This window comes from Schistocerca cancellata, chromosome 2 (genome assembly GCF_023864275.1).
Source record: "Schistocerca cancellata isolate TAMUIC-IGC-003103 chromosome 2, iqSchCanc2.1, whole genome shotgun sequence".
Classification (NCBI taxonomy): domain Eukaryota; kingdom Metazoa; phylum Arthropoda; class Insecta; order Orthoptera; family Acrididae; genus Schistocerca; species Schistocerca cancellata.
In genome coordinates, this window is record NC_064627.1 from 480,475,509 (window position 1) to 480,619,687 (window position 144,179).

Consider the following 144,179-nt stretch of genomic DNA (forward strand, 5'->3'; position numbering starts at 1 on the left):
GCAAGAGCCGCATAGTGCGAGAATTATGTATCCATGTTGCTGACAATAATAATATAGAAAAGAATGAAAAGTAAAACTGAGGATGTGTTAGAGGATAATCAGTTTGGTTTAAGGAAAGGTAAAGGCACCATGGAGGCATTTATGACGGTGCGTTTGAAACTTGAAGTAAAACCTAGACACATCCATAGAATTAGTTGACCTGGAAAACGCGTGTAATATGGTTCAATGTGTTCGAAATTCTGAGAAAAATAGGGGTAAGCTATAAGGAGAGACGGATAATATACAGTATGTAGAAGAGGGATAATAGGAGTGGATGACTAAGAACGAAATACTCGGATTAAAAAGGCTGTTACAGATATGTAGTGTTTCGCCCCTACTCTTCATTCAATACGTCGAAGATGATAGTAAAACAAAGTTACGAGAATGGAGTTAAAATTCAAGGTGAAAGGATCTCAACGTTAAAATTCGCTGATGATATTCCTATCCTGAGTGAAAGCGAAGAAGAATTACAGGGTTCCTTAATGGAATGAAGTGAATATAAAATATGGATTGAGAGTAAATCGAAGGAACATGAAAGTGATGAGAAGTAGCAGAAATGAGAACGGCAAGAAACTTAACATCAGGATTGGTGATTACGAAAAAGATGAAGTTAAGGAATCCTGCAACCTTAACAGCAAAATAACCCATGAGGGACGGAGAAAGGAGGACAGGAAAAGCAGACTAATACTGGCATGAAGGGCATTCGTGGCCAAGAGAAGTCTACTAGTTTCAAACATAGGCATTAATCTGAGGAAGAAATTTCTGAAAATGTAGTTTTAGAACACGGCATTGTATGGTAGTGAAACATTGGCTGTTGGAAAACAAGAAAAGAAGAAAATCGAAGCATTTGAGATATGCTTACAGAAGAATGTTGAAAATTAGATGGTCTGATAAGCTAAGGAGTTAGTAGGTTCTTCACAGAATCGGCGAGGAAAGGAATACATGAAAAACACTAACAAGAAGAAGAGACAGGGTCGTAGGACATCCGTTAAGACTGGAGGGAGCTGTAGAAGGTAAAATCTGTAGAGGAAAACAGAAATTGGAACGCAGCCAGCGAATAATTGAGGACGTAGGTTGCAAGGGGTATTCTGAGTTGGAGAGGTTGGCACAGGAGAGTAACTCGAAGCATTAAACCCGTGAGAAGGCTGCTGACTCAAAAAAATTTAAAAAGGAGTGCGCTATAGGCAACGGCGCTCAGGTAGATGCCGTGTTACTTGAGTTCAGAAAGGCATTTTGCACCATCCAGCACTACAGTTTAGTGACAAAAATATGAGCTTACCGAGTATCGGACATCGTGCTTAAAGGAACAAAATCGACAGATGTAAAGGTAATTTTCATTGTATCCCAAGAAAATTGAATAGGACCTTTACCCTTTACAATGTATACAAATGAACTAATAGAAAGCGTCTGAAGCTATTATCCAGAGTGACCTTAATTAAAACGAACACATAAAATAAATAGTAGAAAAAGCAGATTCCAGACTGAGATTCACAGGAAGAATCTTAGGGAAATGTAGTTCATCGACGAAAGAAGTCGCTTACATGGCCCTTGGTCGACCAATCCGTAAGTGTTGCTCATCACTCTGGGAACCTTACGAGGGTAGACTGATAGAAGAGACAGAGAAGGTCCAACGAAGAGCAGCGCTTTTCGTCACGGCGTCGTTTGGACGGCGGAAGAAAGATGTTCAACGAACTCAATTGGCAGACGTTGTGCAACACGGAGAGATCTACTATTGAAATTTCAATAGAGAACTTTCCTGCAAGAGGCGTGCAACATATTAATTCCACCCACATACATCTTACGAAATGACTACAACGAGAAAATTTGAGAAAATAGAGCTAACACCGAGGTTTCTCCTCTTGCGATTCTCGAATACATATTCGCTATTCCTAGCTGAAATTCATTACAGAATTTCAATAGTCTTTGTCCTCCCTCATTCCTACTAACAAGTCCTTCTTCTCTCGTAACCCTTTCTTCTACTCATTTCCCTATAACCCTATTCCAATCCCCCACGACTATTAATTTTCATCTTCCTTTATATACTGAATTACCCGTTAAATGTCATGTTTTTACTGTATGGCTTCATCTTCGGCTTGCGACGTCGGCATGTGTACCTGAACTACTGTTGTCGATATTGGTTTGCAGTCGATTCTTATGAAAACAACCTATAACTGAACTGTTCACAGTGACTCCCTCTCTGCCCTATCTTCCTATTCATAACGAATTCTACTCCTGTTAAACTATTTTCTGCTGATTTTGATATTACTCTATACGCATCTGACCGGAAATTATCGTCTTATTTCCATTTCACTTCACTGGCTCCCTTCCCTAACAAGTTCATACTTTGAACATTCCACGCCCCGTCTCGTAGAACGCTATTCTTTCGTTAGTTACTCAATCTTTTCCTCATGGTCACCTACGCCATAGCAGTCCCCTCCTAGAGATCCGAATGCGGGAGTAGTCCGGAATCTTTTACCAATGGAGAGATCATCATTGTACTTTTTCAGCTACGGGTCAAATGTCTTGTTGTTCCACATTATGTGTCTTTAATGCAGTGATTTCCATTGCTTTCTGCATCCTCATATCGTCGATCATTGCTGATCCTTCCGCATTTGGGAGCAGTTTCCCACCCAAGAGCAAGTATGTGTCCTGAACCTCCGACCGCTTCTCCGCCCTCTTGGACAAGGCCATTGGCAGAATGAGGGTGACTTCTGGTACAGAAAGTCTTCGGCCGCAATTGCTGATGATTTTTAATCAAAATTTAAGCAGTGGCGGGGTTCGAATTCGGGACCGAAAATGTTTTTATTACTGGTAAAAGACGAATTTCATAGCTGAATACTTCACTCAGTTTATTTATTAAATTTTAATTACAGTGGGCAGCCAGCCCTCTGCTAGAACACGCTGAGCTGTCGTGGCTACAAACTGTGACAAGGCTTTATTGATGCGTCTGTGCTGCTTAGCACACCGGGTCAGTGACTGGCTGGCCGCTGAATTCTGCTAGTCTGGTGGCTTGCACATCCTGCTATGCTGACACGTGCCTAGACCACAAGTGCCAGACTGTAAAATACCAGCAGATACGGGAAGAGTTTGTTTTAATTACATCATTGTCAGGGAGACATTCTGAAATCAGATATTAGATTGTAAGGATCCGGGAGCAAATATAGACTCTGATCACAATTTAGTATTCATGAAGAGTAAGTTGAAGTTTAAGAGACTAGTCAGGAAAAATCATTGAGCAAAGAGGTGGGATACGGAAATAATAAGAGATGAAGAGATTCACTTAATGTTCTCTGAGGCTTTAGGTACTGTAATAATCGATAACTCTGTAGGCAGTTCAGTTGAAGAGGAATAGACATCTCAAAGGGCAATCACAGAAGTTGAAAAGAGAAACGCAGATATGAGGAAGTCTCTGCAATGAAACTATGGAAAATACAAGAAATACTTCAACTGTTGGACAAAAGAAAAAAAGCACAAAAACGCCCAGGAAAATTCAGGGATACAGAAATAGAAGTCACATAGGAATGAAATAAATAGAGAGTGCAGGGAAGCTAAGGCGAAATGCTTGCATGAAAAACGTGAAGAAATCGAAAAAGAAATGTTTATCAGAAGACTGACTCAACAAATAAAAAAAAGCCTTCGGTGAAACGAAAAGCAAGGGCGGTAACATTAAGAGTGCAATGAAGATTACATTGTCAAATGCATAGGAGAGAGCGGATAGGTGGAAGGAATACGCTGAAGGCGTCTCTGAGGGGGAGGACTTGTCTGATGATGTGATAAGAGCAGGTACAGGGATCGATAGAGAAAAGACAGAGATCCAGCATTAGTCGGAATTTAAAATAGCTTTGGATAAGGCAGAGGGGATGGATAACATTCCATCAGAATTTCTAAAATCATTGGGGAAATCTACAAACCGGCTATTCACTTCTGTGCGTATAATGTATGAGACTGTTGAAATGCCATCAGACTTTGGGAAAAACATCATTACACAATTCTGAAGACAGTGAGACACGACGAGTGTGGGAACTGTGGCACAATCAGCCTAACAGATCATGCATCCAAGTTGCTGACAATAACAATATACAGACGTGTGGAAAAGAAAACCGAGGATGTGTTAGATGACCATCAGTATGCCTTAGAAAAGATAAAGGCACCACAAGGCAGTTTTGATGTTGCGACTGATGATGGAAAGAAGACTGAAGAAAAATCAAGACACGTCCACTGTATTTGTCGACCCGGAGAAAACGTTAGGCAACTTAAAGTGGTACAAGACATTCTCAGAAAAACAGCGAACGACAGGAATTATACACTCTGTGCAAGGATCGAGAGGAAACCAAAACGCTGGAGGACCAAGGACGAAGTGCTCGAATTAAAAAGGGTGTAAGACAGGGATGTAGTCTCTCGCCCCTACTCTTCAATCTATACATCGAAGAACCAGTGACGGAAATAAAAGAAAAGTTTAAGAATAGGATGAAAATACTGGATGACAAGATGACAATGAGAAGATTTGTTGATACCATGACTGTCCTCAGCGAAATGGAAGAGAAGTTACAGGATTTTTTGAATAGAATGAATAGTGTAACGAGTACAGAAACTGGGCAGAGAGTAAACTGAAGAAAGTCGAAAGTAATAACAAGTAGCAGCAATGAGATACTCTAGATCAGGATTGGCCATTACAAAGTATATGAAGTTGAGGAATATTCCTACCTATGCAGTAAAATAATTCTCGATGGAAGGAGGAACGAAAACATAAAAAGCAAACTAGCAATGGCAAAAAGGGTATTCATGGCCTAGAGAAGTCTCCTGACACTAAAATGTTCAAATGTGTGTGAATTCCTAGGGGACCAATCTGCGGAGGTCATCAGTCCCTAGACTTGGATTTGTTGAAGTATGTCGAGATTTTTCGGCATCGAACGCCTCCTGGTGGGACGCTACTCAGTGAGCAGGTGACCACAAGAGCTTCCCATTTTTGGGAGACATTTGAAAATCTGTCGACCAAGAGAGGTGAGCGCCAAAGACGCACGGATTCATTGTTTTTTTTTTCTTTATTGTTATTTCATCTCCTCGACGCATATGGGCGAGAGATGGGCTGTCAGAGGTACAATATTCCGCTCTTCAGCCCTGAGCATTTTCAAACCATAAGAAAGATGATAGAAAATATTATTAAACGAGAAACGTTACAGGTAGTTTTAAAAAGAGTAAACAGGATAAAATCGTTTGGGGCTACATAAAGAAAACATTAAGACTGCTTCTTTTCAGAATTAAAGCCAAAGGAGGCACAGCTAAAAACGAAAATATATACATTTTAAAACCACATCACTTAAAATTTGACGAGCTTGCTCTGGGAGAGAAGACTTGTGAAAAGAGAATATGTTCCATAGAGACTGAAGGCTGTGGGTAGAAAAGACAGAAGTCTCTTTGGTAGAAAACTATGAGAATGAAGTTATATGTTGGTGGGGAGGGGGGTTGTATCGTGAAGAGGCAGTTGTGGGAAATACGAAAGGTGTGGAGGAGTTTGGTGTGTGGTTAGGGTAATGGTATTGAGAGGAAAGGAGTGGGGGTGGATGGAGAGGGATAAGAAGCCCTGTTGAGGAGTAGGATAAATGGGAAAAGAGACATAGTTGGTAGAAGGGACAAATATCACGGCAGATTACACTGTCTGGGAGAGATGGTTGGTTAAAATTGTTTTGGGAGAGTATGTGGAGCGTGTGTAGCTCGGTGGGATATTTCGCTAGAGGCATGGCAGAGGACTGGAAAGGAGAGGATAAACTATAGGACTATTGGAGCAGTGTGACGTTTTGTTAAGTATTTGTTTTTTTTTTTGTCGTGTGCTGTGATTGGTGTATTTAATTCTGGTCATGGTATGGTGTTCCAGTACTGGAAACTGGGAGACAAGGGCGGGACAGCGAAGTTTGTGCGTTCGTGGACGGTCGGGAACAGGGAGTATTCAAAATGAAGGTCATTGGGGATGGAGAAGATATCAGAAGGATAGGATGCAAAGTGGTCAGCTTTGCTCAGGATGTCAGGTAAGCGATGGTGGTTGTGGAGGAGCAGTGAGGAATGGGGTTACTGCCAGTGAGTCGATGGAATGCTTTCCAGGACTCGGGAGATTTAACAGGGAAAGAATCATTGAGTTGGTGTATGTTCCAACGACGGATTCGTGTTTTTCTTTACTATTATTTCACCCCCCACCAATGCCGCCTATGCGCGGGGAGAGGGGGGGGGGGCACTATCAGCGGTACAGTGAAACCAGTCTTCAACCAAATGACAACAAAAACTAAATAATAAATAACGAGAAATAGAAAGGTGAGATTTTTACAATAAATTTAAAACTTTTTAAAGGTGAAAGTAAAGTGGAAGTTTTTATATATACAAGAAACGTGACTTCCTGTACTTTTGGCTAAAACAGTAATATAATAAATCGAGACACAATGTGTGCACTTTTAAAAGCACTTAAGACATGATATCGAACACTGATATTTAAAAGTAGCACTTTTCTGTCACTGAGGGCCAGAAAGACCTGCCCTCTGATAGCGAGTCTATTGTTGAATTTAGAAAGGTTGGCTGATGATGAAGGTAGGATTATGGTGGTATAAGAATATAAGGATGGAGGTCTGGGGTGTAGCAGCGATGAAGTAGGAGTGGCTGTTGGGAAAAAGAGGGGTAGAGTAGAGAGTGGAATTGATGACGCTAATAGTTGGAAAAAGGAGAGTGGGAAAAGAAAGGCTGAAGGGGAAAAATGGTGGGTTAAGGAAGTCGAGGTGGGGGTGGAGAGAAGGCCATGATGAGGTGGAATGGGTGACGTGGACTTATAGTCGGTAGGACTGGTAAATGATGGGGAAAAGTTCATGAATCTGAGCAGGAGATGGTTGAGGTAGCTTTGAGAGAGAGAGAGAGAGAGAGAGAGAGTATGTGGAGGATGTGCAGGTGTAGGTTTGGTGCGATGTGTTGGTAAATACGCAGCAGCATACAAGGATTGGAAAACAGAGGGGAATCTATAGGATTATTTGTGTCGAATTTGTGGATGGTGTAGGTTGTTCGGAGGTGTTCAATGTGAGTGAGGAGAGGAGGAAATTCGATGACTTCGTAAATGAACATTGTGCAGAAAGATAAAATGTTCCTTCGAACAAATGAAGGTTTGGATGTGGCCTTGAGTCATGCATGGACGCCATGGCTGTTAAAATGACTGCTAGTGTAAAGTGGGAAATCCAGGTTTGAGTCCTGGTCTGGCATAAATTTTCACTATCTTCAGTCCCTTATTCACGTAATATGCCTGATGGTTGTTCATATTCACAACTGCGAACACATTTGATATATTTTAGTGTTTAGTTAACTGGATAGGATTGTCATAAATGGTATGACAGAAGTCATGGATGCTGAAGGTGAGGGTGGTGTGTCCTTTAATGATTGCCTGGGTTTTGGAAGGCATGATATGGAGCAGCCATTGGTTAAAACAGGAGTGAGCCGTGGTAAGAAGTTGCTGTTTTAAAGAGCGCGCCGTGGCGCGTAGTGTGAAGCAGTCGCCCTCCGTTTCTGGCGGTGGCGCCGCTGTGGCAATCGTAGCTTTGGTGTCTCCCTCTAGTGGGAAAGGGAGAAAGGTTGCTGTTCACGTGCATTTAAGGGGCGCTATGAGCTCACCAGTTGGTCAGTCTGGGTAGGTCTGGAGTCGGTGTGGGGTCAGTCCCTCGTCCCCAGCTTGCTAGTCTGTCTCTCGTCCGAATTTGTGGCGCAGTGAGAGAACTCAACGAGTGGTCGCCCGGTCGGGGGCTTAGTTCCTGCATCTGAGTCTGCGCGTTAGGCCGCCAGTCTGCTCGAGACGCTCAGGCAACTGTCATTGGCGGTTGGATCGATCGGTTGGTCGGTCGCACACTGATACACAAGATGACTTTGACCACCTTGAGCGTCGGCGCATGTGAGGTCGCCATGTGAGTCCAGTGGGCCGCGCCGTATAGCGAGGGATAGTGGCTTCGCGGCCGACACGAGAGCAACAGGAGTCAACCCACGACATTGGTCTAGCCGGTGCGAGCTGCGACGTCGTAAGACGGGATATCGGCGCGCCTTCCTGCGTCCGTTGAAGCGGCTGGCAGCAGACGGTTCGGGAGAGCGTTTTTTTATGGGGTGGAAGGGGGCGGGGGTACTGCGCCAGGACTTCAGCAGAAATCGCAGTTTATTAGATGTTAAGTGATTGGTGATATGTTGTTTCATTTAGTTGTTAAATTCTACTTGTTTTCTTGGTGAGGTCACCAGCCGCTTTGTTTTGGGGTCGTCCCACCATTCTTCTCCGTTTGCCCACCCGCGGGTTAGGTGGTTATTTATGAATTGGGTGATCCGGTTTTCCTTGTGGAGTAGGGGCGGGTTAGAGCAACCTGCGGTTCGGGTTCTTCGGTAATCTCCCTATCAATCTGCCGTACGTTAATATCTGCCTCTGTCATGTTTGCCGGATTCGGTGTGTTAACGAATGTATTGCTTGAAGTGTAACGGCCTAATTCCTGAAATATGTTTTATCTTGCCTATCATCTTGAGAGGCGGCATATGTGTACTGTAGAGCATGTTTGGCCAACCTTGTATCATTTTATGAAAGAGTGCATCTCATCGGCTTTTTAATTTAAATGGTTATTTTAGTATATAAAGTTGCCACCCTTCCACCATAAGACTTTTCTTAGAAGTTATAATCAAGTTGCACCTTCGGTGGCAAGTTAATCTTTTAAAATTTTAGCGTTTTGTACCATTTCCATCCCTCCTACAGGGTGCATAGTTTATGTGCTTGTGTGATTTGTTAAAACTTTTACTTTAAGGTAATCTGGTGTGTTGCAGATTTGCACGTGTGTTGTCTTTCAGAGGTTGTTGTGAGCGGTCGTGACTACGGCCGTGTCAAAAGGGAGCGGCAAGGTTCTCAGCCCGAAAGCTCATATACTCAAAAATTTGTTTCTTTCTGTCTCTGAATAAATTGGAACTTGATATTTAGAGGGTGCTTTCTGCTTATAATTTTAAATCTATTTCTAAAAAAATAAATTTAAAAAATGGCTTTTATGAATAAAATTCCCATTTGTTAAAATCAATTTCATTTTTATTTCCTGGCAGTTACTTCCACACTCACATATTGTGATTAAATGTGTTAATGTTCTTGATGAATCGCTAGTAAATAAAGTAAATTCAAAGAAAAAGTTTTGAAAGTAAATTCACAGTTCAAGGAGGTAAACTAATGGAAGTGAATTTGGAGGGTTCATGTGGAAGGTCGGATAGAGGGTGAGGAAAATGATATCATCGTACTGAGGGAGGTGGACTGGTGGGGGTGATTTGAGCATATCAGCAGTGTAAAGATGATAAATGAGGAGAACGAAGATGGAGTCTTGGGGCTCACTTTCAGTGAAATGTAAGGTTTGGGAATTAGTGTTGTTAGTGATGACAAAGCATGGACGATTAGAGAGGAAGGATGCAATAAGATGGATAAGAAAAGTAATCTTCGGAGAGGATCATGCCATAAAGATTGCAAGGGTGAGTAGGCAAGAGACAGGGCATTTGTTAAGCTGTTATGTTTTTTGATCAGAGGATATGTAGCATTTTCTATCAATTACTTCTTTTATGTCATATGTCAATAAGATTCGACTATCCGTTCGAAGTATCCATGCACAGCACTCTCGCACCGCATTCGTCTCTTGAGAATGAAAATGGCTGTAGAAGACGTCAGAAGTAAGTATTTGCAAACTCAAGTCACATCGCACAGCTAACCATTCAGGTTTTTTGTTTTTCCTTATTCCACAGCACGCCTTGATGAAAATCCTAGCAATGATTTGAAGGCGAGTTCTATTTGCAGTGCTGATACTGAATGCAAGTAAATTTAAAGGTGCCATTATGTAAGTGTATAAAATTAAGTAATTACGTTTCTCGACCAGTCATATGGTTCAATGTACCTGTTTTGTACAGGTCAGACATCGACTGATAAAACTTGCTGTTATTGCTGTATTCTAAGAAGTGTAATGAAGGCGTTTGCGGAAATTATGCAATAAATGAGAACTACTTCAAAACAAAAAAAAAGGTGTATAATTTTCCTGAGAATAGTCGCCAGACCTAATATCTTGATGAACCTTCTTCATTCACGAATCTAATGCATAGAGGGAATTAGGAAGCTGGAAGCAAACTGTGAAATGGCTGACTCTAGTGCGCGCTGGTATGTGTATGTGTGTGTGTGTGTTCTGAACGGCGTGACACTGCCGATTTCCTGAGAGGATAATACTGATTTAACACGCAGAAACAGGGACGAATAATGTGATTACAGCAGTTTTAGCGGCGGGGAATCGCTATTAATTGTCAAAGAAACGTAATTATATTCCATAACAGAGTAGATGAAAAGAGAGCTACATACCTTGAATAATAACTGCTCACTACTTATTCTGAGCTGCTTTCGGGCAATATGTCCTCCATTCTAGCGCAGTGTTCAGTTATTTAATATAACAAATTAATTTTGCTCTACAATTTAGTGATATGCAAGGCACTCCATCTCCTATCGCAATGTTCCATAATTTAAGCTGATTACGACAATTAAGGAAACACATGATTCGCCCTCATAGAAACATGTGAAGGCGAATACGCTGTGAGTTTGAACTTGTGGTAAAGGGAGAAAAATGAGAGTGAATTCATAAAACACTAACCAAAAAGATGTGGTAATTCGTCTCTCTGACGACATCGATGCTATCTTGCCTCAAACTTGCTCCAACAGTGCTGCAATAAGCTATAATTACAACTCCTTTCCTTCTTTCGTCTTTTCTATACAGATAAAACCTAGTAGACTAGTGTAACAACGACTCCGTAATTTTTTTGTGTGTACAGTCTGAAGCTTTGCTAATCAAAAGTTACTAACGTGTATCCTGCACAGAGTGAAGAAACGCATAAAAAAGTTTGAAGTATTTTTTATCACATTTATTGAACATTTTCATCATCGGGTGATATTATAACAACACCGTCATCTGATGTTAAGGATGGTCATCATCATCAGCAGCAGCAGCAGCAACAGCAGCATCGTTATCGTCGTCTTCACTTACTACGACTGGCTCTGTAGTTATCACCAAAGGTGTTGGGAGGAACCGCTGCAGCTCCGGTCAGTCCCTGACAGAATCCACCGAGATCACCTCGGCATTTGCTGACGTCAGGAACTCTGCATACAAAAGCTGACGGCCTCAGTCAGGACAGACGGGGGTCATAGCGTACAGTCTTTGTGTCGTAGCATCTGTAAAGGCGGGCGGTAGGAACTCCCTTTACAAAGACGCTATACTGTTATCACCAACACGGCAAATACGCGTTACTGGCAACGCCTCTCTGTCAGGCAATCGACAAACATAAGATTTTAGCTCTACGCGCTCTGATTTTGTCTTACATCCCGCCCTTACGAGTTCGGCATTTGGTTGTGGTTACAAGCTTCGTGACTACTGCGTCTTGCCGGAAAAAGCATGTCTGCTCTCGCAGAGATATGAAGCTGGTGATGGTCGGCAACACGTGTGCGACCCTGAGAGATAACTGGGAGGTCTCTGGCGACTCGTTGGTTTCAAGGCCGCGCCAGTAGGTGTGTACACCCTTGACTGATAACGAGAAGAGCACTTCTGACTCTTCTGTTCTGAGGTTGTGTCAGGCAGTGCAGCTGCACCAGCCGGGTTCATCTTGATCGCTGGGGTGGCATCTGATAGCGAGCGACACTGCCGAGTGGTTCCCACGCTCGCTCACGTATGTACAGTGAGTGGGAATACATTTGGCAACCTGTTTCGGTGCAGATAGCATACACTGAGGTGACAAGAGTCGTGGGATACCTTATAATATCATTTAGGACCCCCTCCTGCCCGGCGTAGTGCGGCAATTCGACGAGGAACGGACTCAAGAAGTCGTTGGGAAATCCCCTGCAGAAATATTGAGCCATGCTACCTCTATAGCCGTCCATAATTGCAAGAGTGTTACCGGTGCAGAATTTGGTGCACGAGCTGATCTCTCGATTGTATCCCATAAATGTGTGATGGGATTCATGTCGGGCGGTCTGGGTGGCCAAATCATTTGTACGAATTGTCCAGAATGTTCTTAAACCAATAGCCAACAATTGCGACTCGATGACATGGCGCTCTCTCATTCATGAAAATTCCATCGTTGTGTTAGAACATGAACTCCATGAATGGCTGCTAAAGTAGCCAAACATAACCATCTCCACCCAGTGATGGTTCAGCTGGGCCAGAGGACCCAGTCCATTCCTTGTAGGCACGAATAACAGTATTTGGAACCATCAACAGCTAGCACAGTGACTTTTTGACAACTTGGGTCTATGGCTTCTGCGCTACATTCGAACACTACCATCAGCTCTTACCATCTGAAATCGGGACTCATCTGACTAGGCCATGGTCTTCCAGCCATTTAGGGTCCAACCGATGTGGTCACAAGCGCGGGAGAAGTGAAGCAGGCGATGTCATGCTATTAGAAAGGCACTTGCTTTGGTGGTCTGCTGCCGTAGCTCATTAACGCCAAATTTGGTAGCACTGTCCTAACAGAAACGTTAGTCGTGCGGCCACAATGATTTCTGAAGTTATTTCACGTAGGTTGCTTGTCTGTTAACACTGACAACTCTACGCAAACGCTGCTGCCATCAGTCGATAAGTGAAGGCCGTTGGCCAAAGCACTGTCCTTGGTGAGAGGTAATGACTGAAATTTGGTCTTCTCGGCACACTCTTCACACTATGGCTCTTAGAATACTCAATTCCCCAACGACCTCCGAAATAGAAGGTCCCATGTCTCTAGCTTCAACTACCATTCCGCTCTCAAAGTCTGTTAATTCCTGTCGTGCGGACATAATCAAGTCGGAAAGGTTTTCAGTTGAATCACCTGAGTAGAAATGACTGATCCGCCAATATACTGCCTTTTATACCTTGTGTACGCAATACTACCGCCATTTATTTATGTGCAAATCACCATCTTATGATTTTGTCACCTCAGTGTAATTTACTTCAGTGTATTCTGCGAAATGTCTCCCTGCTTAAAAATATCTGTGTTCGAGAAAGATCCCTGCCTGTCAGTGGCATGTTTTTAGCGGTAATTCACTGTATGAGAGAACTGTATTTTGTAAATTCGAAGTGATACCAAAGGATAAAAATTTTACACCATATTTTAGATCCATGTGACGATGCTGTGCTGAATATATTTATACGTTTTGACGATGCCATTATGGCCTTATCACATTAGCACATGGTGTAGAACCGATCTGAAGATGGTCATTATTGACTGAAACAGGTCATCCTCAAAGAAATTGATATTGTGATCAAAGACTAGAATAAAAAACATTTGAAAATTATCGAAGTTCATCGGTACTTGTGTGATGTCATAACTGCTATTTTGCGTTTGGTTTAGGAACACGCACAACGTCCACATCCATAGCTTGCAAAGCACTTTTTAAGTGCAGGGTAGAGAGTACGTTCCGTTGTTCTACAAGGTCATCAGTCCCCTAGACTTAGAACTACTTGTACCTAACTAACCTAAGGACATTACACACATCCATGCCCGAGGCAGGATTCGAACCTGTGACCATAGCAGCAGTTCCGGACTGAAAACACCTAGAACCGCTCGGCCACAACGGCCGGCCATTGTTCTACATATAACGGTTTCTTCCCGCTCCGTTCGCATTACATACTAATTTGAGTTATTCCAAATTACGTAAGTTATAGATGGTACGTTGATTTCCTCTGGTGTACATTCTTAATAAAACAGCCACTTTTCATCTACCTGTACATGTCTGGGAATACCATTAAACCCCCTTAGTGATATTCTACGCCGTCGTCAGACATCACACCCTGCTGTTTCATTTTCATACTTATCAAGAACATCAACACACACTCGCCAGCCACCCAAACTAGACATCTACTCGTAAGACACAGCACTCACTGCAAAGGAGAGGTCCCGAATGTGAGAGAGTAAAGAAGACTCCGCAAATTAGTCTGCTGAATTCGTAGGGGACATCCGAGAGGAAAACGTCATTCGATGTTTATATTTTGAACTTTCTTCAGTATCAGTCTTTTGACTGGTTTGACGCGGTCTGCCAAGCATTCCACTCCTGTCCCAACTTCATCTCAGAACAGCACTTGCACCCTACGTCCTCGATTATTTTCTGGGTATATCCCAATCTCTGTCCTCTTCAACAGCTTCCTCTAGTACCATGAAATTTATTCCCTGACGTCTTAACGGATGTTCTATCTTCGTGTCCCTACTTCTTGTCATTGTTTTCCATATATTCCTTTTCTCGCCGATTCTGCGGAGAACCTCCTCATTCATTTCCTGATTAGTCCACCTAATTTACAATATTCTTCTGTAGCACTATGTCTCAAGTGCTTCTATTCTCTTCTGTTCCGCTTTTTCCACAGTCGGTGTCTTTCTGCCACACAATGCTGGGCTCCAAACGTACACTTTCAGAAATGTCTTCCTCAAATTAAGAGCTATGTTGGACGCTAGTAGTCTTCTCTCTGCCAAGAATGCCCTTTGTGCTAATTGTAGTTTCTGTTTTATCTCCTCCTTGCTCCGTCTGTCGTGGGTTGTCAAGGTTGACAGAAAAATCGAATGACGCGACTAGAGCTGGTGACCTTTGACGTCGTTCAGCGGTTACTTCCCTCCAGGAATCTACATGTAAATTATGCGATTTGTTCATTTATGCAACTGAATGGATATTTAGGCGTAAGAGTCCAAATTAAGGTATTAAGGACGTCAACATGTCCATTTTCTCTCGACATCTTAGAGTACGGTGTGAGAGGTCTCATGAAAGTACTGTGAATTGTACGTGGCGCAGTCATCAAACACCGCACGAATACGATATTTTAAATTTGCTGTCGCAGTGGAGAGGCTTTTTCTGGTCTAATAGTGGTACACGATAATTACACTTTCGAGGAAGTTGTAATTCTTCGCTATATATTGTGTTTTTCTACTGCTGGCTACGTCTTTAATTACCGTAAAGAGTTACATGCTGATATTTTAATCTGCTCTACTATTGCACGATCGATTACGTATCTCAGACCTGTATTTAGTCAAACGTGTACTAGGTCTGTTCAAAAAATTCTTGAATTTTGTCTACAAAATTTTTTTGCGCTTACCTTGCATGGCCTCCTTCGAAATACTCTCCTCCACAACTGATACGGCACTCCCAACGCCGTTTCCGGTTCCGGAAGCAGTCTTTGTACGCCTCTTGCTGTATCACGCGAAGCGCCGTCTGCGAATTTTCTTTTATCTCGTCTTTCGTTGCAAATCTTCGTCCTTTTTGATGGGTTTTCAACTTTGGAAATAAAAAGAGTCCTCAGGGACCAGGTCTGGAGAGTACGGAGGATGAGGCAGCACATTGATTTCCTTCCTTTTTTGCAACAGTCACGCTCCAACAGGTATGAATGGGCGGGTGCGTTATCGTGATGCACGAGCAGTGGATTGTCTCCCACATTTCAGGCCATTTCCTTCTTACATTTTCTTGCAGGCGTCGCACCACGTCCCGATAGCACCATTAATTCATAGTTTGTCCCTGTGGCACGAATTAATGCTCCTGCAAAGTCAAAGAAAACTATCAGCATGGCTTTGACATTAGACCTGAACTGACGAGCTTGTTTTAGTCTTGGAGAACCTTTCCCGTACCACTCCGAAGATCGAACCTTGGTCTCAACATCATAACCGTAGACCCATGTCTCATCGCTAGTTATGAATCTCTTACGGACCATCTCGTTCTCATTTGCGCGATCCAAAAGCTCCTCACATATTGCGAGGCGAAGGTCTTTTGGTCTTCACTCACGAGCCGTGGGACGAACTTGGTGGCAACACGATACGTTCCAAGCTGCTGTGTCAGGATTTCATGACATGATCCAACTGAAATGCTACATTTTTCTACAATCTCTCGGCCAGTCAGTCATCTATTGGCGTGCACAATTTCGTTGACGTTACTGACATGAGCGTTGACGGTAGACGTCGAAGGGAATGCTGAACGAGGATCATCTTTAGTTTCGGTCCGGCTATTTTTAAACCATATGAACCATTCGTAACACCGAGTATGGCTTAAGCGCTCATCACCGTAGCTTTCCTGCGTCATTTGGTGCACCTGTGTAAAAGTTTTCTTGAGCTTCGCGCAAAATTTAAAGCAGACCCTTTGCTCCTCTAAAGCTGCCGTCGCGAAATACCCAAACCGTGGGACACAACGTTCTACTCAATACAGCACTGAACAGTAACTAACAGACATACAACAATGAAACTTCCCGCAGTTACACATTAAACACAGGCAAGTACAGGGCTGCCAACCGCATTTTGCTCCAACATGTCATTGGCGTGAAATTACGCATGTTCCGGAATTTTTCAAACAGACCTCGTACGACATCATAATTACACGCCAAAAAGAGTAGTACACCCTTTTAGAGGTTTTCAGTTCACTTTAGATTTATTGTTGCAACGGTGCATATGCATTACACGAAATTATACGTTTATAGATCAATATTGCAAGCGGTTCTGAGGTACCAAGTATAAACCCATGATTCAATATCAATGTTAGAACGTGATGTACCATCCACAGGTGCCAATGCAAGCACACACTCTGGCACCCAGGTCGGTCGTACAGATGGCGAACACTGTACTCGGATACGTTATGCCACGCCTGTTCTACCTGTTCATGTAGTGCTGTAAGAGATGCTAGTTGACGAGTCGCAGGAGTTTGAGTCACTTCTCACCCATCTCACCTCACCCGTGCTCGACTGGAGACAAGTCCTGAGATGATACTGGCCAAGGAAGTTGCCGCACGTTTTGCAGACCACGTTGAGTTTCACGGGCAGTTTGTGGGTGAGCATTGTCCTTTTGGAAGGACACGTCACCTTCCTGTAGCTAGAACAGCAATAGAACGGATCTAACAACATTCTGGACATATTGAGCGCTTGTTGACGTCTCCTCCAGAAACACCAAAGGTGAACGGGAGTTGTAGCTCATCGCACCCTAGACCATGAGACCTGGGATGGGGCCAGTGTCTCACGGACGAATGCACTCCACGAGACAATGCTCATCAGGCCTATGTATCATGCGCAAGCGACCACCACTTGGGTGCGGGCAGAATCTGCTTTCGTCGCTGAAGACCACGACGCACCATTTCATCTTCCAAGTGATCCTCTGACGGCACCATTCGAGAGGTGCTCGTCGATACTGTGGCCCGTGTGGAAGACGCCCCTTGAGATGTGCGCACCCGTAGTCCTAAATACAGGTACGCAACAGTTCGTGTTAACACGTCTGGGCTGGACTCACAAGCCCTCTTATCTATGCTGCCACCGCTGCCGTTACAATACGACGACCCTGACGGACGTCTATGGTGGGTAGACGTCCAGAACCTCATCTACGATTATGAGAATATTCGGGCAACCACTGGTACCAGCATCGCTGCACAACTTATACAGCACGTCCAACTTGTGTGCCAATTCACCGAAAGGACCATCCCGGCACTAGAAAGGCAACTGTCTGATACCTTTCAAACGCGCTCATTTGACTATAGGAACCACGAGTGCATCTGCATAGCATGACTGCCTGCTTGTTTCATACGTTTCACCACATTGAGTCTTCTGGCTGTGAGCATTCCCCATTAAAGGGCAGACGTGGCGCACTCGTAGCTATGCGAAACGCTGCCTGCTGGTGGACGATGAAAAATCCATTATCAGTATATGTATTAACCCCAAGTAGCATATACTGACATCGGATAAAAATCGATGTCGTCGTTCCAGGTGCACAAATTTCTTTTTTTTCCCCCACCAGTGTGTTATTATTTGTTTTATTTTTACTGAAGTCAGAGCCTGCAGTAACAATATATCACTGTTAAGAATTAAAGACAACACAACGACGAGCACTGTCGTGGTCAAAGTTAAATGGGGGAGTCGGTGAATTCCGGAGCATTTTAAAAACCATATATAGAAGTTGAGGAAAATGGTGGTGACACGACAGGGGTCTCATCTTAATAGGGGTGCAGTGGACACTATTAGGCCTGGTGCTTTGACATTCCAAATTTTTCGACCCTTTGGAGAACGGACCAGTAGGAAAACGAGACAAAAAATACAGGACTGCAACGTGGCCTGCTACTTTGCTGAGAGGTACTTCGTCGCGTTTCTTATTTTCACGATCATTAAGCAACGGAGGAAATATTGTTTCTGCTGACAAAATAAGAAGGCAGGAAACGGTGTACTTACGGTAGCAATACACCGTTGTCAAAGTAGTAGGTAATAAGAATGAGATTTTCACTCTGTAGCGGAATGTGCTCTGGTATGAAACTTCCTGGAAGATTAAAACTGTGTGCCGGACCGAGACCCGAACTCGGGACCTTTGCCTTTCGCGGGCAAGTGCTCTACCATCTGAGCTACCGAAGCACGGGTCTCACCCCGTCCTCACTGCTTTACTACCGCCAGTACCTCGTCTCCCACATTCCAAACTTCAGAGAAGTTTGGGTAGCTCAGATGGTGGAGCACTTGCTCGCGAAAGGCAAAGGTCCGGAGCTCGGGCCTCGGGCACACAGTTTTAATCTGCCAGGAAGTTTCATACTAGGTAATAATTCTACTTAAGGTCATGTTTCAATGCGTAAGTTTTATAAGTGCGGTATAAAGTGTTTTAACTTCGGTCCATACAGCAAGGCACACAGTACGGCGATGATTTTGGTGAGGCAATGGATAGGCGTTATGACTGACAGAGTTCTAGCTGTGTTTGGCGTGTTACACACTAACAAATGATGACAGTTTCAGAAAAACTGGATGATTTATTTAAGAGAAAGAGCTTCACAAACTGAAAGGCAATAATGCGGCGGTCCAACTCCGGCCCTTACGCAAGCAGTTATTCTGCTTGGAGGTATTTGATAGAGTTGTCGGATGTTCTCCTGAGGGATATCGTGCCAAATTTTTTCCAATTGGCGCGTTAGACCGTCAAACTCCCGAACTGACTGGAGGGCCCTGCCCATAGTTCTCCAAACTTTCTTAACTGGAGAGAGATCCAGCGACCTTGCTGACCAAGGTAATGTTCGGCAAACAGGAAAAAAAAACAGTAGAAACTGTCGCCATGTGCGGGGCGGACGGGCATTATCTTGTTGAAATGTACACCCGAAAGGCTTGTCACGAAGGGCAATAAACTGGGGCGTAGCATGTCGTTGGCGTACCGCTGTACTTTAAAAGTACCACGGATGAAAACGAAATGAGTCCTGCTGTGAAATGAAATGGGTGCGAAGACCATCATTCGTGGTTACTGCGCCGTATGGCAGGCAAGAGTCAAGTATGTATCCCGCCGCTGTCCGTTGCGTCTGCAGACACGTCTTCGCTGTGTACCTGTATTGCCTGTACCTTCTGCCAAATCATGTTGGAAAGCAAAACTGTAAACTAAAGAAACCATCCCGTGTAATTCGGTATTATGTAGTGCAGTGAAAAGTGCGTGACGTCACGCGTGACATGAAATTTCAACACAAAACCAACAGAATAAAGAAAAAGGCACAAACTGAATTTTGGAAGAAGAAATAATCCAAATGTTTGTGTTAAAAGTCCGTGTAAATAACGTTTTCAAATGCAAAACTAATTTTAAATAATGTTGCTGCATTCTAACTGTGACGTAACTGGCCGTAACGGACTTTCGTGTCTTACCTATAACACGGAAACTCGGTAGTGCTCAAAGTGATAAACATAGAAGTATAGCGCAGCAGCAAACTAGTTAAAAGGAGAGAAAGCTTTGCGCAGTGCGATGCAAGGACGAGTAGCTATTCTAGCCAGATTAAGCTTTCACTCCACCACTGTGTTCCACAGTGTGCAATGCGGTGAAGACACACTCAACCAACTTGTGAGGGGACGCTGGTAGAATGATTGAATGATTGAAAGAAGACTAAACTTTTTACACTGAGCGAGGTGGCGCAGTGGTTAGACACTGGACTCGCATTCGGGAGGACGACGGTTCAATCCCGCGTCCGGCCATCCTGATTTAGGTTTTCCGTGATTTCCCTAAATCGCTTCAGGCAAATGCCGGGATAATTCCTTTGGAAGAGCACGGCCGACTTCCTTCCCCGTCCTTCCCTAATCCGATGAGACCGATGACCTCGATGTCTGGTCTCCTTCCCCAAAGAACCCCGAACCCCCCTAAACTTTTTAAGGAACTATATTGTGAACAATGAAACTACAGTAATTCGCTGGCGATTACAACTAACTTCACATAAATTACTTCTTACTGATAAGTATGACTCTACCGTGAAATTAATTACTGAAATGACAAAGGAGTGATAAACCTATAACTTCGGAGTGCAAGCCACATGAACTGATAACGCGCGTACTTCAATCCGAGATGCTTTTAATAATTTCCACAACGAAATTCTGTCTCGAAATCTGGCAGAAAACCCAAAGAGGTTCTGGTCATACATAACGCACACCAGTCGCAAGACGCAATCAATACCTGCACTGCGCGATAACAACGGTGAAGTCACTGATGACAGTGCCACTAAAGCAGAGTTACTAAACACGGTTTTCCGAAACTCCTTAACCAAAGAAGATAAGGTAAATATTCCTGAATTCCAATCAAGAACAACTGCCAAGATGAGAAACATAGAAGTAGATATCCCCGGTGTAACGAAGCAGCTTAAATCGCCTCCGGTCCAGATTGTATACCAGCCAGGTTCCTCTCAGAGTATGCTGATAAAATAGCTCCATATTTAGCAATTATATACAACCACTCGCTCACAGAAATATCCGTACCTAAAGACTGGAAAACTGCTCAAGTCACACCAATGCCCAGAAAGGGAACTAGGAGTAATCCGCTGAATTACAGGCGTACATCACTAACCTCGATTTGCAGTAGGGTTTTGGAACATATACTGTATTCGAACATTATGAAGTACCTCGAAGAAAACGATTTATTGACACATAGCCAGCACGGTTTCAGAAAGTGTCGTTCTTGTGAAACACAACTAGCTCTTTATACACATGAAGTAATAAGTGATATCTTGGGGATGTCAAATTGATTCCACATTTCTAGATTTCCAGAAGGGTTGGGACACCGTTCCTCACAAGCGTCTTCTAACCAAACTGCGTGCCGTCGGAGTATCGCCTCAGTTGTGCGACTGGATTCGTGATTTCCTGTCAGAAAGGTCACATTTCGTAGTAAAAGACGGAAAGTCATAGAGTAAAACAGAAGTAATATACGGCGTTCCCCAAGGAAGTGTTATAGGCCCTCTACTGTTCCTGATCTATATTAACGACATAGGAGACAATCTGAGTAGCCGTCTTAGATTGTTTGCAGATGATGTTGTCATTTACCGTCTTGTAAAGTCATCAGATGATCACAACGACTTGCAAAATGATTTAGATAAGATACATGTGTGGTGCGAAAAGCGACAATTGACCCTCAATAAGGAAAAGTGTGAAGTTATTCACATGAGTACTGAAAGAAATCAGCTAAATTTCGATTACGCGATAAGTCACACAAATCTGAAGGCTGTAAATTCAGTTAAATTCTTAGGGATTTCAATTACAAATAACCTAAATTGGAACGATGACATAGATAATAATGTGGGTAGAGCAAACCAAAGACTGCGATTCATTGGCAGAACACTTAGAAGGTGCAACAGGTCTACTAAAGAGACTGCTTACACCACGCTTGTCCGCCCTATTCTGGAGTATTGCTGTGCGGTGTGGGATCCACATCAGGTGGGACTGACGGATGACATCGAAAAAGTACAAACAAGGGCAGCTCGTTTTGTATTATCGCGAAATATGGGAGACAGTGTCACAGACACTATACATGAATTGGAGTGGCAATCATTAAAACTAAGGCGTTTTTCGTTGCGACGGGATCTTCTCATGAAATTTCAATCACCAGTTTTCTCCTCCGGTTGCGAAAACATTCTGTTGGGACCCACCTAAATAGGGAGGAATGATAGAGAGACAGCTTGAAGGTGGTTCATTGAACCCTCTGCCAGGCACTTTATTGTGAATAGCAAAGTAATCACGTAGATGTAGATGTAGAACTTTACTTAGTCACTTCTGAACCACGAAACCAACCCAAACCAATAAAAGAACTCCCACTACCTTTCCATTTCCAAAAAAATCTTAAATTAGACACAGCCGCAATGCAGCAACAACATTACCTGGCAATCTTTATTTCTGAAATTAATCTTCACGAATTCATATTTCCAAAATTTCACATCCTCTGTAACTTTATTTCTGTGCTCTACAAGCTATTTCTAGACCGCTCAGTAGCATGACCAATACCTGACTCTTAGAATGCTACAGCAAGAATAATGCCACTAGCAACCAAAGATCACATTGATTGTACTTGGAACCTCTGTGACGTAACATATAGGATATTTAAAACGTCTATTTGAAAAATGTCCGGTATAAATATATGAATTATGACACATCGAATGAAAACAGAGCTTACATTAATCTTCTTAAATACCAAAAATAAGCTAGAAACCATACACTATCAATGGTAGTCGGCACAAGGGGCGGCGTGAGCACAGCCTACTTTCTGTGAGCCGCCTATTAATGGCCCTTTTGTGCTCACTGAAGCACCAATTGCACTTCGGATCGATGATAATGATGAATCCGTGGCTCTGAGTGCCTCTCTGCCGATTGATCGGGCCTCACGGTCTGTTGCCTCTCAAGGTTGACCAGCCCCTTCTTGACGCTGTGTTCGGCTATGGTTCACACATTCCTGCCACCATTGCCGAACAGCGGCATCGCTCCTATTGAAATGTTGAGCGATTCTGCGACTACACCAAGCGGCGTCTTTGAGCCCAACTAGCGGTCCTCTCTCAAATGTTGACATCTGCGTCTATAGTTCACGCGCCTGTCTGCGAGGCATCGTAATTGTCAAAACGAGTACACGAAATGAAATTCACAAAGACTTTATGCTCTGATGTCGTCGTGTTACCTGTTCACCATACTTGCCAGCTACGTGGTTAAATATGTGCTGCAGCATCACACATTCATCTATGGATTGCCAAAATTTATAATTTGGCGTTTTCTATTTTTTTGTCTCTTTTTTGTCTTCGAGTTTATAATTCATTTACTCGTATATAACAGAGTGTGAATCTCGTAAGTAATTATGAGTACGATGCTGTAACGCAGAATCGTGAATTAATAGAAATTACCCTCTCACTTAGTTAATGAGTATTAATGAACCTTAAGCCGAATCTGTGTAAGGCAAAATCCTTTCAGAAAACAAGCCTTATGAGTAATTCAAAGAAAAATCGAAGACTGAATGGCAGAATACCGATGCCGGCAGAGTAAAGTAGTTCGGGTAGCAGGAAAAGTTACTGGTCTGAAGTTCACCTGTGGTTTCAGAAAAGTAATAACTTGGGTTGATTTAATAGTGCTAGGTTATTCGACTAATGGGTAATCCATAATGTGGATGAATGTAATTAATTATTCATGCAGTTTTGTACTAGCGTTTCGATTCCAAATCAGCCACAGGGAATATTCAACAGTCGTCAGCAAATCCGGTTTTATGTAATCACGGGTTGGATAGCAAGTTAACATTCAACATACCGAACAGTAAACTGGTTAACAACATTACGCGAAATATCACTCCAACTCCAATAAACCACGTGCTCGGACGGAGGCGATATCTGAAATGGCTGCCGAGCGGACCACATGTCGTACTGGTAATCATCACTGCTGCTCAGATGTTCGTCCGACACAAAATTATTTTCCTATTGAGTATTTTCTCACATCCCGCAGGTTTCCCTTAAACTGTCCTGTTAATCCTATGCTACTGTTTCATCATAGGGCAACAAAAAATTCCTCGGAGTGTTACGCGAAGTGTGTAGCTAGCTTCGTAATCCTGTTACCAAATCAGTTACAGAAAACACTGTACTTTTCACTATAAATCGCGAAGAAAGAGACTTACCTTGGTTGCTTATAAGAGATGCAGTCAAATGAAAAACGAGCACCCACCGCAATGGAACAATGGAATGCTTCCATTCGAAAGTAACCAGCACACCCGTTCAGACATTTTTCCCACTACGAGACGAAACGATTAATTCCTGGTTCGTCGGACGCGGTCGGCCGCTGACGGATCCACAACACATACTGTTGCACTTCCTCATCCGGCTGAAATCGATGCCCACGCGCGTCTTTCTTCAGGTCGCCAAAGATGTGAAAATCACACAGTGAAAGATCCAGGCTGCACAGATGACGTTGCATTGTTTCCCAACCAAATCGCTGGGGTGTAGCCTAAGTCCGACAGGCAGTGAGGTGGCGGGCGATCTCGTGCAACAGAATGATTTAGGTGACAGCACTTCGACAGCCTGAGGGCTGGAAACATCGCACATCTCCCCCACCAAAGAAATCCAAAGCTGTTCGCACAAGTTCTGCTCAGATCATGACGACCTTCTTCTTAAACTGCAAGCGCTCTCTCCTCGTCGACATCCTCGAGCATGGGACCACAACCGATGTGCAGCACTATGAACGCACTTTGCAGACACTGGGACGCGCTATAAAGTCAAAACATCAGGGAATGCTGTTGGACGGCACGATACAGCCAGCACCGACATTGCCAGTCGGAGGAAGACTAAGATTCAGCTATTTGGTTGGGAAACACTGTCATATCGTCTATACAGCCTGGATCTTTCACGGTGCAATTTTCACATCTTTGGTGATCTTAAGAAAGATATGCATGGACATCGGTTTCGGTCGCACGGGTAAGTGCAAGAGTGGATCCATCCTCGGCCGATCGTGTCCTACGAAACGGGAACTGATCGTCTCGTCTCCCAGCGGGATGTGTGGCGATTTCTTTTCAACGGAATCATCCAAGGTCTCCTTGCTTTCAAAAATATCGTAGAACTATAGCAAGTAGGTGAATACCCTTTACTGATGATCTTACTGTGTTGTTCAGTGCATGATTAGATTGTAATGATAACTGTTGTGCACGCAACAAAAGAATTCACAAGTGACTGCAAACTTGGATTTTTGAAGATCACACCAATAATTCTATTTTCCGTCGTGTTTCTTTTTCTTTTTCTTTTTTTATTTTGTTTTTACTCTCATTTTGTTTGTTTTTGTTCGTTGCATCTGCTCGGGGCAGACGTCGTAAGACATCCATTTATGTTCGTTGTTGATCGATTGACTCAGTTTTTTTATTACATAGGGCATGTAACCCCCTGACCGAACACGCTGAGCTACCATGCCGGCAGTTTCTAAAAGAGTGAAGACCCTAACAGTGAAACTTTACTAGAACAATATTAAACGGTTAAAACACTTGACTACATAAAGCTATCTATTAGCAAGAGTTTGTTACGTGAAATATCTTCAAAATGCACACCTAGCTTAGCGCTATTTGTAGAAGCTAACATATGACAGTGCAACACATGTTTACCAGTTTTTCGTTTTTTTTTAAACTGAGTCATCACTGTCCACAGTTAACTTTTACTAGTGAAATCACAAAGAATACTGAAATTCAAACTGAACAGCGTAAAATCTTTCAGTGGTCGCAAAATAAAAACTGTTTGTAGAACTTGTGTCACTAGTGTCTTAGTCAGTTTTTAAACATAATTGAACTTCTAAAACATCGCAAAATCACCGTATAGTATTTTTGTGGTATTAGTATCATACCTACATTTTCTGTAACCCACACATTAACACCTGTCGTCAAGTAACGTACAAATGATTCAGTTATACGGGCCCAGTTATTGCGTGAATATTCACTTTACTCTCGCTGTTTGGACAGTAAAATCAAGGGAGGGTTACTGCTCTGGTCTTATAGATACAACATAATTTAGAATACAGTATAGTACAGTGTAAATCAAACTCATTGAAACTCCTTACCCTTCAAGACTATCTCTTCCTGCAGAGAGAAAAAAAAAGGAAAAACAGGACTTGATTCTAGAACTCTGAATAGAAACCTGCTACTGCAACTACATCTTTATTACTATAGCGCAGTCCAATGCCTGTGTTTTTTCATGCACGCATGTCTGAAGGACATCGCAGAGCACATCATAAAAGCATAGGTACTGCACTATATACCGAGCGAGGTGGCGCAGTGGTTACCACACCGGACTCGCATTTGGGAGGACGACGGTTCAACCCGTCTCCAACCATCCTGATTTAGGTTTTCCGTGATTTCCCTAAATCGTTTCAGGCAAATGCCGGGATGGTTCCTTCGAAAGGGCACGGCCGATTTCCTTCCACCTCCTTCCCTAACCCGAGCTTGTGCTTCGTGCCTAATGACCTCGTTGTCGACGGGACGTTAAAAAACACTAACGTAACCTAACTTACTGCACTATAGTATTTCATGCCAAGACAAGGCGGCGACAATGATCGTAAGCCTTCCCTGTGCGGAAATCACAGCAGTTGAGTGATTACAGGACGTAGACACACGATCACGTATGGAAGTCTGCATCGGTTCTGGCGGAGAACACGTATGGCCAAGGGGTTAAGGCCACCGCTCGCATAAAGCGGTAAATCCAGGTCCGAGCACCGGTCCAGCAAAAGTTCTCATTTTCATCAATACAGTGTGCAGCTGGAGCCTCATCACATTCGTTGTTGTGAATACATTTCTTGTATTCATTTTTGACGCGAATAGTACAACGAAATAATTAACCAAGTAAAAATCATCCGCATTAGAACAAATAAAACAAATTGCATCTCCAAATGAGATCAATACTGACAGAACACTAAAACTGACAATTAATAAAAAAAAAGGGGCAGAGCTTGCCCATATACTGCTTGAGTGTATCGAAATGAACTATTACAGTAGGCACTTGAATTTCCACATTAACAGGAGATACGATGAGTACTGAATATCACGCTGCTTGGCTGTTAAGCGTCTCAGAGCCAGGGACGGCACACCGCACATTGAAAGTTAAAAAACTGCAAGTGTGTGGGACATATTTATCTACAGTATTCCTCCTGAGTGCTGTTGCGGCTGTGGGTATCGGTATTTTTCAACGGGAACAGGAAATTATACACACTTACTTAAGCAATACTTATTCATTACATAGTGCTGCCTGGTTAGCCCCGTACATTTAAAGTTGAAATTACAATTGTGTTGGAAGTATTCACTTACAATGTTCCTCCTGACAGCTGCCGTGAACACATTCATTAGTGCAGAAAAAAAGAAAGAAAAAAACGAAGCATAACGTCATACAAAAATTAATAATAATACTTATTGCAACTGCTTACGCTTCTTGCATGATGGGAGAGTGCATAGAGGTTTAAGAAGAGTATATGTATAATCTCCACACAAGCAGCACTCTGTGTTGACGGATACAATCAGTTAATGCACTGCCATTGTTTGTCTAAGAATATTCCTCCTGTCTACAGTCGTATCCTCATCCGCTATCATGCCCGTCCATTCCTGATGCAGAAAGCTCTAAATAAATTTCTCCTATAAGTGTTTACAACAAATAGATTTGCCAAATGAACACCTGCAACCTAGATATACTTACAGACAGCGATGAAATGACGGTCTTATTAGTTTTACATGAGCACTTATGGGCGCCTATGTCACGCATGTGTGTGACGTCGTCAGATCGTTCAGATACATTTATGTTTACAGCCCATGACACCTGGACAGGTGGCGAATGATGACATTCACGCAATGGGGGTGATGTAAGTGTTCAACAGTACCGGAGCATATTTGGCACAGAAATTGGTACTGAAACATCAAGCTCATTAGTTAACTACTTGTTTGGCTATCCTCAACAGCGGTGCTATGCGCAGGTGAGCGCATGGGTGCGGCGGATTCCGACTACAGAGCAGTACGTGCGTTGCAGCAAGTACGAGCGAACTACAGTCCAGTCTCGCTCCCACAAAAAGGACAATCGAAGTGGTACGTGCAGATTTGTGAACTACAGTCGACTCTCGCCCCTACGAAAAGCGCGAACGCAACGACGATGTGGTATTGAGTGTGCGCTCTGGTAGCAGCGCGTTGAAGGTCCCAGTCCCACGTTGCAAGTTGTTTCATCATGTTTACTATTTATATAATGGTCCGTATCTCGACTCTTAGTTGCACTTTATCCATCAACCGCAGGTGTGACTACAACAATTAAGTGCTCACATCGGTTTTTTTTCCTTTTTTCATTGCAGTTACGTTTGTCTATTACAATGAGAGAATGTAATTAATATTTCAAGACAGGCATTCCTCTATACAGAAACTTAATTATATTGGGAGCTGGTCTAATCACCTAAAGTCCATCACCCGCCTTTCAGAACTTCCTCCAAATGAGAAGTTTTTAATACTCGAGGCATCGAAAGTATCTACACTTTAAGGGGAGGCGGTGCTGCTCTATCTGCAAGCTGCAAAGATATTTCTACCACCATAGTTTTCAGTGAAGAAGATTTCAGCTTCTTAAACAGTAGAAGTGTAAAACTATCTTTCACTAGAAGACTCCTAGATATGGACACAGTTGAATTTTTTCACAACTGAAAAACTACAATAATTAAGTTTCTTTGAGAGGCATAATTAACGTATTTACATATGTATAATGGTGGCAGCTGTCAGCATCGTAATTTTTGATGTTAGGGTAGGTCTTACGAGATCGCTGTGATACAGTTAATAGCACCTCAATAGGTTAAAACGTCAAAGTTCTGCACAAATGTACAACCGACGACCATCCACAAAATGGCCAAAAAAAATGGTCGTCGTTCGATACTGAGAGAAAAAAGCCAAATGAACATGCATATGTGAGAATGAAATGTGCGAGTTATATGGAGATAGATTAGTGACATGTGCCTGGTAGGTTCACACTTTTCAGAATGGCTTCTGTTTCACGTGATGGCATGGATCACACAAAGGAAGCTTGGGGCATTTTGGCCACTGAGGCATCTGGTCCACGTGGTGTCAGTGGATACTCGAAGAAAGCTTGGGGTATTTTGGCCGGGGAAGGATACATACAAGAATACGGTGAACAAAGTAGTCAACTGACAGATGGTATGAGAGGGACGTTCCTCCAGCCGAAATCGAGAAGGGTGTGTTTATCTGTATCGTCAAGCTACCTACTTGCTGCTGTAAGACCATCCATTTCGGGATGGCATTGAGTCAGTACAGAATGAGATCGACCTGGCTCTAGTATTACTTTAAGCCAAGCCGAGCGACTAGATGAAGTAGGTGACGCAGCACCGTCAAAACCATGCACTGCTATAGGACAGGACATGCCACATCGTCTTGGCGTGTTTCCAAGGTTGACCGCTGCAGCTGCCAGTTCTCTGAAGCGTGCTATTGATGAGCTGCTGTATGTAAATAAAACTCATTTCGCATTAATTACAAAATCTCTTTTTTTGAGGTCATTGTCTGGTTCTAGATCTAAATTTGAACATTTAGACCTACTCGTAGTCAGATTGTATGTATTGGTGAACAGTAGTGTTTTGTGAGACTCAGGATCAGGCTAGACTGGAGGGCATCATCTCTCTAAGAACTGGCCTCTGGATTCCAAGGTTGTGTAGGCGCTACAAGAATCGTAGCATCTACATCTATTCAGACAGCCAGGCAGCTCTGAAATCATTGGCAGCTCCTGCAACAAGATCTAAGATTGTTGCAGAATGCCACAGGGCTCTGGTGGAGCTAGGGGGAAGCAATAGGGTAAACCTAGTGTGGGTAACTGACCACTCAGGGATCTGTGGCAATGAACAAGCCTACAGAATGGCTAGGATGGGGCCAACAACTCCATTTATTGGACCGAACCTGTCCTGACAATCACCAAGGCTATGATTAAATCAGAATTACGGAACTGGCTTAGGAAACAGCAAATAGGATATTGGACCAAGGTCCATAAACAAAAACATTCTAAGGTAATGATACACAAGCCATGTTTTAAAAGAAGCTCTGTAATCCTGGGACTGAACAGGAAAGAGATCAAACTCATGGCTGGACAGATGACCAGCCATGGGAATTTCAAAAAACATCTACATACAATGGGTATAACGGAAGAGGACCCTAAATGTAGGATCTGTGATGAGGGTCAAGAAGCTGCATCACACCTAATCTTCGAATGCATGGCATTGAAGAGTAAAAGATGCAGAATCTTCGGGACAACTAGACCTGAAGAAATTGTGTCTAACAATAAACTGGTAGAGGGACTCCTTGCACTATTTAAGGGCACTGGTTGGCTTTACTAGATAGACAGGGAGAGATACCGCACAATAAACTTAGTTTCGGTGCGGGCAGTGGCGGGTTATACATAAGCTGCTTTAGCTTCCATGTTAAAATCAAATCAAATCAAATCAAAAATCAGGTTCAGGCTGCTGCTGTTTAATCCAGTGACACCAGGTAGGGGAAACACTCAGCAGACAGCAACTGCTGTTGTGACAGGTCATCGTTTGCAGCAATAACGGTAAAGAACAAACACTAAGTATAACGACATACACCCTTAATAATAATAATAATTAGAGATGAATTGGCAAAGTACCTACCAATATTCTTCTTCTTCTTTTCCCCGGCTGACTGCTGTTGCTGGCGGCGCTTCATGCTGAACAGCGAATGGTGATGCACGCGAAATGAAAGCAGTATAAAAAAGTGCTCTAAGTGTGGGGAGCTGAGCTTGTGCGCCATCGGATGCTGGGCAGGGGCGCACGAGGTGTGGAAGCGGGGTACGCAGTGCCCTCCGCCTTCCATAGCCTTGGCACGTGGCCGATGTGGTCCCAGGATGACCTTGGAGATAGGGTAGTGCTACTGCTAATGTCAGTAAGACATAACAAGCGCAATTGTGTCAACTGTAATTTGATACCACAGAAAAGAAAGCGCTGAGGCTACAGTCAGTCCTTTTCTGGCCAGAATCCCACTGATCCACTACTGATGTAGATGCAGACACACAGAGAGAGACTGAGTAATGGAATAGTACAAGATATTTGGGCTTCTGCATTTATCTGAATGATTAGTAAAATAGTATCGCTCAATATACTAATGTTGTCATCACGTAACCATTCTCTTAGGGCAGAATAAAAGAGAGAGAATTCATGTTGCATAGTGGGTAAAAAGTAAATCAGATAGGATAAGTGGAGAAACACTTGCATCACAACATCTGTCACTGTTGGCTGGAGTTTTGTAGTTCCTAACGTTCATAGGCTGCTTAACTTCCTGGCTAGAGAGAATGCATAACTTTGACGTGCTATAACACTGCTGGTTGAAATGTTTGGGAAGACGCTCCAACTGAATATCCAGCCGCAGCAAGTAACACAACTACAATTAGAGAACTTAACAATGGCGTCTTTCTGTCCCCCCAAAACAGTCGCAGGCACTTTCCACCTTGCACGAAACTGTCATTTGGCTTTAATTTCAGCTAATCTTTCATTGTAATCATACCGTATTATATCCCGACGACGATTCATATGTGTGCCACCCCCAGAAATTACAGGTTATATAACGTCAGGATATTGTGTCACGAGCCCACTTCTGCAGGTGGTTCTTGCACCGTTGCGTGGACGAGCCCGACTTCCCACAGTCCATCCTTTACATTAATGACGCCAAGCTCACCAGGGCGGCTGCTCTCAATTCCCACAACAATAACGCGTGGGCTGATGAAAACCCACATGTCTTTCAGGGACGATACGGTCTGAGCATTTGGAGAGGTTCCTGGATGGATGTGCGATTGAGGCATACCTTCTCCACCAAATATCACGGGTGCAGTGTACATACGATTCCTTGATGGTATACTGCATGTGCCCATGAAAGATGTGACACTGCATGTGCGTAGAAACGTCTGGTTCCAGCACAATGGAGCACCACCTCATTTTTCATTTATAGTGTGAGATCATTTGGACCATTCATATGGGCAACAGTGGATAGACTGTGGTGGCCCGATTGCTCTGCCCGCACGTTCTCCCGACTTAATCGCTCTACACTACCACCTATGGGATCACATGAAATCCTTGATTTATGAGACCCTTGTGGCATCCAAGGTAGACCTACTGACATTGGTTATGGCTGTGGCAGATGCTGGAGGACCGGAGATTGCTAATGTTGTATACCAGGACATGGTATGATGGTATCGTATCTGTGTTGACATTGGTGGTCGTTACATCGAGCTCTATTTGTGAGCATTCGGGACGACGACGGTTCGATCCACGCCCGGCCATCCTGATTTAGGTTTTCCGTGATTTCCCTAAATCGCTCCAGGCAAATGCCGGGATGGTTCCTCTGAAAGGGCACGGCTGGCTTCCTTCCCGTCCTTCCCTCATCCAATGAGACCGATGACCTCGCTGTCTGGTCTCCTCCCCCAAACAATCCAATCCAATTTATTTGTAAGTGGACCCATAGGACAAGCAGCAGCAGTCAGGGATCAACGTGTGTTGTGTTATTTTGCGTGTATACAAGGGCCTTGGACCATGGACCTTGCCGTTGGTGGGGAGGCTTGCGTGCCTCAGCGATACAGATAGCCGTACCGTAGGTGCAACCACAATGGAGGGGTATCTGTTGAGAGGCCAGACAAACGTGTGGTTTCTGAAGAGGGGCAGCAGCCTTTTCAGTAGTTGCAGGAGCAACAGTCTGGATGACTGACTGATCTCGCCTTGTAACACTAACCAAAACGGCCTTGCTGTGCTGGTATTGCGAACAGCTGAAAGCAAGGGGAAACTACAGCAGTAATGTTACCCGAGGGCATGCAGCTTTACTGTATGGTTAAATGATGGCGTCCTCATGAGTAAAATATTCTGGAGGTAAAATAGTCCCCCATTCGGATCACCCAGCGGGGACTACTCAGGTGTATGTTGTTATCAGGAGAAAGAAAACTGGCTTTCTACGGTCGGAGCGTGGAATGTCAGATCCCTATACCGGACAGGTAGGTTAGAAAATTTATAAAGGGAAATGGATAGGTCAAAGTTAGATATAGTGGGAGTTAGTGAAGTTCAGTGGCTGGAGGGACAAGACTTCTGGTCAGATGGATACAGAGTTATAAATACAAAATCAAATAGGGGTATTGCAGGAGTAGGTTTAATAATGAATAAAAAAAATAGGAGTGTGGGTGAGCTACTACAAACAGCATAGTGAACGCATTATTGTGGCCAAGATAGACACGAAGCCCACGCCTACTACAGTAATACAAGTTTATATGCCAACTAGCTCTGCAGATGACGAAGAAATTGGAGAAATGTATGATGAAATAAAAAAAATTACTCAGATAGTGAAGGGAGACGAAAATTTAATAGTCATGGGTGACTGGAATTCGGTGGTAGGAAAAGGGAGAGAAGGAAACGTAGTAGGTGAATATGGATTGGGGCTAAGAAATGAAATTGGAAGCCGCCTGATGGAATTTTGCACAGAGCACAACTTAATCGTAGTTAACACTTGGTTCAAGAATCATAAAAGAAGGTGGTATACATGGAAGAAGCCTGGAGATACTGACAGGTTTCAGATAGATTATATAACGGTAAGACAGAGAATTAGGAACAACGTTTTAAATTGTAAGAGATTTCCAGGGGCAGATGTGGACTCTGACCACAATGTATTGGTTATGAACTGTAGATTAAAATTAAAGAAACTGCAAAAAGGTGAGAATTTAAGGAGATTGGACCTGGATATACTGACTAAACCAGAGGTTGTACAAAGTTTCAGGGAGAGCATAAGGGAACAATTGACAGGAATGGGGGAAAGAATACAGTAGAAGAATAATGGGTAGCTTTGAGAGATGAAGTAGTGAAGGCAGCAGAGGATCTAGTAGGTAAAAAGAGGAGGGCTAGTAGAAATCCTCGGGTAACAGAAGAAATATTGAATTTAATTCACGAAAGGAGAAAATATAAAAATGCAGTAAATGAAGCAGACAAAAAGAAACACAAACATCTCAAAAATGAGATCGACAGGAAGTGCAAAATGGCTAAGCAGGGATGGCTAGAGGACAAATGTAAGGATGTAGAGGCTTATCTCACTAGGGGTAAGATAGATACTGCCTACAGGAAAATTAAAGAGACCTTTGGAGAAAAGAGAACCACTTGTATGAACATCAAGAGCTCAGATGGAAACCCGGTTCTAACCAAAGAAGGGAAAGCAGAAAGATGGAAGGAGTATATAGAGGGTCTATACAAGGGCGATGTACTTGAGGACAATATTATAGAAATGAAAGAGAATGTAGATGATGATGAAATGGGAGATACGATACTGCGTGAAGAGTTTGACAGAGCACTGAAAGACCTGAGTCGAAACAAGGCCCCGGGAGTAGATAACATTCCATTAGAACTACTGACGGCCTCGGGAGAGCCAATCATGACAAAACTCTACCATCTGGTGAGCACGATGTATGAGACAGGCGAAATACCCTCAGACTTCAAAAAGAATATAATAATTCCAATCCCAAAGAAAGCAGGTGTTGACAGATGTGAAAATTACCGAACTATCAGTTTAATAAGCCACGGATGCAAAATACTAACGCGAAATCTTTACAGACGAATGGAAAAACTGGTAGAAGCTGACCTCGGGGAAGATCAGTTCGGATTCCGTAGAAATGTTGGATCACGTAAGGCAAAACTGACCCTACGACTTATCTTAGAAGCTAGAGTAAGGAAAGGCAAACCCACGTTTCTAGCATTTGTAGACTTAGAGAAAGCTTTTGACAATGTTGACTGGAATATTCTCTTTCAAATTCTAAAGGTGGCAGGGATAAAATACAGGGAGCAAAGGCTATTTACAATTTGTACAGAAACGAGATGGCAGTTATAAGATTCGAGGGGCATGAAAGGGAAGCAGTGGTTGGGAAGGGAGTGAGACAGGGTTGTAGCCTATCCCCGATGTTATTCAATCTGTATATTGAGCAAGCAGTGAAGAAAACAAAAGAAAAATTCGGAATAGGTATTAAAATCCATGGAGAAGAAATAAAAACTTTGAGGTTCGCCGATGACACTGTAATTCTGTCAGAGACAGCAAAGGACTTGGAAGAGCAGTTGAACGGAATGGACAGTGTCTTGAAAGGAGGGTATAAGATGAACATCAACAAAAGCAAAACGAGGATAATGGAATGTAGTCGAATTAAGTCGTGTGATGCTGAGGGAATTAGATTAGGAAATGTAACACTTAAAGTAGTAAAGGAGTTTTGCTATTTGGGGAGCAAAATAACTGATGATAGTCGAAGTAGTGAGGATATCAAATGTAGACTGGCAATGGCAAGGAAAGCGTTTATGAAGAAGAGAAATTTGTTAACATCGAGTATAGATTTAAGTGTCAGGAAGTCGTTTCTGAAAGTATTTGTATGGAGCGTAGCCATGTATGGAAGTGAAAGATGGACGATAAATAGTTTGGACAAGACGAGAATAGAAGCTTTCGAAATGTGATGCTACAGAAGAATGCTGAAGATTAGATGGGTAGATCATGTAACTAATGAGGAGGTACTGAAAAGGGTTGGGGAGAAGAGAAGTTCGTGGCACAACTTGACTAGAAGAAGGGATCGGTTGGTAGGACGTATTCTGAGGCATCAAGGGATCACCAATTTAATTTGGAGGGCAGCGTGGAGGGTAAAAATTGTAGAGATGAATACACTAAACAGATTCAGAAGGATGTACGTTGCAGTAGGTACTGGGAGATGAAGAAGCTTGCACAGGATAGAGTAGCATGCAGAGCTGCATCAAACCAGTCTCAGGACTGAAGAGCACAACAACAACACAAGGATGTAGCAAATGGGGGTGGTGGTGGTGGTAGGGGGGTCTGGCCATCGATAGATTTAAATTGTTGATATTCACTGCACTGTCTGCTATCGTCCATCCAAACTTTAGCCAAGACCGACTATTGCACTTGTTGGCCTTTACTTCACCTCAGTTGTGGTTTTGTAATTAGTTCAGTTCTTGTTTGCAGCTGAATTTAATGTAAGCGCTGCTGCTTATTGCTTTTACTCTGTGTGCTGCTGTGATAGTTCCTAGTGACAGGTAAGTTCGTAATAAGAAGAAAATGAAAACAATTTTTGTTCATCCATTAGTTTTATGACAAGTTAAAAAATGTACGAGCTACTGTAATAGCCTAATTGCCTATGTACAGCAGTTTAATGTTAGTACTGAAGTCGTTATTTGGAGGGCCGGCCATTGAGGCCGTGCGGTTCTAGGCGCTTCAGTCTGAAACCGCGCTTCGGCTACGGTCGCAGGTTCGAATCCTGCGTCGGGCATGGATGTGTGTGATGTCCTTAGTTTAGTTAGGTTTAAGTAGCTTTAAGGGGGACTGATGACCTCAGATGTTAAGTCCCATAGTGCCCAGAGCCATTTGAACCATTTTCGTTATTTGGAGACTGGTAGAACTTTGGCGTTGCAAAATTTCAGTATTTCATGAGGCAGCGGAACGATAAATATCATTAAAAATAACATCAAATTAAAATCAGTGCATAAAAATACGTTTGGGTTGGCCTGTGTCGTCCAAAAATGGCGTTGATCGAAAGAAATATCACACAAACGGAGATGATTGCATTTCTTTAAAAAATTAGTTGCTATAGTTTCATGTTAACTGTTGAAATAATAACTTAAAAGGAAGTTCTTGATTACTTAAGGAAATTGAAGAATTTTAATGCATTGAAAGGTATTTAATTTGAGATTGAATTGAGGAACTTAGGTTGCTTTGATGTGCTGACGGAGATCTGACTTGGATTCAAATATGTTGGAAATTTAAATATAATATTGTAGTAGGAGAAATATAGCTGTTGTGTAAAGAGGTTTCGAACCCTTTAACATTATCAGTTGTTCAATGCAACGTTAAGATTGCTCTGCTGTGTGATAGACAACCTTATATTAGAAGACTGAGATGCGTTTTGTGAGCAAAGATGCATTCGGAAAGCAAATTATGTACATAAAGTTAAAAAATAAACAAACTTGTTTTCAGAATACATAAAAACATGAGCCTTTTTAAAGTTCTCTTTAACAAATGGGATCCTCTCTCCCCTTCTGACAATATCCTGGCTACGTCCTTGGTGTAGTGGAAAAATTGTGCGTTTCTGAACATGAGAGCGTATGCTAAACTTAATCGTCTTCGTCACAACTACTAGTCGGCAAGTGAGAGTCTATAAATTTTATAGCATGTGAACAAACAATTAGAGTCACTCGCCCACAAATAATACGGAAGTAAATTACGTAATTTACTAACTGTTTTTAACAGACTGTGTAACAGACGAAGTGAAGATATAAGCCTTTTTTCGCGTGTATGTGGATACAATTATGTCCATAACTGGATAAGAAAACTCATACTCAACTGATGAGTTGATTTTACAACCGTAAGGTGGGTCGCATCCCGCTTCTGACACCATTTGTTCGTCAGGATAGAAGTCAGGAGCGGAGGGCGTTGTAAAATGACAATTAATTGAGTGGAATGGACCCAATTTATTCTGGTAATGATGGTACAGGGGTGCCTACGTAGGGCTGAGCAGCCCCAAGAGGGGTTGCCGTCTGCTCATCAGTGAGGCAGAGGCTAGAGGAGCGACTACTCGGGGCCGAGGTCAGAAGCTAAGAGAGCGCGGAGCTGTTTCCAAGCCGCCCTCGCCGCTCCTGGCCGCGTCCCCACGTGATCACACGATTAGTCTCTGATTGGAGGGTTGATTCCGCCAACGCGCCTTGCTAGTAGCGTACCCCCGTCAGCGCAACCAACCCGTGGGACTTGAGTCTAACCGAGGAGCACGTGGCAGGAATGTGCCGACCATGGTCTTCCGGCCAGCACCTTCCACCACAGTATGCCTAAGCCGGCTACGCCGAACATTGTGCATTGAAAATTTACTTAATAAAATTTTGTCGGCAATGATCCCTCTTGGGGGGTCTCTTCCCTGCACAATAGCATTTGTTCACGTATTTGTGATACTGCGATGTTAATGTTGTTTGTCAACGCGTGAGCTGTGTGATTGTTGAACAAGAATAAATGTTCCGTGTGTAATGGGACACCCTCTTCCAACTTAACCTTTTTTTATAGAAGTTGCCAATACCAGGATTAATCTCGAATCTGGTATAGGTGAACATTCTCGGCTGCTTCACTGAATGAATTTCGTATGAACCTGTATACGATGTGTTATGTTTCTGGCTAAATTATGTAAAGAGAAATCAATTTGTTAGCACTCTGTACAAACAGTTAAACTCACTCTTCTTTCAGAAAGATTTGAAATTACGAAATTTCTGGCGTGCTTAAAATTCATATTATTATTTGCACAATCTAAGACTAATTATTAAATTTATTTCTGGATTCACTTATAAAATAAAGTTACAACTTGGCGATATTTCTTCTTTTGTCAAGTAAGTATGTAAACTCCTTTGTTTTGTAAAGTCTTTGGAATATTGTGAGTACCGCAGAAAGTAAGTAGAGAGTAGTGGGCATGACTCTGATGGTGGCAAACATATTTAACTGGTCGACACTAACAATATAATTTCGGAATATTAAGCGGAAATTGTAAAAACGGTGTGATATTTAATAATGTGATAAAGAATAAAATTCAAGAAATATACAGGCAAATCTACATTAGTTATTTAGTCGTCAGGAACCCACAACGTTAAATCAAAATTTCAGCCGCAACGATATACCCCTATACACAAGACTTGGAGCCAACAACAAGAGAAAACGAAGATAAGTGAATAGTTTTTCTTTTGTATATCTTACGCCTCTCGAAGCTTTCAAAACTTCTGCAGAGACAGAGAATTTTAATAGCGGTATGTGGGAGGGTAAGATTACACCTGATAACAGTTTACATCTGGGATGTGGTGCCAGTCAGAGGCATAAGGGCAGCTGAACAACTGGAACGAGGTACCACACAACACAGAATGCAGTTACGCCAGGTCTACATCAAATGGTAGAGCCATTCAGGTGATGGTGCACATTTCTAAAAGATTTGTGCTAATTTAAAATTTTGGGCTATGTGAGCATCTGCACTTAAAAATGCATGTTTTGTGTCGTATTTAACAGGAATCCTTAAATCCACTGTGAAGAACTTTTACCGTCAGCTGTTATTCTAGCTATGATACTCACGGTGTTGACAGATGAAAAGACCTACTAACAGGATTACGTGTAATTACAGAAATGAATACTTCTGCATCATCATGAAACGTGGTTTTTCTGTGTAGACATTATATACGAGCTTGTCGCATCAGCTCACAGAAGGAGGACCTAAAACATTACTTTCTTCACATCATCCTCATTCTATTCGTATTTTACATAACTGTAAAACACACAGACAAATTTTGAAGTCTACTGTTATTTGACTCCTACGGCAATTCACAAAACAGTCTACAATAGCAAGGCACACGCATTTGTACGGCCACCAGCTGTTCCTATCACGGGCGTATCCCGAGACCAGTATGTCGAGCCAACCAGTCGAGGTAGGCGGCCACCATGGCGAAGCCGGACGTGGCGCCCTCACAAGTGGTGGTGCCCTGTATGAAGCTGGCCACGCCCACCACCGTGAAGTTCCCGTCGGCCTCTGCTCGCTGCATCGGGCTTCCGAAGTCACCCTGCAAGCAGAAGACAGTCGCATTTACGTGACACCAGGCTAAGTGGACACTCGCTGTAACAAGGAAGGTGACCATAGGAAATATAATTGCACAAGTTTGCGAACGAGTATATGTGTATGTGAGTATGGGTTTGCGTGTGAGTGTTTGTGCGTGTTGGTTAGTATGCTACTCCTACACGCTGAACAGTTGGACGGATTTAATGAAACTTGAAATGGAGATAGCATATACTCTGCGTTAACTTACCAAAGAGATCGGGGAGGGGGTTAAAACCTCCTCTCGGCAAAGTCGCAGGTAAAAAGCCCACCCAAAATCTCTGGAACGATTTCAACCAGATTTGCTGGAGATGCTCTGGAAACTCAGATGGGAATTCCTGGAGGGAAGGCGACGTTCTTTTCGATAAACACTACTGAGAGAATTTAGAGAGCCGCATTTGAAGTTGACTGCCGTACGATTCTACTAACACCAACATACATTGCGCTTAAGGACCACGAAGATAAGATACCAGAAATTAGAGCTCATATGGAGGCATATAGACAGTCGTTTTTCCCTCGATCTATTTGCGAGTGGAACAGGAAAGGAAATGACAAGTAATGGTAAACGGTACCCTCCGCCACGCACTGTGCAGTGACTTGCGGATGTAGATGCAGAAAGGGAAATGTAGCCCACAGTGCGCGAATACCCATACTTTATTCATCCAACATTTGAGAATGAGAGCACTTTCTGACTTGGAACAAAGTTTACACATAATATTACACCTTTACGAAACTTTTTTCGTTGACAGCCCCCATTAAATGGCGAACAGGAAAATTTTTATCGCTTACTACATTTTCGTAGCTCATGCAGTAAAACTCCATCCTCCACCGAGGATGACACTGCGGTCGGATGGTGCCGGCAGGCCACTCGTGGCCTGAAGACGGAGTGAGTGCTACCACTGACGGTATTTGCGACACATTTCGCAGACATTGTCCACCTATGTTACTGGGTGTACTCACGAAAATGTATCAGTGTATGACACATAGTTCAGGAGATATGACGTCAAATACCGGGATACATGAGAAACTGCCGCATCGTGCGTGCTTTTTTAATTTAGTACTTCTTTACTACTAACTACTCACAACACGTGCAACATTATATCCTTGTACGACATAGTTCAGGAGATATGACGTCATAAACATTGAGGTGCGCGAAACTGCAGGGCAAAATTTACTAGAGATCTAGAGATACAGGTGAAATACGTGAAATACATGCAAAGTATGAATTACATATGTGTACGCTGTCAAAGCTGCAGGTAGAAAGCCCATCCAAAATCACTGGAACAATTTCAACCAGATTTGCTACACATATTAGTTATGATCTGGAAGGAAATACTGTTAGGATAAAAACCACCAGCCTCCTGTTAGTGCGGCGGTGATAACATGGGGAGAGAAGAGGGAGGAACAGATGGATAGACAGAGATGGGAAGGAGGAGATGGATAAGATAGGGGCAAGAACAGGTGGTCAGCGAGAGAGGAAGGGAGACATTGACAAAGAAAGGGAAAAGGAGGAGGTAGAAAGAGGTAGGTGGAGGAGGAGATGGACAGAAAAGGGGAGGAAGACGAGGCTGACAAAGCGAGAGGGTGGAAGAGGTAGACACAGGAAGGGGGCGGGGCAGGACGCGAACAGAGAGTGGGGGAGGAGGGGAAGGACAGTGGAACGAAAGAGGAGGAGATGGACGCAGAGAGCAGGAGGAGGACATGAACAGGGAGAGGAGGAGAAGAAGACGGATAGGGAGAGGGGAAGGAGGGGGTGGACAGGGTGAGAGAGAAGGAGCAGATGGACAGAGAGTGAGACGCTGCAGGAGGTAGACAGGGGGAGGTGGGGGCAGGATATGGGCTAACAGATAATTGGAGTACGTACATACACGGGCATTTTTCTACAAATAACGGTTTAACCGCGGGTACCAACACAGGGCGGAGGTAGTAGGTGATAAGTTCCTATGCGACCAAACTGCTAAGGTCATCGGTCCGTAGGCTTACACACTACTTAATCTAACTTAAACTAACGTACGCTAAGGACAACACCCATACCTGAGGGAGGACTCGAACCTCCTACAGGGGAAGCCGAGCGAACCGTGACAATGCGCCCCAGACTGCACGGCTACCTCGCGCAGCGGAGGTTGTAGGAAATAACATAACAGATGGCAGCGAAGTGGTTAACTGCTGAATGGCAGTTTCCGGTTTTTGTATGGTTTTGTTTACAGCGAGATGCATTTCGATTTTTCTCCAATTTTCAATTATCAAAATATATTTATATGTTCAGTAGCTTTTTGCCTGCAGCTTTGCCGGCGTTTGCATAAGTCAGATTTATTTTACACACGCACATATATATATGCGAGGTGGCGCAGTGGTTAGCACACCACACTCGCATTCGGGAGGTCGACGGTTCAAATCCGTCTCCGGCCATCCTGATTCGGGGTTTCTATGCTTTCCATAAATCGTTTCAAGCAAATGGCGGGATTGTTCCTTTGAAAGGGCACGACCGGTTTCCTTCCCAATTCTTCCCTAATCCGAGCTTGCGCTCCGTCCCTAATGACCTCGCTGTCGATGGGACATTAACCCTTTAATGCATAGTGTAGTTGATCAGTTACAGACTTCATTTCTTCAATGTATCCTATACTGTGCAACATTTTGTAACAAATTCGTTATGGAGTTAATGTATACACTCTACTGCAGCTGCTAAGCTGCTAGTAGGTCTTGATAACGATCGTAAATGGCAGGATGAACTGAACCAGTTCGATAATCAGCTGTGTGGATGTACTGCTGCCCGTGTGTTTTGGCGGAAGTAGAGACTCTTTTTTGGTGTTTGTGCACTGATTTGTGGGTTTGAAAGTTACTTTTTTATTTTGAAAACGTAAGTAGATACGGTGTAGACGGTTAATTCGAGTGTCTTTACGATAGATTTGAAATTAGGTCTGGTTTTGTGTTTGTAGCGATTGTCAACAATAATGCTTTGTTAATTTAATTAAAAAAATTTTCCAATATTTTTTTCGTAATGTGGGCACTAAAACTAAACGTGGTAATTTTTACAGCTTGAAATAATTAATCACGCATTTAAGGGTTAAACACGTATCTGCTCCTCCTCCTCCTCCTCTCTCTCTTTCTCTCTCTCTCTCTCTCTCATATATATATATATATATATGATGTCCAAAATTAAAGCAATAGATGGAATTTTGGCAAGGTTGCGTTTATTTTGCCATAAGACAGTGAGACAGTATAAGCGGGTGATAGTAAAGTAGAAACAATGTAAAGAATACAGATGTAAACAAAAACAACATGCGTAATGGTAGACAAAAATGTTCTTCGTTTTTTCCAACTTAACGGATTTGCACACACATTCCGTGAACTCATTAATGTGCTCACTATTGGATGTGACCACTCCGTATAGGATGTGACCACTCCTGGCAGCACCATAGCTCTGATAACGACGAGACACGCTGTGAATGATGTCATCAGTCTCATGTTGAGGCAAAAACGCCCATTCATCCAGGCCGGCCGGGGTGGCCAAGTGCTTCTAGGCGCTTCAGTCTGAACCGCGCGACCGCTACGGTCGCAGGTTCGAATCCTGCCTCGGGCATGGATGTTTGTGATGTCCTTAGGTTAGTTAGGTTACAGTAGTTCTAAGTTCTAGGGGACTGATGACCTCAGCTGTTAAGTCCCATAGTGCTCAGAGCCATTTGAACCATTTTGAATCATTCTTCTAGCAGAGCTGCTCGAAAGTCTTGGCAAGTGAATGCTGATGTGATGCCACCCGATGCTCCGCAGTGCATCCTAGACATGCTCTATGGTATTCAAATCCGAAGAGCGAGCAGACAACGCCATACGTGCAGTATCTTCCGTTTCCGAGAAAACGTCAATCGTATCGAGCAGTATTGTCCATCAGTACAAAGTCTGAACCCACACCACTTTGCAACAACAGCACATGGCGCCCCAAGATCTCGTCATGATACCTGACAGCAGTTAAACCTTTCCGATTCACCTGTACAATTTCATGAAGAGCTGTTCGAGTGGTCAGCATAATCCCTGCGCTCACCTTTCTGGATCCTCCTCGATATCGGTCTCTTTCCTCAATGTTTGGGTCCTTAAATCGTATTCCACTTTCCCTCCAGAGGCGGATCCGTCGAGAATCACTGTCCAGACCAAATCTGTGAGAACATTGGATCACTGTTCGATCGTGCACGTGGCATGTTGACTACTCAACTCTAGACGTTCCCTTCTGTGAAGAAGCGTCAGAGGTACACGTACATCAAATCTCCGACAATAAAGGTCACTCTGGCGAAGCCTTCTGTACAGCGTTTGTCTCGATAAAACATGTCCCGTGAATGCTACGAGGTCAGATGCCAGTCGCCGTGCAGCACTAAAGCGGTACCGCTGTGCCCTTACAAACATATAATGGTTTCCCTTTCTGGTGTCACACGTGGTCGTCCCTACCCTGGTCTTTTGGATACTCTGTAAACTGCCGCCACATGCTAGAAACAACAGAAGTATTCATTTTAAGCCATCGGGCCACATCAATTTGCGACTGTCTCGCTTCCATTCTTCCTGCAGTTCTCCACTGCACAGTCTGGCAGACGTCTTCTCTGTGCCATATTGCACAGCCTGTGACGGCGTACACAGCGATTGTGGATGTGGGACTACCCGACAAATACTACCCCGATTGAAGGGTACACTGATGTCATCGCTAGCGTGGTTGTCCGTTGACCGGAATGCCATCTTCAGTGCAGAACGCGGTCGTATGCACATCTGTTGACAGGTTGTATGACTACATCGTCAATTAGACACAGGAAGGAAGAAATTGCGGATTGTTGCTTTAATTTTGGACGCCAGTGTACATACACAATTATTGAAAATTACCTCGACACGTTCAAGTGTTTGTAAAAAGAAAAAAAATTGTTTCGAGCTAAGGTATTATAATTGATTGTATGTTCTGAAACACCAACACAAGAATTTTTTTAGGACGATCTCCAGCAGTATGGCAGATACACCAACGGAGAAGATATTTTTCGTGATGGAGTTCTGCAAGATAAAGTTCACAACCACAGTGCTCGGAAATTCAGAATCACATTTAACAACGCGGTGACTACCAGATAATCCATTTACGAGCGGGTATAGAAGTTGAAGGCAACAGGATTTCTTGGTAAAGACAAGAAGGTGGGTGGCCATCGACACTTTAGTAATCAGTTGAATGATTTATGGAAATATTCCTCAGAAGTCCCCAAAAATCAACGTCTTGTGCCAGTTACGAGCTAGGAATTCTACAGTAAACTTCTTGGAGAGTGATGAGAAAACACGCGCAAGTGAAACCATACTGGATTCAATAGCTCCAGGTTATTAACCATGGCGGCAGAATTCTGTGTAAACAGTTTTGCATTGAATACGGCGCTTAATGGATGAGGACGATCTCACTTGCAGCTTGATTTTCAACAATGAGACCATTTTTCACCTGAATGGTCCAGCAAACCGGCAGAATATGCGAATATGGGGAACGGAGAAACCGCACGTTGCTGTTGAACACGTCCGTGGGTTTACAGACGCTGTCAGGGTAAAAAGTGTAGTCATGCCACAATTGCGAGGGGACGGTGATAATTTCATTTTACAACATGATGATACTCCATCACAACTTCATTACGCTGTTCATGGATACTGAGTTACGATGACAGTGGAGCGGTCATGCATCTGCTTGCAGTTTGCAGTTGCTGGCATGCATGGCCGCCATGTTCAAATACGGACATTTTGAGTCGCGTGAGGCGGACTGGCCTTTAGACTGAACGTGTGCTGTGTGACACACATTGGGTATTTGTGAACATTCCACAAAAAACTCCTTGAGTTGCTCTTTCCATATATATATATATATATATATATATATATATATATATATATATATATATAATCATATAACTCATTACAAAACAAACATTTTTACAGTCACTTGAAAGTGTCTAAATCATTTTTAAAAACTCCATATACAAGGTTGTCAGAAATACTGCAAAGCTTATAATTGTGCTGCAGAGTAGGACGCGCTGAGAAAGAACTGTTAAAAAAAATTCGATACACCACTCGTTTCTGAGTTAATCAACATTCAAGTTACCCTCAATTAGGCCGTTGCACTGGAAGACTCATGCGGACCACCAGAGACAGTGTCTTCTTTTGGTTCCCTAAAACCGTACAAGAGAGTGAGTCAGAAATTGGACTTGGGGCGGTAGTAAGGATCGAACCCGAGCCAAAGGCTGAACAGTCTCGTGCGCCGTCATATACATCGTATTTTATACTCTGTGCGCCATACTCGAGTTTTTATAGGTGGAATACTACAAAAAGGAAAAACAAGTTTTGCAAATATACTGATAAAATGTAATACAATACGAATACTCAGAGGAGACAGTTGTCGGTGGAAACACAATCTTACTAATGTACTTAATGAAATGGTTTTTTATACAACATTTCAGCAAATTGGGAATCAAATCAATGCTTGCCGTCCTCAAAATTGATTGCAATAAAAATACTCAGTAGAAATGGCTGTCGTTGTTGTTTGGAAAACTTTGCTAATGAGATGAATGAAATTGCTTTTTTTAGATAATATTTCACCAAATTGGGGATGAAGGCTAGTGCTTTCTGTCATCAAAACTGATTGTAGATGTTCATCTGTTAATGCTGACCTGTAATAAGGTTTTAGATATTTCATCTTTGATCATGTTTTTCACACAAATATGTGCACCCAAATACAGATGTGAAACCCCAAACATGTGATATTAGTTCACCATATTCGTCACTTGGAAGACGTAAACAGAGTTCTCTTAGATTCAACTTCGGCTATTAACATTTTTGCACGTTGCATATTAATTAAAGCCAACTAGAAGATAGGTAGGAGTTTCTCAGTGGTACAGTTAATTCGATTTTCAAATATAGAAACATCTCCTGCACTTGCATCAAGACCCGAAAAACGAGAACAGAACGTCGCACTACAGCGCTACACGCGGTACTGGTCTGGTAACGCTGCCAACTTAAAACTGTGTGTTGCCACAGTGGCAGAGCAGAGCCCTGCGTTCCTCAGCTAGGTAGCAGAAGCGCCACACGCAATTTTTCTTGCGACTACCCAACTCTCAGGTCGACCGTAAAGCATGTTACCAGTCAACGATAATACGTATACAAAAAAGTTGGATTATTCCAATAACACTCCGCAGACTCTGATGTACTACTTTCACATAATTTTCTCGTTTCTTTCAGTATTACATCGTTTTAATTTTTTTAAGAATTTGGAAATATAAAATAATGGTTTCTTAGCTCGCCGACGATAGAAAAAGTACCGCATTTGGCGCCCGGGCCGTAGTTTTCCGACGCCTGATCTGCGCTATGAGAACAACTGACACTAATTTTCAGTACAACGAAAAACTGGACAAAGTTGTAAATATCATTTCTTTTATTCTCTCAATGACTGTTATCTGTATGCGCCGTAGCTGTTCGTTGGCACATTTCTGATACGGTTTTTGCATTTTCTGAAATACTATTATTTAATCAAAATATCCACGGGTGTACTGCCGGTCTACAGTGTCCAACGGGCACAATATTTCGGCGATCATACATGTCGCCATCATCAGGTGAACTGACGGACTGAGCTCCTGTGAATGTGCCGGTACGGAGATCCCTACGCTATGGCTGCTCAGGGGGAACTGGGTTCGGTCGCGGTGGCGGCCGATTTAAATACCCTCCGCCCGCGGCACACTCCCTCCGCCGTCCGCGCCCCGCGCCACGGTCACGCGGTGGAACAGATTGCGACGGCGTCTGAGATGACGTCGGTTTGATGGCTCTGTCCGCCGTGGTCGTCACAACTATACGTTTGCTCGATTTACTCTTGATTAACCCAATCGCTGGTTCCCAAGCCTTGCTAAGATTATAGCCACAGTCACGGTTTATGATGTCGTCATTGGTGCGAATTTCGATGGCCTCTCTAACAACGCTGTCCCAGTATCTCGACGTCTGTACCAGAATCCTCGTGCGTTCATACTCCATAGCGTGATTTTCCGACAAACAATGTTCAGCGACCGTCGAGTTGCTCGGATACATCAGTCGAGTGTGCCTCTTGTGTTCACGGCATCGATCCTCGACGGTACGCATCGTCTGACCAATATACGACTTGCCACATTGACACGGAATCTGGTACACGCCGGCCTTCCTCAAACCGAGGTCATCTTTGGCGCTCCCCACCAGTGCACGAGTTTTATTCGGAGGACAAAACACAGTTCCGACCCGGTGTTTTATCAAAATGTGGACGATTTTTCCCGAGAGTGCGCCTGTATATGGAATAAACGCAGTGCCTACCTCCTCCCTCGCGATTTCATCCATCTCCACAGGTTGTGCTGTAGCGGTTGGGCGGAGAGCACGTTGAATCTGCCACTCTGAGTACCCATTTTTTCGAAATACAGTTCTCAGATGTTCCAATTCCTGGGGTAGACTCTCTGCGTCAGAGATAGTGCGCGCCCTATATACTCGAGTTTTAAGCACCCCACTCCGCTGTGTGTGGCAGCTGTCTGCGTGCAAATACAGATCAGTGTGCGTTGTCTTCCGATACACCTCGTGACCTAGGGTGCCGTCAGCCCTTTTCTTCACCAAGACGTCAAGGAAAGGTAATTTACCCTCCGTTTCAGTCTCCATAGTGAATTTGATGTTGGGGTGTATGGAGTTTAGATGTGTAAGGAAGTCAAAGAGTTTATCCATACCATGTGGCCAGATGACGAACGTGTCGTCCACGTAACGGAAAAAGAAAGTAGGTTTCCATTCGGATGACGACAGGGCTTCCTCCTCGAAGTTCTCCATGTACAAATTTGATACCACCGGTGAGAGTGCGCTACCCATGGCGACTCCCTCCGTTTGTTCGTAGTATTCTCCATTATTGATTATGTTACGATGATTTGAAAATGGGCCACGGCCCGAAACTAGTTATCGAGTGACAAAAAGCTTTAAATTTGCAACTTTGGCTGTTTTTTCGTTGCACTGATTAACAAAAGTTGCTGAGCTACAATTATTGCAGCATGCTGGAAGTTCTGAAACTAATTTTGCCTGACGAGCAGCTTGAAATACTGCGCGCGCAATGGGCTGATTGGCTAACTTCAACACTGATTAACTTGGAAACGGCGCGATGTATCGAATTGTTTTCTTCACAGTTATTTCTCAGCGCAACCACCTTGCAACATCCAAACAAGCTTGCCGCTGCCTTTTATGCTGTTGCTTGTAACTCCTTTTCTGACGTGTGTTCATTGTTTTCAGAAATACCTGTTACGAACTTCTGACTTGTAGAGGGGAGTGAATGGGAACCTGTGTCCTGAATCTTCTGCGGTTTCAGTTCAAATGAGTAACACGTCCACGCCTGCTGAGGGAAAGAGAAAAGTCTCAAAGCTGCTTGTCTTGGTATGCAGTAGGTAGACAGGACGACGTATATACTCCTTGTGGGGTCGTACGCAAAGTTTAAATTACGAGTCTCCTGTAGAGTCAGAGGAAGATCTGCTGGCACCAGGTAGGATGGAGAGTGTGGTGTACCAGAACATGCTTCATAGGCACAGTGTCTGTAGCAAAGTTGGTGGTCGCTTCATCGAGCCCTTGTTGTAATGCATCAGTACTGTTCTGTACATACAGTACGCTGGCTTCTCCTTTTTGTTTTGCAATAATGTAAACACGTAATTTGTAAGTGTTAAATCGAACAAACGTACTTAAGTGATAAATGGACGTTTCGTTATGTTTCCTTTCGAATTCTTACACAATAACATTACTGCGTTAAGCCTAATTCGGTTCCGCAAGCAGAAGTGGACGATTTAAATATCAGAACTAAAATCGTCGTAGAAGGGAAAAGGTACGTTTCCGTACAATTGTTTCTGTTAAGAATATTATATACACACTCCCCTTGACAAGTCCAAGAAGTTCGTTGCGGGAATTTCGGAACACTCTGTATGTATAACACACGCACGCGTAGCATCAGTGATGCGCTGATGCAGTGCAGCAGCATTCAGCAGGTGTCCGATTTTTCATACAAAAGTCAGAAAAAGGAGCTACAAGTTACAGAACATAAGGTAGCTCCAGGGTTCACAATGCTATTGACAATAAGTATGTATTTATGACGATATAATATATTATACCAATTGAAGATGGATGACAACAACGCTTCTTGGCGTGTATAAAGGTATATAAAAAGCTCAACTGCCATTAGCTTTAATAACAATATTATTTATTATATCAGTGTTCTAGCTGTAGCAACACAAGCCTCTATTTCATCAGCCGCAGGTTGGGTCAGGTTTTTCGACCACAGATATAACGTCCGAACATCTCTGTCACGCGTACTTAACACGTATTGTGACAGGTGCATGTTATGAGAAGAAAGAAAAGTTCGCACAGAAATGTTTTCTCACAGACTGATGTAGGCTTCAGGCAACATCTCATACACCCTTCACGATAAACTTGCCTCATGATGGCCCCTAGGATAGGCTGACGAAACCGAGGCAGCTAGCACGGTATCTGGTCGAGGGGTAATTACTAGCGATGGCAACATTAGCCACCACGGTTTTGTGGGGAGTATTATGCCCCTGTTTAATATATGAAAAATGTAAGAAAACACAGAACTGAATGTAAAACTATATTCAACTGACATCTTTCACCACAAACTTACAGTGATTGGACAAAAATATAGAAACATCAAAAACACAATCCATTATAACGCCTAAAACTGTGTACGAAATCCACTGGCATTCAAAACAGCTTCTAGTCGGCTGGGAATGGGTAAATACAGGTTCTTTGTAGTTTTCAAGAGCATCTTCTGACATTCTTCCTGCAAAATAGTGGCATCTTCGGGATGGTCATCCAGCGCTCTTCTTTCCACAGGAGATCATAAAGGCTCAGTAATTTTGGCATTTGGTGAGTGGTGTCCAGGGGAAATGCGAAAATTCATCCTCATGTTCACAGCAACTAGTCGTGGGCGATGCGAGCTTTGAGAACAAGGACCCTGTCATCTTGGAACACAGCCTCGGCATTGGGAAACATCAGCGAACCTCAGCCACGTTTCACTCTTGGAACGTACACTCTGCTGCGTGAAATAAGATTAATCCAACCGAATTACTTTTGCCATTGCTCTATAGCCCAGGTTTTATGGCTTAGGCAGCACGTTTTTTCTATGACGGACATTTGCATCGCCGGCCGGAGTGGCCGAGCGGTTCTAGGCGCTACAGTCTGGAACCGCGCGACCGCTACGGTCGCAGGTTCGAATCCTGCCTCGGGCATGGATGTGTGTGCTGTCCTTAGATTAGTTAGGTTTAAGTAGTTCTAAGTTCTAGGGGACTGATGACCTCAGAAGTTAAGTCCCATAGTGCTCAGAGCCATTTGAACCATTTTTTGAACATTTGCATCACTGATGAGAGGGTTTGGAATTCTAGCTGGCCCTACAGTTAGTTTCCTGCTTATGGAGCTCCGTTCTTGCTGTTTTGGTGCTGAGAGATTTCATTAGTACGACGTTCAGTTCTGCAGTGACTTTTCAAGCTGTCGTCTTCTTATTTTTTGTCAAAATCCTCTTGAATGACCGTCTGTCACCATCACTCAATACACACTTTCGTTCGCATTGTGACTTAGCAGATGATATTTTTCCGTCTTCACTATATACGTTATAAATCTTCGATGCGATGTTCTTGAAACACCAAACACTTCGCCTCCCTTGGTTACAGAAGCAGAAGCATACCAGCATCGACAATTTGTTCACGCTCTGTTTCACTAACATCTACATCTACATCTACATGGATACTCCGCAAGTCACATTTAAGTGCCTGGCAGAGTGTTCATCGAACATCCGACATAAGGCACTCACACTTACACAAAACACTGCCTGACCACGACTGACGCTTGCAACGTATTGATAAAATTGCACCGGTTTCCGCTCGTGGTCATACACAACAGCACAACCTTGAGGCGTAGGTAGGATCTGCATTTATGTTCAAGCGTTCAGTTCTCGCGGTGTTTCTATATCTTCACCCAACCACAGTACGTGACAGATTTGACGTGGAAGCGTGCACACGACGTCGCAGTGGGAGTCGTTCGAATTTTCTTGAGTGATAGAATACCATCAGATTTCAATTGCTGATAATTTCGAAACTAATAATGTCTCAACACTGGCTGAGCCCACAACGGATAGATCATGTATGTGGCTTTGGTTTGTCGCGCAGCACTGTTTTACCTGTGACATCGTGCCAGTGTAGGAGCATGCGCGCAATTCTTAGGAATTAACTTTGAGTGAAGTTATAAATTGGTGAAGCAGGGAAATGCATTTATCTGAGAAATTGATTCCTGTGTCATTGTTAAGACCTTTCGGAGCGCTACTAGGACCCAAAGCGAGATTATAACAATATGTGCCGGAATGTAAGTGAAAATTGTTATTAAATTTATGATTAAAAAAATGAAAGATGTCGTCTCATTATAGGAAATGTGATTCCGAGGAAATTTCGCATCGGAAGGAATACAAAAAACAAAAAAGTCCAATGGCGAGCGAATCCGAGAGCTGTTTCAGGGTCGAAAAGAAAAACGAGGAAACGGCGAGAAGCGATTACGTAAGTGGTTCATAGGCATACGCGGCCAGCAACAGTCTAAACGTCTACGGATCGTGTGCAGGCGTCGTTGCAAGGCAATACACAAAACAGTGATAATATAGAGGCTAAATGCGGTAACCTTGCGATTTATCTAGTCTGTAAGAGTCACGCTGCTCAGTGAAACACTGTATTAAAGAGACTGATGATTAAAGTACCTATTAATACGAAACACCTTTTTATTATTTTATTTCGAAGTTTAACGAAAACTCTACGGCGCTGACGCGAACTACTCACACAGGAATTTTTCATGCTGTTCCCTTTATATACACTATATAAAGTAGTGTTGACCTTGACGATATAAGTTTAAATAACCTGTCTAACGGCTAAGGTCATTCTGTATGGGGTAATATTTTCGCTTTACAACTGAATAATAGAGAGATATCTTGTTACGTCAGATTGCTTACAAGAGTACGCTGCACCAAAGCAGAGGAAATTTTGAAAATAGGCAACACGATATTAAATTATCGAACTAGATAAAATTCCAAGGCAAGCTAAGCATGTTTTTCGTTCCATTATATTGACTGACGGTTTATTCGCATAAGTTTCGAAATCATGAACCTGTTGTCCCTGACCTAATTTGGTCTTAAACTAGTGTTCAAACGATAAGTGGAAACACGATTTTGACCATGACGAATTAGTTTCCTTTCTATTTTGCATTTAATTTTTATTGGGCGGTCCAGTTGTCAAGCAGATGGTCTGCTAAGACTGCTTGGCTACTGAATTTCCCGATAATCATTACTGGCACTCACAAGTTAGATGCAGCATGCAGCACCACGAGAATAGTTATTCTCTACATCTGCCTGCACGTCTATACTGTGCAAGGCACTTTATGGTGTGTGGTGGAGGGTATCGCGTGTACGATTGTCACTTCCCCTTCTTTCCTGTTCCAGTTACGATTGGTGTATTGGAAGAACGACTGTTGGTAAGTCTCCATGTGAATTCGAATATAATTTTATCTTCATGGTCTGTTCGCGAGATAAGGTAGGGTTGGTTAGCTTTTTTAGAAAGGCATGAATTCGCAATTTTAACAGTACCTCCCGTGATGCACAATGTGTCCACTATAGCAGTGCCATTGCAATTGGATGAACATCTCGTTGAAGCTTCCACTTCACTAAACTAACCTGTGACGAAACGCCTGCTTTTCTTTGGATCTATTCCTACCTGTTAAAGGTCACAGACTGATAAGCAATGCTAACAAGGGAACATCCCCATCGCACCCCCCTCAGATTTAGTTATAAGTTGGCACAATGGATAGGCCTTGAAAAACTAAACACAGATCAATCGAGAAAACAGGAAGAAGTTGTGTGGAACTATGAAAAAATAAGCAAAATATACAAACTGGGTCGTCCATGCGTAAGATAGGCAATATTAAGGGCGCCGTGGTCCCGTGGTTAGCGTGAACAGCTGCGGAACGCGAGGTCCTTGGTTCAAATCTGCCCTCCACTGAAAATTTTGCTTTCTTTATTTTCGCAAAGTTATGATCTGTCCGTTCGTTCATTGACGTCTCTGTTCACTGTAATAAGTTTAGTGTCTGTGTTTTGCGACCGCACCGCAAAACCGTGTGATTAGTTGACGAAAGGACGTGCCTCTCCAATGGGAACCGAAAACATTTGATCGCAAGGTCATAGGTCAACCGATTCCTCCACAGGAAAACACGTCTGATATTTTGTATACGACACTGGTGACGGCATATGCGTCACATGACAGGAATATGTTGTCGCCCCACCTAACTTGTACACTTGGCGAATGGGTAAAAAGATTCTTCTACCTTGCCCGATTTAGGTTTTCTTGTAGATGTGATAATCACTCCCAAAAAAAGTGATGAAAACATAAGAGTTTTTCACATAAACTGAAAATAAAAAGTTAAAATTTTCGGTCGAGGGAAGATTTGAACCAAGGACCTCTCGTTCCGCAGCTGCTCACGCTAACCATGTTTTTTTTTTTTTTTAAGTTAAAATATTTTATTAGTCATAACATTCCACAGTAGTACACAATTTTCAACTGACATTTAAAAGTAATAAAGCAAATTAAAATTAATTACAAGTTCCTTGGCATTTTAGAAAAAAAAAATCCAAGTCTAAACCAGATAGTGATGTTCGTCACTTGATCGTTTTTGTTTTCCAAAGATCAAATTGTCTCTCGTTTCTTCATGTTCTGAAATAGCATCATCGAAAATGGAGTTCACATGACTGTTCTTCTGAGGAAGTTGGCGTATGTATCATAATAATTATTCATGCGTAGTAGCTTGTGATGCTGGTCGGAAATGTACGTCCAAAAATCTCCTTCGCTCCTTTCTTTACTGGACAGCAGGTAAAATACCGCGTGTCCCTTCAACCAGTTGACGGCGTTTTTCTTCCAGGTGGGGTATAGCTCCTCTTCCGGGTATAAAAGGCACGCTGGCGTTATCAAATACGGCGGTTTTCTCTGCATAGTTGCTAATTTTTTTCTAATTGACAACCATATATTATTCGCATTTCCACATACAAATTGATGTTCATCTGTATCAATCAGGTTGCAAGTGGTACACAACGGGGAATCAGCCAGGTGAATGGAATGTAGTCTGGAGTTCGTTGGAAATTTCCTATTCACAAAGTAGTACCACAATGACCGCACTTTTGTTGGTAAATACGGGTGGTGTATGTTCCTCCAGATATCTTGCCAAGAGTGACCGACGTATTTTTGTTCTATGATGTTCTTGGTCTGAAAGTTCATTAAGTTTTGGTATATTTTCTTGACTTTGATGACATCTTTCTCGGGTGTTCCCAGTCCAATGTAGCTATATTCTACGAAGAAATGTTTTAGGTGGTAAAGTTCATTTGGGATGTGGTGAACGTCTATTGGGGCGTCCTGGCTGGCCGGCGCTATTTCATTTAACAAGAATGCGGTGACACTGTCGACTGACCGCTTCCACAGTTTATATGTTTTACAGACGTACAATGCTTGTGCTTTATTGTACACGTCTGTCAGATTCAATCCTCCGTTCTCAATCGATAGAGTCAATGTTTGGTAAGACTACGGCGCTCTTAAAACCACACACTACTTGATGTTGCATATATTAGACATGGACTACTCAGTTTGTATATTTTGCTTAATTTTTCATAGTTCCACACAACTTCTTCCTGTTTTCTCGATCGATCTGTGTTCAGTTTTTCAAGGCCTATCCATTGTGCCAACTTATAACTAAATCTGAGGGGGGTGCGATGGGGATGTTCCCTTGTAAGTATCGGTTGAACGAGGGTTCTGTAAGCTATCTCCTTCGTAGTTGGCATACACGTCCTGACGATGTGCTGCTTTCTGTCTCTCGAATGACTACTAGTCTTCTTTTGTGGCGGCGTTCGTAGCGACAAACACTTCGCTGTAGAAACGGCTTACGAAATCACCGCCACACTTTTAATAGCGGGCCGACCGGTCCGCTGGAACAGTGAACAGAAAGATGAAAACCCAAACACTCTGATTAAATAAAAGTCGGTACTTATCTTTATTAACGAAGATACAGAAACACAGTAGTGAACTCCGTGTCTACAGAAATCTGTCTAGTTCGAGTCGGAGCGGCTAGGTCAGCGTCGGCTGACGACAAACAACAACTCTGCTGCGATGAACACACAACTGACTAGCAAGTACACAAATCGGTGGCGAGTATACAACTGAGCGGCGAATACAGAACTGCCCTAGCGCTCGCGACTCTAGCGCTTAAGAAGACAGAAGCCAGCGGTGGCGCGCGCAGACTTGCGGCGATTTCCTGTATCGCTGGCGCTGCTATATGCGGACGGCGTCCGGACTTTGATGCTGCCAACCTTTTTGGCAGCGGGCTCGGTTGGCATTACTGGCTAGGATATAACATCTTCCATTTTGAATTACTCTGTACACATGTTCCTGGACATTTAATGTGACAGTTTTCAATGATTCTTGGGGACTCGTGTTATCACACAGTAACGGGTGTTTCCTCCTATTCCAGGGTCAACTGCACCAAGTGTCCACCCTCTCTGTACTACTTAGATGGTTCAGTACCACAGTAGCTTTTAATTTGCTTAAAATTTCCTTTACATGTGATCTTTATGACTTTTAGACTGGAAGGTGAACATTCGAATCTAGTTAGCTCCTAAAGAAATGATATCATGATGGCTAATTGGAAATAATTTATAGAAATTCTCCTTTCTTACGACGGTTATTTCATTTATCTATTTATTTAATCTTATGAGATTAGGGCCATCAGGCTCTCACTTCGCCCGCAGCTCGTGGCCTAGTGGCTAGCGTTGCTACCTCTCGATCACGTGGTGCCGGGTTCGATTACCGGCTGGGCTGGGGATTTTCTCTTCGCGGGGACTGGGTGTTTGTGTTGTCCTCATCGTTTCATCATCGTCATCATCATCATCATCATCATCATTTGTGACTGTGGCTAGATTAGACTGTGTAAAAAAATTGGACTAGAAATTGGGACTTTGTACGCGCGCTGATGAGTGCGCAGTTCAGTGCCCCACAACCCAAACATCGGCATCACAGGCTCTCTCTTACATCAGACAAGTTTCACATCCTAGTTACCAGTGAAACAACTATTTTAATATGACAGATACAATGAGGTGACAAAAGTCATGGGATAGCGATATGCGCATGTACATACGGCGATAATATCTCATACACAAGGAGTAAAAGGGCAGTGCATTGGCGGAACAATCATTTGTACTCAGGTGGTCTATGTGAAGACGTTTCCGCCGTGATTATGGCCGAACGACGGGAATAACAGACTTTCAACCCGTAATGGCAGCTTTAGGTTGACACATGGGACATTCCGTTTCGGAAATCGTTACGGAATTCAATATTCCGAGATCCACACTGTCAAGCGTGTGCCGAGAACATCAAGTTTCAGGCATTACCTCTCACCACGGGCAACACAGTGGCCTATGGCCTACACTTAATGACCGAGAGCAGCGGCATTTGCGTAGAGTAGAAATGTGGCGATAATGGGCTATGGCAGCAGGCGACCGACCATTGCTGACACCACAACATCGCGTGCAATGGCTCTCCTGGGCTCATCAGCATATCAATCTGACCTCGACGATTGAAAAACCGTGGCCTAGTCAGATGAGTCCCTGTGTCAGCTGGTAAGAGCTGATGGTAAGTTTCCAGTCCAGTGTGTCACAGACCCTACGAAGCCATGGACCCATGGACCCTAGTTGTCAACAAGGCGCTGCCCAAGCTGAACCGATCATTGACTGGATACGGTTATGTTCCGCTGCTTCCAGACGATTTGCAGACATCCATCGAATTAATGTTCCTAAACAACTCTCGAATTTTTATGGATGACAATACGCCATGTCATTGAGCCACAATTGTTCGCGATTGGTTTTGAAGAACATTTTCGACAGTTCGAGCGAATGTTTTGGCCTCTCAGATCGCCCAACATGCATCCTATTGAACTTTTATAGGACACAATAAACAGGACAATTTGTCCACAAAATCCTGCACAGGCAACAATTTCGGAATTATGGACGGCTATAGACGTAGCATGTTCAGTATTTCTACAGTGGATTTCCAACGAATTGTTGAGTTCATAACATGGTGAGTTGCTACACTACGCCGCCAAAAGGAGGTCTGACGCTATATTAGGAGATATCCCATGACTTTCGTCACCTCAATGTACTATTAAATTGAGCGTCTATAGAGACAATGTGAATAAGTCATACTGACTATGAACTAATAATTTTAACAATTGCTGCCTTTCTGCTCCTGCTGCTACCACTAATAACGATAATAGTAATAATAATGACAATGACAGTGACAATAATAAGAATAATGATAGTGGCAGATATGAAAATAATTTATAGGTGTACAAAATAGATGTTTGCTGATCCAGCGAGTTATGGGGAAAGGAAATTTAAGGAGACCGCCGCAGCTAAAATAATTCGAAATGCTTAATATCTGGTTGGGAAGAAGGATGTATGGGGATAAGAAGTGCGTACAAAGGCCAATGGTAGTCATTATTGTTGCTTCACTAGATATGTCATTAACTGTCTTCTGGAACTGGGAATGTTATTCATTTGTATAATACAATACAGGAGGTTTTTCCAGGGTCAGGTTTGTGCTACTGGGAAGGTCTTCAAGAATGTGACTAACCGATGGAGTAACACAGAAAGGATTTTGCTCTGATGGGGACGGGTTTTTCTGCCATATTGTTCAGACATGTGATTTAAGGTCGAGGAGTGTTATGAGGGACATTGTACGCCGACAGAACAGTAAAGAAGATAGAGGCTATGGAAATCTCTGCGCTTGTCTGCACGCAACCACGAAGCTGTACATATGATGCTGAAATATGATCAGAGAGTCGAACATCACAGATACAGCGAACACCGCAAACGTTCGCTGTTATTGAGAGCAAAATCTCAGTAACAAATATTTAAATGCTTATACTTTCAAAGCCATGGAGAATGCCGCCGAAATTCGTAGTCTTTCCAACGAAAGTTTAGAAATCTGTTGCTGTGGGTATTGTCACAGACTTGCCAAAATCTCCATTGGTTACAAGTTGTCTTCCTCGTCGCTAACTCTTAACATTAGCAGCCACTGCACACAGAACTCTAGGGTAAATAAGTTGACGCTTCCGAACTCACCGAACAGATGGCTTCGTTATATCGGCCCACTCCGCAGTAGGACCAGGCGGGACTGCAGATCGTCACGGGCTGGAAGTACGCATACCACAGCACTCCCGGCCCAGAACCACCTGCCGATGAAAACGGCATCCTTGGTAAACAATTTTTGGAATTTAATTCAGCAAGAAAATGTCGTTACATAGTCATACCTATTTGTCGAAGATGAAAACAAAACAATCGTAAGTCTCTGTTGCACGTGAATTAAGTTTTATTGTCCTATTGCACAGGCTGTACTCTGAATTCTGACACAGTCACAGGCTCATACAGCTACGAGAACTTTCGGTATCTTGTGTAGCTTTACGTCGCTATCACGCACACACCATCTCATAGAGACTATCATATAGATGTTGGATGTCACCTCGTCAGACAGGGTTCCATGTTAGTTCCACTTGTATTCACGTAAATTGTCAAGTGATGTTGGCAGCACGTAGGCTGGACGGGACAGTCGCCGCAGAATGGCCCACAGATGCCCAGTAGGAAGTTGTGAGGGGATCGCGACAGTCATGGGCGCTTTAAGTGCGTCTTGATGAACGCGTCGGGTAATGCGGGAAGTGCATTCGTGGGCACTGTGTTGTTGGAAGAACACATTTTTTTCCGACGTAACAGGAACCTCGTCAGAGTGGAGTGGACGTTATTCTCAATGGGATAGTGAACAGAGTTGCCCTTTTTTGCCGCTGCCTGACACACTCCGGTAGTTTTCACGCCCCATTCGACTCCATTCACGCAAATGACGCTCAGTATTGCTAAGGCAGACCCTGCTCTAAAAGCTAAACACTGGACGTGCCGTGAAGCGGCGTGAAAAAAACGTGGCGAGCGGCACCCTTTGATCGCAGTACAGTAAACGGCTCCTGATTGTACTTCCTGACTTCCAGAGAGAAAAACTGGTTCTAATCAGGGCTCCAATAGATGAAGGATTACCAGTGTCCCTCATCTCATGCGGCAGATGAGAAGATGAGATGTGAATCCATATGCTCCTGTCGTTTATAAATAATACGATAAGCTTGTGCGTCTTTCTTGAGCATCTTTGACCCAAGTTTGCAATCTCTCGTTGAGAGAATGAAAAAATATCCGATGAGCTAGGCTGTCAGTAACAGGACCACAATACGGCAACTCTGGTATACAGTGGTTTTCTCTAGTGATTTTCTCTAATAGAGCTCACTGACTACTCCTGGCTTGCCTAACGATGTTTACTAGCCTAGACACGAAAATGACGATTTTACACGATTGAAACCGTTCATGTCAATATATGATTGTGACCATAAATAAATAAACTTTTAAACTGCACATTACTGGAAACGACAGACCACTCTTAGGCGAGTCATATATTGTTGTTACGACAGCAGCGCTTACATAACGAAGCTACAACACGGTAATGCTAATCATTGACTGTTGTTACCTTCTATCTATGTTCTATGACAATGTATTTTAACGTCACGTCTTTATAAATGTGTATTTTTCATTTGAACTAGGTTTTGCCCGGATTCATCAGGTGGTTAGTTTCTTATGAACCATACTTCTAACAGAGACTTTTTGTTCTGATCTTTGTGCTTGTTAGTATCTGTGGTTGTCATCCCGTAATATATCGCCGAAAATGGTAGCCCAACAAAATAACAAATTGGAAATTAGGCAGCTGAAAGGTGTTTGATTTGACATTCTGTACTGAACAGCCGAGGCCACGCAACCATTTCTGGAAAGATGACATACAGAGACTTAATAACTGGTTGAGTAAGACGGTACTGTGGTAGCAGCAAGGCAAGAGCACACTACTTCCAATGAGTTTCTGGTTAGCGACGTGAAATGATAGTCCTAGTTAACTGCCTGGCTTTCGCACATCTCAGTTACTGATACAGTCGTATCATACTGACACTAAAATGGTTTCAGTTTTGAGTGTTGATTTCTTTTTGCCTAAAACCATATCTTAACAAATAAAAGAGAAACTTCATGAAGCCAGAATGCTGGATGAGTGGACCAGAAGTGACACCTAACTCATTTTTAGGAATTAGAACTTCGTATCCTGCAGAGATCTAATTCCAGATCAACGTTGGCATTACTCCTTCGACTACACCACGTTAAATGCGTCCTTGTGAAAGGTAAACTAATCTTCCGTCTGCAGCCAATCACATTCCACATGATGTTAATGTCTAGTAAAAATACGTCATAAACTGCGACAATTATTTCTTTTAGTCAAGTTATACACCTAGTACTCTCAAATTAATGCGAAATAATGAATGTGGACGCTTTTCAATGACTAATGTTGGGACGACTAAGGAGTCATATTGGTGGTTATCAAAATTGCAGGAAAGGGGACAATGAAGTAGTCTGAGGACATAGCATACATTCTTCTGACAGCTCCAGATTTCCAGTGGGTGAACTACATCCTTAACTCTTGAGGCACTGTGGAAAAGTTTCGAACTTAAGTCAGTGCACTGGCACATAACCAGGCGTTCCAGAGCTGTGCATCATCAAGCTTATCAGTCAAATAATAGTGATGTAAACTTCGTCCACTACCGGTATTCGAACTGATTGACATTTAGAAGAGCATCAAGGTATGTGAAAGACACCCTTTACGGTGGCAGGTTTCTAGTTTACAGATAGCTATGCGAGACGTAGCGCTCACAGTCAGAGCACTACTCTTCCTATAAATTGACGTGTTAAACAACGAATGTATCGAGAAGGAAAGAGTGTTTGGAAACAGTTTTCCTCTCCATTTTAATCGTAGTACTATTAATTTGAGAGACAAAATTGTTTAATCTTCTGGAGAACGTAATCATTAGCGATAGAAGTGGGCTCATGGGGGCTCTCATACATACATCACATTTGTAGGTGCAGCGGATGTTTGAAAGCTACTAGATTAAAATCATGTGCTGCACCAAGACTAAAACTCGGACCATTGCCTTTAGTCCAAGTGATGTGGCGCATTGGTTAAGGCATTGGACTCAATTTAAGAATGAGCAGGCGCGAAGATAGAACAGTATTTGCAGAGGGCGCGGATTTCGATAGAGGACGCTCCTTTGACGGCTGCCAATGCGCATGTGTATCTGGGTCATTTTTTACTAGAAAGCCGTCGCCGGGAACTTGCAGTCTCCACTTCAGTCAGGTTGGGGTCCTGACAGTGTTTGAACTGCGAGTATGTGCGCGTTGTTCATTACGGTCATGAGTGTTGCTCAGCATTGTGTAGTCGTAGTGTCTGAGTCGACGTTGATTTGTAGTTCGCCTTCTACGGCAACGTTGTTATTTGGTACGCATCTCATTGTGCCGCGTCTACACTCCTGGAAATGGAAAAAAGAACACATTGACACCGGTGTGTCAGACCCACCATACTTGCTCCGGACACTGCGAGAGGGCTGTACAAGCAATGATCACACGCACGGCACAGCGGACACACCAGGAACCGCGGTGTTGGCCGTCGAATGGCGCTAACTGCGCAGCATTTGTGCACCACCGCCGTCAGTGTCAGCCAGTTTGCCGTGGCATACGGAGCTCCATCGCAGTCTTTAACACTGGTAGCATGCCGCGACAGCGTGGACGTGAACCGTATGTGCAGTTGACGGACTTTGAGCGAGGGCGTATAGTGGGCATGCGGGAGGCCGGGTGGACGTACCGCCGAATTGCTCAACACGTGGGGCGTGAGGTCTCCACAGTACATCGATGTTGTCGCCAGTGGTCGGCGGAAGGTGCACGTGCCCGTCGACCTGGGACCGGACCGCAGCGACGCACGGATGCACGCCAAGACCGTAGGATCCTACGCAGTGCCGTAGGGGACCGCACCGCCACTTCCCAGCAAATTAGGGACACTGTTGCTCCTGGGGTATCGGCGAGGACCATTCGCAACCGTCTCCATGAAGCTGGGCTACGGTCCCGCACACCGTTAGGCCGTCTTCCGCTCACGCCCCAACATCGTGCAGCCCGCCTCCAGTGGTGTCGCGACAGGCGTGAATGGAGGGACGAATGGAGACGTGTCGTCTTCAGCGATGAGAGTCGCTTCTGCCTTGGTGCCAATGATGGTCGTATGCGTGTTTGGCGCCGTGCAGGTGAGCGCCACAATCAGGACTGCATACGACCGAGGCACACAGGGCCAACACACGGCATCATGGTGTGGGGAGCGATCTCCTACACTGGCCGTACACCACTGGTGATCGTCGAGGGGACACTGAATAGTGCACGGTACATCCAAACCGTCATCGAACCCATCGTTCTACCATGCCTAGACCGGCAAGGGAACTTGCTGTTCCAACAGGACAATGCACGTCCGCATGTATCCCGTGCCACCCAACGTGCTCTAGAAGGTGTAAGTCAACTACCCTGGCCAGCAAGATCTCCGGATCTGTCCGCCATTGAGCATGTTTGGGACTGGATGAAGCGTCGTCTCACGCGGTCTGCACGTCCAGCACGAACGCTGGTCCAACTGAGGCGCCAGGTGGAAATGGCATGGCAAGCCGTTCCACAGGACTACATCCAGCATCTCTACGATCGTCTCCATGGGAGAATAGCAGCCTGCATTGCTGCGAAAGGTGGATGTACACTGTACTAGTGCCGACATTGTGCATGCTCTGTTGCCTGTGTCTATGTGCCTGTGGTTCTGTCAGTGTGATCATGTGATGTATCTGACCCCAGGAATGTGTCAATAAAGTTTCCCCTTCCTGGGACAATGAATTCACGGTGTTCTTATTTCAATTTCCAGGAGTGTATATAGGCGACAGGCATTCGTGCCTATAGCCTGCCAGCGCCCTGACTATGTCAGTCGGGCTGGGGCTAAGCATGAACAGGGCTTAGGACAGGAATCCGCAGCTAGGCAACTCTTCCGTGGCTCCTTCACTTCGCAATGTGACAGCAGCCGCTCAACGGCCGTCACGGCAAGCTGCCGGCTGCTCTGACACTGACACCACACAACGTGCTAAGGATTGAGCGCACCGTGCCTCCCGCCACAAATCACCGATAACCATTGACAGTGATACAGATTCACGTGCACACTGTACACAGCGTCACGTAAGGCACCGATCTTCCTCTTCATCCTCTGACGATACCCATGGCCGCCTGGTGATGACGTCTCACCTAGTGACAGTCAAGCCATGTCGGCCCCCAGCATCAATTCAACCGACCGCCATGCGGACGCCCCGACGGGTGCTGTTTCGTCTACACCAGGGCTTCCCAACCTGTGGTCCGCGGACCCCTTAGGGGTCCGCCGGCTCTTTCTAGGGGGTCCGTGGCCACCTTTCACCAAATCGTGTAAAATAATGAGTAAAATTATTGAATGAAAATGTGAAACCAAATTCATCACTATTTTTTTTCCGTGTGTAAAACATGTGTACTTTTTTTACTTCAGGTCGTATTCCCAAGCAGCCTTTGCGGATTCTAAGCTAGAACGCATACACAGTTTAGTGCCGGAGAATGTGGCTTCTCTGATCGACTGTTTAGCAACAGGGGGTCGTTTGTGCGCCGGCTCACGGCGCTAGATGCGCTGAAACCTTTTCCGCATGCGCGGAGCGATCTTTGTCGACCAATCACAGCTCTCGCTGGCACGTATGCGGCCCCAGGCGTCATTAAATGTTAAACTTGCTTTTTCAGTGCACTACCTATTTTATAAGTCGATTTTTGATCAGTTTATTACTTCTAACATGGATCGGTGGCTGAAGTCAGGATCATTGAAGAAGGGTGCAGTTTTTCCATCGCCTTCACAACAAGGGAAGTTTCCAGTTGAAATGAATGAAGAGGGAGAACGACCAAAAGAAGAACAATTACAAGAAGCTCCACAGCCGGATTTATTATGTGAAAACGCTGTAAGTACTCCATTGGTTGCAATATCCTGTGGAAGTGGAATAACCAAGAAGCGTAAGTACAACGAAAGCTGTTTATAAATGGGATTTATGGAGACAAATGAGGCTAAAGCTCGGTGTGTAATATTTGCGCGAGTCCTTCCGAACAGTTCAATGGTTCCAGTTAAATTGCGTCGTCGTTTTGAAGGTACTCACCCGGATTTCCAGGCTAAAGACATCGATTATTTTCAAAAGGATGAGTGCTGAAGTAGCTGCTTCTCAGCATTGCATGAAAACTCATGCAAAAACAATTAATTAAAATGCATTAAAAGCTTCTTTCTTGGTTAGTTATCGAGTGGCAAAAACAGGTAACGCTCATACCATTGCAGAAAAATCTCATAAAGCCGTGTGTTGATGATATTGTTTCTTGCATGCTAGACGAAAAGGCAGTAAAGCTTGTATCTTCGGTGCCATTATCAAACAATACTGTCAAGAGACGCATTGTTGACATGTGAAATGATGTGAAAGGCACTCTTGTTCCTCGCATCTAACACAATTCATTTTCTCTGCAGATAGATGAATCCACTGATGTTGCAGGACTAGCGATGTTATTGGCTTTTGTCCGTTATGAATATTCTGGATGTATTGAGGAGGACCTCTTATTGTGCATACCACTACCTGCCAACACAACAGGGGCTGAAATATTCCGTCTATTGGATGATTTTTTAAGGACTAACGAAGTTTCATGGCCTAATTGCATAGATGTGTCCACAGATGGTGCAAAAGCTGTGACGGGTCCTACAGTCGGAGCACTAACGAAAATAAAACTCCAAGAATTGTAGCAGTAGTCATTGTGCTCTCCACAGATACGCTTTAGCTACGAAACAAATGCGTTTCGTTAAAGAAAATTTTAGACGAATCCATTCAAATCATTAACTACATAAAATCAAAGCCGTTGAAGTCAAGATTTTTCACAATACTGTGTGAAGATATGGGAAGCCTTCATCGTTCCCTGCTTCTCCACACAGAAGTGAGGTGGCTCTCACGTAGGAATGCACTCTCTCGGTTGTACGAATTAAGATTGGAAGTCTTAGCTTTCCTTTTGGAGCCTAACACCAAATTATGAGACCTTATTAATGACGAAAATTGGCAGTGTATACTTGCCTATTTGTCAGATATTTTCTCCAAAATGAATGAAGTGAGTATTTCACTCCAAGGGCAAAGTGAAACAAAGGTCACTGCTATCGACAAAGTTCGAGCATTCAAGAGGAAAATCAATTTTTGGGCAGAGAGTGTCGAAGAGGGGGAGGTCGAGTGTTTTCCTCTTTTCAAGGACTTTTTGAAAAACAAAACATTGTCGCTTGGGAAGAATTTGTTTCATCAAATCCTGGAACGTCTCCGAAGCTTGATGTCATTGTTGGAGTATTATTTCCCAACAGCTGAAGATGAGAAGCTGCAGAAATACGAATGGGTCGTCAACCCATTCACTGTATCCAAAAAGCGGAACATTCTATCATCAAATGAATATGAGTTGTTGATAGAAATTGCCACAGACCCTACCTTGAAATCACGTTTTGACATTGACGGTTACTCTCACTTTTGGATCCGTTTGGATAAAAAGAAATACTACCCCCTTGTTGAAAAGGCAAAACATGTACTTCTTCCGTTAGCCACAACATACACGTGTGAATCTGGATTCTCGATTTATGCTGCCCACAAAACTAAGTTCCGAAGCTGTCTACATGCGGAACCAGACATCCGTCTCCAGTTGTCAAGAATTGAACCCAACTTTTCAAAATTGTGTCAGCAGAAGCACCCTCAACCATCACATTAGGATTCCATTATTATTCCTACAGACTCACGTATAGTAAAGAACAAAGCATTTTCTTCGTAGATGCTCAGTGAACGTACCTGAACTATAACTCTGTAGGAATGGCATTGATATTTTTGTTACGAAAATTAAAATGATCTCTAAAGTTAACTTCTTTTCTTTGTAATATATTCTGTCCTCTCAGTTAAAAATATGGCCTGCCTATACTTCAATTACAATTACTTGCCAGTACTCTGACACTATATTGTGGCAACTAGCTGCGAGCGGGAACAAATGAGGACTTTTCACGTGCCATCTTGTAAAAGGTAAACCTCCTCTGCCAGAATTGTTTCCTTTGAGAAAAAAAGTCTTACGTTCTGTAAATGCTTTGTCTTCTTATATAGAAATGAGAGGGTCTGTTTGTTTGTTTTCCTAATTTGTTTACAGTCGAGGATGACTGCCACGACGTAGCGTCCAAGTAGTAGTTGAAGTTGTCAGCTGTGGCTGAACTATTGCCACGCCGCCTGCCAGTTAGTTGCCAGCTACCAACTGACAGTACACTGTTGCAACGCCGCCTGCTAGCTGCCTGCTATGGACTGACGGCTGCCGTTCAGTAAATACGCAAAGACGTAAAAATAACTAGACTTTCCGAGCTGTGTGCATGGGCACGAAAATCGATTGTGGAATTGGAAAATGGCTTTATAAAAGCAGATTTCCATAATCGATTTTGAAGTGTTTACCTGGCCAACCAAAAGCGGAAATAGGACGAAATCCGGATTTGGAAACACATGTAAACTGTGTGAATGTATTCCCACATATTGCACAACAGATGTCACAGTAGTCCTTTAAAGGCAATTCCTTGGCCCCTTTTCTTTCGTGGTGTGTTTGTATCCCGAATCATGGGTCTGCCTCTTTTCTTCACAGCAGTGCGGAATTGCCGCGCAGTCTTTAAGGCGCCATGTCGTGGTGGATTGCGAGGCCGCTCCCGCCTGAGGTTCGAGTCCTTCCTCGGGCGTGTGTGTGTGTGTGTGTGTGTGTGTGTGTGTGTTTTGTCCTTAGCGGAAGTTAAACTTAGGTTAATAGTGTGTAAGGCTAGGGACTGATGACCTCGGCAGTTAAGTCTATTAGACTTTGGATACGTTTGAACATTTTTCTTCGGATTTCACGAAAAACCACACACAAACACACACACACACACACACACACACACACACACACAAACACATGACTGTTACAAAATATGCATGCTCCTTACACAACAGTAGCCAAACAACTGTGGAAATGAACAGACCACAAGCAGCAGTTTGTCAAGAGCGAACAGTTTGTACGTGACGTGGATTGGTCTTGGAGGAAGGCTGCTCTAACGTGTGAAATGTCAATTACCGAGTAATTTTAATCAGGCTATAGAGTGTTGAACAAAGGGAGTAAATCCACTAGTAAGTAGGAATTCAAATTAGATCATTAATTTCAAGTTGTTTTCATTCGTCTCTAAACCAAAGACTATTGACACTTCGTGGAGGGGGGGGGGGGGGGGGGGGCGTCATTGGGAACATGGCACATGCATTAAGAAGCTTTCAGTTCCCATGGGTTTCGCTCTGAAATTTAAAGTTATTGTGCTCTTGGCTGACTAAGGGTCCACCATGGATTTTCGACTGAAGAAGGGGTCCGTCAGCTGAAAAGGTTGGGAAGCCCTGGTCTACACCATCTCGTCGGCCCAACGGGCCTCCTGAGGATTCCGACCCTGTCGGACCCCCGCCCTGATCGACAATCCAAACGGTCTTCCGCCCGCGCCCGTCACATCGGTCGTGCTTCGGATTCTGATGCCTCTGCACGATGCCTAGCAGCAACTGTTGCTGCCACAGACTAGGACGTGAGTCCCTCTCCTGGCCCAACTTCTCAGAATCCGCCACCGCCACTACCTAAGAAGACTCCTCCTTTCGTTGTTTACAACCCCACGAACTACATTTAACTGAACACTGAACTGCAACACATTATTGCGGGCCATGTCAAGTACCTGCTTGACACCATGGAGGATTATCTCCAAGTCCTCAACTTTGTGAAGTCCAGGGCTGTGAACTACTACACTCATCAGGCTTACAGCAACAAAAGAACAAAAATCGTCATCAAATACCTTCCTTGCGAAGTTACAGAAACAGCCATGAATTACTCGGTCTACAGTTCCTGGACCCCTCGGTCCACCAATACAATAAGAGGGACCCTGAGACTCGGAAATTAATACCATGTTGTCTCCCTTATCAGATGAGAGGACGTCGAACGCATTTACCAAATTAGATATCTCCTGTGCACCAAAGTGCGTATTGAATCATATGAAGGCTGTAACGGCCCCTCCATCTGCCGTAGGTGTCAATGTTTGCGCTACACCGGCAGTTAATATTCACTGCCTTTTAGGTGTGTCAAGTGTGCTAGCTCGCATCCATCAGAGGACTACAAACTCCTGGCCTCACAAAAACCCACGTGTGCCCACTGTTTGGGCACCTCTCATGATTCCCACTATCTGGATTTCTGGAAGGGTTGTCCTACATACCAGAAGGCTATGAAGTCTTCCCGCCATCACGAGACTGCACCAATTTCCCCGTCTTATGGGGTGAATCCGATGACCATCCCACCACTGATGCTCAGGCACCTGACGCATCTGCGACACAGGAGCCCCTCCGTTTCCATACTCTACGACGACATTCGCTGCTGCAGCTCAGTCTCCTCCTGCTCAATCGTCTTCTGTGACGCATACCATCGCCCACCACGCTGACAGACTGCCTGCGGCCTCCTCCCGCCCACCTGCTGAAGTGCCACAACGCTCCATTGCTGCGCCTTCTTCACCAGCCACCACGCCCACCCCTTCCCATTGCAGGGTCAAGCAGCCCACCCGAGACGTTCTTCCAGTGGTGGAGACAGATGCTTCCTTCTGGGATTACATGCGAGAGATCCTCCAGGTCATCTCTTTGTTCACATGGCCACACATCAGGGCTGTCATTCGTGAAACAGCTCAAAAGATCTGTTGCTCAGAGGATGGGCTCACGACAGTTATTAACCTTGTTGAAGGGTTCAGTCATATTTGTTATAATGGTGAATCGCCCACCACACAACCATTAGCCCCCTTCGGATCTCGTTGTCTTTTTCTTTAATGCCTTAAAGGTAAGAACAATGAACTGAACACATTCCTCTACGACAACCATGTGGACATTTTACTTGCCTCAGGAACCCATCTGAAACCCACCAACGATTTTCGTCTCCACATCATAGTTTTCTATCGCACTGACCTACTCCATCGCTGACGTAGGGGCACGGTAGTGTTTCATCGTAAGTCACTCCTCCATAATCACGAGGTCCTCTAACCACTCTAATGTATAGAGGCTACGGCAGTCACAGTTTCTACCTATCTTGGTGCTATAGTTTTTGCTGTGGCGTATTTGAGCCCTAAACTACCACTTCTTGGAGCTGATCTCCATATCTTGACACCTTTTGACAAACTCATTGTTGGGGCAGATCTCAAAGCCAAGCATCCAGCTTGTCATTCTCGCATTGCTAATCCCAAAGGCAGATTCCTCCTTGACTTAGAAGATCCTCTGGTGCTGTTGGTCTATGACCCCACACTCTCACCCACATACCCGTCCGCTCTGACTGCCAGCTGGACATTCTGGATGTGGCCATTTTCAAGAACACTGCGGTGCAGGTTTCGTTTGAAACACTCTGAGAATTGGCCTCTGATCATGCTCTTGCACCTTACCAACATCGCTCTGTCTTTAGACTTCTATTCACCAGCAGGGAACGGAACCTCGACACCAAGCTCTGGCTGTACTGGATGGTTGTTCACCTTTCCCTAAGCTATGGCTCCACTGTGTGGGCTACGATTAGTGCCTCCCGGATGCAGACCCTCCAGCTCCTTCAGAATAAGGTGCTTCGGTGGAGCCTGCATGTCCCTCTCCTTACGAGGGTAGTTACACTCCATGAGGAAACGGACATGACCACTCTCAAGATGTCCATGCAAGAGAAGGCAAGGCGTCTCCATGCAAAGTGGAAGTCCTACGTGATATGGTCGCTGGCTTACAAAACATTGGCACAATGCCTCCACGGCACTGGCACCTACACCCTGTTTCTCTCACCGTACTTGAGGACTCCGATTCTGACCATAGCTTATGATAGCACTCCCCGGCACTAGCACCGACACTCTGTTCCTCTCACCATCCTTGAGGACTCCAATTCTGACCATGGCTAATGATAGCACTGTTATGGCCACTAATGAAGCGTTAGTGTTGATTGACCTCTCGATGGATATCGACCATCGTCAACCACCACTGTTGGTACATTATGTAGCTGATAGTTAATATTTTCCTGCGATCTGAACTTCCACCGGTAGAGGGTGGTATAAGACTTCAAGTCCCACTGTCACACCTTCAACATGCACTCCAGTGATATCTTTGGGCTGACATCATTGTCGAATGGAACAGTTTTACTATCCACCAAGACTGTAAGACCGTGAGCCACCAATGAAGCTGTATTTCAATCTCCCACAGAAAAAAAGAAAACAAAAAAATTGCAGTCTCCAATGGGGGACAGTCACCTAAAGATGGCCGGCCGGTTGCCAGTCGAAATATTGTGGCAAGAAGTCAACATGATCCGGGTGCAATCCCGAAATCTCAGAGAATATTCTGTATGTCAGAAAAACTTCAAGAATCACAGGACTGTTTGTCTCCTTGTCTTTTACATAACCATTTATGAATATAATTTCCAGTTAACTAAGAGGCTAAAATAATTTGTCCTGGACCTATAGCATGGGCTGATATGCAAATGCTGTCCACTAACTTCCCAACACGAAATCTACAATGTAATAAAACTATTAACTTATTCCTTTTTCGTCCTTACATTCAGACAAAGCTTTGATCTAGATTATCCTATCGTACGCCAATACTGACTAGAGATCTCTTCCACTGGAGTTTATCTATCATCTCCGTAACGCTTTCGCGATTACTAAATGATCCCGTAACGAAGCGAGCTGCTCTCCGTTGGAACTTCTCTATCTCTTCTATCAACCCTATCAGGTACGGATCCCACAACGGTGAGCAGCATTCAAGCAGCGGGCGAACAAGTGTACTGTAAACTACTTCCTTTGTTTTCGGACTGCATTTCCTTAGGATTCTTCCAGTGAATCCGTCTGGCATCTGCTTTACCGACGACTAATTTTATATGGTCATTCCATTTTAAATCACTCCTAATGCCTACTCCCAGATAATTTATGGAATTAACTGCTTCCAGTTGCTGACCTGCTATATTGTAGCTAAATTATAAATAATCTTTCTTTCTATGTATTCGCAGCACATTACACTTGTCTACATTGAGATTCAATTGCCATTCCCTGCACCATGCGTCAATTCGCTGTAGATCCTCCTGCATTTCAGTACACTTTTCCATTGTTACAACCTCTCGATATACTACAGATCATCCGCAAAAAGCCTCAGTAAACTTCCGATGTTATCCACAAGGTCATTTATATATATTGTGAATTGCAACGGTGCTACGACACTCCCCTGCGGCACACCTGGAATCACTCTTACTTCGAAAGACTTCTCTCGCTTGAGAGACAAAGCTTTGATTTAGATTATCCTATCCTACGCCAATACTGACTAGAGATCTAAAAATCCCATAATCTCGACTCAGTAACCTTTCAACTGCTAACCATGTGGCATTGCTGTGTCTATAGCAACAGATCCCAGAAAAAATACATTTACATACCCTCAGTTTTCTCGAGCAACGCACATCAGTTACTCGCCCTCCCAGGCAATGAAATTCTCCCTCATTTTTATATTCTTGCTATTAGAGCAAACATACTTTTGCCTGTTCTTTCCAACATCAAGGTCCCAGCTATGGACCAATTTCTGTCTAATTTACATCTCTCTCAATTACAATGTTTTTCTGCCGCTAATCCTCCTATTCAAGGTAATCATCTGATCTACTCTTCCTTCCACATTACAAAATCGCAGAACGGTTTTGCCTCCATCGCAACACATCTCCTCCAGGTACATCAAGATTGTTATAACAGTCTAAATAGCATCACAGTATGTACTTCTAACTCCTTCAAAATTAATTATTTAACTTATTTAGTATTTAGTATTAAAATTATTAATGTCTTTTAGCTCATTCGGCTGAGGAACGGCAAATTATACCACTGCCTGCCACATTCCCCTTTGGGAGGAGGAGGAGGAGATTAGTGTTTAACGTCCCGTCGACAACGAGGTCATTAGAGACGGAGCGCAAGCTCGGGTGAGGGAAGGATGGGGAAAGAAATCGGCCGTGCCCTTTCAAAGGAACCATCCCGGCATTTGCCTGAAGCGATTTAGGGAAATCACGGAAAACCTAAATCAGGATGGCCGGAGACGGGATTGAACCGTCGTCCTCCCGAATGCGAGTCCAGTGTGCTAACCACTGCGCCACCTCGCTCGGTTTCCCCTTTGGGAGTGAAGGCTTGAAATTACAATATGGAAGAGTAATTATTGCACAATGGCATACATTCCGCTCCAGTTTCTCTCTGTTGTTTGTATAATAAATGCGTTCACCACCTCTGAAGTGTCGTGGTTAGTGCATATGCGTGCTAGAATCAACCCGCGCGACCGCTACGGTCGCAGGTTCGAATCCTGCCTCGGGCATGGATGTGTGTGCTGTTCTTAGGTTAGTTAGGTTTAAGTAGTTCTAAGTTCTAGGGGACTGATGACCTTAGAATTTAAGTCCCATAGTGCTCAGAGCCATTTGAACCATTTTGCTAGGATCAATACCTGGTGACCAGGTGGGCTTTTATGAAGTGGGAGGGTCTGAAACGGAGTCCACTCAGCCCCTTGAGAGGAAATGAGCACCTGCTAGAATGTTTAAGTAAGGACAATGATACGCAAGCTATCGAAGTTGTCAGAAACAGCACTATGCAGAAAATCATGCCACAGTCACAAGCAACTTGTTTTTACGTGTTCAACTACTGCGTACCACTGTCAACCCACTAGACTCATCCGGACGCTGGAAGATGAGTGATTCTTGTAAGAGACTGACAAGTGTGTGTCACACATGATGAACGCTGGTGAATTTGACCATGCAACAGATATGCCTCTCACTGTTGCTAGAAACAATATGTTATACCAGATATCTAATTCACCAACTGTCGTTTAAAGTTGTTTACTGCTCTTGTTAGACATTGAGCTCCACCTCTGTAAAAGTTCGGCGCGAACAGAGAAGAGGTAGTGACAACAGAACTGTTCAGTTAAGCCGGACAAAAAAGTGTGAGGCCTGAGGGTCCTTGCTTTACGGGCAGAATTTGTGAGCTCGGCACTCACCAGTGGCCTGCGCTCCCCAGCCGCTGACCATTACGTCGACGCCCTCGAAGGTGCTGTCCACGTCCGCGTACCGCGGCAACTGCACGGGCTGGATGTAATCTGCAACATAAAATACGTCAATATAAATTACTTACGAAATACTCAAAGTTCAGCCAGAACAATAGAAACCTGGATAAATGAGAGAAAAATGTAAAAAATCTGGCATCCAGTGACTCTTTCTTTTACGAACTGTGACTGGTTTCGAACTTAATCGGGCGTGGATTATATTCGTTGTCCGACCCTTCCTGTGTTCTCATCATGTCGTTTGCTACTTATTTATCTATGTACTTGAGGAGATCATCCACCTTGCTTATCACCACAATTGGTAGAAAACTGCTATACGTCCTGAGGAAGAATGATTGCATCAGCATGATAGTGCATCCGATCACTAAGCAGCAGATTTCCGACTTGAACCCAATGGAAGGACTGTGTGATGTGTTAGAACATCGACTTCCCTCCCGAGCCCAACGTCCAACATCGCTACCTTGTTTGGTTCCATCTCTCGAGGAACAATGGGTTGTCATTTCTCCAGAGACATTCAGATACCTCTGAGAAAGTGTGTGCAGTAGAGTTCAAGCCGTTATAAAGAGGAAGGATGAACACATCCCATATTAAAGTCTACTAACAAGTGTCCCGCAACTTTTGCTCAGATAGTGTATGCTGAAGTGATGTAGATGTTCCTAATAAAAAAAAAGTGAGTTATAACTCACAAGTCGAACCATCTCTCTCAGAGGAAGAAACATCAGTAATTGAATGTGAGGTGAAGGAAGTGTGACTAAGAATATTCTAGAGGAGAAAGCAAGGAGATGCGGACGGAAGTGATCTGCAACTATTCACAGTTATATTCAAAGCTGGGCACAGGCGGCAGTATATCAAGATACATGGTTGATGGTTTTCAACATAATTTTTCTTTCCCTAAGTGATGCAGTTCTACTACAACTGTCTGAGTTACATACACGCCAAGCATTATCGCAGTCGTATAGTAGACAGTGAAATCGCTTGTGAATGTATTGTTCATGAATGTCATAAAGACACTCCGCCTGAGGTCTCACCTGTACAGGAGCTAGAAATTTTATGTTTAAAATATGTCCAGAATATTTGAAGCGAAGAGAAATTTAGCGGAGAATGACTTACAGTAACATAGCATTTGTTGTAGAATCTTAGAACATATTCCGATTTGGAACGTAATGAGACATCTAGAAGAGAATGACCTCCTCCATACCAAGCAGCACGGATTCCGAAAAATCGATGATGTGAAACCCGACTTGCATTTCTCTCACGAGGCATACTGAAAGCCGTATATCAAGGCAACTTCGTAGATGCAATATTTCTCGATTTCCGAGGAGCATTTCACTTAACACCACGCCTACGCATGCGAGCGTACAAGGTGTCAAACGAAGTTTGCGACTGATTGAGGATTTCTTGGTACGGAGGACGCAGTAAGTTACCTTGGATAGGTAGACATCAATAGAAATTACTTCGGGAGTAACCCAGGCAAGTGCCTTGAGAACCTCCCAACTCGTGTTCTGTGTTTATGACGCGCAGAGAATGTAAATGTTAACTTCAGACTTTTCGCAGCACATGCAGTTATCTACAATGAAGTACTGTCTGAAAAAAGCTCCATGAATATTCAGTCAGATTTTGATGTGATTTCAAAGTGGTGCAACGATTGTCAACTTACTCTAAATGTTGAGAAATGTAAAAATTGTTCACTTTATAAAAGGAAAAAACATAGTGTCCTAAAATACAGGGTGAGTCCGAAGAAAAGGTACATGTTTTGAGGGACAAAAAGAACGAAGATTAGGGTTTAACGTCCTGTCGTGCTTTGAGGGTTGATATTATTAATGATTCTTAACCATATTCGACATACACTGATGTGACAAACGCCATGGGATTCCTTGTAATGCTGTGTCGGACCTCAATTTCCCGTGCGTAGTGAAGCAACCCAACGTGGCATGGACTCAAAAAGTCGATGGAAGTCCCATGCATGAATATTAAGCCATGCTGCCTCTATAGCCGTCCATAAGTGTTGTCGATTGAGGATTTTTTTTGCACAAACTGGCCTGTCGATAATTTCCCATTAATGGTCGATGGGATTCATGTCGGGCGATCTGGACGACCAAATTATTCGCTAGTATTATCCAGAATGCTCTTGAACCAGTCGCGAAAAACTGAAGCCCGATGACAAGGTGCATTGTCATCCACAAAATTTCCGTCGTTATTTGGGAACAAGTATTCCAACTTAACCGTTTTTAGTCAATGAACTGAGTAAACACAGCCCATACCATTACAGAACCACCACCAGCTTGCACAGTACCTTATTGACACCTTGAGTCCTTGGCTTCGTGGCATCTGCGCTACATTCTAACTCTACCACCACCTCTTACCAACTGAAATCGGGAATCATCTGACCAGGCCACGGTTTTCCAGTCGTCTCGGGTCCAACTGATATGCTCGCGAGCCCAGGAGAGGCACTACAGGCGATGTAGTGCTGTTAGCAAAGGTAATGTCCTCGGTCGTCTGCTACGATAGCCGATATTCGCCAAATTTCGCCGCACAGTTCTAACGGATACGTCTTTCGTACGTCCCACATTGATTCCTTCCCTGCGGTTACTTTACGCAGTGTTGCTTGTCTGTTAAAACTGACGATCTACGCAAACACCGCTACTCTCAGTCGGTATGTGAAGGGCGTTGGCCACTACGTTCTCCGTGGTGACAGCTAATGACTGAAATTTGATATTCTCGACACGCTCTTGACACTGTGGATCTCAGTACATTGACCTCTATAACAATTTCCGAAATGGAATGTCCCAAGCGTCTAGCTCCAACTGCCACTTCACGTTCAAAGTCTGTCAGTTCCCGTCGTACGACCATGCTCACGTCAGAAACCTTTTCACATTAATCGCCTGAGTACTATCGACAGTTCCGTCAACGCACTACCCTTTTATACCTTATGCATGCGATATTACTGCCGTCTGTATACGTGCATACCGCTAACATATAACTTTTGTCAACTCACTGTACAGCTGTTTGAAAATCACTGGCTCGAGTCGCATGTCCTTCTTCTCCAGCACTCACATGCGAGTACAACCAGAGCCACATTACGCTACGTAATGTTGCCTTTACTGAGCACTTCAATTCGCATTTCACTTCCGCGTGGTGGGGAGACAAGAACTGCAATTATATACGTCGTTTACCTCACGTCTCAGTGCTGCGGAGCAGTTGCACCAATGTACTACAGTACTGTTACATGTACAGCCAAAACAGTACAATTGAGAGTAGTGAAATGCCACAGGTCCTCACACTTGCGGAATATAGTGACATGATATTCCAGAGTCACCCTTTGCGAATACAAAAGAGCAATTTCCTAATCGCAGAGTTCCGGATAGCATGCTGTTTAGCAGCGTTTTTGACAGATTGCGTGAGCGTGGCACGCTCTCCAGCGTACATGTTGTATCTGAACGTCCCATCCAACATGATCTTAGTGAAGATGAGAACATTATTGAAATGGTAGAACGGAGCCCAACTACCAGCTCTGGAAGAATTGCTGCACAGCTCGCTACTCCACAAACACGAGCGATGGGCACAGTACATGAACAATGTCGGCATCTGTGTTCTCGGCCGAGTGAGCATGTAGGAATTGACACCAAACGAAAGAAAATTTGTCAATGGATCTCTATCAATGAACGCTGTACTTCACTGATGAGTCAACATTTACCTGCAACGACTTCAATAACACGTGTAGGCAGATGAAAATCTGCATGCTACTGTGGAAACATATTTTCAGTGACGTTTCTCCGTGAATGTGTGGTACAGAGTTATTGATGACCAACTCATCGGACCAGTTGTTGTAGATAACGGGCCTAATAGAGTACAGTACCTAGATTTACTTCAAAATGTGTTACCAGAATACTTGGAGGATATTCCTTTGGCAACACGACGTAGTACGTATTTCCAGCACGACGAATCTCCTGTCCATTCTGTACTGCCATTGAGGCATTGCGTCTCTGAACCGCATCCTGGGCGTTGTATCGGTCGCGTGGAGTCATTTATTAGCCACCGAAGTCACACGATCTTACTTTGTTAGATCACCGTTTGTCGGGTTGGCTTAAGAGCGAAATCTACAAGAGCAGAGTGGACCAGAAGGAGAAACATTTCGCTGGTATTTTACAGGTATGTTCTCTAGTAAAGGAACGTACGAACGAGCTTAGATCAACATCACAACAGCTGTCTACAAGAACTGCAAGATGGAATTTTAACATGCTTTGGAAGGAAATCTACACAATTAAACAAAGCATTAGATCACATTGTTTCAGTTACTGTCATTTGCATTTTTCCTGTTCCCCACTGTTTTCATTAATTTCCCCGGAAAGTGTTAAGAACAGGACGTGTGTTCACATAACTTTTTTGTTCAGAATCACTACCACCCCTCAAAGCATGTACCTTTCTTCCTAACCCACGCTGTATAAATGACTGTTGGAACTGCTCAACTCATACAAATATCTAAGCGTAGTAGTTTGTGAAGATATGACATGATACAATCACATAGTCTCAAACGTAGGTAAAGCAAGTGGAAGACTGCAGTTCATTGGTAAAATACACTGAAGAGCCAAAGAAACTGGTACACCTGCCTAATACCGAGTAAGGCCCCCGCGAGCACGCAGAAGTGCCGCAACACGACATGGCATGGACTTGACTACTGTCTGAAGCAGTGCTGGCGGGAACTGACACGATGAATCCTGCAGGGCTGTCCACAAATCCGTAGGAGTACGTGGGGGTGGAGATCTCTTCTGAAGAGCACGTTGCAAGGCATACCATGTATACTCAATAATGTACATGTGTGGGCAGTTTGGTGGCCTACGGAAGTTTTAAACTCAGAAAAGCGTTCCTGGGGCCACTCTGTAGCAGTTTTGGATGTATGGGGTGTCGCATTGTCCTGCTGGAATTTCCCAAGTCCGTCGGAATGCACAATGGACATGAATCGATGCAGGTGATCAGACAAGATGCTTACGTACGTGTCAGCTATCAGAGTCGTATCTAGACATATCAGGGGTCTCATATCACTCCACACGCCCCACACCATTACAGAACCTCCACCAACTTAAAAAGTGCCCTGCTGACATGCAGGATCCATGGATTCAGGAGATTGTCTCCATACCCGTACACGACCCATCCGCTCGCTACAACTTGAAGCGAGACTCATCCGACCAGGTAACAATTATCTAGTCATCAACAGTCCATTGTCGGTACTGACGGGCCCAGGCGAGACGTAAAGCTTTGTGTCATGGAGTCATCAAGGGTACAAGAGTGGGCCTTCGGCTCCGAAAGCCCATATCGATGATGGTTCCTTGAATGGTTCGCACGATGACACTTGCTGATGGCCGAGCATTGAAATCTGCAGCAATATGCGGAAGGGTTGCGCTTCTGTCACTTTGAACGATTCTATTCAGTCGTCGTTAGTCCCGTTCTTGCAGGATTATTTCCCGGTCGCAGTGATATCGGAGATTTGATGTTTTACCGGATTCCTGATTTTCACGGAACTCTCGTGAAATGGTAGTGCGGGAAAACTCCATTTCACCGCTGTCTTGGAGATGCTGTGTCCCATCGCTTGTGCGCTGACTAGAACACCACGTTCAGACTCACTTAAATCTTGATAACCTGCCATTGTAGCAGCAGTAACCGATCTAACAACTGCGCCAGACATTTGCTGTCTTATATAGGCATTGCCGACCGCAGCGCCATATTCTGCCTGTTTACATATCTCTGTATTTGAACATGCATGCCTGTACCAGTTTCTTTGGCACTTCAGTGTTGTAGGGAAATGCAATCAGTCTACAAAGGAGGCTGCAAACAAAACACTCGCGTTTCCTGTCCTAGAATACTGGTCAAATGTGTGGGAGGCGTACCAAATAGGACTAACACTGATATCGAAAGGGTACGAACAATGGGCAGCTTGAAAGGTCACAGGTCTGTGTGACCCGTGGGAGAGTGTCATGAAGATGCTTAAAGAACTGAAATGGCAGACCCCTGAAGATAGATGCAAACTACCTGTTTTCAGTAAGGGAGGGAATCGCGAATTCTAGTTTAAGCTTCTTGCGCACAGAGGGATTTAATGAATCATTCTCCCCGCGCTCCATACGTAAATGGAACGGCAAGTAGCCCTGATAACTGTTACATTAGGACGTACCCTCTGCCATACACTTCACCGTGGTTTGCGCAGTGAACATCATTAGTTACACGAATCTCACCCACCTACAAGAGGCCATACTTAAACAAGGCTGTAATGACACTGGTCAGTGTACAACACGTTGCAGTGTCCGCCGCTCGTGGTCTCGCGGTAGCGTTCTCGCTTCCCGAGCACGGGGTCCCGGGTTCGATTCCCGGCGGGGTCAGGGATTTTCACCTGCCTCGAGATGACTGGGTGTTTGTGTTGTCCTCATCATTTCATCATCATCCAGGAAAGTGGCGCAATTGGACTGAGCAAAGATTGGGTAATTGTACGGGCGCTGATAACCACGCTGTTGAGCGCCCCACAAACCAAACATCATCATCAACACGTTGCAGTATTACACCCCCTCCCCCATCCCCCATCCCCCCTACCCTATCACAGTTACAGCAGGCTGCGACGCAGGGCCACTACGTCCAGCAACGGCGCCTCTCTCCAGAAAATCAACTGCTCTCGCTTTTGCTTCCAGTGCTGTGTGGACACACTCTGTGCCTCAGACAACTACAGTGACGCTGGATGAGGCAGCAGTTCTCCTGGAGGGCCAATCAGTAACCCAGCGACGCAACTAATAAGCAATCACACAAAGTTGCAGCGAATAGGCCTGAGAGAACAAAATGAAACATTTTGTACTCAATTACATCCACTCTTCTCTACTCATTCCTCTCCAACAAATTTATCCACCAAAATAAATGGACGCTAACTCGATAACAGAGGGTGTCAGACAGTGTTACCGACCTACATACATCAATTACCTTAACTGGAGATAATCATTATGAATTCCACTTTACAGTCGAATGCTATATCATTGAGTCTATTAAGAAGAGGCTCACATACAATATCAAATCACACAGAAAATTTTGGATGTTTGTGAAACTTGGATGAAACCTATTGAAAATTTTATTTCCCTGGGTAGGAATTAACTTAGGAATAAGTAGATGACGGTTAAAGAGGGCTTGCTAGACTCTTGAAAGAGAATCTTACGAATATCTTAAATTGGAACGATCACATAGATAACGTTTTGGGGAAAGCAAACCAAAGACTACGATTTATTGTCAGAACACTTCCAAAATCTAACACCTTTAATAAAGAGATTGCTTACACTGCGCTTTTCCGCTCTCTTCTGGAGTACTGCTTTGCGGTGTGGGATCAGATTGACAGAGGTGTCAAAAGAGTTCAAAGCAAGGCAGCTCGTGCTGTATTACCATGAAATAGAAGAGAGAGAGCCACGGATATGATACACGACTTGGGCTGGTTATCATTAAGACAAAGGCGTTTTTCGATGCCTCAGGGCTTCTTATGAAATTTCAATCCAAGTTTCTCCTCAGACTGTGAAAATATTTTGTTGGCACCTACCCACATAGTGAGAAATGATCATCATAATAAAATAAGAGAAATCAGTGCTTGCAAGAAAAGATCTAAGAGTTCGTTTTTCTCGCGCGCTGTTCGAAAGTGGATCGGTAGAGAAACAGCTTAAAGGTGGTTTCATGAACCCTCTGCCAAGCACTTAAATTTAAACTGCAGAGTAATCATGCAGATGTAGATGTAGATGTAGATGTAGATGTAGATGTAGCTACAGTAACTCCACTGCCACAGCCCAGACGAACATTGTGTGGCCATATCAATCAGGTCTCTTCTTAGTAATTGAATCCAACCTCGACCAACGCAACCATAAAGCTCTAAGCCACCACTTAACCGTTCATACTACAGAAGTGTGCCCTTTAATTGTCTTCACCGTATTGCTAGACTTCTATACGATCTCCCGTCCTGCCAGTACTTGTATCTTCCATCCTACCATCCGGTTGCCCTAGGGCTCTATCCTCATTCCACAACTATACATGATTTACATTTGCTGACTTGCTTAACCGGCTTCACCCGTATATCTTCTCCACCCACATGTATCCTATATTATCCGCAATCTAGAATCAATCAACACGACTTTAACTTTCCCTAGTTTGGCGTACAGCCGCGCCACTATTAAGATACACACACACACACACACAGACACAAACACATACACACCCACGTACACATCTCCATAAATTTTGAAGTAATTCAGGAATCTGAACGGCGTTGAAATCCTCCATTTATAGAAGCCTTATTTTTTTTATTTTATTTTCATCCTCTCCGTCTCATATAGGCAGCTGTTGGACTGATACACATCTTGATGACCACAGATAAAAGCAGCATTCGTTCTTTAACTAACAAAAGCGCTTATAAAACTGGACTCTTACAGGGGGTCGGACCTCTAAATGGTTCAAATGGCTCTGAGCACTACAGGACTTAACTTCTAAGGTCATTAGTTCCCTAGAACTTAGAACTACTTAAATCTAACTAACCTAAGGACAACACACACATCCATGCCCGAGGCAGGATTCGAACCTGCGACCGTAGCGGTCGCGCGGTTCCAAACTGTAGCGCCTAGAACCGCTTGGCCACCTCGGCCGGCGTTCGGACCTCTAACAGCCGGCTCTACTCTCTTGTGTAGAGAATGGAACGTATTTTAAAAATTACGACAATCACACAATACGTGTCAACAAAGTCATTGATATTAGTTGGTTACACAAATTTACCCACACACTTTAAAACGTAAATTTTAATAAACTTTAATAAAGCTAATGTGCTTCATGCATCTCAGTTACCACAAAACAAGGAGGTGATTGATGCACTTTAATGGTATTAGTCATCTACATTTTCATAACCAAGGACGCTAGAAAACCACTCGTGCTGGCAGCGTCAGTGACATGAACGATCTCTTCCGCATCCTCAAATTCTAGAGATGAAGTATGTTCCACGAAGAGTCATAAGCTGGTTCACAACGTTTTGTCTTGAGCGGATGGCTGACCTTAGTTTGTTAGCTATTTTGCTGAGATCTTCTGACAAAATCTGTCTCGAGGAACAAATATACAGGGAGTTTCAAAAAGAGTGAGCTGACTTCAAACCTCCATATTTATTGATAAAAACATACTACAAATGTGGGATGCATTGAAAAATACTCATAAAATCCTAAAATCTTAGTTACTCTGTTAGAAATGCTCTATGTGTACACCAGCAGCAGCACGAACAACATCTAGACTATAGCTAAATTTCGCATAAACTTTGCGCAGCGTATCTGCTTTTACAGAAGTTTTGGGGGCTGTTATTCACTTATTCTACGCTGTAAGGTAAAGGGGAGATGAACACACTTTCCTTCACATATCCTCACAAGAAAAATTCGCATGAGGTTCGTCGATCTTGGAGGCCAAGAACTCAGGCCAGCGTCTCAGGGTCCCTTGCACCCTATCCACCGTTGCGAAACTGACGTAAGTTGTTGTGCCAGTGTGGCTGTAATATGTTCTTATCAATATGTATGGAGTTTCGAAATCAGGTCATTGTTTTTGAAAACCCTGTGATTACTTCATTACATACCAAGAGTAATCAGTAGCGATGCGGTATTAGCGAGACTGTATTGGACAAATAGTAATGATTGGAGCAATACTTTCAAATAAATAAAAACACGAATATTAACTTTAACTCAAAAGTAGATTCCAATACTTACCGTTGTAGTTAACCTTGGACGGGACGTAGATGAGGCCAATATTGTGCAACTTGCTGTCGGTGTTCAGACCGGGGTGTTCGAGACGTGTGTTGCTCTGGAAGACGAGGGAGTAGTCATCAGAGGTGGTTAGATCCGCAATCCCGAGGTACACCACCCACTTCATGTACCTGCAGAAGACACGGCTTCCATCAGAGGAGGCAGTGTGCCAGCAAAGTTTCCAGAGAAGACTGCACCTGCACACCGTAACAAGTACGATTCGTCGCGGTGGCAACCGGCCACAGAACCAAGGACCCTGCGAACTCGTCCGGTGTACCGAATTCTCTGGCACTAGAGTGAAATTAGGAAAAGAGCCAGGCGTCGGCAAATGATTACGATGCTTTTTTTTATGTACGAAATGGTTACAATCACACTTTCGCTACATGAGCCGGTGTAGACGGATAACTAATTGCCGTATGACTATCCAACTTCATAGGTATGATGTTCAGACTATGCGCTTAAGGATTTGTGTCGTTAGTAGTGTTGGTGCCATGACTTTCCATTAGACGCCGGTGACGATTTGGCGACATAGGGCTGAAACACAAGCATCAGTATGTGTTACAATTACAGACAGTCAACAAGTATTTAGACATGGTGAGCAAGACTTTACTCGAAAAGGTTTTTATCAAAACAATAGCAGTAGTGCTCCTGCTCTTCTGCGAGTATAGACGCATTAAAGGAATACGGAGAGGTGCTCTTCCGCATCCATGTTAAAGAACACGATTCGGAAGTTCGAATTAACTGGAGATTTAGAAAATGCTCCTGGGAGGGGCCGATAGCCAACTGCTCCACAAATTGTTGAATAAGTTACTGTTGCCATGGCTGAGAATGCTGCACGTAATGTGCGATCTTAAAGCAGTGCACGAGCTGTGTCACGGCAGTTGAACATTCCATGATCCATCGTTCGAAAAGTGCGGCGAACAACTGTGAAATGGTATCTCTAGTGCTGTTCTACTCTGTAGTAAACGTAGATGTTCGTCACACTAAGCAATGTTTGTAACCTCGATTGTAAGCATGGTACGCAATTAACAAATGTTATCCCCTTATATTAAAATTTTCTTTGATAGTTACTCCGTTATTTCTCTTTCGTATGTCCTTACAAATGTTTCCACAAAGTTTCATTGTCCTACGATAACTTGTTTTTCATGGGGGTCGTCTCAAGTAGCGAAAGTTTAATGATAACAATGCTGTATATTGCGCATTTCTGGCCGGTGTTCTCCCAACTCTAAGACGCAGTGTCATCTTGGTGTATGAGGCACAATGTTGTCATTTGACTGGAATGTAGAGGCTTCCTTATGAAGTAGATGTGTGTAGGTATTTTACTTCATTCGTCATGGAAAGTGGAGAGAGATTCTGTAAGTCGTCTGCGCCAGTGTGATCTTCCGCGGACATTAACTAGGCCTATATATCATTTATTTAACGTTTAATTTAACCTGATCAGATTAGGGACTTAAGGCTCTCTGTTACATGTTATAGGCATACAATATTTTTAACATCACTGTTGCCTGAGTAACTATGATTAGGATGTCATAAATAATAATACTAATGTTAGTAGTAAAAGATAGTTTGAATCGAGTTTAGGCATATCTAAGGCAATTCAGAATAACAGAATTGACCTAGAAATAACGGTAGTAATCTCAGCAACTTTAATTAGTGCTAATAATGATGATAACAATAATCGTAATAGTTATAATATCTGTTTGTCTTCTGAGACACATTGAATCAGATTTGTAATTCTTTTATTTATGATAATATACATAATAACGAAATATCCGTTTCGCTTCAAATGAGATAAAGCTACAAGACAATCGAATTTAACCATGTTTTTAGGAACGCAAAGACTTCTGCCATTTATAAATTGGAAGAATGCTTTTGAATCATAATAGAGAGAGTGAGAGAGACATGCCTTACCTATAAATGTTAGTTGAGGGGAATGAAAGTTGAAAAATAAGAAAAGTAAGCTAACATTAAGAATGATGTAAGGTCACGTTTTTTAAACGTAAGTAGTTAAAGAAAGAATTAAGCAAATAAAAGAAAATTTCAGAAATGGAGTAAATGGATAATGGAAACAAATACTAGTGTTAAGGTTCAAAATGGTTCAAATGGCTCTGAGCACTATGGGACTTAACATCTGAGGTCATCAGTCCCCTAGAACTTAGAACTACTTAAACCTAACTAGCCTAAGGATATCACACACATCCACGCTCAAGGCAGGATTCTTAAGTAAGCAAACAGATCAAAGCTACTTATATATTTAGAGACCATACAAATACCAGATACGGAAAAGGCCGAAATAATAAATTCTATAGGTCGCTAGATAAATGAAGGATTCCAAGAGATTAGAAAAATGCGCAATTTACTCTCGAGCTCAAGAAGGGTCGTCGATCAGATATATTCGCTGATGTTAAGCCAGTGAAGAATTTCTGAACACATTTTATGATTGCGTATTACATCCTTTAAGGAGATCGAATAAATCCTGTAAAGGAATCAACATGGATGCCGCAAATAACGATTGTGTGGAACCCAGCTCGATCATTTCGTCCACGAGATTCGGAAATCATTAAATACTAGTGCCCAGTTTGATTCCGAGTTCCTTGAGTTCCGCAAAGCTTTCGATACAACGCTGCACTGTTGTCTTTTCCATAAAATATGAACGCACATAATACTAGACAAACTTTGTGATTGGACTGAATACCTCCAAGAAAACAGAACATAGCACGTCATTCACAACTGAGAGAAATCTTCAGATGTAAAAGATGTTTGGGGTGCATTCCAACGAAGTATTGTAGGACCATTACTGTTCATAATATAGAGGGGGTCTCAAAAAAACACCAACAAGCTTTAGGGACAGGTACCTTATACGAAAACAAGAAAAAATATGTCTAGTAAACATGGGCTCTAAAATGCATACCTTAAGAGCTACAGCCCAAGCTCATCTTCGATCCTGTGAAACCGGTCTCTTCTATTGCGAGGACGTTGCTTTCCATATTTTGGGACGAAAAAACATTCCAGTAAACATGGGGTCTAAAATGCAAGCTTCAGTTGCTGTTAACATTTGTTCATCTTTGATAGTGTGAAACACTTCTCTTCTGCTTAGCAGGTGCCCATAACTCTTAACATATGCATTTTACAACCCATATTTCTTCGATATTTTTCTTGTTTTGGTCCATACTATCTCTAATAGCCCCAATTTTATCACGATAAATACATAACTGAAACCAGTCGAAAGAAAGACGTATTCTAGACTGAGAGCTGTTGGAAGAATTCTTAGGAACTGTAACCAACTCGTGAAGGAGTTAGGTTGCAGAACTGTCATTCGACCAATGCTTGAGTGTTGTTTCCCAGTATGGGACTCTCAGATTGTACTGCTGATACTGAAAATTGTCTCAAGAAGAAGATCTTCAAGTAAAGACATTGTTCACCTCATGACATGCGTGCATTTATTTTGGCAAGAGTGTTGATAAAAATGTAGTTGTGAATCCTAAAACCATCATCATCATAAACTACAACATGGTGTTCCCCCACAGCGTAACACTGATAACGCCCAACACACATTTCAATTACTGTGCTGCCCATTAAAATTGCGGCGCCATGAAGAAGACATTCAACAGATGTCAAAGTGGATTGAAATCTGCTTTACATATGACAAGCATTTCAACACAACCACACAAAACAGAAGTAAAGCCATGCACGTTATGTGTGTAAGAAAGTTTATGCAGGGGTTTCTCATCTATAAATTGCATTTAAATGTTAGTTACTTAAGAGAAAATTGTGCTATGCTTCTTGCAAGACGGAGAAACTTTCAGCAACATGTCGAAATAACGCAGCCAAGGACTATGGACACAGCAGTGGCACCACATCGTATTTTCAGATGGTGTACACTGTCACAATAGATTTGTCGGTGTATGGATGCTCTGACGAGACTTGGGGTTGCCAGTTTGTATTCCTCATTTGAATTTGACAGCGGTAGCATTGTGGCCTATCGAGACTGTGGCTTGAAGTTCCGGGACACTGCCGCTTCTGTTGATCAGGAGCAAGTGATTGTCGTGACTATGGAATTTATGGGTTAAGGAGGGCCACAATCAACGCCATGCAACGTCTCAGTGGCCCTTCGCCACTTGCGTCCAAGTGGTCAGACATATTGATGATTTAGCCGGCCTGGATCGCACAGTTACGTCACATTCCTTGAGTCGCGTGATGGGCTCGTTTGCAACAACGCAAGTATCCGTATGAGCAGTGCCACGACCATCTGTGCAGCATGCGCTGTCAGCATGGCGACATTTGTAGTGGCTTCCCTTGGCGCGTTAGCGGAAAGAGGCATGTAAACAATAGTGCGTCCGACAACACTAGACGTACGAGTGGATGCGCATCATCTTTTCAGTGAATCCCCATTTGGTGTACATCTATACGATTACTCTGAAATTCAAAAACGTACGTGGCAGCAAAATTTTGCTATGGATGTATCGGTGTAGACTAGAACCAGCGTTGCCATATTGCTTTCCTCATTGTCAATCAAGCCCAGCATCTGGCACAGTGGTATGGAGTGCCATTGGGTACACAAAACTATCACTTCTGGTTCCCATACCTGGTAACTGGACAGCAGTCGTCACAGTTATGACGTGTTAAGATCAGCAGCTGTGTTCTATCTTAAGAGTTCTCAACGATCAATCTTTCAACAAGATAACACAACACTATATATTTCCATTGGTGTCCTATGCTACGTCCAAAGAGACAGTATTGATCTTTTGCCTTGATCAACGTGGTCTCCGTTTTCTGTCTCCCAGTGGAGACCTCTAGTCATGTATTATCGAGAGACTGGCACGCGACCAATCGCCAGACACTACTATCGAGCAACGTTGGCTCAGAGTTGCAGAATGGCTAACCCGTTTCTGTGATCCAAGCTTATTTCGGTATGTAGATTGTAGATTAGAGATATTACAGAGGTCGCAGCTCTATGTTTCAAATGTTGCACTCTGTATACCTCCAAATCATCTACAAATTTAATTATGTATTCTTTCAACTATATTGTATAAGCACAATAACCAAAATTTAGTTATTTTCTGTCCTTGCTGGTGGTGCTACTGCATGGTGCAGTCACATTTTGTGTTAGACGTGGTTGTGCAATAACCACTCACAGACTTCAGGTGGCAGCACTAACAATTGAGGGTACGTAAGATAGGTGGGGGGGGGGGGGGGTGGGGTGGGGGGGGGGCGTAATACGGTGCCGTCTTTGTCATAATGTGGAAAGGGAGCGATTTATCTGACGTCCAAAAGGACATGATCATTGCCTTTCGGGCCAAGGCTGGAAGCATTTTCGAAATGGTTAAGATTGCGAACTGTTCGTGTACTGCCGTGCTTAAAGTATATGGTACATGGGGAAATAGCGCTATCCAGAAACGCCGCCGAGGCAACCGTGGCGCACCATCCACCACATACAACAGGGGCGAACGACAGCTGCAGAGATGTGTAGGCGAATTGGTGTGCAACTTTTGAACAATTCACCGGCCAGATGAACCAAGGTGCTATCAACAGTGTCTAACGACCGATCAGCGGACGTGGCTCCGTATGGCCCCCAGCAGCAGACTCCTTCTTCATGTACCCATTCTGACTGCTGTTCAGCGGCGACGAAGGCTGGAAACGGCAGGCCAGTACCGTAACTGGACGTGCACTGAGTGGCGACAGGTGTCCTTTTCAGATGAATCCATCGGGCAGATGGCCGTTGACGTGTATGGTGTGAAAAGTCTGAAATCAAACACCTTGCAACAATCGTCGGTAGGGTCCAGCCCAGAGGGCATTCCCTGGGTGATGTCTTCACTCTGGAAAGCACAGTGGCTCAAAACAAGTGTGCATCTATCCCTAGCGACCATGTCCACCTCTACGTGCAGATTGTTTTTCTTCAGCACGATGTAAACTATTAGGAGTAGTTGACAGTGTAACGTGTCACACAGCTTGCAGTGTACGCGCTTGGTTCGAAGAGCACCAGGCTGAGTTCACCGTACACCCCTGGCCGCCAAACTCCCCGAATTTAAACATAACCGAGAGTCTGTGGCATCTCTTCGAGCAGGCTGTACGCTCCATATATCCTCAACCGAAAAGCCTACCGCAGCTGGCCACGGCACTGGAGTATGCATCGCTCCATGGCCCTGTCGATACTTTTCAGTAACTCATTTACTGTCTTCCTTCACTTCTCGCAGCGGTCCGCGTTCCGGATTATTCAGGCTTTTGATAGGTGGTCAAATTAATGTTACTGGGCAATATACAGGGCGTTTATAAATGAATTTCGGGGTTTCAATGCTTCATGATATTTATTACATTAAACTTAGTTATAAATGATATGTCAAATGAAACAGCAACTCATAAAGTTGTGTTTGGCACCAGTGCGCATGCGCAGCGCGCAATGTTTCCGCCGCAGTCCGCTAGACAGCGGTTGTATCGAAGATGGCGACTAGTGAACAGAAAGCGTTTTGTGTTTTGCAATTTGCAGAGACCGAATCTGTGGTTAATGTGCAACGTGCATTCCGTCTGAAGTTCGGTTGTGATCCTCCAAGTGATAATAACATTCGTAGATGGTATCATCAATTTGAAGATACCGGCTGCCTTTGTAAAGGGAAGAGCATAGGACGACCAAGAGTTAGTGAAGAGACTGCTGAGCGAGTGAGAGAGTCATTCACTCGTAGCCCAAAGAAATCAGTCCGGAAGTCTAGTTGTGAATTACAAGTTCCTGTGTTGACTTTTTGGAAAGTTTTAAGAAAACGTGTACAACTATGTCCTTACCGTTTACAGTTATTACAGACTATAAAGCCAACTTCGCAAACGAAATGTTGTTTCATGACGATGAAGATTTTTTTGTATCATGTTGTCTTCAGTGATGAATCGACCTTTCACCGTAGTGCACGTGTTAACACTCACAATGTGCGCATCTGGGGCTCAGAAAATCCTCATGAGGTGGTACAAATGCAACGAGGTTCCCCTAAAATGACTGTTTAATGTGCCGTATCCTGACGGAAAGTTTATGGGCCTTTCCTTTTTGGTGAACCTAGTGTAACTGGCGCTTCTTACCTTCATATACTATAGCAATGGCTCTTCCCTCAGTTGGAAGAAGATGAGCCAGAGAACTTCATTTTCCAGCAAGGTGGTGCGCCACCTCACTGGCATAGCAAAGTAAGCGATTGCATGAGCTTCACTGTAGACAAGCGCTGGATATTCCGCAAGAGGCCCATTGACAGCGCTTGCTTTGCATGGCCTCCACGTTCACCAGACCTAACGCCATGCAATTTTTTCCTTTGGGGCTTCATCAAGGATCGTGCGTACGTGCCTCCGCTACCGGCAGACCTCCCTGAATTAAGAAACTGGATTGAAGCATCTGTTGCTACAATCACTGAAGACACACTATCAACCTTTGGGAAGAACTTGTCTGTAGAGTTGACGTGTGCCGTGTGACAAATGGTGCTCACATTGAACATTTATAAGTTTCTTGGTAAAACTGTTGGAGTTGCTCTTTCATTTGACATATCATTTATAACTGTAAGTTTAATATAATAATTATTCTTTCTTTCTTTCACTGGTGCCATGTCCCGCACTGACGCAGGGTCTTCATGGTTAACTGGATGTGGCAATGTTAGTTGAAGGGGTGGCCGGATGCCCTTCCTGCCGCCACCCTGTACCCCCCCCCCCCACCCCCCGGGGCGGAATCAGTGTACCCCAGCTGTCTAGTGTAATTCATGGAAGAGTGCGAACGTTTTCAAATGTCGATGAGTCGTATAAATGAGGCGGAAATTGGGGACCAGCCCGGTATTCACCTATCGGGATGTGGAAAACCGCCTAAAAACCACATCCAGGCTGGCCGGCACACCGGCCCTCGTCGTTAATCCGCTGGGCGGATTCGATCCGGGGCTGGCGCGTCTACCCGAGTCCAGGAAGCAGCGCGCTAGCGCTCTCGACTATCCTGGCGGGTTTAATACAATAAATATTATAAAGCGTTAAAATCCCGATATTCATTTATAAAACCCTGTATAAAAGAGAGCAGCGTACATCATCGCCAGGGTGCGGAGTGCCATGTGTTGTTCCCGTTCAGGAGAGCGGTTGCGCAGGTCTCTTACCCGGAGAGGCAGACGCCGGCGGTGAGCAGCCACTTGGAGTTGAGCAGCGCGGCTCCGCAGGCAGTCGTGTCCTCCACGTTGACGTAGGCCACGTGCTTGAACTGGCCCCGCGCCGCCTGCCCGCCACCCACCACTCGACCGGTCCGTCTGTGTGCTGCAAGTAACAGCGGAAACTTTGCAGGAGCTGAGCGAGAACTGCAGCGGGCTTACGGTCGCGAATTTTAAACAGTAAACTGCTTTCGACAACGTCTCCAGATGCCAGCATCGTTGTGAATCGCTAGTCTATGCCGCATTTAACAAACGAATGCTGAAAGCACTACTAAACATCGAGTCACGTTACAACAGCGTTGTAATCGTTAATGATGTTTCACAAGTTTCAACTTGTGGTACTCCTTTATGCAAATTACTTCCAATCCATCTGCAGCATGATACAGTAATTTTGAAAATTTTATTTTCTTTAGTACTTAACATAAAAATATCATCTTTGCGCTATCGTAAATAGGTACGTTTGAAGTTTTTAACGTTGGTAGTCGACTAAATATGTCGCGTCTATTGTAAAATGTTCGTTTGGATAAGTGCAAGGTGACACTAATGCAGCTCTGTGACTGTTGTGCCGGCAGTAAGATCTCTTGCTACGTCAGTTTGAAACTGGTACCGAGTACGTACATTACTGGCCATTAAAATTGCCACAGCAAGAAGAAATATAGATGATAAACGGGTATTCATTGGACAAATATATTATACTAGAACTGACATGTGATTACATTTGCACGCAATTTGGGTGCATAGATCCTGAGAAATCAGTACCCAGAACAACCACCTCTGTCCATAATAACGGTCTTGATACGCCTGGGCATAAAGTCAAACAGAGCTTGGATCGCGGGTGCAGGTACAGCTGTCCATGCAGCTTCAACACGATACCACAGTTCATCAAGAGTAGTGACTGGCGTATTGTGACGAGCCAGTTGCTCGGCCAACATTGACCAGACGTTTTCAGTCGGTGAGAGATCTGGAGAATGTGCTGGCTAGGGCAGCAATCGAACATTTTATGTATCCAGAAAGACCTGTACAGGACCTGCAACATGCCGTCGTGCATTATCCTGCTGAAATGTAAGGTTTCGCAGGGATCGAATGAAGGGTAGATCCACGAGTCGTAACACATCTGAAATGTAACATCCACTGTTCAAAGTGCCGTCACTGCGAACAAGAGGTGACCGAGTCGTGTAACCAATGGCACCCCATACCATCACGCCGGGTGACAGGCCACTATGGCGATGACAAATACACGCTTCCAATGTGCGTTCACCGCGATGTCGCCAAACACGGATGCGACCATCATGGTGCTCTAAACAGAACCTGGATTCATCCGAAAAAATGACGGTTTGCCATTCGTGCACCCAGGTTCGTCGTTGAGTACACCATCGCAGGCGCTCCTGTCTGTGATACAGCGTCAAGGGTAACCGCAGTCATGGTCTCCGAGCTTATAGTCCATGCTGCTGCAAACGTCGTCGAACTGTTCGTGCAGATGGTTGTTGTCTTTCAAACGTCCCCATGTGTTGACTCAGGGATCGAGACGTGGCTGCACGATCCTTTACAGCCATGCGGATAAGATGCCTGTCATCTCGACTGCTAGTGATAACGAGGCCGTTGGAGTCCAGCGCTGCGGTCCGTATTACCCTCCTGAACCCAACGATTCCATATTCTGCTACCAGTCACTGGATCTCGACCAACGCTAGCAGCAATGTCGCTATACGATAAACCGCAATCGCGATAGGCTACAATCCGACCCCTATCAAAGTCGGAAACGTGATGGTATGCATTTCTCCTCCTTACACGAGGCATCACAACAACGTTTCACCAGGCAACGCCGGTCAAATGTTTGTGTATGAGAAATCGGTTGGGAACTTTCCTCATGTCAGCACGGTGTAGGTGTCGCCACCGGCGCCAACCTTGTGTGAATGCTCTGAAAAGCTAATCATTTGCATATCACAGCATCTTCTTCCTGTCGGTTAAATTTCGCGTCTGTAGCACATCATTTTCGTAGTGTAGCAATTTTAATGGCCAGTAGTGTAGCTATAGAGTATGTACTCTCTTTCAGGGAAAACGATCTACAGGGAGCCCAAGTGAAAGTGAAGCTACAGTCGATAAACTGTGTAATTTTGCACTATACAGCCTACATAGTTTAAAGACCAGTCGTTGCAGTCACAAATACTGACAGTGGTGAGGGTCTTACGAAAGAGATTTCATTGGACCTTGCGGACGTTCTGCAGTCAATAGTGTGAATGTTTTGGCCGTTCGTGAACACGTCATTATACGTCATTCTGAAAAATGTCAGTAATAAAAGATGCCAACCTTCGTTTTTTAAGTAGAGCAGATTGCCCAAAACAAAATATAAACGTATTTGGTTCTTTTTATAAACGTACCCGCCAGGGTAGCCGAGAACGCAAACGCGCTGCTTCCTGGACTCGGGTAGGCGGATTAACGACGGGGGCCGGTGTGCTGGTCAGCCTGAATGTGCTTTTTAGGCGGTTTTCCACATCCCGCTAGGTGAATACCGGGCTGGTCCCCACGTTCCGCCTCAGTTACGCGACTCGCAGACATCTGAACACGTTCGCACTATTCCATGACTTACACTAGACGCAGACAGCAGGGGTACATTAATTCTGTCCCATGGGGGTACGGGGTGCTGGCAGGAATGGCATCCGCCCACCCCTTTCCACTAACCTTGCCAAATCCGTTCCTAAAAATGCCGACCCTGCGTCAGCACGGGACATGGCATCTGTGAAAGAAAGAAAGAAAGAAAGTTCTTTTTATAAACGTCATGTGTTTGGTCCATTGCTCTTGGCCGAGAATTATCGTAGGTCTCATGATTCTCGACTCGAAGGAATAATTCATTGTGACACAGGTTTAATAGTTCATTTTTCAACAATTTAATTTTCTGTAGAAGGGCACACGAAAGTCTACAGATACCTGTGCGCGCTTCGGTCGGAGACACCACCTTGAATGCATAGCCACTCCACTGACTCGTCTCTGTGTGTATAATTCCTGTAAGGATTGATCGATGACGTAGTTTTCATCCACCGACGTTGCCACAGTTGAGAAGGTGCAGTACCAGAGGATATCGTGCCAGATCTGACTGGAGGGGATTGGCGAAAACATGGTTGCTACCTGGACACGTCAAATACACACATTGAGCGAAAGATGAATATCACCTACTACACGAGGGAGTTCTTAGAGCACTAGATACTACCGCTCTTTCGACTTCACTTGCTATATTTTGTAGGACAATTCCTGACAGCATATGTCGAAAAACGTGCAAGTCTTCTTCGATGCACGATGGCCATCAATAATTCTGTAGCCTACAATTTCGCTTAACATATTGGTCGTCGAATATCTCTAGAATATGAGTGGTATTCTGTTCTAGCTTGTGTAGGTGGAACGCAGTTTATGATTACTCGCACTGGAGGTAACGAAGAGACCGGTGAAATAACAGACGTTTCGTAAGGTCGATGTCGGTGGAATTCACGAAGTGAATGACAAGCCATAAATAAAGTCTAGAGTGTAACAAAAGTCGTAGTAAGTCCAGGAAGCAATCAGAAACAAAAACGCAGTACAGGCAAGGTCAAACACTCTACCAATCAACGGCAGGTCTCTGTGGCTTCAATGAACTAGAGGACAGGTTGGCAAGTGTCGGGTCGAGTTATTTATCGACACCGTCGCAAGCTTCTGGTCGAGTTATTTATCGACAATGTTGCAAGTGTCGGGTCGAGCTATTTATCGGCACCGTTGCATCGGTGGACGGGCCCACGTGAGATATCCAACTCGGGCTGGACGGGGAATCTGACGCACTATAGAATACTAAATTTGGTCATCAACTTACTGCTCACAGTCCACCACGAACTACTGTCGACACTTTGTGTACTGCTATAAAAAGCTTACGAGGGGCGGTTCGCCAGGAACGTATGCCGTCCTCCTTCATTTCAGTCCTCCGCGGCCTCTGGAAACACACGGGATTTTCACACCACTTACACAATGTAGTGGACTGACATAAGAACAGTCAAACAATTTGTCCCCTTCTTTCATGAGGGGAACATAATCTCCTGTGAATTTGAATTTTTCGTATCCAAGCAAGCTACCATCCCTAAAAGAGTCTGCCTTCGCATTTCTCGTTCGCCCTAAATAAACTGCTCTGCTCCCTCGTCGATCATCGAATCGTGGGTATATAAGAGCCACAATTTTTCCATGTACAGCAATCGGCAGGCCCATTCTTGTCTATCGAAAGGGTTATGATTACGTCAATATCCCCATGTGTTGGCCGACACGTTTTGTTAACCAGAGTTCATCAAATATGGCGCTGACCTCACAGCTATCCTATTAAATCCACTGCCCCCCAAAGGGACCTATGTAGCTGGATTACCTAAGCAAAATTTACATATTACGTCACTAAATCTACAAGTATTCAACATTTATTACAACTTCATCCCCTTCACAAATAACTCAAACGCAAAATAACCTCTTAATGAAACAGCATTTAACTGTCTCAAAATTAATGCAACATTTTTGTTATGAGTATATCAGTTTCCGTTTTCTTACAGGGTATTAATTTTTACATCATTTTCGTGCTGATTACTTGCTCGTTTGTTTGTATGTATTTTAGGACTTACATTGATCGTGTCCCCACACATTGTCATCAATGTCGTAAGCCGTGCGATGTACAGGCAGCTCCTAGAAGAAAATAAATATTTCACAGCATTAACACCGATGAGCCTGAAGAAACTGTAGCGTGATTTTAATCCGATAATGTCTCCATTAGGTGTAATCAGAATACTGAATTAGACATACGCTATTAGAGAGTGTCTAAATTAGTAAGGGCTTTCTGAAGCTCTACTGTAATACAGAGTGTTTCACGTGCGACACAAGTGCTGTCGGTTGTGCGGGATACAGTGCCCCCCCTCCCCCCCCCCCAAATAAAAACAGAAGTTGCAGACCAGCGACCACCGCATGACGCTCCGGCGTGTTGCTCAGACTGTGTGGCAGGTGGAGCATCGGATTTTCCGAGGGCGTTGGATAGGCCTAAAGAAGAGGTCCAACATGTTCCATAGATCATTTTATCGAATTTACGAGGAACGATTCAGTTTACAGGATATATGTACATGATTAGGATTAACATTAAAGAATACACTGTTTTTTCGTTCTGCTCATGCCACTACAATTAAAAACTAGTTTTTTTTGTTTTTTCTTTTTTTCAGTTTTTTGAGAGAAAAGTTTAGTAGAAAAGTTGTCCAGGAGAAATGATTTTAGATTAGATTTAAAACTTGCTTTTGTACCTTTCAGACATTTTATGGTAGTGGACAAATGATTAAAAATTTTTGTTGCTGCAATACGAGTTCCCTTGTAAGCCACTGACAGCTTTAATAATAAGCATAATTTTTTTCCTCTAATATTGTAGATGTGGATATCACTACTACTCTGAAATGATGATGGATTGTTCCATAAAGTGATGGATTGATGGATTGTTTATGATAATTTTCATTAGCAAATATATTTATTGTGTTGGTGCAGTTAAAATTACCAACTCGTTGGAGAGGAACCATTACTGAGTAGAAATATGCAAAATATCTGAAAGACTGATTTGTTTATTTCCAAAAGTTAAGGAGCAAAAGTAGCTGAACTTAACTGTTTCAGAAGCTCAGTAATATGCTTCTTCCAGTTCAAGCTTTCATCAATATATACAACCAAAGACGTGGAGCATTTAATCCTATTTACCGACTTTTGTTCATGTTCTACATAAGTTGTTGGTATGACACTATTTGTTGTATAAAACTGAATAGGGTGTGTTTTCTCAACATTTAATTATAGTCCATTTTCAGAGAACCTGTTAGTAATTGTTCTATTGTTTCTCTCTGATAGGATTTATTATAATTAGTTGGACGGTCATTCATGTACAAGGTAATAAGCAACAGTCCTAAGAGCTTGTAAAAGTGTTGCAGGGTGGGTTGTGCTAAGAAATAATTGTTAAGAAAATTCGATATGTTGCGCAATAACATTGAAGTTAGTCAATCAGGGCACTGCACGCGCAAATTCAAGCAGCCTACCAGATACAGTTAGTATCAATTCCTCTCATAACGTAGTCAGTAGAAAATGAGACTGCTCAGCATCTGGCTCGGGGTCGATCCCTACTACCATCCCGTGTTCAGTTTTTGTATCGCTCTCTTGTCTGGTATTAGAAAACCAAGCGAAGAACACACGTGGGGATGTGTCTTGGACGGGCCATTTGAATCTGTGCACACTATGCCCTGACTGGCTAACTTCAATGCTAATTAACTCGAAAATGGTGTCGCGTAAAGAATTTTTTCTTAACGATTATTTCTCAGCACACCCTCACCCGTAACACACTTACTAGCTTTTGACAGTTTCTGACCATCCTGTGTATAAGGAATAGGAGTGGACCAGGAATTGAGCACTATGGGACTCCCTTTCTGATTTTTCCCCAGTCACAAAACTTTTCCACCTCTGCAACATCATCTGAATTGATTATTGAGTTTCTCCCGGCGTATTTGATAATCAAAATATCCACGGGTGTGCTGCCGGTCTATAGTGTCCAAAGGGCACAATATTTCGGCGATCATACATGTCGCCGTCATCAGGTGAACTGACGGACTGAGCTCCTTTGAACGTGCCGGCACGGAGATCCGTACGCTATGGCTGCTCAGAGGAAACTGGGTTAGGTCGCGGCGGCGGCCGATTTAAATACCCTCCGCCCGCGGCGCGCTCCCTACGCCTTCTGCGCCCCGCGCCACGGTCGCGCGGTGGAACAGATTGCGACGGCGTCTGAGAAGACGTCGGTGTGATGGCTCTGTCCGCCGTGGTCGTCACAACTATACGTTTGCTCGATTTACTCTTGATCAACCCAATCGCTGGTTCCCAAGCCTTGCTAAGATTATAGCCACAGTCACAGTTTATGAGGTCGTCATTGGTGCGAATTTTGATGGCCTCTCTAACAACGCTGTCCCAGTATCTCGACGTCTGTACCAGAATCCTCGAGCGGTCATACTCCATGGCGTGATTTTTCGACAAACAATGTTCAGCGACCGCCGACTTGCTCGGATACATCAGTCGAATGTGCCTCTGGTGTTCACGGCATCGATCCTCGACCAATATGCGAATTGCCACATTGACACGGAATCTGGTAAACGCCGGCCTTCCTCAAACCGAGGTCATCTTTGGCGCTCCCCACCAGTGCACGAGTTTTATTTGGAGGACAAAACACAGTGCCAACCTGGTGTTTCTTCAGAATGCGGGCGATTTTCCCCGAGATTGCGCCTGTGTATGGAATAAATGCAGTGCCTACCTCCTCCCTCGTGACTTCATCCATCTCAACAGGTTGTGCTGCAGTGGTTGGGCGGAGAGCACGTTGAATCTGCCACTCTGAGTACCCATTTTTTCGAAATACAGTTCTCAGGTGTTTCAATTCCTGGGGTAGACTCTCTGCGTCAGAGATAGTGCGCGCCCTATGTACTAGAGTTTTAAGTGCACGCAGACAGCTGCTACCACCCTTCACAGAGGAACGGGGTACTTAAAACTACTAGTCGCTTAGGAATAAAATAAATAGGAAGCGCAGGAAGCAATGGCGAAATGGTTCTATGAAAAATGTGAAGAAATCGAAATAGAAATTATTGTCGGAAGGGCTCGGTGTTTTGAAAAATCAGTACAACCTTCACTGAAATTAAAACAATGGCGGTAACATTAAGGGTACAATGCGAATTTCACTGTTAAATGCAGAGGAGAGAGCGGGTAGGTGGAAAGAGTACACTGAGGGCCTCAGTGAGGGGAAGGCTTGTTTGATGACGTGATGAAAGAAGAAACAGAAGTCAATATACAAGAAATAAGGATTCAGTATTAGAAAAAGAATTTAAAAGAACTTTGGACAACTAAAGATCAAACAGGGCAGAAGGGATACATGACATTCCATCAGAGTTTCTAAAACCGCTGGGGGAAGTGGCAACAACACGATAATCACGCTGGTGTGTAGAAAGTATGAGTCAGCGACATACCATCTGACTTTCGGAAAAACATCATCCACACAAGTTTGTAAGAGCTGACACGTGAGAGAATTACCGTGCGAGAAGCTTAACAGCTCATGCATACAAGTTGCTGACAAGAATATCATACTGGAGACTGGAAAAGAAAACTGAGAATGTGTTAAATGAAGATCAGATTGGCTCTAGGAAAGGTAAATGCACGTGAGAGGCAGTTCTGACGTTGTGGATGATAATGGAAGCAAGATTAAGGAAAAATCAAGACACGTTCATAGGCTTTGTCAACCTGGAGAAAGCGTTCGACAATGTAAAATGGTACAGGATGTCGAAATTATGAGAAAACTGTGGTAATCAATAGGGAAAGACGGGTAATATACAATATGTACAAAAGCCAAGAGGGAACAATGAGAGTGGAAGACCAAGAAAGAAGTGCTCAGATTCAGGAGAGTTCAAGACAGGATTGTAGTCTTTCGCCAATGCTGTTCAATTTAAACATTGAAATAGCAATGTCGGAAGTAAAAAAAGGGTTCAAAGAGTGGAATAAAAATTCATGGTAAAGGGATATCAATGATAAGTTTCGCTGATGATATTACTGGCACCAGTGAAGGTGAAGAAGAATTACAGGATCTGCTGAATGAAATGAACAGTGTAATCAATACAGAACATGGACTGAGAGTAAATCGAAAAAAGACGAAAGTAATGAGAAGAATCAGAACTGAGAATGTCAACAATCTTAACATCAGAATTGATGAATTGATGATTACGAAGCAGATGAAGTTAAGGAATTATCTAGTCCATGACGGAGGGGGCAAGGGGAACGTCAAAAGCAGACTAACACTGGCAAAAAGGGCATTCCTGGACAGCAGATTACTAGTATCATACATTGGCCTTAACTTCAGGAAGAATTTGCTGAGAATATACGTTTGGAGCATAGCATTTTACGGTAGTTAAATATGAACAGTTTGAAAATTAGATGAGAAAAGAATCGAAGCCTTTGAGATGTGGCACTGCAGAACAATGTTGAAATTAATTTAGGTAAACTGATATGGTGGGGATTAATGAGGTTCTCCGCAGAATTGCCAGGAAAGTAATAAATGAAAAACGCTGACAAGAAGAAGGGACAGGATTCTAGGACATGTGTTAAGACATCATGGAAGAACTTTGGTGGTACTCCTAGAGGACGTTCAGAGGGAGACAGATACTGGGATGTATCCAGCAAATAACTGAGGATGCAGGTTGCAAGTGCTACTCTGAGTACTCTGAGATTAAGAGGTTGGCATAGGAGAGGAATCTGTGGCACGCCGAAAATGATAAATAAATAAACTAGTAACTAGAGTTGTTGAGCAGGACTAACGTCTTCAACTAGTAGTCGAAACTTCCTGCATCTCGAATCTGAATCTAGTGAGTGATAGATGCTGAGTAAAAAAAAAAAAAAAAACTCCAGCAACGGTGTACGTACTCATATAAGGAGTCGTTCTGCCAACGGTCTTGTCAAATTGAACGGTGGAGCGGACAGTTTCCGGGCATCCTCTTACTCTTTGGTTTGAAAATTGCCCCTAAAAGGCGGGCGATTCAACAGTGATCAGTGGCATGAGGATACAAAAGGCAGTGGAAACAATAGCGTTGAAGACACGCAGCGTGTACCCACAGGAAATGTGGCCTGTAATTGAAAAAGTGTCATTAGGATCTCTCCATTGGCAAAAGATGCCGGATTAGTCCCCCATTCTGATCTCCGGGAGGCACCTAGCAGGAGAGAGATGTCCATGAGAAAAAAAGTGAACAACCAACGAAAGGGTAACGTTCTACGAGTCGGGGAGTGGAATATCAGAAGTAATCTAGATACTACCAGTGAAGTGAAGTGAAGAGAATTGGAGAGAAGATAAGTATTTCTGCTCAGACGAATATAGGATAATGTCAACAGACACCGAAAAATGATGTAACTGGAATGGATTCATCATGAATATCAAAGACGCGAAAACGACATTAAACCAACGTCAACAACAATAGTTCAGGTATACATGTGGATGTCACAAGCAGAAGATGAAGGGGATACCGAACAGGTATTTCCGTATGTAAAAAGAGATGATAATCTTATCATAATGGGGGCTTGGAATGTGGTTGCAGGGGATGGAGTAGAAAAAAGACTTCAGGGATAATGTGGGCTTGGTAATGAAAACGAGGGAGGGGAAACACTAATTCGGTTCTGCAGTAAATTTCAGGATGTAATTGTGAATCCACCGTTCAAAACTCACAAGAGGTGGAGGTAAATTTGGAAAAGGCCTGGAGGGACGGGGAAATTCCAGCCGGATTACATCAAGGTCAGACAGAGACTCCGAAATCAGTTATTGGATTGTAAGGCGTACGCAGGAGTGTTATATAGACCACGATCACAATTTAGTAATAAAGATAAATGAATGTTAAAAGACTTGTTCGGAAGACTCGTATGCAACGAAATGGGATACTGAAGTACTGAGGAATGATGGAATGCGTTTGAAGTTCACTGAGGCTATAGATACTTCCATAACGGATACCACAGTGGACAGTTCCATTGAACAAGAGTAGGCATCTCTAAAAGGGAAATTACGTAAGTTGAACAGACATAAGTAGGTACAAGGAAGGTAACTGCGAAGAAACCTTGGCTAACAGAATATATAATTCAATTTATCGACGAATAAACAAAGTACAAAAGCTTTCAGATGTATTCGCGAATACAGAAATATAAGTCATTTAGGAATGAAATAAATAGGAATTGTAAACTTTCACGGCCGGAAATATCATGTCCATTATAATTATCCGGGCTGTTATGCCGTGGTCGGTTGATGAATGCTGTGGTGATTCCCAATCACCACAGCATTCATCAACCGACCACGGCATAACAGCCCGGATAATTATAATGGACATAAATAGGAATTGCAGAGAAGCTAGAACGAAATGGAGGCAGTAAAAATGGAAGAAATCGAAAAAGAAATGTTTGTCAGAAGCACTGTCTGAGCATATAGAAAAGTTAAAACTACCTTCGGTGAAATTGAAAGCTAGGCCAGAAACATTAAGAGTGCCATGCGAGTTGCACTGTTAAACGCAGAAGAGAGAGCGGATAGGTGAAAATGGTATACTGAAGGCCTCTGTGAACGGGACGAATTGTCTGTTTCTGATAGAAGAAGAAATTTTAATCGATATGAAAGAGGTAGGGGATCCAACATTAGAGGCAGAATTAAAAGCGCTTTCCAAGACCTGCGATCAAATAAGGCGGAAGAAATCGGTAACATTCCTTCGGAATGACTGAAACCGTTGAAGGAAGTGGCATTCAGGTTGATGTGTACAATCTGCGTCTGGACACACATAGCAAGGGCAAATAGATGCGGAAACTATCGCATACTCAGCTTAACGACTCATGCATCCCAGTTGCTGACAAGAATAATATACATAAGAACGGAAAAGATAATTGAAGATCTATGAGCTGACAATCAATTTGGGTTTCGGAAAGGTAGGAACTCCTGTGGGCCAGTTCTGACGTTACTGTTGATAAGGGAAGCAAGAGTTAAGAAAAATCAAGATACGTTCATAGGATTCGTCGACCTGGAAAAAGCATTCGAAATTCTGAGAAGGAATACGCTGTAGGGGAAGATGGGTAATGTACAATATTTACAAGAACCAAGAGGGAAAACTAAGACTGGAAGACCAAGAAGAAAATACTTGGATTGAAAAGGGTGTAAGACAGGGCTGTAGTCTTTCACTCCTACTGTTCAATCTATAAATTGAAGAAGCTCTGAGGGAAATAAAAGAAGTTTCAAGGATATGACTGAAATTAAGTGTGAAAGGATACCAATAATAAGATTCACTAATGACATTACTACCATCAGTGAAGAAGAAATACAGGAATTCTTGAATAAAATAAGCAGTATAATTAGTATAGAATGTAGACTGAGAGTAAACAGTAGAAAGAGGAAAATAATGAAAAGCAGCAGAAATTGAATTATCGATAAACATCAAAATAGCGGTCCATGAATTTGACGCAATGAAGGAATTCTACTGTCTTGGAAGCAAAATAACGTATGACGGTCGGAAGGAGGCAGTAAAAAGCAGACTTTCAGAGCCAAAAGGGGCATTTCTGGCTGAATGATGTCTACTAATATCAAACATCGGCCGTAATCTGAGGTAGAAATTTCCGAGAATATATGTCTGGAGCAAAGTTTTGTATGGTAGTGAATTATGGACTGTGGTGAAACCGAAAAAGAAGAGCATCGAAGCGTTTGAGGTGTCGAAAATTTGTTAGACAGAAAAATATTGGGGAATTTATTCTCAGAATCAGTGAAGACAATAACATATGGAAAACACTGACACGAAGAAGGGACAGGATAATAAGACGAGTGCGGAGACACCAAGGAAATAACTTCCATTGCACAAAGAGGGAGTTGCGAAGGGGCGATACACCCAACAAACAATAGAGGACATAAGGAACCATTGCTGCTCTGAGATGAAGTTCGCACAAGAGAGGAAGTCTTTGCAGAGCGCACCGGAAGAGTCCTTTGAATAATAACACCAAAAAAGAAAAAAATAGTAGGTAGTTACAATGCGACGTTTAAGTCCTCAAACGTAGCACTCCAACATTAAATCTGACGAGCCAATTGATCATTTCATTCATAACTACTTTCACTACTCCCTCAATCATGCGCACTGTATATTGTTTTCCGGCATTCGACTGTAGAATAATGTCTCACAGCCTCAGAGAACGTACATATTTCTATGTTGGCAATAACTGACAGTGAAGTAACCCGTCACGTATCATCAGATGAGGCATACATTTTTTGTCTTTCAAAAATAATGCCTTATGAAATAAGGATATGTTGTAAGTTATCTTTTAACTGTATTAATCTGACTGATTTTTTCCATAATTTTTATCCAGATTTGGCTCCTTTCTTTCCATTTTGCTTTTACTTATTTTTCTGCGTCTTCAGTTTTTTCCGTCTAAATACGTTATTTTTGTATTACAATTTTCATACGGAATTAAGTGATTTGTCTTTGTTTATTATTGTCGAAGAACATAAGCTTCTCTTGCAAAATGTAAGTTGTCTTTCTCTACATCTGTGAGCATTTGAAGCTCCTAGCATGGTTACTTTTCAAACACAAGTGCAAACGCCCTAGAGAAGTCCGACATTATTGTAGAGATACACACCATTCTGTTCATATACTAAAGGCACATTTATGTTTGCATCAGGCAGGCACATTTGCATTACCTCCATGATATAATAAAATTTACCTTTTTCCCTGTTGTATATTCGTTTCAGATTATTAATCCCTTCCCGTAGATGCTATGGACTATTTGCTTTCGTGATGTCATGTGCGCTACGACTACAGAAAACTTGTTAGGATGACTGGTTCAACGTGGCTGAGAAATCATAACAAACTGGACTGCGGAATGTAAGTCGGACACACATATATGCTTTCAGACTGCGCCAGCGACTCCTGACAACCCACCTGAGCAGAGGCCGCCACGAGAAACAACGCCCACAGTGCCAGCTGCATCGTGACCACACTGCTCGCTCTCTTGACGCAAACTTCATTTATAGACACACATACGCCGACTAAGCTCCACAGTGCTCAACGTGACCTACGCTTGCCTTCAGTCGTATCATGAATGATACAGGACACGGATTACATATTCTTCTATTCGGCGTAGAAACTAAGCAGGATTACCTTTTATCGGGAGTGCAACATTTCATTCTATCACGGTTATCTGTTAGGAAGATTATTTCCACAAATCTTTGAACTCTTTTTCTCAGGAACGTATGCCTTCGTAAGCATTGTCACTAACGTTTCGACAGCAAGGCCACAACAAAATATTCACATACTACCTTCATTAACAAACTTTCGAGTCTGGAAAAGTTTTCTTTTGACGTCACTCTTAGAAAATGCAGCGCCTTAAAGAAAAAAGTCTTAATACCGTATTCGTACTAGCAGTCCCACGAGAAGTCATTGACAGTGTCAACTGACACAAGTTTCTGTTATGTTGTGTGGGAGATAGAGACAAGGTACGAAAACAAAAGAGAGGTTTCAATAAAAAAAATGGTTCAAATGGCTCTGAGCACTATGGGACTCAACTGCTGTGGTCATAAGTCCCCTAGAACTTACAACTACTTAAACCTAACTAACCTAAGGACAGCACACAACACCCAGCCATCACGAGGCAGAGAAAATCCCTGACCCCGCCGGGAATCGAACCCGGGAACCCGGGGGTTTCAATCTCTACCAAAATTAGGCGGGAATATTAAAAATAAAAACCAATAAAATATACTTCCATGTTTTTTGTTTTACCTCTGCTGTTTAATTTTTGACGAAGTAGGGATTAAGCAAGTCCTGAAACTCTTCCTACACGGAGGAGATGTAAATCATTTTTAAATAAAAATATGAAGTGTCTGTTACCCTTCGCCCCCTCCTCCACTTCCCTCTTGCTTCCTCACTTTCCTCCTTCCATTTTAAAAGCTGATTTGGGGTCCCCCTCCCCAACGTTTCTGTACCACATTCCTTCTAACACAGCAAAACGTTCTCCTCACCACGACTTATTTCCTGTAAATCAATCCACTAAAGCGAAATGTGAAGGTTTTTACTAAGACCATCATCACTACTCTGCAATTTAAAACAACAACAGTATTTTACGTAAAATTTTCGATACGAAATAATGTGAAGGTTATATGCCTTCCATTATTTTAAGTAAAGGTATCGTTGTTCCGAGTACCGGCATTTTATAAACACCCTCGACCTAAGAGAGGCAATGTATCGCTGCCCGCCCGCTCTCAGCCCGATGAGAACAATAATGATAAAATAGTAAATAAACAAATACAGTACACAATTATTCCATTTCGGAATTCTGAGACGATACCGTTGCAAAATGGAAACAACGCTTCATGCCTGGATGTTATTTCTCTTATGTTATGTACGTCCCCATCACATATGATCTTTAGAAATGTCTATAAGACCTTCATTTTACTATCCATGATTTAGCAGCTTGAAAATGAGCTGTTGAACATGACGTGTTGGCACAAAACTCGGTGGTTATAATTCCGGGTCCAGTACCTGATTAATATATATCTGAGCTCAATGTCATAGATTCTGCAGCAAGCATTTCGAGATACCTATACCTTCCCGGTACCTTGGTTAACTTGAAGGGCTCTTGGTTCTCGACAATATCACTCAAGAGGAAAACGAAAGATAACTCACACTCTCGAACAGCGTGACCAGTTACAAGTACTTGACAGGCAGAGCGATCTAGTGGCTGTATCGAAGAATCCTAATGAGCTGTAGAGGCCAACTGACAACAGATGTCACGAAACGCAGGTAGCTAGATAGTGCTACCTCTCCCTTAAAGGAATTATTTGGAGCGTTTTTCTAACTTGTTTTTTCTGCTTCTCGCTGCTCAGTTATATACGGAAGGTGTATAGTTTCCTATTGCTTACCAGTACTGATTTCACTGTGATGAGAGCTTGGAATAGTTCAGCGACACAATTTATAGCATCGGAAAATTACTATCCTGTACAAAAGTATTAACAGTTATTATACGGTAGAAATTTCCACCTCGGTACATCCAATACTTCCAGCAAACTCGACTCCAACAATCTGACTTTTTTCCCCCACAATCACAAATCCTAGTGTTCAACCGTGCATGCGTCAACACATCCCACATTACATTCACACGCCCTCATTAACCTCCCGCAGCGCAATTTTAATAGACAATAGACTCTTTAACACTCTGACAAGGAAACCGCCCTGATATCTGTTCCTCCTATTACCCACTTCTAGCTCGCGGGGAGTTCGAGTCTCCCTTGGGCATGTGTGTGTGTGTGTGTGTGTGTGTGTGTGTGTGTGTGTGTTTGTTTGTTTGTTTGTGTGTGAGTGTTGTTCTTAGCATAAGTTAGTTTAAGTAGTGTGTAAGTCTAGGGCCGGCCTCAGTGGCCGTGGGGTTCTAGGCGCTACAGTCTGGAGCCGAGCGACTGCTACGGTCGCAGGTTCGAATCCTGCCTCGGGCATGGTTGTATGTGATGTCCTTAGGTTAGTTAGGTTTAATTAGTTCTAAGTTCTAGGCGACTGATGACCTCAGACGTTAAGTCGCATAGTGCTCAGAGGCATTTGAACCATTTGTAAGTCTAGGGACCGATGACCTCAGCAGTTTGGTCCCTTAGGAACACACACACCATCATCATCATTGTCATTTAAGACTGATTATGCCTTTCAGCGTTCAGTCTGGAGCATAGTCCCCCTTATAAAATTCCTCCATGATCCCCTATTCAGTGCTAACATTGGTGCCTCTTCTGATGTTAAGCCTATTACTTCAAAATCATTCTTAACCGAATCCAGGTACCTCCTCCTTGGTCTACCCCGACTCCTCCTACCCTCTACTACAGAGCCCATGAGTCTCTTGGGTAACCTTGCTTCTCCCATGCGCGGTGGTCTAGCGGTTCTAGGCGCGCAGTCCGGAACCGCGCGACTGCTACGGTCGCAGGTTCGAATCCTGCCTCGGGCATGGATGTGTGTGATGTCCTTAGGTTAGTTAGGTTTAAGTAGTTCTAAGTTCTAGGGGACTGATGACCACCGATGTTAAGTCCCATAGTGCTCAGAGCCATTTGAACCATTTTTTGCTTCTCCCATGCGTGTAACATGACCCCACCATCTAAGCCTGTTCGCCCTGACTGCTACATCTACAGAGTTCATTCCCAGTTTTTCTTTGATTTCCTCATTGTGGACACCCTCCTACCATTGTTCCCATCTACTAGTATCTGCAATCTTCCTAGCTACTTTCATATCCGTAACCTCAACCTTATTGATAAGGTAACCTGAATCCACCCAGCTTTCGCTCTCATACAACAAAGTTGGTCGAAAGATTGAACGGTGCACAGATAACTTAGTCTTGGTACTGACTTCCTTCTTGCAGAAGAGAGTAGATGGTAGCTAAGCGCTCACTGCATTAGCTTTGCTACACCTCGCTTCGAGTTCTTGTTGCCATCCTGTGAGGATATGCATCCAAAGTACTTGAAACCGTCCACCTGTTCTAACTTTGTTCCCCCTATTTCGCACTCAATCCGTTTATATCTCTGTCCCACTGACATTACTTTCGTTTTGGAGATGCTAATCTTCATACCATAGTCCTTACAGTTCTGATCTAGCTCTGAAATATTACTTTGCAAACTTTCAATCCAATCTGCCGTCACAACTAAGTCATCCGCATATGCGAGACTGCTTATTTTGTGTTCACATATCTTAATCTCACTCAGCCAGTCTATTGTCTTCAATGATCCATAAATAATATGAACAACAGTGGAGACAGGTTGCAGCCTTGTCTTACCCCTGAAACTACTCTGAACCATGAACTCAATTTACCGTCAACTCTAACTGCTGCCTGACTATCTATGTAAAGACCTTTAATTGCTTGCAGAAGTTTGCCTCCTATTCCATAATCTCGTAGAACAGACAATAACTTCCTCCTAGGAACCCGGTCAAATGCCTTTTCTAGATCTATAACACTCGTAACACTTCTCCATTATTTGCCGTAAGCTAAAGATCTGGTCCTGACAACCTCTAAGAGGCCTAAATCCACACTGATGTTCATCCAATTTGTCCTCAACTAATACTCGCACTTTCCTTTCAACAATACCTGAGAAGATTTTACCCACAACACTGATTAAAGAGATACCTCTGTAGTTGTTACAATCTTTTCGGTTTCCATGTTTAAAGATTGGCGTGATTACTGCTTTCGTCCAGTCTGATACACTGCATTCTATTGACCATTTTCTCCACTTCCTCAAGTGTGATCCTATTTCCATCATCATTCCTATCTCATTGTACATCGAAATCTGAAACCTTACTGATCGTATTTTCACCTACATTGAGCAACTCTTCAAAATATTCCCTCCATCTGCCCAAGGCATCAACAGGATTCACCAGCAGTTTTCCTGACCTGTCCAAAATACTTGTCATTTCCTTCTTACCTCCCTTTCGAAGACTACTAATTACACTCCAGAATGGTTTTCCAGCAGCTTGACCCAAAGTCTCAAACCTGTTTCCAAAGTCTTCCCAAGATTTCTTCTTGGATGCTGCAATTATCTGTTTGGCTTTGTTTCTTTCTTCAACATAACTTTCTCTGTCTACCTGTGTTCTAGTATGTAGCCATTTTTGATACGGCTTCTTTTCCTTTTTACAGGCTGCCTTGACTGTGTCATTCCGCCAAACTGTTTACTTCATCCTACCTTTACACACTACTGTTCCAAGGCATTCTTTAGCCACTTCTAGTACTGTGTCCCTGTACCTTGTCCATTCCTTTTCCAATGACTGTAATTGACTACATTCAATGAACTGGTACCTTTCTGAGATCACTGTTATGTACTTGTGCCTGATTTCCTTACCCTGAAGTTTCTTCACTCTTATGCTCCTACATCTGGACCTAACCTCCTGCACTTTCGGCCTCACAATACCAATTTCACTGCAGATTAAATAGTGATCAGTGTCATCAAAGAATCCTCTGAATACACGTGTGTCCCTCATAGCCTTCCTGAATTCCTGATCTGTTATTATATAGTCAATGACAGATCTGGTTCCCCTGCCTTCCCAGGTATATCGGTGAATGTTCTTATTTTTTAAAAAGGATTTTGTGATTACTAAGCCCATAATGGCACAGAAATCCAAGAGTTGTTTCCCGTTCCTGTTGGCCTCCATATCCTCTCCAAATTTACCCATCACCTTCTAATACCCTTCTGTTCGATTTCCAATCCTGGCATTAAAATCACCCATGGGCAGAACACTGTCCTTGTCCTTTACTCTAACAACTACATCACTGAGTGGCTCATAAAAACTATCCATCTTATCTTGATCTGTCCCTTCACAATGCGAATATACTGACACAATCCTAATTTTCTGGCTAGACACTGTCAAATCCATCCACATCAGTCGTTCATTTACATACCTTATTGCGGCTACACTGGGTTCCATTTCTTTCCTGATGTAAAGCCCTACACCCCATAGTGCTATTCCTGCTTTGACTCCTGAGAGGTAGACATTGTATTCTCCCACTTCCCCTTCTTTCTCACCCCTTACGCGAATGTCACTAACAGCTAGAACGTCCAACCAGATCTTACTTGCAGCCTCTGTCAGCTCTACTTTCTTCCCAGAGTAGCCCCCATTGATATTAATAGCTCCCCATCTCGTTACCATTCGTTTGCCGAGTCGTCTCTTAGGAGTCCCTGGTTTGTCAATTAGAGGTGGGACTCCGTCACCTCCAAAGGTCTGAGGCATTTTGCTCTGATTGTTGCCAGCATCATATTTAAAGTACCAGGGACGCAGGTTGCTAGCCTTACTTGCCCCGGGTCCCATTGAGTTTTACCCCTAATAGTTGAGGGACTAACCGGTAAATTTGGTAGTCATTGCTGTCTGAGCACAAAGGTGACCACGACTCAGAATATGTCCGAGACGTCCAGCCTCATTCCAAAGTAACTGGTATCCCAACTGTGAGGACCACTTACTTGGTAACTCATACGTTGCCTGTGGCTCATGAACTAGGACATGACAACAGGAACCCACACCATGAACCACAAATTCACACACACCTGAACATTTTTTACCCACTTCTCTCTAGCCCTTTCTGGTTTCAAGGGTCCCGTCCCTCCCCATCCCTCCTTTTTCTTTCCTTCTCTTGACCTTGGCCTGGCCCCCATCTTAGCTATTTACATTCAGATCCCATGTTTTCCCTACCAACCATCCCCTACATTATGTCTACCGCCACAATACAGCCCACCTGAACCCAGTAGCTCCATAAACATTGACCTCAACAAAGGATCAGTCCACCTTCTAACTACTCCTGCTAAATGCAGGGGGTCACCATACAAAGCAATAGTGGAGGGTAGTGAGCCCAGTGTTTGTTTTAACTTTCTCACATCCCGTTGTTGAAATATCAGACAGCATTCTCCTATATGTTATTTTAAGTGTTATCAATGTCAAACACCCTTTTATATATTTTAAATCATATATATATATATACAGGGTGTTTCAAAAATGACCAGTATATTTGAAATGGCAATAAAAACTAAACGAGCAGCGGTAGAAATACACCGTTTGTTGCAATATGCTTGGGACAACAGTACATTTTCAGGCGGACAAACTTTCGAAATTACAGTAGTTACAATTTTCAACAACAGATGGCGCTGCAAGTGATGTGAAAGATATAGAAGACAACGCAGTCTGTGGGTGCGCCATTCTGTACGTCGTCTTTCTGCTGTAAGCGTGTGCTGTTCACAACGTGCAAGTGTGCTGTGGACAACATGGTTTATTCCTTAGAACAGAGGATTTTTCTGGTGTTGGAATTCCACCGCCTAGAACACAGTGTTGTTGCAACAAGACGACGTTTTCAACGGAGGTTTAATGTAACCAAAGGACCGAAAAGCGATACAATAAAGGATCTGTTTGAAAAATTTCAACGGACTGGGAACGTGACGGATGAACATGCTGGGAAGGTAGGGCGACCGCGTACGGCAACCACAGAGGGCAACGCGCAGCTAGTGCATCAGGTGATCCAACAGCGGCCTCGGGTTTCCGTTCGCCGTGTTGCAGCTGCGGTCCAAATGACGCCAACGTCCACGTATCGTCTCATGCGCCAGAGTTTACACCTCTATCCATACAAAATTCAAATGTGGCAACCCCTCAGCGCCGCTACCATTGCTGCACGAGAGACATTCGCTAACGATATAGTGCACAGGATTGATGACGGCGATATGCATGTGGGCAGCATTTGGTTTACTGACGAAGCTTATTTTTACCTGGACGGCTTCGTCAATAAACAGAACTGGCGCATATGGGAAACCGAAAAGCCCCATGTTGCAGTCCCATCGTCCCTGCATCCTCAAAAAGTACTGGTCTGGGTCGCCATTTCTTCCAAAGGAATCATTGGCCCATTTTTCAGATCCGAAACGATTACTGCATCTCGCTATCTGGACATTCTTTGTGAATTTATGGCGGTACAAACTGCCTTAGACGACACTGCGAACACCTCGTGGTTTATGCAAGATGGTGCCCGGCCACATCGCACAGCCGACGTCTTTAATTTCCTGAATGAATATTTCGATGATCGTGTGATTGCTTTGGGCTATCCGAAACATACAGGAGGCGGCGTGGATTGGCCTCCCTATTCGCCAGACATGAACCCCTGTGACTTCTTTCTGTGGGGACACTTGAAAGACCAGGTGTACCGCCAGAATCCAGAAACAATTGAACAGCTGAAGCAGTACATCTCATCTGCATGTGAAGCCATTCCGCCAGACACTTTGTCAAAGGTTTCGGGTAATTTCATTCAGAGACTACGCCATATTATTGCTACGCATGGTGGATATGTGGAAAATATCGTACTATGGAGTTTCCCAGACCGCAGCGCCATCTGTTGTTGAAAATTGTAACTACTGTAATTTCGAAAGTTTGTCTGCCTGAAAATGTACTGTTGTCCCAAGCATATTGCAACAAACGGTGTATTTCTATCGCTGCTCGTTTAGTTTGTATTGCTGTTTCAAATATACCGGTCATTTTTGAAACACCCTATATATATATATATCTTCCCCATGAACCATGGACCTTGCCGTTGGGCCGGCCGGAGAGGCCGTGCGGTTCTAGGCGCTACAGTCTGGAACCGAGCGACCGCTACGGTCGCAGGTTCGAATCCTGCCTCGGGCATGGATGTGTGTGATGTCCTTAGCTTAGTTAGGTTTAATTAGTTCTAAGTTCTAGGCGACTGATGACCTCAGAAGTTAGGTCGCACAGTGCTCAGAGCCATTTGAGCCATTTGAACCATGCCGTTGGTAGGGAGGCTTGCGTGCCTCAGGGATACAGATGGCCGTACCGTAGGTGCAACCACAACGGAGGGGTATCTGTTGAGAGGCCAGACAAACGTGTGGTTCCTGAAGAGGGGCAGCAGCCTTTTCAGTAGTTGCAGGGGCAACAGTCTGGATGATTGACTGATCTGACCTTGTAACATTAACCAAAACGGCCTTGCTGTGCTGGTACTGCGAACGGCTGAAAGCAAGGGGAAACTACAGCCGTAATCTTTCCCGAGGGCATGCAGCAGCTTTACTGTATGGATAAATTATGATGGCGTCCTCTTGGGTAAAATATTTCGGAGGTAAAATAGTCCCCCATTCGGATCTCCGGGCGGGGACTACTCAAGAGGACATCATTATCAGGAAAAAGAAAACTGGCGTTCTACGGATCGGAGCGTGGAATGTCAGGTCCCTTAACCAGGCAGGTAGATTAGAAAATTTAAAAAGGGAAATGGATAGGTTAAAGTTTGATATAGTGGGAATTAGTGAAGTTCGGTGGCAGGAGGAACAAGACTTTTGGTCTGGTGAATACAGGGTTATAAACACAAAATCAAATAGGGGTAATGCAGGAGTAGGTTTAATAATGAATAATAGTGGGAGTGCGGATAAGCTACTACAAACAGCATAGTGAACGTATTATTGTGGCCAAGATAGACACGAAGTCCATAAGTTTATATGCCAACTAGCTCTGCAGATGATGAAGAAAATGAAGAAATGTATGATGAGATAAAAGAAATTATTCAGGTAGTGAAGGGAGACGAAAATTTAATAGTCATGGGTGACTGGATTTCGAGAGTAGGAAAAGGGAGAGAAGGAAACATAGTAGGTGAATATGGATTGGAGCTAAGAAATGAAACAGGAAGCCGCCTGGTAGAGTTCTGCACAGAGCAAAACTTAATCATAGCTAACACTTGGTTCAAGAATCATGAAAGAAGGTTGTATACATGGAAGAAGCCTGGAGATACTAGAAGGTATCAGATAGATTATACACTCCTGGAAATTGAAATAAGAACACCGTGAATTCATTGTCCCAGGAAGGGGAAACTTTATTGACACATTCCTGGGGTCAGATACATCACATGATCACACTGACAGAACCACAGGCACATAGGCACAGGCAACAGAGCATGCACAATGTCGGCACTAGTACAGTGTATATCCACCTTTCGCAGCAATGCAGGCTGCTATTCTCCCATGGAGACGATCGTAGAGATGCTGGATGTAGTCCTGTGGAACGGCTTGCCATGCCATTTCCACCTGGCGCCTCAGTTGGACCAGCGTTCGTGCTGGACGTGCAGACCGCGTGAGACGACGCTTCATCCAGTCCCAAACATGCTCAATGGGGGACAGATCCGGAGATCTTGCTGGCCAGGGTAGTCGACTTACACCTTCTAGAGCACGTTGGGTGGCACGGGATACATGCGGACGTGCATTGTCCTGTTGGAACAGCAAGTTCCCTTGCCGGTCTAGGAATGGTAGAACGATAGGTTCGATGACGGTTTGGATGTACCGTGCACTATTCAGTGTCCCCTCGACGATCACCAGTGGTGTACGGCCAGTGTAGGAGATCGCTCCTCACACCATGATGCCGGGTGTTGGCCCTGTGTGCCTCGGTCGTATGCAGTCCTGATTGTGGCGCTCACCTGCACGGCGCCAAACACGCATACGACCATCATTGGCACCAAGGCAGAAGCGACTCTCATCGCTGAAGACGACACGTCTCCATTCGTCCCTCCATTGACGCCTGTCGCGACACCACTGGAGGCGGGCTGCACGATGTTGGGGCGTGAGCGGAAGACGGCCTAACGGTGTGCGGGACCGTAGCCCAGCTTCATGGAGACGGTTGCGAATGGTCCTCGCCGATACCCCAGGAGCAACAGTGTCCCTAATTTGCTGGGAAGTGGCGGTGCGGTCCCCTACGGCACTGCGTAGGATCCTACGGTCTTGGCGTGCATCCGTGCGTCGCTGCGGTCCGGTCCCAGGTCGACGGGCACGTGCACCTTCCGCCGACCACTGGCGACAACACCGATGTACTGTGGAGACCTCACGCCCCACGTGTTGAGCAATTCGGCGGTACGTCCACCCGGCCTCCCGCATGCCCACTATACGCCCTCGCTCAAAGTCCGTCAACTGCACATACGGTTCACGTCCACGCTGTCGCGGCATGCTACCAGTGTTAAAGACTGCGATGGAGCTCCGTATGCCACAGCAAACTGGCTGACACTGACGGCGGCGGTGCACAAATGCTGCGCAGCTAGCGCCATTCGACGGCCAACACCGCGGTTCCTGGTGTGTCCGCTGTGCCGTGCGTGTGATCATTGCTTGCACAGCCCTCTCGCAGTGTCCGGAGCAAGTATGGTGGGTCTGACACACCGGTGTCAATGTGTTCTTTTTTCCATTTCCAGGAGTGTAGATTGAGCTTTTGCATTTCCCTTTTCAGATTTTCTAGTTTCCCTACCACGTTCAAGCTTCTGACATTCCACGTCCCGACTCGTAGAACGTTATCCTTTCGTTGATTATTCAATCTTTTTCTCATGGTAACCTCCCCCTTGGCAGTCCCCTCCCGGAGAAATCGAATGGGGGACTATTCCGGAATCTTTTGCCAATGGAGAGATCATCATGACACTTCTTCAATTACAGGCCACATGTCCTGTGGATACACGTTACGTGTCTTTAATGCAGTGGTTTCCATTGCCTTCTGCATCCTCATGTCGTTGATCATTGCTGATTCTTCCGTCTTTAGGGGCAATTTCCCACCCCTAGGACAAGAGAGTGCCCTGAATCTCTATCCGCTCCTCCGCCCTCTTTGACAAGGCCGTTGGCAGAATGAGGGTGACTTCTTATGCCGGAAGTCTTCGGCCGCCAATGCTGATTATTTATCAAAATTTAGGCAGTGGCGGGGATGTCTTATAGTGACGTAAATTAGTCCTCCGCGACTATCGGATTCTTTCTCTCGCAGTTACTGCCTTGCTGTCCGTTAAATATACATTATGTAGGCTGGCTGTGTGTCTCTATTCAAAGCCGTCTTTATTCCGAAGAATAACGTAGTAAGACACAGGTAATAGGCATTCTATATCACGCCATACCTTCAGCAGAGTGGAGGCTTACAGGGCGTAACACCTCAATGTACACAGACAGAAAATAAACATAAATATCAAACAAAACACAGAAACAAGAAGGAAAGGATTAAAGAGCGGTTATTGCTCCTGTGAAAGTCCCAAGGAGTCAGGGTAGAAGAGAAGCGGCGCTCTATCCAACGCCAGCCCTGGGCATCGGGCGACGAGCCGTCATACGCTCGAAGATCTTGTATGAAGCGCAGCACGACATTAACACCCTTGATGAGATGATGGAAAATTCCCGAACCTTGAAGCCCAGCTTCAAGAGGTGACGTGCGGATTGTGGGGACCAGGTTCCCCCCCAGTTCAACGTGGCCGAGGAGTAGGCAACACTCTGGACGCCGGGACGAAGGTCGAGGACAGCATACCTGATGGACGGCGTGTTGTACTTCGCCACCTTCTGCTGATGACACCACTCGAGCCGGAGGTGGTCTCCGACTATCTGGGCGTCGACAATGCGGGCCTGGCCGTCTTTGACCGCGATGATGTGAGGCTTGCGGATACCTTCTGGTGTACGAAGGTGGGGCTCCACTGAGACATCGAAGCCCCTTTGCGCTAGTCCACGTCGTGAGGTTTCACGCGGGACCCGTGCATTTGTCCGCAAGCCTGGATGACGTGGTTGGCGGTCTCGACGGCCCTGCAGCTCGCGCGGCATCGCTTGTCAGCCGCGCACCCGCGACTTCGATGTGCCTTGGAGGGCAAGGCGTTGATGCGGGCGCGGATGGCGTTGATGAAGTCGCGCCCAGATAGAAGAGGACTGGTGTCGGTGACCCACTGGTGCTGCCCCCGGATGGCGACAGACTCCGAGAAGACCACACCATCGAAGGCGACGTGCAGGCGAGCTGCCCACATGTCCTCGACCTGCTCCGACGCCGTGAGGACGTGGCCTTCCCACGTCAAATGCCGCTCGAACGCCGCGACCTCGCGTTGTACCCCAGGCAGGCCCGCGCTGTCCACAGCTGGCCCCATCTTCTGCAGTGTCTGGAGGCGGCCCCGCCGTAAAATAGGGCCCATCCAGCGGGCAGATGGAATGCCAAGGCCCCCATGGGCCACAGGAGAGTGGAAGTAGCCCAAGGGGTGTCTGCTGGGAGGCGGAACCATCTTCTGACAGCTGCACGCACTGTGGTGTCCGTGGTGTTCAGGGCACCGATCCGAGTGCGGCTGAGGGCCAGCAGCAGCACGTGGATGAGGGTGTAGAGCGCTGTTGCGGCTTCAGAGGAGCCTGGGTGATGACGTCCAGCTGCTCCTGCGGATGGCGGCGAGGATGAAACAGGCACCGACCGGAAGAGGAGAACTACAGCCCCAGGTATCGGATGGTTTCACCCACGCGTAAGGCCAGCATGGTGGCGTTGCCGGCTGTGAAGGTGACGGTGTCATCCACCTTCAACTTCTTCTCGCGGTCCGAGGCCACTAAGGCGAGGGTGAAATACTTCAGAGCGTTGATATGCAGCCCCAGGGGGCGAGGGCTGCTGTGGCTGCGTCGATGAGGGACTGCAGGCCCCTCTTCGTCGATGCAAACAGCACGACGTCATCAGCTAAGGCTGTAGCGTTCATCTTGCGACCTAAAATCCGGGCTCCTATGTGGGAAGGCAAGGTGTTAAGCATCGTGCCCAAGGCCATATTAAAAAGGAGGGGAGAGAGTGGGTCCCCTTGACGGACACCCCTTGACGGCTACACGGCCATGCCCACGATGCCGCCGCCCGCTATCACCGCCGTGCTGCCCCTGTAGCAGCTATCAACGTAATCAGCAAATTCGGTTCGAAGACCATGCGCTTTCAGCAAAGGGCGTAGAGCAGCATGGTCGAGCGAATCGAACGCCTTGGACACATCGAGAGATGCAACAAAGACAGAGCGGCAGGAGCGGACTGCGTCGACGAGGGCCTGGTCGAGGATGAACGTGTTTTCCAGCATCCCATCCCGAGGGATGAAAGCCCACTGACGTTCGTCCACAGCACACAGATGCGTCAGGCGCGAGGCCAGGACCTTGTGGAAGGTCCTCGCCAACACCGAATATACGGTTATGAAACGTCCCCTTTGAAAAATTTATACACGACTGTGCTTAAACTGACACACAATATTTTTACCGCAACGCAATCTGACTTTCAAAAATCCCTGCAAAAGAGTGGCCCTGACTAACATTAACCTATACCTTTCACAAATCACTTACCTCACAAAAATCTTCATTAGTCGAACTACTTCAATACAGCGAGCGCCACTACTGCCAGCTAAATAAAAGATTCAAACTACGGAAGGCACTAACTACTGATAGGCATAGTTAACAAATGAAAGATTGTAATAGAGAACAAACAATGTATTTACCTTAATAGTGTTGAAAAAGCATAATATACATAGCAGTTCATAATATCCATTCTGTACTCAAAAATCCGCCCCCACATCCACCACTGCTGGCGGCTCACCTCCAACTGCGCAACGCTACGCGCTGTTCACATCCAGCTGCCGCTGCCCAACACTACAATGGCAGACAACAATGCAAACTAGCCACAGACTGCACACAGCACAGCCAGTGATTTTCATACAGAGAGCGCTACGTGGCTGCGGCGTTACCAATATAAGAACCTAAACAGCCTACTTACATAGCCTGCTTACATAGCCCCCATGCCCCCACAAAAAATTTTACAAATTGTTTTGGGCAGTGGCCAATAATGATTTGATAAAATTTTTCATAATTACAATAACAAAGATATCAAATGCACACACTTATTGATACAATGTTGGTCAAAAGCTAAAATTTTCTCACAGTCCATAAAGACAGTCCAGATTGTTCATCATAGTAAAATTTCAGTGTTTTTTTTTTTTTCAAAGTCTGAGCAGTAAAAGACAATGCACACGGAAGTAGTGGATTTCCATGCAGTCTTGAAGAAGTAGTGTTGTCCTTCCAACTGAAAGACAGTGCTGACTCTTGACATGCTGACAGGTAATGGGCCACAACAGAGCAAACCCACAGCAGAGTCATTCGACGTTTTGAAGAAGATTGGTAGGTAGGTCAACACAGAGCAGACCCACTGTGGTCCTGGTAGGGAGTATGGTATTGGTGGGCCACCAGAGGTGCAGACCCACTGCAGTCCTTGTAGAAATAATGGTACTGGTGAGTCAGCAAAGGTGTAGACCCACTGTAGTCCTTGTAGAAATAATGGTTTTGGTGGGTCATCAAAGATGCAGACCCACTGTAGTCCTTGTAGAGACGGCCAGCAGCCATCTGTTGCAACTGTGCAGGTGCACAACCACCATCAAAGAGTCTTGCAGACAATATAGCAAGTCCATAAACCACCACTTGTGCACTCACAAAGTTTTTGGAATTGTCCTTAGAACCAGCAATGCTGTTATCCAGTCCCGTGCTGAATTATTAACGCACATGTAAACACTAAGAGCCCCAACTTCTCACATATTGTCCATATACTATGACCAACAGAAACGTGTGCAGTGAAATGTAACTTACAAGTTACTTAATTTGATGAACTGGTGTCAATTACAATTTTATAACATAAGAATACAATAACAAAGGTACAAAATACATCATTAAAAACATAACAATACAGATAACATTTGTAGTAATACAGGCGTTACAAAAGAATAGAAATAGACATATACATCAGTGTTACAGGAATTATGACATGAGTACATACATAAAAGATCAGAATAATTATTGAAACATCCACTTCACACAATAGCATTAAAACAAAACAGAATAAATAATGTCTAAGCATATTTACAAGGTAAATAACATATTATTAATGCCAATTATATTTGAGGATAACAGTATTCTTCATCATAGTGAATGTAGATTAGTATTAGAAGAAGAAAAAATTCTATGAAACTACACAGAGACAGGAAGAAAACAAATACACAAGGGTACACAAACACATAGTGGGATAACACCAATAGGAAAGGACAGGGTTCGTTTTCAGTGTAACATTTGGTACTGCAGTCCAACCCAAAACTTCATTCCATAGATCTTTCGTCTTATTTCAACCTTTGCTTCCACCAAAAAAAATCCTCACGTAGCATGCTTTCTGTATTTTTCTCGTATAACCTCTCAGTGCATGTCTTCAAATTCATCGCAACTCATTCTCTTATAGGCTACCCCCTCTTAAGCTGACTTAAATCTACTGAGCTCAGATGCTAAACTAAGGGACGAGGCAATGCAGCAGCATAAAACAATTAACACAAACATCAAGGACAAAAATTTTAAATAGGCAAAGCAATTGCAGTACTACAACTAATATAAGGCACTGTGCAGTAAACAAGAAAAATAAATCAGTAGTAAAACTAGCTTAGAAGAGTAACACAAAGTCAAATTCAGTAACACTATGCCTGGCAAACAGCAGTAACTTATACCTAAACATGACATAGCTCAAGCAGAAAAAATATTACAGTAAAAACAACAATAGGGTCGCCATATGAAACGTCCCCTTTGAAAAATTTATACACGACTGTGCTTAATCTGACACACAATATTTTTAGCGCAACGCAATCTGACTTTCAAAAATCCCTGCAAAAGAGTGGCCCTGACTAACATTAACCTATACCTTTCACAAATCACTTACCTCACAAAAATCTTCATTACTCGAACTACTGCAATACAGCGAGCGCCACTACTGCCAGCTAAATAAAAGATTCAAACTACGGAAGGCACTAACTACTGATAGGCATAGTTAACAAATGAAAGATTTTAATAGAGAACAAACAATGTATTTACCTTAATAGTGTTGAAAAAGCATAATATACATAGCAGTTCATAATATCCATTCTGTACTCAAAAATCCGCCACCTCATTTCCCACATCCACCACTGCTGGCGGCTCACCTCCAACTGCGCAACGCTACGCGCTGTTCACATCCAGCTGCCGCTGCCCAACACTACAATGGCAGACAACAATGCAAACTAGCCACAGACTGCACACAGCACAGCCAGTGATTTTCATACAGAGAGCGCTACGTGGCTGCGGCGTTACCAATATAAGAACCTAAACAGCCTACTTACATAGCCTGCTTACATAGCCCCCATGCCCCCACAAAAAATTTTACAAATTGTTTTGGGCAGTGGCCAATAATGATTTGATAAAATTTTTCATAATTACAATAACAAAGATATCAAATGCACACACTTATTGATACAATGTTGGTCAAAAGCTAAAATTTTCTCACAGTCCATAAAGACAGTCCAGATTGTTCATCATAGTAAAATTTCAGTGTTTTTTTTTTTTCAAAGTCTGAGCAGTAAAAGACAATGCACACGGAAGTAGTGGATTTCCATGCAGTCTTGAAGAAGTAGTGTTGTCCTTCCAACTGAAAGACAGTGCTGACTCTTGACATGCTGACAGGTAATGGGCCACAACAGAGCAAACCCACAGCAGAGTCATTCGACGTTTTGAAGAAGATTGGTAGGTAGGTCAACACAGAGCAGACCCACTGTGGTCCTGGTAGGGAGTATGGTATTGGTGGGCCACCAGAGGTGCAGACCCACTGCAGTCCTTGTAGAAATAATGGTACTGGTGAGTCAGCAAAGGTGTAGACCCACTGTAGTCCTTGTAGAAATAATGGTTTTGGTGGGTCATCAAAGATGCAGACCCACTGTAGTCCTTGTAGAGACGGCCAGCAGCCATCTGTTGCAACTGTGCAGGTGCACAACCACCATCAAAGAGTCTTGCAGACAATATAGCAAGTCCATAAACCACCACTTGTGCACTCACAAAGTTTTTGGAATTGTCCTTAGAACCAGCAATGCTGTTATCCAGTCCCGTGCTGAATTATTAACGCACATGTAAACACTAAGAGCCCCAACTTCTCACATATTGTCCATATACTATGACCAACAGAAACGTGTGCAGTGAAATGTAACTTACAAGTTACTTAATTTGATGAACTGGTGTCAATTACAATTTTATAACATAAGAATACAATAACAAAGGTACAAAATACATCATTAAAAACATAACAATACAGATAACATTTGTAGTAATACAGGCGTTACAAAAGAATAGAAATAGACATATACATCAGTGTTACAGGAATTATGACATGAGTACATACATAAAAGATCAGAATAATTATTGAAACATCCACTTCACACAATAGCATTAAAACAAAACAGAATAAATAATGTCTAAGCATATTTACAAGGTAAATAACATATTATTAATGCCAATTATATTTGAGGATAACAGTATTCTTCATCATAGTGAATGTAGATTAGTATTAGAAGAAGAAAAAATTCTATGAAACTACACAGAGACAGGAAGAAAACAAATACACAAGGGTACACAAACACATAGTGGGATAACACCAATAGGAAAGGACAGGGTTCGTTTTCAGTGTAACATTTGGTACTGCAGTCCAACCCAAAACTTCATTCCATAGATCTTTCGTCTTATTTCAACCTTTGCTTCCACCAAAAAAAATCCTCACGAAGCATGCTTTCTGTATTTTTCTCGTATAACCTCTCAGTGCATGTCTTCAAATTCATCGCAACTCATTCTCTTATAGGCTACCCCCTCTTAAGCTGACTTAAATCTACTGAGCTCAGATGCTAAACTAAGGGACGAGGCAATGCAGCAGCATAAAACAATTAACACAAACATCAAGGACAAAAATTTTAAATAGGCAAAGCAATTGCAGTACTACAACTAATATAAGGCACTGTGCAGTAAACAAGAAAAATAAATCAGTAGTAAAACTAGCTTAGAAGAGTAACACAAAGTCAAATTCAGTAACACTATGCCTGGCAAACAGCAGTAACTTATACCTAAACATGACATAGCTCAAGCAGAAAAAATATTACAGTAAAAACAACAATAGGGTCGCCATATGAAACGTCCCCTTTGAAAAATTTATACACGACTGTGCTTAATCTGACACACAATATTTTTAGCGCAACGCAATCTGACTTTCAAAAATCCCTGCAAAAGAGTGGCCCTGACTAACATTAACCTATACCTTTCACAAATCACTTACCTCACAAAAATCTTCATTACTCGAACTACTGCAATACAGCGAGCGCCACTACTGCCAGCTAAATAAAAGATTCAAACTACGGAAGGCACTAACTACTGATAGGCATAGTTAGCAAATGAAAGATTTTAATAGAGAACAAACAATGTATTTACCTTAATAGTGTTGAAAAAGCATAATATACATAGCAGTTCATAATATCCATTCTGTACTCAAAAATCCGCCACCTCATTTCCCACATCCACCACTGCTGGCGGCTCACCTCCAACTGCGCAACGCTACGCGCTGTTCACATCCAGCTGCCGCTGCCCAACACTACAATGGCAGACAACAATGCAAACTAGCCACAGACTGCACACAGCACAGCCAGTGATTTTCATACAGAGAGCGCTACGTGGCTGTGGCGTTACCAATATAAGAACCTAAACAGCCTACTTACATAGCCTACTTACACGGTGATGGGGCGAAAGTCAGTGGGGGATGCTGGTGCAGCCATTTTGGGGAGTAAGGCGGTCCGGGGTTGGAGGAGGGAGGGAGGGAGTGCTCGAGCAAGGAGGTGGACATTCAGGAGCTTCAGCAGCACGTCGCGCGGCAGGCGGCGCAGCTCGGCTGGAGTTGGGGCGTCCGGGCTCGGCGCAGGACCCTTGGGTGGCAGAGAAGCAGCGACCTCTTCTACTGTGACCAGTCGCTATAGGCACTCGAAGTCCACGGGCTGCGAGTGTGGCAGGAGGCGGTCACTGATGGCGCCAGCGGTGGACTGCGGTTGCTGCTGGAAGAGGTCGGCCCAGAAGTCCTGCAGGCCGGGAACGTCATGTGGTGCCTGCAACAGAGTGCCATCCAGGAGGCCCCGTATGCATCGCACGCGGGACCGCCGGAAGGCCTCCTGTGTCCGTGCAAACTCCCACCGGCGCCGCTTCCTCCGGCGCTCAGGCAGCTGCTGCCACTTAGGAGGTGAGCGCGTCGTCGACCTGTGAATTCTCCCCCTCTTGGAGCTGACGGCGGCGAGGGCTTCAGGGAGCATGCCCAGGATGGTAGCATGCGCCGTCCCAGGCCCCAAACCAATGATGCGGTCTGGGTCCGAGAAACGCAGTGTGGAAGTGGGAAGCCCCGCTCCCAGATGGCCGCGTCAACATTGGCTTCTGGCGGCGGCGTCCCTGGCGATGTCGTGTTGTCCTCTCCCCCGTCCGGCGGCGGCGACCCCAGCGGCCCCAGGCTGGACGCCGGGCCCTTTTCGTCCCTCTCCTGCAGGCTGGCCAGAAACTCCTGCACACGCTAGCGGTGCGCAGTTTTTCGGCTCTGGCACTTGATGTAGTCGAGTGACGTGTCGGGAAAGAGTTGGAGGAGCTCCTGATTGGTGAAGAAGGACCGGCAGTCCCTCCGAAGGGAGAGCTCCGCCTGCACCCAGGCGAGCGAGAGGGCCTCGACCTCGGACCACCTTGTATGTTTATGGTCTATCACGATGACTGCGTTGGCTGCCACCTGGTGTTGTCGGCAGCGGTGAACCCCCAGGCTGGACTTGGTGGTGAAGGCGCGAGAACAGTCAGGGCATTTGTATGCTGCATCTCGTACGGGAACCTCAGCAGGGCTGGTTGGCTGAGTAGGCGCTGGGATAGCTGGGTTGGCACCTAAAGCGAGAGGGCCGATTCCCCTGTTTCCTTTCATGCTGCCCCAACTAAAAAAGGGTATAATGTGAGGGGGGGGCTGGTAACCCCCCCCCCCCCCCCCCCCGCCCAAGCCCACAGAGCAGTCTTCCAATCGGCGAAATCAGCGGGCCCCACGTGAAGGGGGGAAGACTGCAGGAGAGGAGAGGCTAAGAGGGCTAGGCCCATGTATTGCGCATCACTCTCCCTGTAACTACAACCCAAGGAAGGCACCTCACAGCAGCGGCCCGACTACAGCAGAACCGCGCTTCGAAAAGCTGAGCCCGGATGCAGCCAGACCGCCGCCATTTGGCTACCTGAACAGAGTCATAGTTACTCCCGGTTCTATTGTCGCATTCGACCTTCTTTACTACTGTTTGAACAATATCTTCGTATACTGAAAACAGAATATTAATTTTGCGAGGCTTGGAACACCCTCTAAGAGGGAAAAACAGAATGACGCACGATGTTGAAACTATCCGAATGGAACGGAAATTGGTAGATGTCATTTACATGTACAGAGAAACAAATGCTTCCAATTTCAGAAAAATTGGATGATTTAATCAAGAGAAAGAGCTTGACAAACTGAGAAAGCCAATAACGCATTGGTCCACCTCTGGTCCACATTCAAGCAGTTATTCGGCTTGGCACTAATCGATAGAGTTTTTTGATGTCCTCCTGAGGGCTATCGTGCCAAATTCTGTTCAAATGGCGAGTTAGATCGTCAAAATCCCAAACTGGCTGGAGGGCCTTGCATAATGCTCCTATCTGACCAATATAGGGTTTGGCAAGCACTAAGGGAAGCAGCACAAATTCCCGCCCTGTCCCAGAGCGGGCATTAGCTTACTGACATGTAAGTCCAGGATGACTTGCCGTGAAACGGAACAAAACGCCGGCTGGAGTGGCCGAGCGGTTCTAGGCGCTTCAGTCTGGAACTGCACGACCACTACGGTCGCAGATTCGAATCCTGCCTCGGGCATGGATTTGTGTCATGTCCTTAGGTTAGTTAGGTATAAGTAGTTCTAAGTTCCATGGGACTGATGACCTCAGATGTTAAGTCCCATAATGCTCAGAGCCATATGGAACAAAACGGAAAGTAGAATACCGTTTACAAACCACTGTGCTTTAAGGGCGCCGCGGTGACACTGGCAGGGGACCTTCTATGACATGAAATGCTTCCCTGGTTGTCGAGCCATACGGCGGGTGAATGTCAAGTTGGTATCCCATCACTGTCTGCAACGTCTCAGGACACGTCTTTGCTAGTAACCTGGGCTCAGTTCGAAGTGTGTCTTATCGCTGAAAACCACTCTACTTCGGTCATGAGATTCCATGCCGAAAGTGGCCACCACTACTGGAAACTGGCTTGTTGGTGCATAGAGTTCAAAGGTAGTCGGCGCAAGGGGCACCGTGATCTCAGCCCCTTTGTGTGAGCTAACTATTAATGGTCCTCGTGCTCACAAAACCACCATTCGGATCGACGATAATGATGAATCCAAGGCTCTGAATGTCTCTCTGGGGATCGCTCAGTCCTCATGTTCAGTGGTCTCTCTGGGTCGACTGCTTCCTTCTTGATGCTATGTTCGGCTATGGTTTACTCATTTCTGCCAACATCGTTGAATAGTGTCATCGCTCCTTTGCAAATGTGGAGCGATTCGCCGAATACTCCAGCCGGCTTCTACGAGCCTAACTACACGTCCTCCCTCAAACGCTGCCACCAGCATACATTGTTCACACCTCTGTCTGCGAGGCATAGCACTGCCCAGGTGAGTACATGGAATGAAATTCGCAAGGTCTTTATGGACTGATATCAAATTGTCTCCTGTTTACTATCTCTGCCAGCTGTGTGGTGAAACTGTCCCGCAACGTCACGCATTCATCCATCGGCCGCCAATGTTCACAATTTTGCATTTTCAGTCGATATCTGCATGAATATCGGTTTTTTACTTGCGTTCTGCCCATTCGTGTAATGTACGGTGCCTAGGAAACCTGCTTTCTCGGATCGCTAGACAGCAATTCAAGCAAATCGTATTAATAAAGTTTATTACAGTAAGATAAATGACAATACTTCGCATATTCACAGAGGTGTATCGCAAGCAAATGGCGGCTAGCAATCAATCAATGTCCTTCGGTGTATACAACTCCAATACAAGCAATACAGTTCGTAAGTCACTGCTGTAGCGTTCGGGAGACGGTTCGTCTTCAACTCGGACCGCGACCAGGCGGAGCGGTGCTTATATTCTCCTCGTGTAGAGAGGCCGCTCCTGTCTCTGTCGTCCTACAGAGGGGTCCATCAGCGTACTACTGGTTGACGTGTCACAGCCCTCTCTGCTGTAACGTTCCTGGCCGACGTGCCGGCGCTTGACGTTCGTTTCCCCGGAACATTCCTCCCCTCCCCTCCCCCCCAATCCCAATGCGACGGACCGTCGTATAGGGAGCTCGACAATGGTGGGGGAGGCAGAAATGTGGACGCTGCGCTGGACCTGAAGCCGTGGCTAAAGGGGACGTCAGGCTTCCGTTCGTACCCCGCCATACGGCCTTCGCTCTGGCGGTAACGTCCCCCGGAAAACGACCAGAAGGGTACGTGTCCACCACCTGAGGACCCTAGCAAGTTGTCGGAGGTGTCGGCTGCTGCGGCGTGGGTGTGTCCAGCACCATCGGTAGGACGACGAGACGGAGGAGGCGAAAGGCTCCGTCTCCATGGGGTAGTCCTGCGGTGTCGCGATGATACCCTCTGGCGGCTACTGTGGTCCCTCTGTCCTCGGGATCGGTGAATCTGGGGGAAGAGACACAGGAATCCCGTGCACTAGACAGTGGATAATTTGATTGTGACGGCGACGCTGCAATCCCTCGGGGCCTGAAATGAGATACATGCATGCACCAAGTCGACGGAATGTCGCCTCGCACCCACCATATGCTGCCGCTAAAAATCCTGTAAAACACAATATCACGCTGCGCGAAGCAATACTGGCGGCCTTCCTTCAGCGCCGGAAACTGAGGGAGGTGGAGCAGGCGTAGCAGTGTCCGATGGCGGCGGCCGTGGAGAAATTCGTCCGGCGATGGTCCATCTCTTGGATGCGAACGATAGAAGGTAAGAAACCGTTGTAATGCCTGATCCGTGGTGTGTACGATGCCAAGTTTGGCCTTCTGCTGCTTGAAGGTTCTGACAAACCGTTCAGCTCCGCCGTTTGACTGTGGCTGGAACAGTGCACTAATTAGGTGCTGTATGCCACTGTGTTCACAGAATATTTCAAATTCATTTAAGCAACTGAGGGCCGTTGTCCGACACTGACTTCAGGTAAACCATCGAGACAAAAAATAGTGGACAACACCTGAATTGTGCTACGTGACGTTGTCATGTCTAGTGACACAGGAAAAGGAGACTTGCTATACGAGTCAACCACAATGAACCAACGAGAGTTCCAAAAAGGTCCCGCAAAGTCTATGTGCACACGTCACCATCGTGATTGTGCCTTAGGGCAAGCAGAGAATATTTGTGGTGGAGTGGACTGATTTTTCGCATATGTGTGACACTGTGGCGTCATCTGTTCTAGTTGGGTATTCAGACCCTGCCAAGTACATGGTCGTCGCGCTAACTGTTTCGTACAAACTGTCCCTCAGTGTGTAAGCAGGCTGTTTAGGATTTTATGTTGGTAACGCCACGTAGCGTCCTGTATGATAATCACTGGCTGTGCTGTGTGCAGTCTGTGGCTGGTTTGCATTGTTGTTCGCTATTGTAGTGTTGGGCAGCTGGATGTTAACAGCGCGTAGCGTTGCGCAGTTGGAGGTGATCCGCCAACAGTGGTGGATGTGGGGAGTGAGATGGCGGAGTTTTGAGAGCGGATGATCTGGACAGAGACAGTAAATTTGTAAGACTGGATGTCATTAACTTATATATATATATATATATATATATATATATATATATATATATATATATATATATATATATATAATGACTTTTGAACACTATTAATGTAAATACATTGTTTGTTCTCTATCAAAATCTTTAATTTGCTAACTATGCCTATCAGTAGTTAGTGCCTCCAGTAGTTTGAATCTTGTATTTAGCTGGCAGTATTGGCGTTCGCTGTATTGCAGTAGTTCGAGTAACGAAGATTTTTGTGATGTAAGTGATTGATGAAAGGTATAGATTATTGTTAGTCAGGGCCATTCTTTTGTAGGGATTACTGAAAGTCAGATTACGTTCCGCTAAAAATATTGTGTGTCAGTTTAGTGTTGATCAGAATAGGCAAAGAGCGAAATGTCTGAGTACGTTCAGTTCTGCTCAGCTGTTTGAAAATCAAATAATGTAAGAGGTTTATCAGCACAATAATTCATTAAATTTTCTAAGGGGACGTTTCAAGTGTCCTTGGTGAAGTAACTGCAACACTTTTTTTTGCAAAGCTTTAGGGATCAACATGCGTGACTGTTCACTGTGATTTTGAACAAGAATCACTCACTGCCGTATAGCGAGGCTATACCGACGTGCAAAGTATTGGCGAACTACAGAGTTCTTTATGCTATTCAGGGAGCGAGGCCACGATGTGCGAATGTATCTTAGCAAAATGTTCAAATCTGAATCAGCTTCCGGGGCCTATGCAATTTTCCTATAGTTCAGAGGAAAGGATTGAAGCAATTCAGAATCGCCGCGCGGAATTAGCCGAGCTGTCTTAGGCGCTGCAGTCATGGACTGTGCGGCTAGTCCCGGCGGAGGTTCGAGTCCTCCCTCGGGCATGGGCGAGTGTGTTTGTCCTTAGGATGATTTACATTAAGTAGTGTGTAAGCTTACGGACTGATGACCTTAGCAGTTAACTCCCATAAGATTTCACACACTTCTTTGTAATTCAGAATCCTGAGCATCAGTGTGACAACAAGATGCAGCAGAAGCGTCAAAGTCTGTATCAGGGCCAATAGGAAGACGTGAAAGTGCCTCCGCATTACCATGTTTAGCCGTCGGACGATACACACTCTTGTTCTGGTCTTGAGACAACAAAAAATCCATCTTCGCAATTTTTTGGCGTTTCATACAGGAACTGGCTTTGTCGAATGAAACAAGGACTGCCATGGCTTGTGATCCGTTACTAAATAGAATTTTCTGTCATACAAATAGTAGTGAAATTTGATGACATCATACACAATAGCCAATGCCTCTTTCTCAGTTTTTGAATAGTTACACTGAGCTTTGGACAACACTTTTGATGTTAAAGTAATAGGTCTGTATCTCCAATTCTATGCGAAAGAACTGCACCGATTCCTCCGCAAGAGGAAGCGTCAACTTGCAATACAATTGTCTTTTCAGGATCAAAGTGAACTAAGCATCGATCACTAAGCAATGCATCTTTAAATTTTTGAAAAGCTACTTGGCACTCATCTGTCCACACAAAGGGGTTCTTGCGACGCAAGCAATACAATGGAGCTGCGATTTGTGCAGCGTTCCGTATGAACCGAGTATAATAGTTGATTTTCTCTAAAGCTGACTGTAATTCTGTGACATTGCAAGGAACTGGAAAATCTCAAATTGCTAATAAAGGCTACTGAAGAGGATGTACATCGTGACTGTTTATGACATGACCAAGGCACTGCAACTCGGTTTAAAAAATCGCACTTGTCCAGTATACACTTCAGTCCTGCATCAGGTAACACACAAAACAAAGCACGCAAATTTGCAATGTGATCTTCAGGTGTACGACCTGCTACGTCAATAGTTTGAACAGTCTGGCACTTGTGCAGTCAGCTGTTTCAAATACTGTTGGAAAATGGCGGGTACGGATGCTCTGCCAAAAGGCAAACGCAAATATTTAAACAAGCCAAAACGAGAGTAAACACGAATCCAAGCCAGCATTTGGGAATAAATAGACAGTACAGAGTATTTCTTTGGCATCACAAAAACGGGACTTAACTGGCGTCCCGAAAGCAATTTTCTGGGCGCTCATTTTTGTAATCCGAAAGCGTGACTGTCCCGGAAAACCGCGACGTCTGGCAACCCCAATCATAACATAGCTACTGATATGCCAGCAAGGCTAACAGCTAGTACTGATTAAATCTCTTTGCATTAGAAGAATCTATATTAATACCTTAAGTGAAGTACTCGTACAAATCCTTCATATTACTAGAATTATATTTCTATGTCTCGCTGAAATGAATTTGCTCACATAACTACTTATTATGTTACCACCTTTCGTACAAGATGGCATGTGAAATGATTAGATTACACTTAAGAATCATTGCGCTGCCAGTTGTAGACTACTATCTAAAACATTTGTTTTATCACATGAGCAACAATGATTCATTTTTGAAAACAAATACTCAATTCCTGCATTTGACCCGAGGATGCGCAGTGTAAATTCTGTAATTTTAGGTAGGACATTTACACTTTTTCCCAACACCCTAAATATTCCATCCCATCTACTATGTACTTCTTCCTTGGAATTTCCGTAAAATAATTTTTCAGCTGCAATCGTTTTTACGACGCAATATTCATCAGACAGTTCTGACCTGTCAAGTTCTACACTGCTTACGTTCTGAATCAATGCTATACCTGATTCCATTATCGTTTCTTTTTCAAACTGGTCAAAGAAAGTGAATTATAATATGGAAACTGCTTCCCCGCGAGACCAAATATTCAAGTTCTACTGTGAGATTTTTTATCGCAGTTGTACAATTCCTTCAACACAGATTTAATCTTAAAACTCACAAATTTATTTTCTTTCCTGCTTTTTGTTTTATTTTTGTTAGGAGTAATTCATAACCAGATATTGCCACAGCAAGGCAGACATTCTGCTTTTCGATCTCTCGAATGCTGACTATGAGAAAACCGAAACCACAATTCAGATTACTCTTTGCCGAAAACTGATTGCAAAGATAAAGGACATCTTGATTCAGAGAGAGAAGAAAACAATTTTAGAGCAGGATATAATTTCAAACGCCTTTTAAGAGCAGGAAGCAATTCCAACCATTTTGCATTGCTGTAACCTAGCAATTGACGGTAACTCACAGTTACAAAATCACAGAACTCTCTGAGTCTTTCCATCCTTAAAGTATAAATAGGAAACAACTTGTAAATTTTAGAAATTATATACTTTATATAAATCGGCTGCTAGCCAATGGCTGTTTCCACACTGTTCTTGATGATATGTGCCATGTCCCTCCTATAAGATGGTTCCTATAAAGCCTTGCTCGTTATTTAGCTAATACGTTTTTCCTGCCACTTTGTTTCCTGCGCCAAACATACTGTTCGTATTGTCAACAGATAAACCTAGGCAGCGGTCATGCAGAACCGACATCACATTTTTAGATATTGGATTAGAAGTTTCGTTATCAATAGAAATGAATTGCAACATTTTTTAATGCACCCCACTTTCCGAAATGAAATATTTAACTGATATTGAAAGAGATTTTGTTGTGTGTGATTATTGGTATCTCTGGATAAACTTAATGAACGGTTGCGCGATCGGAAGGTTGCGCCACGGTCTGTAGTAGAACATCTTTGCCTTTGGGAGGCGTGGTTAGCGTGGGGATGGTACTCGCAAGATCAGCGACAGTGAGACCGCTAAGGTGAAATTGTTAGGTCAGGGTGGGGCGGCCGAGCTGGAACCTGGGGGAGAGGCGAAGAATATGCCGGCAGTTGCAGTCACCGGTTCAGCGTAGTAGCGATATCAATGAGAGTCTGACAGGCAGGTTTCTGGATTGCTCACCGTTATTACTTCGGTTGCGACCACCTACAAACCTCTGGAGGTGTGGGCCGCGTGCAGAGGGAAGGAACATGTTGTGTGCTCAAGTTGTGAGTCGGATCCATGCTGTCCTTCCTGGATCGTTGCACGGGTATATGTCAGCTTCAGATTTGGTTCATCCGATGCGAGTGATCCGAGAATCGGCAGTAGCCGTAGCTATAATTACTATTTCCTGTACCAGTTCTGTGACTGTTTAGTTCGGTAGTTTTCTGGTTGTTCGTTCGAGGTTCACGTCTGGCTACGTATCAGACTTCTTGTTATTGATCCCTCTTCTGTCTCTAAGTAGGAAAGTTGTGTGTGCACTCCTATCAAAGTACTAAATTTGTTTCTTTATTTAATGCTCCAATCTGAGTGTTATTTGCTGTAAGGTGTTAGATTAGAGGTGGCGCAAATTTGTGTATCAAGTGGGTTCATTTCATGTGCCACGTCCTGCACGTATATTACTGGAGCGCTCAGTTTCATCTGCTGTGTTATTGCTGAAACGTCCCCTTTGAACAATTATACAAGACTGTGCTTAAACTGACACACAATATTTTTAGCGCAACGCAATCTGACTAACAAAGATCCCTGCAAAAGAATGGCCCTGAGTAACATTAAACTATACCTTTCAGAAATCACTTACCTCACAAAAATTTTCGTTACTCGAATTACTGCAATACAGCGAGCGCCACTACTGCTAGCTAAATAAAAGATTCAAACTACAGAAGGCACTAACTACTGATAGGGAAAGTTAGCAAATGAAAGATTTTAATAGAGAACAAACAATGTATTTACCTTAATAGTGTTGAAAATGCATAATATACATAGCAGTTCATAATATCCATTCTGTACTCAAAAATCCGCCATCTCATTTCCCACATCCACCACTGCTGGCGGCTCACCTCCAACTGCGCAACGCTACGCGCTGTTCACATCCAGCTGCCGCTGCTCAACACTACAATGGCAGACAACAATGCAAACTAGCCACAGACTGCACACAGCACAGCTAGTGATTTTCATATAGAGCGCTACGTAACGTTGCCAATAAGAAAACATAAACAGCCTACTTACATTGCGTATTTATACTACCAAGTGTGACTGTTTTTATTTATCTATAACGGTGGGCCCTCTTAACCTTAATTATTAATTCTCCTTCAGTGAAGACTTTATTTTGCGTCTATTACTACTGTCTCACACCTGGCTGCAAAAAGTTATGTTTTATGCGCTGTTTGTCAGGGGTTCGTTAGCCAATCAAACGCATTAGCCTGTAGCTTAGTGCTCCAATCCGCATGGCGATTACTTGTTCACTCCTCGTCTACGAGACGTGAGTTTGGTACAGGTTGTGGTTGGCAGTCAAACTTCCTATTTGCTAACTGTATTTAGATTTTGGCCGCCTTAGAAGTTTAGTTGTTTACTTCGATAACTCACTGAAAAAAATTTACTTATTTTTCTTGTTGCTGTAATTCTGACGGTCGTGCGGCGACATTCGGTCCATAGCAATAGGCTGGCTCAATTCCCGTACTAAATTCTGTATTTCGCTGTTAATTAGGCTACTATTTGTGTTTCTTTTAGTGGGGCTTGGATGAAATCTGCCGTAGTTGTTAGAACACATGGAGCATCCGAAAGCGGAGCAAAGTCCTCGCCCGACCGAAATGCCAACCGGGTGTACCACTTAATCTTTCCGAGCCCAGTACGTGTTTCCAAGACGGAGTTGTATAGCACGTCGATATATTTGTGTCTTAATCATTGCACGCCTACTACAATTCATCTTTTTATTTTTTTATTTTTAGTTTATGTAAATTGTTGAAGTGTTAACGAGCTAATTTGCCAAGTGAGTATTTACTAGATTTATTTACTTAAATGTGTTTACGCACATGTGACTCGGCCAACTGAATGGCTATTAATCTTACTCCTTGTATGCACTGTTGCTTTTTGAACTGGCCAAACTATAGGAGATTTCAGATCTACACTCCTGGAAATGGAAAAAAGAACACATTGACACCGGTGTGTCAGACCCACCATACTTGCTCCGGACACTGCGAGAGGGCTGTACAAGCAATGATCACACGCACGGCACAGCGGACACACCAGGAACCGCGGTGTTGGCCGTCGAATGGCGCTAGCTGCGCAGCATTTGTGCACCGCCGCCGTCAGTGTCAGCCAGTTTGCCGTGGTTTACGGAGCTCCATCGCAGTCTTTAACACTGGTAGCATGCCGCGACAGCGTGGACGTGAACCGTATGTGCAGTTGACGGACTTTGGGCGAGGGCGTATAGTGGGCATGCGGGAGGCCGGGTGGACGTACCGCCGAATTGCTCAACACGTGGGGCGTGAGGTCTCCACAGTACATCGATGTTGTCGCCAGTGGTCGGCGGAAGGTGCACGTGCCCGTCGACCTGGGACCGGACCGCAGTGACGCACGGATGCACGCCAAGACCGTAGGATCCTACGCAGTGCCGTAGGGGACCGCACCGCCACTTCCCAGCAAATTAGGGACACTGTTGCTCCTGGGGTATCGGCGAGGACCATTCGCAACCGTCTCCATGAACCTGGGCTACGGTCCCGCAAACCGTTAGGCCGTCTTCCGCTCACGCCCAAACATAGTGCAGCCCGCCTCCAGTGGTGTCGCGACAGGCGTGAATGGAGGGACGAATGGAGACGTGTCGTCTTCAGCGATGAGAGTCGCTTCTGCCTTGGTGCCAATGATGGTCATATGCGTGTTTGGCGCCGTGCAGGTGAGCGCCACAATCAGGACTGCATACGACCGAGGCACACAGGGCCAACACCCGGCATCATGGTGTGGGGAGCGATCTCCTACACTGGCCGTACACCACTGGTGATCGTCGAGGGGACACTGAATAGTGCACGGTACATCCAAACCGTCATCGAACCCATCGTTCTACCATTCCTAGACCGGCAAGGGAACTTGCTGTTCCAACAGGACAATGCACGTCCGCATGTATCCCGTGCCACCCAACGTGCTCTAGAAGGTGTAAGTCAACTACCCTGGCCAGCAAGATCTCCGGATCTGTCCCCCATTGAGCACGTTTGGGACTGGATGAAGCGTCGTCTCACGCGGTCTGCACGTCCAGCACGAACGCTGGTCCAACTGAGGCGCCAGGTGGAAATGGCATGGCAAGCCGTTCCACAGGACTACATCCAGCATCTCTACGATCGTCTCCATGGGAGAATAGCAGCCTGCATTGCTGCGAAAGGTAGATATACACTGTACTAGTGCCGACATTGTGCATGCTCTGTTGCCTGTGTCTTTGTGCCTGTGGTTCTGTCAGTGTGATCATGTGATGTATCTGACCCCAGGAATGTGTCAATAAAGTTTCCCCTTCCTGGGACAATGAATTCACGGTGTTCTTATTTCAATTTCCAGGAGTGTATTAAGTTCGTGGCGATTCTCACCGACTGCACGTATCATTCTGAACACAACTTCTCTCGCGTGTCTTGTGCACCTCCTCTGTCTGGCGGTATAGTAATTTTCTTATATGGTGCATATTTGCGGAGCGTACTTCTATTTAAGATTCTTAACCTTAATCTATCTTCGAGAATGAATTTTCTACCTCTCTTATTGTGCTGCTACAGTTTTTATTATTGTGTTTTATCTATTTGCTATTAATCAATGTGGTATGGTTTTATGATTGTAAATTAATCTGTTTCCTAGTAGTAAGTACCACTGGAGTTGTTTTTCCAATAGATGTTTAATAAGCCTAACTTAGTGTGTTCAGTTAAAATAAATACGAATGATGTTCAGTCTCCCTTTAGCCCTGTCCTTCCTAACACAGAGAGTCTGACGCAGGTATTGCGTAGCACTTACAAAGTTTACATGTACGAGGTCATTTTTAAGAAGTTATTTGTATCAAGGCGTTAATACATTATTAATAATTGTTTCAGTTGTGGTTCCTTTACAAACCAACTTCACATCGTAGAATTTTTTTAATCACATTTGTTGTGCAATCCATGCAATTGTAGCTCTTATTATGACAGACGACTTGGTGTGCAAAAGTTTCCGCAGCTGCAGCCAGTGTAGCTTCTTCATTTCCTGCAGTCTCACAGATTACGCTTTTACTATTTAGCTGCTCTGTTTTGATACAAATTGAAGCTCATAACTGTAATATGTGTGGTTCTCAGTATACAGAGCAACCCCCAGCGTTAATATTATAGCTTTCGTTATTACAATTAATGGAAAAGTTCTGTGATCCTGAATTCAAGGATTTGATTTCGTGACAGCCTTTTAATAAAGTATGTTTATAAGGTAATTTTTTTTTAATTTTTAAATGCATATTTCAGATAAAGAACGTAAATAGAATTTCTTAGGAGTGTGAAACAAACTTATATTTTTCTGAGGAAGGCATTGCTTTTAGAAGTGGTTGTAACAACAGGAGAAGAATCCGGCTTTCGTTTGTTTCATTTATCTCGCTATTTATCTATTTATCTCAACAAGTGCAATAAAAAATTTCGTACTACAAATTTTACAGATGATTTCATAAATCGGAATTAGCGTTTACGCATAATAGCTTACTTGACCCAAATATAAACGCACCACGTCAACTGCCAACACTGAATAAACAAATTTCTTCTGTCTTTATTTTTCACAGAACGTGCTAAACAATGACAATAATTGAGATTAGCGCCTATCCAGCGTTTCTCACGACAACTAACGGCAAAAAAGTTCTGTTTTTAATGTAGGAAGCCAGTGTATAGATAATACAGGACCTATTCGTGTTGCAACAATGATTTAGGAACGCTGGATACACGAGCAAAATGTGGGATCTGTCCCCCTTTTTACAGGATCAACAGCAGGCTTACTGTAGGGACGTTACAAGTGTTGCAACTGTGACAGAAATAGTTTTAACTGATACCCGTCAGTGGACAGGTGACCATACACTACGAACTAAAACAAACTCCGTCCGAAAAGGCCTCGGAAGGCCCAATGCAAACGACCTACTGGCAAGTCATCCTCAGACGAGAGGCGTTACTGGATGCGGATAGGAAAGGGCATGTGGTCGGCACGCTGCTCTCCCGGCTTTTGTCAGCTTTCATGGCTGTAGCCGCTACTTCCTGGCCTCACAAGGGCTGAGTGGACCCCTCTGGCCAACAGTGTTCGGCAGATAGGACGGTCACCCACTTAACTTCCGTGATCTGATGGGAACCGGTGTTATCACTGCGGTAAAGCCGTTGGCATCATACGCTATATACAGAAGACTTTCCATGAAGGAGTTATGCAGGTTGGTCACTGTTCCGGTGTAACGAGAAGTGCTGGCACGTCGGCCAGGAACGTTACAGCAGAGAGGGCTGTGAGACATCAGCCAGTAGTGCGCTGACAGACCTCTCTGCAGGACTACACTGGGACAGGAGCGGCCTCTACACGAAGAGAATGTAAGCGCCGCTCCGCCTGGTCGCGGTCCGAGTTGAAGACGAGCCGCCTCCCGAACGCTACAGCAGTCACTTACGAACTGTATTGTTTTGCATGTACTAAAGTTGTATACACCGAAGGACACTGATTGATTGCAAGTCGCCATTTGCTTGCGACACACCTTTGTTAATATGCCAAGTTAAGTACTGTCATTTATCTTACTCTAATAAACTTTATTAATACGATTTGCTTGAATTGTTGTCTAGCGATCCGAGAAAGCAGGTTTCCTAGGCACCCTATATTAGACGAGTGGGCAGAACACAAGTCACAAACTGGTATTCATGCAGATATCGACGGAAAACGCAAAATTGTGAACTTTGGCCGCCGACGGATGAATGCGTGACGTTGCGGGACAGTTTCACCACACAGCTGGCAGAGATAGTAAACAGGAGACAATTCGATATCAGTCCGTAAAGACCTTGCGAATTTCATTCCATGTACTCACCTGGGCAATGCTATGCCTCGCAGACAGGGGTGTGAACAATGTACGCTGATGGCAGCATTTGAGGGAGGACGTGTAGTTAGGCTCGTAGAAGCCGGCTGGAGTATTCGGCGAATCGCTCAACATTTGCATAGGAGCGATAACACTATTCAACGATGTTGGCAGAAATGAGTAAACCATAGCCGAACATGGCATCAAGAAGGAAGAAGTCGACCTAGAGAGACCACTGAACATGAGGACTGAGCGATTCCCAGAGAGACATTCAGAGCCTTGGATTCATCATTATCGTCGATCCGAATGGTGGTTTCGTGAGCACGAGGACCATTAAAAGTCAGCTCACACAAAGGGTCTGAGATCACGGTGCCCCTTGCGCCGACTACCTTTGAACTCTATGCACCAACAAGCCAGTTTCCAGTAGTGGTGGCCACTTTCGGTATGGAATCTCATGACCGAAGTAGAGTGGTTTTCAGCGATAAGACCCACTTCGAACTGAGCCCAGGTTACTAGCAAAGACGTGTCCGGAGACGCCCCAGGCAGTGATGGGATACCAACTTGACATTCGCCCACCATACGTCCCCGCAACCAGGGATGATGGTCTGGGAAGCATTTCATCTCATAGAAGGTCCCCTGTCAGTGTCATCGCGGCTCCCTTAACGGACAGCGGTTTGTCGACGTTATTCTACTCCCCGTTTTGTTCCGTTTCACGGCAAGTCATCCAGGACTTACATGTCAGTAAGCTAATGCCCGCCCTGGGACAGGGCGGGAACTTATACTGCTTCCCTTAGTGCTTGCCAAACCCATTATTGGTCAGATAGGTCCCCACTTGGGAATATTAGGAGCATTATGCAAGGCCCTCCAGCCAGTTTGGGATTTTGACGATCCAACGCGCCAGTTGGGCAGAATTTGGCACGATAGCCCTCAGGAGGACATCCAAAACCTCTATCGATGAATGCCAAGCTGAATAACTACTTGAATGTGGACCAGAGGTGGACCAATGCGTTATTGGCTTTCTCAGTTTGACAAGCTCTTTCTCTTGATTAAATCATCCAGTATTTCTGAAATTGGAAGCATTTGTTTCTCTGTACGTGTACATCACATCTACCGATTTCCGTCCCATTCGGATAGTTCCAGCGTGGTCCGTCGTTCTGTTTTCCTCTCTTAGAAGGTGTTCCGAACCTCTCAAAATTAATATTCTGTTTTCAGTATTCGAAGATATTGATGAAAGAACAATAAAGAAGTTAGAATGCGACATTAGAAGCGAGGCGGTTAAAATAGAGGCACGCAGCAAGCCTACATAATGTATGGTTAACGGACAGAAAAATAGTGGCTGCGAGGGAAATAATCCGATAGTCGCGGAGGACTTAAAGTACGTCTCAATAAGACATCGCAGATTTCGATCGCAAACATTTACGACAGACAGTTACCGATTATACAAACGAGTTTTCAGCAAAAATTGAATCATTACACAATAAGGTATATGGTTGATGCACGATAATGTAGATATTTGAAACGATGAATACTGAATTGGCATAGTCTTTAATGAAGCAGACAGAAAACATGAACATGTAAGATAAACAATTTATTGAGCAGTGAACTTAATGTTAAGACCGATTCTCACGACAAATTGGTGAACAATGAGATGAATAGTTAAATTAGATTCTTTGGATAAATAAATAAGCAGCACACGGTTTAAAGAAATTAGTGGATAATAAATTAGATTCTTTGAACAAATCAGTGGGCAGTAAAGTTAAAGAAACAAACAAGAAAGCGTAGGTATATAGAAAGCCCGAAGAAGCTGTTTGTCATAACATTGAAAAGTTAATGGACCGTGAATAACTAAAAATAGTAAGTAATGAAAATAGTTCTGAACTGAATTAGTCTGTAGATATTCTAAATGGACAGACTGTGCAAGTTAGACTAACACAAAGACGCTGTTACAAGATTTAGAAAAAGCAGTAGGTAACAAGCTGGTCGATACTCTAACAGCAAGTAATGCAGTTCTCACAGTGAAAACAAAAGCTTGGAGACTAAGATAAGCTAACAAATCGCGGAGCTTAGTTATAAAGAGAAAGCAGCTTGAAATCCGCAACAAACTGTAAATAAGAAACGTATTGAAATTAACGAAAGTTAAAAGTTTAGGAAGTGTTAATAGGTTGGCCGCTACATTCAAATCAGGAGGGCATGACATAACAAAAGTGATTGCCGAATTGGAGAAGTTCAACCAGAAAGGAATGATCCGTCCTGTAACGTTCATGTATACTTTTAGAAAAGTGAGGAGAACCTGAGGAGAATTCATGGCGGAAACAAAACTCATATCCGCACATATTTTGGGAGGTCACTCCACGTAAAGTTGAGACACTCCATAACAATTTCTGAATATATGTGAAAACTAATTCTGCTTACACAGTAAGCAGAGCAAAATGTTTCAGAAATTTCTGAACGCTTCTCCGTACCAACCTGGCATAGATAAGCATATAAGATCTGTGAGGGGATGTGCAGGAAAGTTTATCACATAAAAGATATCTTACCAGAAGAACATCTGGTACACGTGTTGCACAGGGAATTGTCTTGGAACGGTTATATACACTCCTGGAAATTGAAATAAGAACACCGTGAATTCATTGTCCCAGGAAGGGGAAACTTTATTGACACATTCCTGGGGTCAGATACATCACATGATCACACTGTCAGAACCACAGGCACATAGACACAGGCAACAGAGCATGCACAATGTCGGCACTAGTACAGTGTATATCCACCTTTCGCAGCAATGCAGGCTGCTATTCTCCCATGGAGACGATCGTAGAGATGCTGGATGTAGTCCCTAATTTGCTGGGAAGTGGCGGTGCGGTCCCCTACGGCACTGCGTAGGATCCTACGGTCTTGGCGTGCATCCGTGCGTCGCTGCGGTCCGGTCCCAGGTCGACGGGCACGTGCACCTTCCGCCGACCACTGGCGACAACATCGATGTACTGTGGAGACCTCACGCCCCACGTGTTGAGCAATTCGGCGGTACGTCCACCCGGCCTCCCGCATGCCCACTATATGCCCTCGCTCAAAGTCCGTCAACTGCACATACGGTTCACGTCCACGCTGTCGCGGCATGCTACCAGTGTTAAAGACTGCGATGGAGCTCCGTATGCCACGGCAAACTGGCTGACTGACGGCGGCGGTGCACAAATGCTGCGCAGCTAGCGCCATTCGACGGCCAACACCGCGGTTCCTGGTGTGTCCGCTGTGCCGTGCGTGTGATCATTGCTTGTACAGCCCTCTCGCAGTGTCCGGAGCAAGTATGGTGGGTCTGACACACCGGTGTCAATGTGTTCTTTTTTCCATTTCCAGGAGTGTAGTATAGGAGAATGCGTCTGAGCAGGAAGGCGTGCCAGTCCCTGGCACGAATCCGCCCGGCGGATTAGTGTCGAGGTCCGGCGTGCCGGCCAGTCTGTGGATGGTTTTTAAGGCGGTGTTCCACCTACCTCGGCGAATGCGAGCTGGTTCCCCTTCCTCCGCCTCAGTTACACTGTCTCGGCGGTTACAGCGCAAGCACCGTTTCCGCGTTCCGCGTACGCGTATGCCATAATTATTCTACCATGCAAACATCTGGGGTCACACTCGTCTGGCATGAGACGTTCCCGGGAGGGGGTGGAGGGGGGGGGGGGGGGTTCTCCACTGGAAGCCGAACCGCACAATAAACCTGGGTTCGGTGAGGGGCGGCGGTGGGTTGGGTGGACTGCTGTGGCCTGTTGTGGTGCTGTGAATCATTGAAGGCTATGACGGGACGAAAGTTCTCCGTCGTTTCTAGGTCTCCTGTTTAATACATACATACATAGGAGAATGCGGCAGAGCCACATTTCTGAGATGGATAGGCGCATTCGACGACGTCTGACATCGAGCAAACGGTATTCGACATAATAATAATAATGGCAATCATACTTAACAACATCAGAAAAGACCTAATATGGTGTCAGATTTGCAAGAGTAGATAGAGATAGAGGAGGAGGAAGAGGCTCTGACCCTAGAAGGGGAAACCATAACAGGCAATTTCAGAAGGTAACTGTTCGGAAAACGGAGATCCGCAGCAGTTGGGGGCCGGACTGGAGCGGACAGATACTAGCGGCCCATCAAAAACGGCAATGTTGTTACTGCGATAACAATGGCAATTAGCAACCAGAGAGATGATGAGATTACACGTGAAGAGCTTCACGCGCAAATAAATTTACGTTAAGATCAGTGTAGAGATAACAGATCTCGTACACCGTAAGTTTAGATGTGGTATCGAAGACAGATTTAGCAGTTGTAGAAGCAAACACCAACCTGTGGTGCAGAAATGTTGCAGGTACGCCAATAACATTACAGTATCAGGTAGCGACAGATTAAGCTGCCAAAAAATATCGATGGATCGGTAGAAGTTAGAGGGTGGCAAAATATAACTTGGTCAGATACATGAAAGGCTAGAATAATGGATTTAGTAGGGACGGCGGTCAAAATATGGCGTGTCTCAACAAATGTGAAATTTGCAAAAGTAAAGGAGCGAGAAGTTTGAAAGAGAGACGCTACACCACCACAATTAAATTGTGGAGTATAGGAAGGTGGAGGATGAACACGAGGTACAGATGATTCTGAAAATGATTAATGCCACTCTCGTACGTAAGGAAGTTAATGATAATGTGCAGACAGGCAGAATCAGTAATATGCGACAAAAAAATTTAATCTTCGATAATCACGTCAAATTCATAAAAGGAAACGTAGATTAGTGTATACGAATCCGTAGCAGTCGCTGCACGTTCTAACTTGAGTAAGGAGGAATGTGAAAATAGTACTGTTAATGTACAGCCGGTAACAGAATTTGGGAGACCCCTCGCCTTGTCGGCACAGCTTTACTGTCTGTAACACAGCATGACATGCGAAAATACAAGTGCTACCAACATGTTGCCTAAGTCATAAAATAGCCGAGCATTGTCGGACTGTTTAGATGATTGACAGACTATATTACTGCTGATAAATTTATCTTTTATATTTATCTGTTGTGTTCAAAAACCTAACGAAAAAACGCTGTTTAGCTGTACTGTCCTAATACCAACTGTGTCAGCACTCTTTGCCTCCGCTGGTCCTTTGCGATATTGCCGCGCCTTGCTGTCTCTCTGTTGCGGTCGAGATACGGGTGACAAGTGGTGCCACGTTGTGTTCCCGGCGGTTAAGGCCCAAACTTTGCTACAGGTGCCGCTACTGTCTGTCTGCCGTGTGTGTGTGTGTGTGTGTGTGTGTGTGTGTGTCAAGTAATTGGAGACGTCTACGGATATCAGTTGTTGTAGGGAGGTCACTCTACACTCGTGCGAGTGGTGGTCGAATCCTGCTGGTGCCGTTATCAGCACTGCGAGGTGCATTTATGCGGTCAAGCCATCGTTCTGTTATACACATCAGATCTCAATGCTCGCCAATCGGATCTACCAAAAAGCAGTGAGAAATTGGTCTGTATTGACAAAGTAGCTCCTAGCGCCCTCTTAAATAGT

General features: G+C 44.2%; 1 protein-coding gene across 1 annotated transcript; it reads right to left on the reverse strand.

Annotated features, from left to right (window-relative positions):
• Positions 1-39,200: 39,200 nt before the first annotated feature.
• Positions 39,201-110,884, reverse strand: LOC126155449 (collagenase-like). The gene is made up of 6 exons (XM_049916229.1): positions 110,650-110,884; positions 91,491-91,644; positions 83,356-83,522; positions 73,556-73,654; positions 58,623-58,732; positions 39,201-39,377 (listed from the first exon to the last, which is right to left on the reverse strand). The coding sequence occupies exons 1-6, from the start codon at positions 110,882-110,884 to the stop codon at positions 39,201-39,203; spliced, it is 942 nt and encodes a 313-aa protein (XP_049772186.1).
• Positions 110,885-144,179: the final 33,295 nt, after the last annotated feature.

What these genes read in the sequence shown, in the direction of transcription:
- LOC126155449 (XM_049916229.1), bottom strand. Translation starts at nt 110,884, where the DNA reads ATGGGACCCGGGGCAAGTAAGGCTAGCAACCTGCGTCCCTGGTACTTT. An exon ending in AGAGCTGACAGAGGCTGCAA is followed by an intron (nt 91,645 to 110,649) that starts GTAAGATCTGGT and finishes TGTTACTTGCAG; the next exon opens with CACACAGACGGACCGGTCGA. An exon ending in GTCCAAGGTTAACTACAACG is followed by an intron (nt 73,655 to 83,355) that starts GTAAGTATTGGA and finishes TTTATGTTGCAG; the next exon opens with ATTACATCCAGCCCGTGCAG.